General features: G+C 46.0%; 2 protein-coding genes and 5 gene segments (V, D, J or C); all 7 read right to left on the reverse strand.

Moving 5' to 3' along the window:
* Positions 1-263: 263 nt before the first annotated feature.
* Positions 264-78,994, reverse strand: LOC136323199 (sodium/glucose cotransporter 1-like). Its single transcript, XM_066255020.1, has 17 exons — positions 78,716-78,994; positions 72,510-72,607; positions 65,911-66,236; positions 60,606-60,677; positions 56,469-56,573; positions 54,999-55,058; positions 50,739-50,843; positions 48,890-48,995; positions 47,805-47,885; positions 31,709-31,929; positions 29,727-29,862; positions 26,620-26,727; positions 24,708-24,858; positions 9,998-10,166; positions 6,182-6,397; positions 3,555-3,657; positions 264-1,293 (listed from the first exon to the last, which is right to left on the reverse strand). Exons 3-17 carry the CDS (start codon positions 66,031-66,033, stop codon positions 1,022-1,024), a joined length of 2,028 nt encoding a protein of 675 aa, XP_066111117.1. The 5' UTR covers positions 66,034-66,236; positions 72,510-72,607; positions 78,716-78,994; the 3' UTR covers positions 264-1,021.
* A 27,369-nt stretch (positions 78,995-106,363) lies between these two features.
* LOC136322473 (immunoglobulin lambda constant 6-like) lies at positions 106,364-108,289 on the reverse strand. The segment is given in 2 exon segments: positions 106,364-106,814; positions 108,139-108,289. Coding segments are annotated over 2 exon segments (471 nt in total).
* Positions 108,290-109,784: 1,495 nt separating this feature from the next.
* LOC136322474 (immunoglobulin lambda constant 1-like) lies at positions 109,785-112,267 on the reverse strand. The segment is given in 3 exon segments: positions 109,785-110,257; positions 111,552-111,603; positions 112,211-112,267. Coding segments are annotated over 3 exon segments (429 nt in total).
* A 2,207-nt stretch (positions 112,268-114,474) lies between these two features.
* LOC136325527 (immunoglobulin lambda variable 4-3-like) overlaps positions 114,475-134,872 on the reverse strand; it is a 735,727-nt gene continuing 715,329 nt past the window's right edge. The window contains 2 exon segments of the V gene segment in view: positions 114,475-114,959; positions 124,722-124,756. Coding sequence covers positions 114,640-114,959; positions 124,722-124,756 — 355 coding nt within the window.
* Positions 118,866-123,762, reverse strand: LOC136323906 (immunoglobulin lambda-1 light chain-like). Its single transcript, XM_066255893.1, has 4 exons — positions 123,747-123,762; positions 123,018-123,304; positions 120,848-120,887; positions 118,866-119,307 (listed from the first exon to the last, which is right to left on the reverse strand). Exons 1-4 carry the CDS (start codon positions 123,760-123,762, stop codon positions 118,988-118,990), a joined length of 663 nt encoding a protein of 220 aa, XP_066111990.1. The 3' UTR covers positions 118,866-118,987.
* LOC136325528 (Ig lambda-1 chain V regions MOPC 104E/RPC20/J558/S104-like) overlaps positions 127,034-134,872 on the reverse strand; it is an 896,106-nt gene continuing 888,267 nt past the window's right edge. Inside the window, 2 exon segments of the V gene segment in view lie at positions 127,034-127,488; positions 128,790-128,825. Coding sequence covers positions 127,169-127,488; positions 128,790-128,825 — 356 coding nt within the window.
* On the reverse strand, positions 130,758-133,799 carry LOC136323923 (immunoglobulin lambda constant 6-like). The segment is given in 3 exon segments: positions 130,758-131,230; positions 132,648-132,734; positions 133,688-133,799. Coding segments are annotated over 3 exon segments (519 nt in total).

Below are 134,872 nucleotides of genomic sequence, written 5' to 3' on the forward strand. Positions count from 1 at the left end.
GCAGGGGCCTGACCTGCAGGGGGATCCTAAGTCCCGTTAGTGTGTCATTGTGCCCTCCACCCCCCGTAGGCCACATGCTCTGTTCCTGCAGCTCCTGGCACATGGTAGGTTCTTTAAAATGGCAGCTAAGGAATTAAGCAGGGACAAGAAGCTGGTCACGTCAGTGCGTCTTCAGAGTGTAATTTTTATGATGCAAGTGGGTCTTCCGAAGTCACTTGAAACTTTTTCTAAGGATACAAATCATTTAATTTGGTCTGAGAAGAATTAGGAGGGAGCTTCTGCAGGAACAAAGCCCAGGAGTAGCTGGCAGCTTGGACCCAACTCTCCATAACATCCCAATCACTTGCAGACTGGGAGGGACGGGGATGGGCTCGGTAAGGGTGGCACGGCAGCGGCTAGACAGTGCTGAGCGGCAGGCCGGCCTGCATGCCAGCGCAGACTGCCTTAGCCCCTGCACTGGTTCCACGGGAGCCCGTTTCCATCCACAAGCAGAGTTGGCTCCAGCTGGCATGTGCAGTCACCAGTGGTCACACCAGCTGTAGGTAAGAACCCCAGCAAAGGGGGTGCTTACATTATATGGCATCTTTGCCAGTGGGGGCGCGCATTTAAAAAGGGGAAAATGGAGGTTGGGTATAGGAAGGAAATAGTGACAGTGAAGTAAACACAAGTGAAAATCCCAATACATCTAGAGATAAAAAACCAAAATTAAATTTAAAGTGAAAGTCAGTGTTTATGCAGTAGAGCCATTTGGAGAAAATGACTCATTTCGTAAAGGAACAGATGTTCTCATTTGCATAGTCTCTGCAATCGCGAATGGACTTCACTCTGTCCCCCTGCACACTGCCCTGCAGCTGGTGGCACTGGATGAGTGACACCAAGGGAGCGTTTTCATTAGTGTAATCCTTGGCCCCATATCTGTGGGTATCCCAACAGGAAACACTTCCTTCCTTCAATGACGAGGAAGTCTGAAAGAGGCAGCAGTTTGCCTGCTCTTCCCAGAAGCCCCTGCGCCCCAGCTGCTTTAGTGGTAGATGATGAAGCACAGGGCTGTGATCAGTATCAAGAGGAGCCCGCTGGTATTGAGAACGTTTCTCCAGAATGGTGACTCCAATGTGGCATCATCCTTTGTCCCATAGGATGTGTCACTGCTTTCTGTCTTTTCAGACGTGGCATCATGCTTCTTTATCTCCACGGCTATCTGTTCTGGGGCCAGTTTGGAGTTTGGCTTTGGATCCAGGCCACAGATCACACCCAAGGCCTTCTGGAGGCAGCTCTGGGTACCCAAGAATACACCTGGAGCAGAGGGAAAAGGCAACACTCAGGAGGCACAGGCCAGGACACAGGAGAGACTTCCTAGGAGGTCACACCTCAGCAGTGAGCCTAGCAGGAAGACCAACAGCCTTGCTCTAATATGAAGAACAGTCCTCAGCCCCTGCAATGGAACACCTACCACCACCCTCAGAGAGCTGGGAAAGTGGGATGTGGGATGTACAATGAGGGATGAGAGAGCATGTGGGGGCAGCGTGGGACAGCATGGGGCCCTGCTTTCCTTCTATTGGAAGAGCCGTCACCTGGGGCCTCACTCAGGGGCTTAATTAAGCTTCACTCCTGTCAGTATAGCTCATGCTGGCCATCCTCAGGGCTTGCTCAGGCGCGGTCAGCACCATGGCCAGCGCCGGCACATCCCTGTGGACCCAGCTGCCGCCTGGGGACGGTTTCCTCCTTGATGACAAGACCAGTGCATTTCAGTCAACAGATGCCCAGCAGTGTGTGCTATAATGTGCTCTGTGTCTTGTCCCGTTGGGCAGCATCTAAGCCAGCTGTGTCCGAGGCTGAGGTGACACCAGGAATGATAGACCTATCAGCGAGGGACAGAGGAGCCTCTGTTACAAAGGGAGGGTGGCTGCAGCCAAGTACCCCGAGACCAGGGACACTGCTATCTACTATTGGTGCTGAGAAGTCCTGAGTGGCACGCTCTGGCCATGTTCTCTCAGATGCCCATGGTATAACAGCACCACGCAGCTGCCAGGTCCAGCGAGGCAGCTTATGTGAAAGGCAACCGATCATTTTACAACATCAGTGTGATGGGAGTAGGGATCAGCCAGTGGCCAAGCACACACACACTTTAGAGTCAGACTGCCCATGTTCAAATCCCAGCTCCCCCCCTGCCTAGTTATCTATGGACCCTAGGGCAAGTTGTTTAGCCATTCAATGCCTCAGTTTCACCATCTCTAGAGTGGGGACAACAATTATACCTCTCATGCATGAGGGTAATTTTGATAGTGCCTGGAACACCCCAAATGGGTGATAAATGTGAGTCACTGTCACCATCATCACTCACCCATGCCAGTGGAATGGGGGAGAAAAGGAACTGAGAGGTGTATAAGAACAAGCACTGGCACACTGTGGGCACCAATAGCCAGTTTCCCCCCATTAGAGAGAAGTTCCCAGGGAGCCCTGCATCCTCCAGATGTGCCAGCGGCCTTGCTCAGAGAGGCCACACCCCCGGCCCACACTGGCTGGGCAGAAGTCCAAGGAGCCCACCCAACCCAGTCTCCTCTGCAAGTGTCAGGAGGGAGCCCGGGTCTCTTTGGGCTCTGATCTCCCCTGGCAGGAGTGCAGAGGGCCCTAGAACACTGTCTTTTCAGGCAGACTATTCCCTCCCTTTGCCTTTTCTTCCTCCCCCAAACTCACAGCCTCCCTGGAACCTTCTGCCCCAGACTCAGGACTAATCTTATTAGGCCGTTATCCCTGTTTGCGTCAGGGCCTCGAGAAGCTCAGATCATCCTCCCCCATGGCCCCGAAGACTACCCCATCTGCTGACATCGTCCTCTGGGCCCTCAGGCCCGCAGGCCAAGCCTCTCCTTGGAATATTCTCTCCCTTCTTGCTTGGCCTGAAATCTAGCTGTCCTTGGCCCTGTTTCCCCCAGACCCTCTTAGGTGGGGTTGCTCCCCCCACCTTACAGACCATCTCCTGCCCCCCTTCCGAGAAACCCTCTCATATGGAATCCCTGTGTAAGCCTCCCTCTGCCCCCCCCCCCCCCCCGCACTGCGCTTGGCAAGGCCCACGATCTCTGTGCGGCTGAACCCAGCAGCTAGTTCTCAGGCATCTTTCCTCACCCATCAGCATTTGCCTCTGTGACTGATCACCTGCCACCCTGAAATGCTTCCAGGTCACCATACACTTCTGTCCTTCTGTCCCTTGACTGGCTCCTCTATGGCCTGGAGTTCTCCTGCGCTTCATGCTGGCCTCTTCTTTCCTCCCCCTCCCTGTACCCGCCCTCCAGGGGTGGCCCAGTGCTCCTGCTGGGGCCATCCACATGGGTCTCTTCAGCCCAGACTGTGCCCCAAGAATGTCTGAGAGGCATCTCAGCCTCAGCAGCCTCACATACCCCTGAGGGCATCTTAAGAAAAACAAAAGCCAGGGCCTTTGCCTGCAATAGCATTTCAGGAAGTGGATATGGTGGGCAGGGGACTCTGGGGCAGTAGCACAGGCCACACCCACCCCACAGAACTCTACACAGAATCCCTCCAGGGCTTTGTCTCCTCCTCACCTGGTTGTACCTTGCAGCGATAGTGTCTCCTCCATTGGATTTCTGCATCCAGATCTATCCTTTCCTCTTGGCTGTTTCGTAAACTCCAGCAGAGTCTGTGGAGCTGGGGGGAGAAGACAGGCATATCATCACTCAAGGCCCTGTCACACAGGCCTATGCTGCCATGGCTGGTGGGTGGGCCCTGGGGTCTTGATGGACTGCAAAGGAATCTAGTTCTTAGGCTCCAACAAGAGACAGAAGGAACGTGGGGTGGGGAAAGCGTGGTGCTTGGGAAGCCTGGATTTCAGTCTGGGTTCTGCTATTGTGGGGTTGGGCTGTGTGGCCTTGGCAAAGGGTGACACAACCTGCCTGGGCCTCAGTGTCCTTCAGCTGTATGGTAATGGGTGGGAGGCAACTCACTCAGGGTTCCTTCTGGTTCTGAGGGCCCAGGAACCTCTGAGGGTCTCAGCCATTCAGGGTGAGAGCAGCCACTCATCACCCCTGATCTACTTCTTCTGGTGGGGGAGGCCCTGTCCTTGATGAAGGGGACAGACCTGGGAGCTGCTTTCTCTGAGTCCTTCCTGACTGTCAAGAATGAACAAGAACTCATCCCTGAAGAAGCCTTACCTGGTTTACCTGGATAACCTGGTCCCTGGCCAAGCTCAGCTGCTCAAGCTCAACAGGGCATTGTAGATGAATAAGGGAAGCAGATTCCCTTCAGGGCTCGAATTTTGTCCTTTTATGGGATCCATATGTGGAAACTTTGGGAAGTAACAAAATCTAGCCAGTTGTTGCTTTTGTTCTTTCCCCGCCAAAGGTTGGGGTCCGCAGAGGCACATCTAAGTGAACCTTTCTACCATACTTTTCCTGGAATAGATGTTAATCTACATATTATTCTACCAACCTGGTATATATGACTCTGTAGTCCCCCCCATGGCAGGGATATCAATGAGCTGGGCTGGGCCCCCTCCCCAGCCAGCCCACTCCAAGATCTGTCTGAGCCCCACCTCTAAGATTAACGTACTGGAACTAAACTTCTGTTGTGTTAATGACAGAGACTGGCTTTAGCCTTTAATTCCTTCCTGATGGTGCCATATGTACATATTTACCTTCCCAGCTACACTATCAGCCCCCTGTGGATGAGGTCCTGGGTGCATGGAAGAGTCTGGGTTCGCCTGCTGTCCTGCCTCCCGGTAGTGGTGAACCGAGGGCCTGGCCCGGTGCCTGGACACTGACGCTGATCTGTAAACACTAATTTTCTTTTCTACCTCCCTGCTCTGCCAGCAGCGACTCTGTGTTCTACAGTTGTCTGATCTGCTGCTAGGCAGCTGGGAAACACTCCACAGGTACGTGGTTGCCTGAGAAGCAGGCAAAAAAAGTTGAGAGTGAGAGAAGGGTGGAAAAGAACATAATCGAAATGACCAAGACCCTGAGCAACAGGAAATTACCATATTTTTTTGCTCCAGAAGACACACCTGACCATAAGACACATTTAGGGCTTTAAGGAGGAAAATAAGAAAAAAATATTCTGAACCAAATGGTGTGTTAAAATATTTAATAAAATACTGTATTTTTTACTCCATAAGACGCATAGGTATTTTCCCCTCCACTTTTTTTGGGGAAAAAAAGTGCATCTTATGGAGTGAAAAATACAATAAATCCATCACCCCCAGATTCTAAGGGGCCAGCGCAGGGAAGTCTTCCACTGGCACCGATGCAGGGGTGTGTGGCGGACCCGCACGCCTGGCAATCCTGGCTGTCCTCCCCACTGACTCCACCCCTCTTCCCTCTGGGCTCTGTGTTCAAGTGGGGAAGGGATCAAGTGGGAATGACTTAGCAATTGTAGCCAGAGGGAAAATCCAAGGGTAAGCTGGGGACCCTGAAGCAGGCTTCCAAGTTCATGACTTTTACCTATACCCTAGGCAAAGGTGCAAGAAAGGCATGTGAGTATTCCAGATGCTTCTCCCTTCTGAGCTCCTCTGGAGACTCTGGACATCCAGGGCCTTCCTGCTGCTTTCTGGCTCAGCCAGGTCCCTGTCCCATGGAGCCTATTGGCTGTGGCACAGGTGATGTAGAAGAGCCAGGTTGGAACACAGCTGTGCTATTTACTAGTTTTGGTACCTTGGACAAGGCTCTGAGTGTAGGCTTGCTAATTTCCAACTGGGCTGACTGACATACCTACCTCCTGGAAATAGCCTTGCCAGGAGAGGCTGAGAGGCCACCGACCCCTCCTGAGCTGGCCAAGGCAGCTACCTGACTTACTGTCCCCGCCCACATCCTGCTGGCTTAATTCCCTCTGGGCGATGGCAGCTGGGACTGACCTGATTACATTAATTCATACTGAGGTTAGGGAAGTTGACACTTCCGAGGAAAATTTTACTTTAAAGGCCAGACTTCTCATTCTAAGTAACTACTTAATTGGCAAAGGATTGTTGATAAGGTTTTTAGTTTAGATCTGTTTTTAGTTTAGATGTGTTATTTGCCCATATATGATCCATCCCTTCCTTATGCCTGGCCCCAGTCTTCTCACTTTCAAAACGAATGCAAGAATTTAGTCATTTTTGTACAAAGTTAGCAGAGCCAAGTTACCGCTCACTGGACACTGGGACTGCTGGTTGACCCCCGAACATCCTAATGGCAGCCCTTACGTGTTTATCCGGAATCGGCTCTGTGAGTAAGGAGATCCCCAGGATGCTGAAGAAACTGATTACAAAGAGGAGTGTGGCAAAGTAGAGGTAGTGAACACCACAGATGATCAGAGGACACTTGTTCCTCTCTGAGCAGGAGTCGGGTCCATAGGCAAACTCAGACACCATTCGAATGAAGCCAATCACGAGTCCGACAATCAGCCCCCAGAAGGCACCCTGTTGAAAGAGGATCCCCAAAACAATCACCTGAGAGGGAGGTGGGCAATGAATCTAACCACCTTCAGCTTCACCTCCCTGACTAGTTGAGTTCTAAAGTTAACCTTGCCATAATAAAGGCTTCAAATACCTTGCAGAACACTGTGTGAGCAACAGTGTAAAGAAACCTTGGGCTGAACAAAGACCTGAGACACTTGTATGCTCACTTACTTTAGAGAACTTCAGAAACACTGGAAACTTTTAAGTTAGATCATAAATATCTCAAATGTAATGTGTCCCAAAGAGACCCTAGTCCTCCCCATCGCTGTAAGAGATACCTCCATCTTCTTGGTTGCTCAGGTCGAAACCCCAGGCACCATCCCTGTTTCTTTTCATTCTATCTGGCCCTACCGTCAACACCTCACAAATCCTGCTGGCTCTCCCTTTAAAATGTATCTGGATCCAGCCACTTCCTATCTCCTCCATGGCCAGCACCTACTTCCCAAACTGCCATCTTTTCTCATACAAGTTGCTTCCCTCCTTGGTCTCCTGCTTACCCACTGTCCCCACAGAAGCCAGAGTGATCTCTTGAAAGCATATATTGGAGAAAACCATGCTTCTGCTTAAAATCTCCAATAGCTTCTCACAGTTCATCATCACAATCAAATTATAATTCTGTTCTTTGGGTGACCCTGCCTGGCTCTGCTCTTCTTCCCATGGTCATTCTACTTTGGCCACTGTTTGTGACCATCTCCTCCATGTCAAAACTGCCCACTTTGCTCTTGGCTCAGGTCTTTGCACTTGCTCTTCTCCGCTTGAGTCTCTCCCTTGATATTAATGTTTCTAGCTCATCCTTCAGAGTTCAAATTCAAGGTCATTTCCTTAGAATAAATCTGCCACCATCTTCACTGATGTCTTCAAATGCAGCTCTCCCCCATGAGTGCCTGCCCTTCCACACTCCATGATCATCTTTCTTTGGTGGGGGAAGATGAGAAGCATCACCTTGTAGTTGTGTCATTTCAGTTGTTCATTGATAGCTTCTCATATGTGCCTTGACCAGGGGCTCAAGCCAAGCCAGTGACACCTGTTCAAGCCAGCCTGGGCTTCAAGCCAGCAATCATGGGGTCATATAGACAATTCCATGCTTAAGCCAGATGAGCCTGCACTCAAGCCAGTGATCTCAGGGTTTTGAACCTGGGACCTCAGTGTTCTGGGTTGATGCTCTATCCACTATACCACCACCAGCCAGGTTCCACAATCTTTTTTTTTTTTTTTGTATTTTTCTGAAGTGAGAAGCTTGGGGGTGGCAGACAGACAGACTCCTGCATGCACCTGACTGGGATCCACCCGGCATGCCCACCAGGGAGTGATGCTCGGCCCATCTGGGGTGTTGCACTGCTGCAACCGGAGCCCTTCTAGCACCCGAGGTGGAGGCCGTGGAGCCATCCTCAGCACCCGAGCCAACTTTGTTCCCATGGAGCTTTGGCTGCGGGAGGGGAAGAGAGAGATAGAGAGAAAGGAGAGGGGAAAGGATGGAGAAGCAGATGGGTGCTTCTCCTGTGTGCCCTGGCCAGGAATCAAACCTGGGGCTTCCACATGCCGGGCCGATGCTCTATCACTGAGCCAACCAGCCAGGACCCACAATAATTTTTAATCTTTTAATCATCACTACACATCAGTACCAGATATCTCTATCTGTTCACTGGGTATCATCTGCCTCCTGCAACTATACTGGTCACTCTTTAAGAGTGAGGACTTCATCTTGACTCAGTGGGGGATATATGTTGGAGGACAGAGAGGTTATAGTATACAAAGATCTTAGAGAAAGCTCAAACCAAAAACCAGGTGGATGTCCACAGGAACCATTTACTGAAGGAGAGGTGTAGAAACAAAAGATCTAGAGAAGGGCGGGCAGCAGAAGCCAGAGGAGCATGCCATCTGGAACAGGGAGGGAGAGAGGGACTGGAGAAGCTTCCTATGTTGAAGATGGTACCCACAATATGCTTGTCACCTTGAATCAGGGGTAGCAGGAGAGTCACTGCCCAGATCCCCAGTTCTCCTTGGTGATACAACCTGATACCTTACGGTAGGTGTCTAAGGTAGGAGGCAGAGTCTCCTGGCTGTCTTCCCCTCTTGCCCATGCTTTTCCCAGGAGAGCAAAGAGAAAGGCTCTCACATCCCTGGAGCCCCGCTACTCTTCACACACATTATTGGCGCTAAAGTGAGCCCTGGAGGGGTGTGGAAGGAGCACTGGCAGGGTGATCAAGAGGACTGAATGTATGAGATAAGCCTGGGAGGAAGCATCAGCCAGGTGGAGAAGGAAATGGGTGTTCCCGGCAAAGCAAACAGTCCACACAAATAAAGGGTGGCCAGGGAAGGCATGAAGAGTTAGGCTATGAGCACTGCAAATCAGTAGGCGTGGCAAGGGTCTAGAGCAGCGGTTCTCAACCTGTGGGTCGTGACCCCGGCAGGGTCAATACAATACATTTTTAAATAAAATATGTATTTCCAATGGCTTTAGGCGACCCCTGTGTTTTGGTCGTTAGACCCCCGCCAGGGTCGTGACCCACAGGTTGAGAACCGCTGGTCTAGAGGCTGTGCACCGGCAGGGCCAGGGTCTAGAGCAGGGGTCAGGAATATTTTTGGCTGAGAGAGCCATGAATGCCACATATTTTAAAATATAATTCTGTGAGGGCCATACAACCACCCGTGTACGTTATGCATTATCCAATAAAAATTTGGTGTTGTCCCAGAGGACAGCTGTGATTGGCTCCAGCCATCCGCAACCATGAGCATGGGCAGTAGAAAATGAATGGATTGTAATACGTGAGAATGTTTTATATTTTTCACGTTATTATTATTATTTTTTATTAAAGATTTGTCTGTGAGCCAGATGCAGCCATCAAAAGAGCCACATCTGGCTTGCGAGCCATAGGTTCTCGACCCCTGGTCTAGAGGCTGTGCGCGGGGAGGGCAAGGGTCTGTGCACAGGGATGGCGAGGGCTGAGAGGTAGAAGGGGCAGATCAAGAACTTCAGGCCCTGTGCTTAAGAACTTGTGCAAGGCCCAGCCACTCAGTGCTGTTAGGGGAAAGAAGGTAAAATATGACTAAAATAAATAAATAAAAATATTCTGGCAAATTGTGCTTTCAAAGTCTTATGAAAGCATGACTGAACCACTCATTGGGATCTTTATTTAAAACAGTGCTGGAAGGGATGGGCCTCACTGCAGGGAAGGTGGAAGAAGCCCACAACTGTACATCCCCCGGTGAGGATAAAATCTCTGAGCATGACACATCCAAGTACAGAGGCAACAGATTATTCCCCCAAAGCCAGATATGTGTGAGAGAGGAGCATGCACACTTTGCATTGTCCATGGCATGGATGAAAGTGGATGCAAAGGGAGAAAACAAATCAGAGCTTGCCTTTACCCCACATGCATAAGAGGGAGGGTGGACCAAATCTTCCCAGGAGGAAATAATCTCTTAGAAAGCAAATGATGCAATGTTGTGAACCTTTGAAGCACTAGAGACCCTCCTAGGGCAACTCTGGCAAAGACAACTGTGAGGTGAAACCAAGCCCTTACACTGTGCCATGTGGTGGCCATGCCAGCACCCACTTACCTGCTCAGTGACTCTCTTGGAAAACACGGCAAGCATGAAGATGGCAACAATGGGCGGCACCAGGAAGCACATAACTGCGTGCGTGTAGTCAAACAATTGTTCACTGTGTCCCGTTTGAATGACAGGGACCCAGAACATAGTGACAATAAGTAAGATTATAACAAAAAACCTGTGAATTAAACCAAGAGTTAATGACAATTTGATAAATTTCCCCCGCCAATAAAATATCTACAAACTATTAACTGAAATATTCCTTAGGTTAAAATCAGGTGCCCATTCATAAGTGTGGGGTAGAGGAGACAGCTGGACCCCTAAGCACTACCAGGGCCATATGGCTGAAGACAAAAACCTTTCAACTTCTGAAAAAAAAAAAAAAAAAGCAGTATCCGTCTGTTACTGAATTATGGATAGATTTTTTTTAACCAATTTGGAGGGTAGGTTTGGGGCAGTTATGCTTAAAATACTGTATTTTTCACTCCATAACATGTAAGGGCATCCCCCCCCCACTTTTGGGGGAAAAAAGTGTATCTTATGGAGTGAAAAATATGGTATATAATATACAGAAAATATTAATTTTTTTTTTCAGGTGTGTTCTTTTTTTTTTTTTTTTTTAATAAATTTTTATTAATGGTAATGGGATGACATTAATAAATCAGGGTACATATATTCAAAGAAAACATGTCTAGGTTATTTTGTCATCAAATTATGTTGCAAACCCCTCGCCCAAAGTCAGATTGTCCTCCGTCACCCTCTATCTAGTTCTCTGTGCCCCTCCCCCTCCCCCTAACTCTCCCCCTCCCTCCCTCCCTCCCATGTCCTCCCTCCCCCCCCACCCTTGGTAACCACCACACTCTTGTCCATGTCTCTTAGTCTCATTTTTATGTTCCACCAATGTATGGAATCATGTAGTTCTTGTTTTTTTCTGATTTGCTTATTTCACTCCTTATAATGTTATCAAGATCCCACCATTTTGCTGTAAATGATCTGATGTCATCATTTCTTATGGCTGAGTAGTATTCCATAGTGTATATGTGCCACATCTTCTTTATCCAGTCTTCTATTGAAGGGCTTTTTGGTTGTTTCCATGTCTTGGCCACTGTGAACAGTGCTGCAATGAACATGGGGCTACATGTGTCTTCACGTATCAATGTTTCTGAGGTTTTGGGGTATATACCCAGTACAGGGATTGCTGGGTCATAAGGTAGTTCTATTTGCAGTTTTTTGAGGAACCACCATACTTTCCTCCATAATGGTTGTACTACTTTACAGTCCCACCAACAGTGAATGAGGGTTCCTTTTTCTCCACAGCCTCTCCAACATTTGCTATTACCCGTCTTGTTGATAATAGCTAATCTAACAGGAGTGAGGTGGTATCTCATTGTAGTTTTGATTTGCATTTCTCTAATAACTAATGAAGCTGAGCATCTTTTCATATATCTGTTGGCCATTTGTATCTCTTCCTGGGAGAAGTGTCTGTTCATGTCCTCTTCCCATTTTTTTATTGGATTGTTTGTTTGTTTGTTGTTGAGTTTTATGAGTTCTTTGTAAATTTTGGATATTAGGCCCTTATCTGAGCTGTCGTTTGAAAATATCAGTTCCCATATAGTTGGCTGTCTGTTTATTTTGATATCAGTTTTTCTTGCTGAGCAAAAACTTTTAATTCTGATGTAGTCCCATTCATTTATCTTTGCCTTCACTTCTCTTGCCATTGGAGTCAAGTTCATAAAATGTTCTTTAAAACCCAGGTCCATGATTTTAGTACCTATGTCTTCTTCTATGTACTTTATTGTTTCAGGTCTTATATTTAGGTCTTTGATCCATTTTGAATTAATTTTAGTACACGGGGACAGGCTGTAGTCGAGTTTCATTCTTTTGCATGTGGCTTTCCAGTTTTCCCAACACCATTTGTTGAAGAGGCTTTCTTTTCTCCATTGTGTGTTGTTGGCCCCTTTATCAAAGATTATTTGACCATATATATGTGGTTTTATTTCTGGGCTTTCTATTCTGTTCCATTGGTCTGAGTGTCTATTTTTTTGCCAATACCATGCTGTTTTGATTATCGTGGCCCTATAATATAGTTTAAAGTCAGGTATTGTAATGCCCCCAGCTTCATTCTTTTTCCTTAGGATTGTTTTGGCTATTCGGGGTTTTTTATAGTTCCATATAAATCTGATGATTTTTTGTTCCATTTCTTTAAAAAATCTCATAGGGATTTTGATGGGAATTGCATTAAATTTGTATATTGCTTTGGGTAATATGGCCATTTTGATTATATTTATTCTTCCTATCCAAGAACAAGGAATATTTTTCCATCTCATTGTATCTTTTTTGATTTCCCTTAACAATGCTTTGTAATTTTCATTATATAGGTCCTTTACGTTCTTTGTTATGTTTATTCCTAGGTATTTTATTTTTTTTGTTGCAATCGTGAAGGGGATTATTTTTTTGAGTTCGTTTTCTAATATTTCATTGTTGGCATATAGAAAGGCTATGGACTTTTGTATGTTAATTTTGTATCCTGCGACCTTACTGTATTGGTTTATTGTTTCTAATAATCTTTTTGTGGAGTCCTTCGGGTTTTCGATGTATAGGATCATATCATCAGCAAAAAGTGATAGCTTTACTTCTTCTTTTCCGATATGGATGCCTTTTATTTCTTTGTCTTGTCTGATTGCTCTGGCCAGAACTTCTAGCACCACGTTGAATAAGAGTGGAGAGAGTGGACAACCCTGTCTTGTTCCTGATTTAAGGTAGAAAGTCCTCAGTTTTATGCCGTTTAATAGGATGTTGGCTGATGGCTTATCATATATGGCCTTTATCATGTTGAGATATTTTCCTTCTATACCCATTTTGTTGAGAGTCTTAAACATAAAATTGTGTTGTATTTTATCAAAAGCCTTTTCTGCATCTATTGATAAGATCATGTGGTTTTTGTTCTTTGTTTTGTTGATATGGTGTATTACGTTAACCGTTTTGCGTATGTTGAACCATCCTTGAGATTCTGGGATGAATCCCACTTGATCATGATGTATTATTTTTTTAATATGTTGTTGTATTCGGTTTGCCAGTATTTTGTTTAGTATTTTAGCGTCTGTATTCATTAGAGATATTGGTCTGTAGTTTTCTTTCTTTGTGCCATCCTTGCCAGGTTTTGGTATGAGGGTTATGTTGGCCTCATAAAATGTGTTTGGAAGTATTGCTTCTTCTTCAATTTTTTGGAAGACTTTGAGTAGAATAGGAACCAAGTCTTCTTTGAATGTTTGATAGAATTCACTAGTATAACCGTCTGGGCCTGGACTTTTATTTTTGGGGAGATTTTTAATAGTTTTTTCTATTTCCTCCCTGCTGATTGGTCTGTTTAGGCTTTCTGCTTCTTCATGACTCAGTCTAGGAAGGTTGTATTGTTCTAGGAATTTATCCATTTCTTCTAGATTGTTGTATTTGGTGGCATATAATTTTTCATAGTATTCTACAATAATTCTTTGTATATCTATGATGTCTGTGGTGATCTCTCCTCTTTCATTTTGGATTTTATTTATTTGAGTCCTGTGTCTTTTTTCCTTGGTGAGTCTTGCCAAGGGTTTGTCAATTTTGTTGATCTTTTCAAAGAACCAGCTCCTTGTTTTATTGATTTTTTCTATAGTTTTTCTGTTCTCTATTTCATTTATTTCTGCTCTGATTTTTATTATCTCCTTTCTTCGGCTGGTTTTGGGTTGTCTTTGTTCTTCTTTTTCTAGTTCCTTAAGGTGTGAAGTTAAGTGGTTTACTTCGGCTCTCTCTTGTTTGTAGAGGCCTGAAGTGATATGAACTTTCCTCTTATTACTGCTTTTGCTGCATCCCAGAGATTCTGATATGTCGTATTTTCATTTTCATTTGTCTGTATATATTTTTTGATCTCTGCGCTTATTTCTTCTTTGACCCATTCATTTTTTAGAAGTATGTTGTTTAGTTTCCACATTTTTGTGGGTTTTTCCCCCTCTTTTTTGCAGTTGAATTCTAGTTTCAAGGCTTTATGATCAGAAAATATGCTTGGTACAATTTCAATTTTTCTAAATTTGCTGATATTGTCTTTGTGGCCCAACATATGGTCAATTCTTGAGAATGTTCCATGTACACTAGAGAAAAATGTATACTCTGTCGCTTTGGGATGAAGTGTCCTGTAGATGTCTATCATATCCAGGTGTTCTAGTATTTCATTTAAGGCCACTATATCTTTATTGATTCTCTGTTTGGATGACCGATCTAGAGCCGTCAGCGGTGTATTGAGGTCTCCAAGTATGATTGTATTTTTGTTAGTTTTTGTTTTAAGGTCAATAAGTAGCTGTCTTATATATTTTGGTGCTCCTTGGTTTGGTGCATATATATTAAGGATTGTTATGTCTTCTTGATTCAACTTCCCCTTAATCATTATGAAATGACCATTTTTGTCTCTGAGTACTTTTTCTGTCTTGTAGTCAGCATTATTAGATATGAGTATTGCTACGCCTGCTTTTTTTGGGGGTGTTGTTTGCTTGGAGTATTGTTTTCCAGCCTTTCACTTTGAATTTGTTTTTATCCTTGTTGCTTAGATGTGTTTCTTGTAGGCAGCATATAGTTGGATTTTCTTTTTTAATCCATTCTGCTACTCTGTGTCTTTTTATTGGTAAGTTTAATCCATTTACATTTAGTGTAATTATTGACACTTGTGGGTTCCCTACTGCCATTTTATAAATTGCTTTCTGTTAGTTTTGTATCTAGTTTGATTCTTCTCTTTTGTTTTTCTATCATTTGTTTTTGTTTGTTTGTGTTCCATACTTCTTTCCTCTGTTGCTACCTTTTTTAAGTCAAGTGTTTTTGTGGTGGTTTTTTTAAGGGTGGTTACCATTAAGTAATGAAAAGGGTACCTACCATATTCATTGTAATACCCTATCTTATAAGTATTTCTGCACTTCATCATCCTTTGCTACTGTTAATCTCCATCCTCTCCCCCCTTTTTTTCCTTTGTTATCACAGTTTAAGTTTGGTTTTATTGTGTTCTTGGTGGAGCTGTTACTTGTGGTGTTGTTTTCTTTTGTTCTTTGAATCTGGTTGGAAAACCCCCTTTAGTATTTCCTGGAGTGGGGGCTTTCTGTTGATAAATTCTCTCATCTTTTCTGTATTTGAGAATGTTTTTATATCTCCTTCATACTTGAAGGATAGCTTTGATGGGTATAGTATTCTTGGCTGAAAGTTCCTCTCTTTCAGGGCTTTAAATATTGGGGTCCACTCTCTTCTAGCTTGTAGAGTTTCTGCTGAGAAATCTGATGATAATCTAATAGGCCTTCCTTTATATGTTGTACTCTTCTTTTCCCTGGCTGCCTTGAGAATTTTTTCTTTGTCATTGGTTTGTGTCATCTTTATTATGATGTGCCTTGGAGTGGGTTTGTTGGGGTTAAGAAAACTTGGTGTTCTGTTTGCTTCTTGAATTTGAGGCTTTAGTTCCTTCCACAGGCTTGGGAAGTTCTCGTCTATTATTTGTTTGAGTATATTCTCCATTCCATTTTCTTTCTCTTCTCCCTCTGATATACCTATTATTCTTATGTTATTCTTTCTGATGGAGTCAGACAATTCCTGTAGGGCTTTCTCGTTTTTTATTATTTTTGAGTCTCTTTCTTCTTCTCTCTGTTGTGCCACAAGTTGTTTGTCTTCTATTTCACTAATCCTATCTTCAATCTGGGCTGTTCTGTTAGCTAAGCTTGTTACCTTGTTTTTCAGCTCGTGAATTGAGTTTTTCATTTCTGTTTGATTTGTTTTTATAGTTTCAATTTCCTTGGTAATATATTCTTTGTGTTCATTGAGTTGTTTTCTGATCTCCCTATATTGCCTTTCTGTGTTTTCTTGTATATCTCTGAGTATTTTTAAGATTTCTATTTTAAATTCTCTGTCATTTAGCTCCAAGGCTTCCAATATGTTAAGTCTTTTCTCCATAGATTTTTCCACATCTATTTGTGTTACCTCTCTTTCTTTTGTATCCATAATATTCGATTTCCTCTTTCTTATCGGCATCTGAGGGTGGTCTTATTGATAGCACACAGGCGCACTTCCTTGCGGTTTGAAAGAACGTCCCTGTGGTAGATTCCTCCACACCCTCGTCTCTCAGATTCAAGTGATAACAGTCCTTTCGCTATCAGTTTGTGTGGAACTCCGGAATGCTCCGAGGATAAATTTTTCTGTTTCTAGTTGATAAATTTGTTGTGATTTAGGGGAGAGCTGTCGGACGCGCTGCTCACGGCGCCATTTCCGTGACGTCACCACCAAAAATATTAATTTTTTGAGCGGTAATACACTTTTAAACATTTCAGACAAATGAGTATGGCACATGACTGACCAGGAGGTGGTGCAGTGGATAGAGCGTCAGACTGGGATGTGGAGGACCCAGGTTCGAGACCCTGACTTTGCCAGCTTGAGCGTGGGCTCATCTGGTTTGAGCAAAGCTCACCAGCTTGGACCCAAGGTCGCTGGCTTGAGCAAGGGTTTACTCGGTCTGCTGAAGGCCCACAGTCAAGGCACATATGAGAAAGCAATCAATGAACAACTAAGACAGTGGTAGTCAACCTGGTCTCTACTGCCCACTAGTGGGCGTTCCAGCTTTCATGGTGGGTGGTAGCAGAGCAACCAAAGTATAAATAAAAGGATAGATTTAACTATAGTAAGTTGTTTTATAAAGATTTATTCTGCCAAACTTAGCGAAAATCAGACATAAAGTACTTGGTAAGTAATTATTATTATATGCTTTAACTTGCTGTAAATTTGCTTTATAAATTTTATAAAGTAAAGTTATTTCCCTACTTTATAAATCACCATTACTGTGGAACCAGTAGATGGCTAGAAAATTTTACTACGAACAGAGACACAAAAGTGGGCGGTATGTATAAAAAGGTCGACTACCCCTGAACTAAGCTGTTGCAATGAAAAACTGATGATTGATGTTTCTCATCTCTCTCCCTTCCTGTCTGTCTGTCCCTATCTATCCCTCTCTCTGTCTCTGTAAAAAAAAAAGTGTTAAAAAAATGAATATGGCACATGATTTTAAAGAATTCTACAAGTTCAAATTTTTATTTTATTATTTAAGTTTTGTTGAAAATGTTAAGGAACTGAGTAAAGGTTCCAATGTTCATTACAATTTCTAAGTAAAAGATTTAAAAATATGTATCTATATGTAAAATGACACTAAATTAAATGTCATCCCAAAGATGAATAAATCTTACTAGTTTTTTGTGTCAACAAAAGTTTAAAAGTTATAGCCTGACTAGGCAGTGGTGCAGTGGATAGAGTGTTGGACTGGGATGTGGAGGACCCAGGCTTGAGACCCCGAGGTCGCCAGCTTGAGCATGGGCTCATCTGGTTTGAGCAAGGCTCACCAGCTTGAGCCCAAAGTCACTGGCTTGAGCAAGGGGTCACTCGGTCTGCTGTAGCCCCCCGATCAAGGCACATATGAGAAATCAATCAACGAACAACTAAGGAGCTGCAACAAAGAATTGATGTTTCTCATCTCTCTCCCTTCCTGTCTGTCTGTCCCTATCTGTCCCTCTCTCTGTCTCTGCCATAAAAAAAGTTTAAAAGTTATAATATTGAGAGAGTGAGTTAGAAAGCAAATGATGTTCAAAAGGAATAATATCTTGATAGTCAAAGAAGCAACAAAGAAGTTCCAGTTCCAGTAATGGTGGATGAGCTGGCCTGGGACTAATCCTCCCACAGATAACAATGATAAATTCTGGGTCAAATATAAAAATATAAAAGCAAAAACACTGAAGAGTAGTTAAAAGCAGCCAGACTGGCGGGAGGGGGAAAGATTTAATCCTTAAACGGAACCATCCTGGGTACTATCTCCATTTATCCAGCATTTCCTGAGCTCCTCTCTGGTCTGCGTGGTGTGGGGTGGCTAGAAGTTAAACAGAAAGCCTCATTCTTCCTGGGTTCAGGAGTCACAAAGTCAGAGGTTAGGGATGCAGAGTGGTTGAAAATGTTTGGGGAAAATTCCAGAAAGTTGGGAGCCAAGAGCAAAGGGTCCAGATCTGTGCATAACCCCCCCTTCGCCAACCTCCAAATTGTCATGTAGGGGGAAATCTCCAAACAGTCCACAATAAGCAACTGTTGGAAGGTAGAAAAAGATTCAGATTTCACCTTGTGCCTACAACAGGGAGGCAGAAATTGGAGTTTGAATCTCATCAACTTAGAGTGGCTATCAAACCACTTCAGACTTTTCACTGGCACCCTAAAGGACCATGTACTAGACCAGGGGTCAGGAACCTCACGAGCCAGATGTGGCTCTTTTGATGGCTGCATCTGGCTCGCAGACAAATTTTAATAAAAAAAAATAACGTTAAAAATATAAAACATTCTCATGTATTACAATCCATTCATTTCCTACCGCTCATGTTCATGGTTGCGGGTGGCTGGAGCCAGTCACAGCTGTCCTCTGGGACAACACCAAATTTTTATTGGATAATGCGTAACGTACACGGGTCGTTGTATGGCTCTCATGGAATTACATATTTTTTTTTTTTGTATTTTTCTGAAGCTGGAAACGGGGAGAGACAGTCAGACAGACTCCCGCATGCGCCCAACCGGGATCCACCCGGCACGCCCACAAGGGGTGACGCTCTGCCCACCAGGGGGTAATGCTCTGCCCCTCCGGGGCATCGCTCTGCTGTGACCAGAGCCACTCTAGCGCCTGGGACAGAGGCCAAGGAGCCATCCCCAGCGCCCGGGCCATCCTTGCTCCAATGGAGCCTCGCTGCGGGACGGGAAGAGAGAGACAGAGAGGAAGGAGGGGAGGTGGAGAAGCAAATGGGCGCTTCTCCTATGTGCCCTGGCCGGGAATCGAACCCGGGTCCCCCGCACGCCAGGCCGACGCTCTACCGCTGAGCCAACCAGCCAGGGCCTCATGGAATTACATTTTAAAATATGTGGCATTCATGGCTTTCTCAGCCAAAAAATTTCCTGACTCCTGCTCTAGACATTATATCCCAGATTGCAGTGAAATCTAAGAACCTGCTATAAGACTAGAGCAAAACTGAAACAGATGTACCCTAACTAAGTGTAAAACCAGGCCTCCACAAGTTTGTTATCAGCTACTCATTTACTTATCCCAGAGAAATGATGTTTAGGTCCACAAAAATTCTTGTACATAGGGGCTTTCTTCAGAAAGCCGAAACTGGAAACAACCCCAATGCCCATTAACAGCAGAATGGCTAAACCAACTGTGGGACAGCCACACAATGGAATCCTAAGCCCAACAAGGAAAAGGAACAAACACTAGGAACGTGCAACAACATGGATGAATCTCAAAAAATGGTGTTATGTGAAGCTAGACACAAGAGAGTATAAACTGTATGACTGCATTTACATTAACAGACATTCTTAACCCTAATGTAGCATTTCCCTTTCATGGTTTAGCTTTGTTTATATCATGTTTAAAGTGTCTTTGCATATTCCAAAGTCAAGAGGATGTTGTCCTATGTTTTCTCATATAAGCTTTATGGTTTTCCCTTTCGCATTCAGATATATGGTCCATCTGAAGTAGATTTTTGTGGGTAGTGGGAGATAAGGGTGAATATTTTTTCTAAGAATAGCCAAATCACCATTTGTTGAAAATCCTTCCTCACCACCACTTTCCTCACCACATAGTACTGTAATTCTTTGCCATAAATCAGGTGACTGTATACCTGTGGGCCTTTTTCTGTATTCTGTGACTTGTTCAATTGATTTGTCTATAGGCATTTTCTCACAGAAGATACTCAGATGACCTGCCAATACATGAAAAAGTGCTCAACATCACTAATCATCAGGGAATGCAAATCAAAGCCACACGTGAGATATGATTGTACACCTGTTAGATGGCTCTCATCAAAATGACAAGAGATAACAAGCGCCGGTGAAGATGTGGAAGAAAGGGAGCCCTTCCTTGTACATGGTTGGAGGGAATGTGAATTGGTCAGCCACTATGGAAAACAGTATGGAGATTCTTTCAAAAGTGAAACTAGATCTACCGTATGATCTAGCAATCCCACTTCTGGGTATACATCTGAAGGAAGCAACCTCTATCTTGCAGTGAAATCTGCATCTCCATGTTCACTGCAACATTATTCACAATAGTCAAGACGTGGAAATAATCTACGTGTCCACTGACAGATAAAGGATCAAGAAAATGTATTATACACAATGGTACATTATTCAATAATAGAAAGAAGGAAATCTTGCCACTGTGACAACATGGATGAAACTTGAGGGCATTATGTTAAGTGAAATAAGCCACAGAGAGAAAGACAAATACTATATAGTTTCACTTAAAAGTGGAACCTAAAAATCTGAACTCATGGCAACAGAAAGCAGACTTGTAGTTGCCAGAGGCAGGAGGCAGGAGTGGGGGAAATGTATGAAGGTGGTAAAAAGTACAAACTTTCAGTTATGAGATAAATAAGTTCTGGGAATATAAAATACAGCACATTGACTACCGTTAACACTATATTGTATATTTGAAAGTTGCTAAAAGAGATCTTAAAAGTTCTAAAAAAATTTGTAATTATATGAGGTGATGAGTGTTAACTAAGCCAGTTGGTTTAAAAAAATAAGTCTGATAATTTTAACCTTTTAACTCAGGTATTTAGCCCACTTACATCTCATGAAATTGCTATATTGCTCATTGATATATTTGGTTTTATATGTGCCATTCTATTATTTGTTTTCTTTTATTTATTTTTAAAATTTTTCTTAAGAAAAATTAAGTGAGAAGCGGGTAGGCAGAGAGAAAGACTCCTGCATGTACCCCATCTGGGATCTACCCAGCAAGCTCCCTATAGGCCCATCTGGGGCTGTTGCTCTGTTGCTGGGCAACCTGGCTATTTTAGTGCCTGAGATGGAGGCCATGGAGCCATCCTCAGTGCCTGGGGCTAACTTGCTCCAACTGAGCCATGGCTGTGGGAGAGGAAGGGGAGAGAGAAAGAAAGAGAGAAAAAGAGAGAGAGAGAGAGAGAGAGAGAGAGAGAGAGAGAGAGAGAAGGGAGAGGGGGAAGGGTAGAGAAGTAGATGGTCACTTCTCCTATGTGTCCTGACTGAGAATCGAACCTGGGATATCCAAATGCCAGGCCGACACTCTACCACTGAGCCAATCAGGCAGGGCTGGTTGTTTTCTATTTAACCCATCTTTTATGTTCTTTTTATCCCTTTTTAAAGTTCTTTTGGGTTAACCAGGTATTTTATTAGTTATTCCATATTTTTCTTCTATTAACTTGTTAAACATTCTTGAACTTTTATTACTTAGTCAAGCGACCACACACATCCTGGACATATCAAAGTACAAGTTTTATTTCTAATACACCTCAAATAATTCTAGAAGCCGCTAATAAGTTCCATTTAACATCTTCTCATTTTCTCTGCTGTTATTGTTATATATTTTGCTTCCATGTTATAAATCCTGTAGGCATTTTTTTCTTATTGATGTTTCAACAGATAATATTCATCTACTGTATATTTTCCACATATTTACACTTTCTTGTGCCCTTCATTTTTTTCTCTAAAGTTCAAGTCTTCTATCTGGATTTTTTTCCTTCAGCCTAAGGGGCTTCCTTACTTCCTTTGGCATTTCTTTTATTATTATTATATTAAATTTTTTAATGTATTGATTTGAGAGACAGATTGATTTGTTGTTTCACTTATTTATGGATTCATTGGTTGATTCTTGTATGTGCCCTGACTGGGGGTGGAACCTGCATCCTTGGCGTATTGGGACAATGTTCTAATCAACTGAGCTAGCAGGTACTTTGGTATTTCTTACCATGAAAGTCTAATGTAGTCAATTCTCTCAACTTGTATTTATATGGAAATATATTTATATTACCTTACTTTTGGAGAATATTTTTGGTAATGAAGTCTAGGTTGGCATTTTTTGTTTGTTTGTTTTTTTTACTAGCATTTGAAGATGTCATTTTGTTATTTTCTGGCTTTTATAAGTTTTCTGTTGAAAATTCTGCTGTCAGTCACTTTGTTGCTCCTTTGAAGATAATGTAATTTATTTTCCCCTGGCTACTTAAAGGTTTTCTCCTTATTTTCAATTTCCAGCAGTTTCACTATGTAATGTAGTCTAAGTATGGTTTTTTGTTTTTTTGGATTTACCTTGCTTGCAATTTGCTGAACTTCTTTAATCTCTGAAGTGTCAACCAGTTTTAGAAAATTCTTGGATATTACCTTTTCAAAATTTCTTCTATCCAATTTGCTCCTCCCTTTCTGTGATTCCAATTGTGTTCCATGTGTATCTTTTCTTTTTCTGTGTAATTCAGTTGGTATATTGTCAGTTGTTCCATCTCCAATCCACGAATTGTGTCTTCTGCTAGATCCAATCAGTTGTTAACCCATCCACTGAATTAACTTCAGATATTGATTTTTTATTCTAAACATCTTTTCAATCCTTTTATGAATTCTAATTCTCTGGTGAAATTCTTATCTAGTTTTGTACATCTTTCCCTGGTTGTTTTGGAGTCTTTACCTGCTAACCTCACTTGTGGGTCTATTTTTAGTAGATATATTTTTAAACATATATATTAGTATAAATATAGCTGTAAGTAGGGACATTCTTGTTTTGTTCCTTTCTAGTTTCTTCATTAAGTATAATGTAGGCTTTAGGTGAGATAGTATGTTTTATTACATTGAAAGACACCCATTTTATCGAATACCTTTTTATCATCTGAGAACAGAGACACAATTTTTCTCTTTTGATCTATTAATACAATGTGGAGTTATATTACTACATTTCCTAATTTTAAACCATCCTTATATTTATGAAAAAAATCATAATCGGTAATGATATTAACATTCTTTTAATATATTGCTGAGTTTGTATTTAATATATTACTTATAACTTTTGCATTGGTATTTAAAAGTGAGATTAGTCTTTAAATTTTTTTCTGTGCTATGTTTGTTGGACTTTGGCATCAATAGCTTGAGTTTCATGAAAGTAATTTAAGTCTTGCCCTTGCCAGGTGGGCATTGCATTTTGATTAGCAGTTCATAGTTTAGAAGTACTTTTCTGGGAAATTTTAAGGAACAGGTACCACTTATATATAACATGTTATAGCCTGACCAGGCAGTAGCACAGTGGATAGAGCATCGGTATGGGATGCAGAGGACCCAGGTGCGCCGAGGTTGCAGGTTTGATACAAGGTCAGGGCACATATGAGAAGCAACCAATGAATGCACAACTAAATGGAACAATGAGTTGATGCTTCTCTCTCTTTTTCTCTCTCCGCCCTTCCTCCCTCAAATCAATGGAAAAATAAAAAAAAAGAAATTTAAGTTTTTCTTTTTTCTATGTTCTATACCATTTTATTTATTTATTGTGACAGAGACAGAGAGAGGGACAGAGAGGGACAGACAGGCAGGAAGGGAGAGAGATGAGAAGCATGAATTCTTTGTTGCAGCTCCTTGGTTGATCACCAATTGTTTTCTCATATGTGCCTTGACTGGGGGGGGGGCTACAGCAGAGTGAGTGACCCCTTGCTCAAGCTAGTGACCTTGGGCTTCAAGCCAGTGACCATGGGTTCACATCTATGATCTCATGCTCAAGCCATCAACCCTGCGCTCAAGCCAGATGAGCCCATGCTCAAGCCAGCAACCTAAGGCTTAACCTGAGTCCTCTGCATCCCATACCGATGCTCTATCCACTGTGCTACTGCCTGGTCAGGCTATAACATTTTATATATAAGATTTCCTGTTCCTCAAAATTTCCCGAAAAGTACTTCTAAACTATGAACTGTTAATCAAAATGCAAAGGCAACCTCAAAAGCAGGGTTTAGAGAGATAAAATAGATGAGCAACATGCTCCTTGATGCAAGACAAAGGAGCTGATAGACACAGAGTAGGCGACATTAAATGTGTATAGGCCAGCCCTGGCCGGTTGGCTCAGCGGTAGAGCGTCGGCCTAGCGTGCGGAGGACCCGGGTTCGATTCCTGGCCAGGGCACACAGGAGAAGCGCCCATTTGCTTCTCCACCCCTCCGCCGCGCCTTCCTCTCTGTCTCTCTCTTCCCCTCCCGCAGCCAAGGCTCCATTGGAGCAAAGATGGCCCGGGCGCTGGGGATGGCTCTGTGGCCTCTGCCTCAGGCGCTAGAGTGGCTCTGGTCGCAACATGGCGATGCCCAGGATGGGCAGAGCATCGCCCCCTGGTGGGCAGAGCGTCGCCCCATGGTGGGCGTGCCGGGTGGATCCCGGTCGGGTGCATGCGGGAGTCTGTCTGACTGTCTCTCCTTGTTTCCAGCTTCAGAAATATGCAGAAAAAAAAAAAAAATTGTATAGGCCAGATGGGGTCCAAGGACAGCCAACATGAAACCCTTTGGAATAAAGACAGGGCTCACGTTTTACATATGTTTGCATCCCTCACGCCATGTTAAAGATTGTCATGAAGACTGAGCTAATAAGATGCTGTATGTAAATTTCCTCACAAGGGCTGTTTTTGGGGTATAGCAAACTATGCTCATATTTAGCACTGTGATTATTTTTTTTCCCCAATGAAAATAATTTTCTATCTGATGATAATAGCAATACATCTTCACTGCAAAGTGGCAGCAAAAAAACAACCACACTGTATATAAACAGGATGGGTCCAATCACAGTATCATAGCCTAAATTTTTCATGTAATAACATTTGTGGTCATCGTTTCATTGATATCAGTAACTAATGGTTTAGAGGAATCCTTCACCTTCCTGTTACCATGAGCTCCTTTTCAGTGGCCATTGGCCGTATATGGGTATAGATGTCCATTGTGAACAGGGTGCTGGCACTGTTGAAAATAGAAGTCAGGGAGGACATGAGAGCAGCCCACAGTGCAGACAGCATCAAGCCTCGTGCACCTGGAAGAGAAGGGACATTTCTTGACCTTCAGCTGTCTGTCCACACCAGGAGATGTCTTAGGCCTCCTAAAGAACTTTTCTATATGCTAAATTTTCTCCTAAAACTATGCAAATAGTTTTACTTATTTCCTACTGTCTTTATATAGTAAGGGGAGCTAATATCTCCTGAGTGTTACTTTGTGACAGAACACTTCTTTAGGCATTAGCCTTCACGATCCTTCTTCCCACCCTGTGAGATGGACACCACTGCCACCTCTTCCCCTTATAGATGAGGAACCAGAGGCTCAGAGAAGGGTCAGACTGTAGACAAGAAATGCTGTTTCTGGCTCTGGCTGGTTGGCTCAGTGGTAGAGTGTCAGCCCAGCATGTGGATGTCCTTTGTTCAAATTTCTGATTAGAACACACAGGAGAAGCACCCATCTGCTTCTCTACTCCTCCCTCCATCCCTCTCTCTCTTCTCCTCCCCTCTTGCAGCCACGGCTCAATTAGAGCGAGTTGGTCCCAGGTGCTGAGGATGGCTCCACCGCTTCAGGTGCTAAAAAAGGGCTCCAGTTGAGATACAATAACAGCCCAGACAGGCAGAGCATTGCCCCCTAGTGGGCATGCCGGGTGTATCATGGTTGGGGCACATGTGGGAGTCTGTCTCTTTGCCTCCCCTCCTCTCGCTAAAAAAAAAAAAAAAAAAAATGCTGTTCCTTGTGCCTCAGTGTTTACATCTATAAATGGGGCATAAAAGTACTTACCACAGGCTGTTGTTAAGATTAATACAAATTAAGTAAATGAATTAACACAATTTCCAGCAGAGCAAGTGCTCAACAAATGTTAGCTATAAACATAACAATCTACTATTATTACCTGAAAGGGCACCATGTGACAGGGACTTTGGTCTGTAGGGAGACCCTGAGGGTAACTGGGACCTGAACTGAAGGTCCATCACAGCAAGGTCCCATGGTGTTTACTGGGCTCCTCGGGTCAGATGCTAATGGCCTGGGATATTTCCTTACTGCCTGCAGCCCACTCTCGCTCCCAGCCCTGGGTACTCTAAGACGGACTCGGCTGACAATCTGGACAACCTCCTTCCTGAGCTGTGGGATAGTTAGGACCTCCCTCAGTCAGATTCCATCTGTATTGTATTTTATGGGAAAGTCTCAACTTTTCCAGCCTATTGATCTCCACAGCTAATATGGATTTATTTATATACTTAAATTTTTTAAATTGTGGATTTTTAAAAATTGTAGTGTCCACTGAGCAATATCCATGGGGTTTCGGGAAGCAGGTGAGATGAATGCACAGGCTGCCATCTCACAGTGAAAGCCACCTCCCTGTTGGTGACCTGTCTGTCCCCTTGCCCATCCCATTAGATATGAGCTCTTTGAGAGAAGCATTAGGTTTCTCTCTTCTCTGCATTCCATGGCTTAGCACTCTGCTAGCACAGTGGCAGCGTGGAGCCCACTGGGGAACGAAGGAGCAGAGGTGGAGCCAGGCTGGGGAAGAAACAGTGCAAATCTCCGCACAGGCTGGCCTCTGTGAACACACAGCCGGAGTGTGCGAGGAACCAATGGGGAGGGGCAACAGCTCCTTCCCTCGGGGCACCGAACATTTCTTCTCTGCAGCTAACTCTCCCATCTCCAGCCTTCTTCCCACTCTGAAGGGTGGGCTGACCGGCAGAGAAGCTCTCCCAGCCAGAGGGCGCAGGCTGCACTGGGGGCACGCATCCTGGCGTTTCCCTGTGGCCTTCCACGGCAGGATCTGTCTTCTTACCTTTGGGCAGCAGCTCTATTATCAGCAGCGGGTAGGCGATGGGGCTGCAGGTTGTTCTGGTGCCACAGTGCTTCTCACACTCGGAGGGTACGACACATGCCACTTTGTCTGCAGAGATACAGTCACACCGACATGTTGACCTTAGAAGCGCTCAAATCTGGGCTCGGGGAAAGAGATGCACATAGGACTTGCAGATTCCTAATTTGATAGATTCTTGATCTACTGGTGATTGCTCCAATTCTCCCACCCTTCAGAGTGGGAAGAAGGCTGGAGATGGGAGAGTTAGCTGCAGAGAAGAAATGTTCGGTGCCCCGAGGGAAGGAGCTGTTGCCCCTCCCCATTGGTTCCTCGCACACTCCGGCTGTGTGTTCACAGAGGCCAGCCTGTGCGGAGATTTGCACTGTTTCTTCCCCAGACTATAAACTCTGGAGGAGCTTGGGTGAAAGCTAGGAATCAGGTGCTGAGAGCCAAGTGGATTGATGCTTCTATCGAGTCTTTTAATGATCCCAGCTACTTGTTAGGAAAGCAAATGGAATATTCGTCCACATACTAATGATATATACCCTTCAAGAGCATAAATAAAAAACAAAGTTACAATATAAGAAAAAAACATAATAAATCAACGTATACTAGAAGTGTTACCAGACAGGTTAAATTGCTGGGCCAGTTTGTTCAACTATTTCCCCATTCTAGTAGCCAAGGGATTCTCCTAGCTTCTTACTGTCCTGTCTCAGAAGGAGGCAGGACATTGCCTAGGTTTATGGGTAAAGCAAGCTACTTTATTGGGGATAGCCACCCAGCTTAAGAAGTGGTTACTAAACATCTACAGAAAGAATGTAAACACTCAAGGGGGTGGCTGCATCAGTGTCAGTTTTCCTCTTCCCACTCTCCTTCTCCTTGGTCCCAGTGACTCATCCCCGTCACTCAAGTGAGTTCGCTGGGACTCATCTGAGATTTCTGCAGGAACCTCTAGGAAAGGTAACACTTTTTCTATAAGGGTTGTTGAGCTGGTGGGATAGAGGTCTGGCGTTCCTGGTGACAATCTTGCCACCAGACAATCTGAGGATGACACCAGCTCAGAAAAAAGAGGAGCCAAAAGTGTGCACCATTTTCAAACAAAAGCCCAAATAATACAGAGACTTACACAGAAAATCAGATTTAGAGACTCCCATGTTGGCAGTGTTTGGCTCCCAGCTCTGGCCAGGGGAGAGGCTCAGAATCTAGGGCCAGAAGCATTCAGGTTACTGGAAAAGCATATTCTTCCAGGAACATGGGCAGGTGCCAAACTCTCATGATAAATGGCTTCCTGGCTTATACATTTGGCATGTGTAAATGGGTCTGCAAATGTGGCCATTTCTGAGGACTAGGGACAAGTGGTTCTGGGCCCTTTTCCACCCCAAGGGCTCTCCCCAGTGCATTCCATTAACTCTATTCACCTCTTGGTCAGAAGGCTGGAGGGACTTTGGCTTCCTGTGGCCCATTCCAGCTAGAGTGAAGAGCGATGGCCTTCTCTCCCCGCCCCTCCCTTAGCAGTTTTTAGAGTCCAGAATACATGCAATTCTGTCCAATCTTGTTCTTCAGTGAGCAGGGTGATCCGTAGTATGGAGTGGGGGTGGCAAGGCAGGGCCATGAAGTCCAGGGGACTCTTGGGTCTTGGAGAACACAGGGATCTATTTTCTAAGTAATGAAGAGGTACTGCCTGTGAGACCCAAAAGAACACTGTCTGACAGCCCGGCATGCGGGGGACCCGGGTTTGATTCCCGGCCAGGGCACATAGGAGAAGTGCCCATTTGCTTCTCCACCACCCTCCCCTCCTTCCTCTCTGTCTCTCTCTTCTCCTCCCTCAGCCAAGGCTCCATTGGAGCAAAGATGGCCCGGGCGCTGGGGATGGCTCCTTGGCCTCTGCCCCAGGTGCTAGAGTGGCTCTGGTCCCGGCAGAGCGAGGCCCCAGAGGGGCAGAGCATCGCCCCCTGGTGGACGGAGTATTGCCACTGGTGGGCGTGCCGGGTGGATCCCGGTCGGGCGCGTGCGGGAGTCTGTCTGACTGTCTCCCCGTTTCCAGCTTCAGAAAAATACACACACACACACACACACACACACACACACACACACACACAACAAAAAACTGGAAAGAATTAGGATGAAAAATAAACAGGCATGTCTCAGGGCCAGACTGAAAGATGAATTAGGGTTAGAGATGGCTACTGCACATGTGACTGAGCAATAAGAAGTGTTTTCAGGCCCTGGCTGTGTAGCTCAGCTGACTAGAGCATCATGCTGATACATCAAGTTTGCAGGTTTGATCTCTGGTCAGGGCACATACAAGAATCAAGCAATGGATGCATGAATGAGTAGAATAAGAAATTGACATTTTTTTTCTCTCTTCCTTTCTCTCTCTCTTTAAAATCAATCAATAAATACAATTTTTAAAAAAGGTAGTATTGTTTCCCTCTGGCATGGTCATAATACTGCAACAGAAGACTCTCATGGATGCTGCCGGCTTTGTCCCAGTGGCTACACGGACCAGAGTACACGTTCCATAAAGGCTGAATGAATAAACAAGCCTGGGACCTGGAAGGACAGGACAGCTAGTAAAACTAGGGGATGAGAGGGATCCATAGAATTATGATAGCTCATGAAGGGAAAGAGGGGTGTTTTCATAGCATTTGATGGAAAGAACGTGAGCCTGAGTCAGACCTACTTTGGGGTTACATGGAGCTCCCCTCCTGCAATGCCTCGTCTGTGCAATGAGGCTACATAGCCCAGCTCTGGGGCTGTGAGAGTAGGGACGGTATCTGTCAGATCCCCAAGCACCTGACACACAGGCCTGCCAAGAGGTGGCCTGAAATGCAAGGGGAGAATCTCAGCCTTCCTGCCACGGCACCGACTGGGCTCCAGCTGCAGGGAGCACTGTTGGTCCTTCCCTGCCCGAACTTCTCTGTCCGGAATTTATCTCTTGCTACCTACCTCCTTGGTCTCTGCCAGACTTCTGCTCAGCTGCACCCCTAATCCAAACCCCTTAGCTCCCAGGTAGCAATCTGGGGCACCCTGATACCAGCACCCTGTAGGGGTTGATTGGGCTGAACACATCAGAATCAATAATTTACCTGGGTACAGGATGCGGCTGATCATTCCAGGCATCACAATACAGAACATGGGCAGCAGCTTCAGGTACCCACAGAAGACACAGCCACCCTTCACATGAGATAAGCTCTTCCCTGCCAGGCACCGTTGGACAAAAATCTGCCAAGGAAACACAGAAGGGTGAGGGAGGTGATTACTTTATCAGAGCAAATAAAGCCCAGGTCTCCCCGGCACAGATGTGCCCTCTGGCGGGTTTCTGCTAAGTTGCTCACCCCAATCAGCCAGGGATCTCCAGGGCATCCTGGGCCAGAGGAGGTGCATGTGACCAGTAAGCACGTTTTGCTCAGTGCACAGCTCCCTGAAGGGACAGGAATGGTGTGCACGACCTTGGCCTCATTGCTAGCACTGCACACCAATCATAATAGCACAGTGCTTACAATCTGTCCCCTGGCAAGGATGAGACTCCCTTCTAGAGGCCACAAACCATCTCTGCTAAGTAGAAGGAAGAGAGCCCTGTGACATCAACCAAAGTAGAAGTGGGTCCCTGGCAACAAACGAGTGTTCAGAACTGAGACCAACTTCATTCATTTAAATTTAAATGAACAAATATACACTTCTAAAATGCAAATCTCTATAGAGACAGACTCATACATAGAGAGCAGGCTGACAGCTATGGTGGGCAGGGAGCTTGGCAAAGGAGGTAGAGGGATAGAGCAAAAAAGGATTAAAAAAACTCTCATAGCCTGATCAGGTGGTGGTGCAGTGGATAGAGCATTGAACTGGGACACGAAGGACCCAGGTTAGAAACTCTGAGGTTGCCAGCTTGAGCGCGGGCTTATCTGGTTTGAGCCAGGCTCACCAGCTTGAGCCTAAGGTCACTGGCTTGAGCAAGGGGTCACTCAGTCTGCTGTAGCCCCCCGGGTCAAGGCACATATGAGAAATCAATCAATGAACAACTAAGGAGCCGCAACAAAGAATTGATGCTTCTCATCTCTCTCCCTTCCTGTCCGTCTGTCCCTATCTGTCCCTCTCTTTCTCTGTGTCTCTGCCACAAACAAACAAACAAACAAAAAACCCTCATGGACACGGACAACAGTGTGGTAATTGCTGGGAGCGGGGGAGGTGGAGGAGGGTTTGGAGGCATAAATGGTGATGGTGAAGACTTGACTTGGGGGTGAACACATAATACAGTGTACAGAGATGTGTTGTAGAATTGGGTACCCGAAACAGATATAATTATGATAACTAGTATCACCCCAATAAATTCAATTGAAAAATTAAAAATAGATAAAATGCAAAGATCTCCTTCAGCAGACATTTCACGACCCACTTCACAGTGCCCTTGCTGTGAGAGGCCGTGTGCGCTCAGGCCGACAGGAGAGTGCAGCTGCTAGGTAGATGGGCACTTAAAACACCAAGACACAGTCCGGTGCGTCCAAACAATTCAGTATTATGCATGCACTAAAATTACGGTCTTGGAGACCATTTAAATAATGTGAAAAAATGCTCACAGCATGATGGTAACTAAAAGGCCCAGGGTGCAACAATTGCATACACACCACGACTTTACATCTAGGGAAAAACCCACAGGAATCACCCAGCATGATAATAGTGGTTAATCCTGGGGTGGTAGGATTAACAGGCAGGATTTTCATTTTCCCTTCCTCTCACTTAAAAAAACAAAACAACCTAACTGAAATAATGACTGATTACATTTAATTTATTGACTCAATTGAGAACTTATTTTTTCACATCCAAAATACTGTGCTTTAGATAATGATAAGGAAGAAGAAAAAAAATAAAAATAGTGAATGTGTTATATATGGGACTGTGAGGGAAATTCCTTTTAAAGAGAATTTCATATAAAGTAATTTAGGCAATAAATAAAGATTGGAAGGGAAACTTGACCATTGAGTGCAGACAGGCCCACTGTGGTGGAGCCTGGAATCCACCGAGGACCACCAGCTCCAAATGCAGTCACTTCAGTTGGACCGTGTCTAATTACCTGGTCGGTACACCAGTAGTAAAAGGAAAGAATGGGAGTGCCAAAGATGACTCCGGGCCAGGGGAAGTCTCCTGCGATGGGATCTCGGAAGATATGGAAAGAATCCAGGCGAGGGAGGTAGCATTCTGGCTTGGCAGTCCAGTTTCCTTCATGGATTATGGTTGGCTTGGCATTTAAATACTTATGCCATAGCTCCTGGTATCCTCCCACTTCTGCAAAGGCTTACAAGTAACATAAAATTTATCAGTTCCTTAAACTGTATTACAACACACGTTTAAAGGACTAAGATTGCAAAGTAAGACCCAGTTTGATTAACTGCAGCTAATATGTAAAAGGTGAAAGACTGACAAATAGTCAAGACAACACAAAAGACACCATCTTTCTCAAGGAGAAAGAGAAGAGTGGACATTGGTTGCTGTGTGCCCAGAAACCCTGCTCCTGCTTCTGGCAGCAAAACCCCTCTTTCCAGGCACATGTCATCCTGAGTGGCTTATGTGAGCCTTGTTGTACAGCTTACTATTCTAATCTGGTGCGTGACCCAGGCCTGTTTCCTGTCTGGATTTGAGACCCAAGTTTTGCTAATCAGAATTTGTCCCAGGATTCATTCTTCTGTTCAAGGAACCAAAAGGGCCTGCTTTCTGCCTTTGGAATTCTCAGCTAACAAGGCAGTTTGAAGCTCTCCCGTCTACCCGGGTCATGCAGAGCCCTGGACCTAGCCATGCCTGAAGGTAATGTGTCCCTGGAATTTTTAGTTGTGTGAGTCAAGAAATTACTATTTGCTTATATATACTAGTTTATTTATTTATTAAATTTAATGCAGTGACATTGATAAATCAGGGTACATATGTTGAGAGAAAATATCTCCACATTATTTTGACATTTGATTGTGCTGTATGCCCCTCTCCCAAAGTCAAATTGTCTTCTGTCACCTTCTATCTGGTTTTCTTTGTGCCCCTCCCCTCCCCCAACCCCTCCCTCCTTCCTCACCCCCTCCCCCCTTCCCCCACCCCCCACCCCCATTGCCATCACATTCTTGTTCATGTCTCTGAGTCTCATTTTTATGTCCCATTTATGTATGGATTCATATAGTTCTTAGTTTTTTCTGATTTACTTATTTCACTCCGTATAATGTTATCAAGGTCCATCCATGTTATTGTAAATGATCCAATGTCATCATTTCTTATGGCTGAGTAGTATTCCATAGTATATATGTACCAAAGCTTTTTAATCCACTCGTCCTCTGATGAACACTTGGGCTGTTTCCAGATCTTCGCTATTGTGAACGATGCTGCCACAAATGTGGGGGTGCATTTCTTCTTTTCAAACAGTGCTATGGTGTTCTTGGGGTATATTCCTAAAAGTGGTATAGCTAGGTCAAAAGGCAGTTCGATTTTCAGTTTTTTGAGGAATCTCCATACTGTTTTCCACAGTGGCTGCACCAGTCTGCATTCCCACCAGGAGTGCAGGAGGGTTCCCTTTTCTCCACATCCTCACCAGCACTTATTCTGTGTTGTTTTGTTGATGAGCGCCATTCTGGCTGGTGTGAAGTGATATCTCATTGTGGTTTTAATTTGCATTTCTCTAATGATTAGTGATGTTGAGTATTTTTTCATATGCCTATTGGCCATCTGTGTGTCCTCTTTGGAGAAGTGTCTATTCATTTCTTTTGCCCATTTTTTGATTGGATTGTTTGTCTTCCTGGTATTAAGTCTTACAAGTTCTTTATAAATTTTGGTTATTAACCCCTTATCAGATGTATTGTCAAATATGTTCTCCCATTGTGTAGTTTGTCTTTTTATTCTGTTCTTATTGTCTTTAGCTGTGCAAAAGCTTTTTAGTTTGATATAGTCCCATTTATTTATCTTGTCTTTTATTTCACTTCCCCGTGGAGATAAATCAGCAAATATATTGCTGCGAGAGATGTCAGAGAGCTTACTGCCTATGTTTTCTTCTAAGATGCTTATGGTTTCAAAGCCTACATTTAAGGCTTTTATCCATTTTGAGTTTATTTTTGTGAGTGGTGTAAGCTGGTGATCTAGTTTCATTTTTGTGCAGGTAGCTGTCCAATTTTCCCAAAACCATTTGTTAAAGAGGCTGCCTTTACTCCATTGTATTTCCTTACCTCCTTTGTCAAATATCAGTTGTCCATAGAACTGTGGGTTTATTTCTGGGTTCTCTGTTCTGTTCCATTGATCTATATGCTTGTTCTTATGCCAGTACCAGGCTGTTTTGAATACAATGGCCTTGTAGTATAACTTGATATCAGGAAGTGTGATACCTCCCATTTTATTCTTCTTTTTTAAGATTGCTGAGGCTATTCGTGTTCTTTTTTGGTTCCATATAAATTTTTGGAATATGTGATCTATATCTTTGAAGTATGTCATTGATTTTAATTGGTATTGCATTGAATTTTATAGATTGCTTTGGGTAATATAGACATTTTAATGATGTTTATTCTTCTTAACCATGAGCACGGTATATGCTTCCACTTGTTTGTATCTTCCTTGATTTCTTTTATCAATGCTTTGTAATTTTCCAAGTACAAGTCTTTAGTCTCCTTGGTTAAATGTTCTTTTTCTAGTTTTTTTAGATGCAGGGTTAAGTTGTTTATTTGATCTTTTTCTAGCTTCTTAAAATGTGCCTGTAGTGCTATGAACTTCCCTCTCAGTACTGCTTTTGCTGTGTCCCATAAATTTTGAGTTGTTGTATGCTCATTGTCATTCGTTTCTAGGAATTTTTTTATTTCTTCTTTGATCTCATTTTTAATCCATTTGTTATTTAACAACCTGCTATTTAGTTTCCATGTGTTTGAGAATTTTTGAGCTTTTCTGTTGTGGTTCATTTCTAGTTTCATGCTGTTGTGATTGGAGAAAGTGCTTGATATGATTTCAATCTTCTTAAATTTGTTGAAAGCACTTTTGTGCCCTAACATGTGGTCTATCCTAGAGAATGTACCATGAGCACTTGAAAAAAATGTATATTCTGCTGCTTTAGGGTGAAAGGTTCTGAAGATATCTATTAAATCGAGTTGATCTACTATGTCCAATAAGTCTGCTGTTTCTTTGTTAATTTTCTTTCTTGAGGATCTATCTAGTGATGTTAGTGGGGTATTGAAATCCCCTACTATTATAGTATTGCTGTTAATCTCACCCTTTAAATCCATCAAAGTCTGCTTTATATATTTAGGTGCTCCTATATTAGGTGCATAGATATTTATAATAGTTATATCTTCCTGTTGGATTACTCCCTTTATCATTATGTAGTGGCCTTCTTTATCTCTTACTATATCCTTTGTTTTAAAGTCCAATTTGTCTGATATAAGTATTGCTACCCCAGCTTTTTTTTCATTTCCATTTGCATGAAATGTTTTTGTCCACCATTTACCTTCAATCTATGTGTATCTTTTGTTCTAAGGTGTGTCTCTTGTAGACAGCATATGTACAGGTCCTGTTTTCTTATCCACGCAGCTACCCTATGTCTTTTGATTGGATCATTTAATCCATTTACATTTATGGTTATTATTGATATGTAATTGTTTATTGCCATTTTATTCTTTAAAGCTGTATTCCTTTTTTGCTATATTCTTTTCCCACTTTGATCTGTTTACAACAGGCCCCTTAACATTTCCTGCAGCATTGGTTTGGTTGTAATGAATTCCTTGAGTTGTTTTTTGTCTGGGAAGCTTTTTATTTCTCCTTCTATTTTAAACAATAGCCTTGCTGGAAAAAATAGTCTTGGTTGTAGGTTCTTGTTCTGCATTACTTTGAATATTTCTTGCCATATCCTTCTGGCCTCAAGTGTTTCTGTTGAGAAGTTGGATGTCATCCTTATGGGGGCTCCTTTGTAAGTGATAGCTTTTTTTTCTCTTGCAGCTTTTAATATTTTCTCTTTATCACTTAACTTTGGTATTTTAATTATGATGTGACTTTGTGTAGGTTTCTTTGGGTTTCTCTTTAATGGAGTCCTCTGTGCTTCTTGAACTTGTGAGAGTTTCTCCTGCATTAATTTAGGGAAGTTTTCACCTATGATATGATTGAACAAAGTCTCTATCCCTTGTTCTTTTTCTTCTTCTTCAGGAACCCCTATGATGTGGATGTGATTTCTTTTCATGTTGTCACAGAGCTCTCTAAGAGTTTCCTCAGACTTTTTGAGTCTCTTTTCTTTTTTCTTCTCTGCTTTCATGCCTTCATTCCAGTTGTCCTCCAACTCACTGATTTGATCCTCAGCTCTGTCTATCCTGTTTTTAATTCCTTCCATTGTGGTCTTTATTTCTGATATTGTATTTGTCATCTCCGACTGATTCCTTTTTATACTTGCTATTTATTTAGGTGTTCATAATGACCATCCATTGTTGTTCTAAGATCCCTAAGCATCCTTACAATCATTATTTCGAACTCCGCATCTGGAAGTTTGATTATTTCCATATCACTCAGTTCATCTCCTGAAGGTTTCTCTTGTGTTTTCATTTGGATTGCACTTTTTTGTCTTCTCATTATGTCTGTGTTTGGGTGTTTTATTTGTAGAGTTGGTTGAGTCTAGGCTTGGTGTTGTCTGCTTCCAGTTTTCAGTTGTGTTATTTCTAGGTCTTCTTGGGTTGGTATCAGCTATTATTTGTAATCCACTTTCAGATTTGGGCAGCTTTGAAGTCTTGATTTGTTTGTTTTCTTAACAGGTGATAGTCTTGTTTACTGATCTCAGCAGGGGGCTTCCTTGAAACTGTATCCAGGAATAGGATGGATGTAACCTGAGACTCTGAAGGCCTCTTCCACCAACTAATCTCTCTGGGGGCAGGGTGTTTTCTCAGCTTCAGTAGGGGGAGGTGTATCTCAGATCTCCATGGAGAACTGAGTTACTGCCCCTCCTCCCCACTTCTTGTTTTCAGCTGTGTCTTGTTGCGCTGATTGGAGCTGGAGAGATGTCTGGAGATCTCTGATCCGGAAGCAATTCAGTACTGTTTTGTGGAAGGATCAGTCCCTCCCCCAGCTATGGCCACCTCCAGCACAGATGAGTCAGCTTTTTTAGGTCGTCTTCTGCATTCCTTAGCCCCTCATAGTCTGTCCCTCTCTCTCTCCTTTCCACTTGGGAGATAAGCTGGTCTTTTCAACATACCTCACTCCCTGGTCGCCAGGCAAGTGGCTGTGAGCAGTATTTTCTGCTCTTTTCCCTGGAGTGAGATCCCCTCTGGGCACTCAGCCTCACCCCCTCCCCCTGTTCCTGTAAGCAGGGGAGATTCAGGTGCTCCCTACCAGGTTTGTTGTGGCTTCTTCTTTGCTCCTTGGTGTTTTTTTTTTTGTATTTTTCCAAAGCTGGAAATGGGGAGAGACAGTCAGACAGACTCCCGCATGTACCCGACCGGGATCCACCCAGCACGCCCACCAGGGGCAATATTCTGCCCACCAGGGGGCGATGCTCTGCCCCTCTGGGGCCTCGCTCTGCCGGGACCAGAGCCACTCTAGCGCCTGGGGCAGAGGCCAAGGAGCCATTCCCAGCGCCCGGGTCATCTTTGCTCCAATGGAGCCTCTGCTGCGGGAGGGGAAGAAAGAGACAGAGACGAAGGAGAGGGGGAGGGGTGGAGAAGCAGATGGGTGCTTCTCCTGTGTGCCCTGGCCGGGAATCGAACCCGGGACTTCTGCACGCCAGGTCGACGCTCTACCACTGAGCCAACCGGCCAGGGCCTGCTCCTTGGTTTTTGAGAGCTGTTCTTGTAGTCCAGGATTGGTTTTTCATGCTGATTTTTCCTAAATTGATTTGTATTCCAGTTTGGTGGTGAGAGCTGGGCGTCTGTGCGTCCGCCTACTCTGCTGCCATCTTCTAATCCATATATATACTAGTTTTGAACTAAGGTACTATCACACGTCATTGAAAGAATTTTGACTAAAACAGAAATTAATATTTGTTTTACTGCAATGCCAGCAAGACATCTATAAAGCTTCACATTTGATATTTTCTTCAGAGTCTGTGACATTTCTCCCTCAATATCCTAAATGGTTTAAAATCTTAACATTGAAGAAAAATGTTCTCTAAAAGGCACTAAAATCCCATAATTTCACCTACTTAACTAAAAAATACTTTTATTTTGGCCCATTAAACCATATTACTTTAATCCAGACTTGAGTTTTTGAAATGGGTTCAGAATCATTTGGAGTCACAACTTGTTAAGGAAAGGACATTGAGTAACTATAAAATGACTAATACTTCCTTGTATTAAAAAACGTGAAATACGAAACTACAAACTTATTGGAAGCAAACAGGACAATATCTTTATGAACCTGAGTTAGGGAATACATTCTTAAATAAGACACACACAAAAAGGAAGATTGATGAATTTGACCTCAAAAATTTAAATTTATATGACTGAAATAAAGTTAAAATTTCGTACAGGGGGATAAATGGTGATGAAAGGAGACTTGACTGAGGGTGGCAAACACACAATACTATACACAGATGATGAATTTAGAATTGTACACCTGAAACTTATATAATTTTATTAACAGATGTTACTCCAATAAATTCAATGAAAAAAATTTTAAATAGTTAAAATTTTGTTCAACTGAAAGATTTACATCATATATACAGAACTCCTGTACATCACCAGCCAAAAAAAACTACTAGAAACCAATATGGTAAGACTATGAACAGATAATTTACAAAAGAGCAACCACATATGGCCACTAGGTATATGAAAAGATGCTCAGCCTTACCAATGTCTGGAAACTTTGAATTAAAATAAAAGCAAAAAAAAGTCTTAAAATATTAAGTGGAAAGGGAAGCAGGAGAGCAGCCAAACAAGCTCCCCTGCGGTACTCAGAGCAGAGTCGCATAGAAGGAGGGAGCTTTTGGGTCTACAGTAGTGAGTCTTAGGGTCCGAGCTGCAACAACCCCACCCACTCGGCTGAGGGCTCGCCAGAGGGCGGGGCGGCAGCAGTGGGAGACAAAAGCGCGGTTCTGCTGGCAGGGGCGGAAGCCAGCTGGCCACCACTGGGCTCAAGTGTGAGCTCAATCTTGCCTGGCTGGGGAGAAGGGGGCATGTAAAAGTGGTCAAGCTCAGCTGCCCGCAGCCTGTAATCTAGCCTGTGGGAGAAGGGCAGGAACCCCGGAAAGGGTGAAGATCAGCCCCTGAGCAAGGGCACAGGAGCACAGCCCTGCCCCGCCCATGCAACCCAGGCTTGCGATCTGACTTGGTAGCTGGCTCCTCCTGTGGGGGTGGAGCCAAAAGCCCAGAAGAGGCGGAGTTCTGCTACTGAGCTGAGCTTGGGCACGCAGTCCTGCCCGGCAGTAGAGCCAAGGCTAGCGGCCGTTCCTTGAGCGGGCTACTCCTGCAAGGGCAGGGCAAAGCCCAGAAACAGGCAGAGACCCGCAGCTGAGCAGAGGTGCTGGTCAGTGCCCTCAGGACCGAGTATAACATCACACATGGGGGCGGGGCAAAGGCCAAGGCCACCAATGCTTGTGCACCCGAGCGTGTGATCACAGTCACTCCCGTGAAGAGAAAATGCGAAGGCAGAGAAATATAACACAAATAAACCAAGAGAAAATCCCCAGAAAAGGACCTAAGTAAATCAGATATAACCAAATTACCAGATGCAGAGTTTAAAATAATGATTGTTAGGATGCTCAAAGATATTAGAACAACCATAGATGGCCATTATGAAAACCTAAATAAAGAGATAACAAATATAAAAAAGGACATTGAAATAATAAAAAAGAATCAGTCAGAAATGACAAATACAATATCTGAAATAAAGAATACAATGGAAGGAATTAAAAGCAGGGTGGATGAAGCAGAGAATCGAATCAGCGAGTTAGAGGACATGATAAATAAAGGCACGGAAGCAGAGCAGAAAAGACAAAAGAGACTCAAAAAGTCTGAGGAAACTCTAAGAGAGCTCTGTGACAACATGAAGAGAAATCACATCTGCATCATAGGGGTTCCTGAAGAAGAAGAAAAAGAACAAGCGATAGAGACTTTGTTCAAACATATCATAGCGGGAAACTTCCCCCAATTAAGGCAGGAAAACATTTCACATGTTCAGGAAGCACAGAGAACTCCATTAAGGATAAACCCAAAGAAACCAACACCAAGACACATCATAATTAAAATACCAAAGCTAAATGATAAAGAGAAAATATTAAAAGCTGCTAGAGAAAAAAAGACTATCACCTACAAAGGAGCCCCCATAAGGATGACTTTTGATTTCTCAACAGAAACACTTGAGGCCAGAAGGGAATGGCAAGAAATATTCAAAGTAATGCAGAACAAGAACCTACAACCAAGACTACTTTATCCAGCAAGGCTATCATTTAAAATTGAAGGAGAAATAAAAAGCTTTACAGACAAAATAAAACCCTCAAGGAATTTAATGCAACCAAACCAAGGCTGCAAGAAATGCTAAGGGACCTGCTGTAAACAGATAAAAGTGGGAAAAGAATATAGCAAAAGAGGAATACAGTTTTAAAGAAAAAAATGGCAATAAACAATTACATATCAGTAATAACCTTAAATGTAAATGGATTAAATGATCCAATCAAGAGACATAGGGTAGCTGCGTGGATAAGAAAACAGGACCCATACATATGCTGTCTACAAGAGACACACCTTAAATCAAAAGATGCACACAGACTAAAGATAAAAGGATGGAAAAAAAATATTGCACGCAAATGGAAATGAAAAAAAAGCTGGGGTAGCAATACTTATATCAGACAAAATAGACTTTAAAACAAAGACCATACTTAGAGATAAAGAAGGTCACTACATAATGATAAAGGGAGTAATCCAACAGGAAGATATATCTATTATAAATATCTACGTACCTAATACAGGAGCACCTAAATATATAAAGCAGACTTTGATGGACTTAAAGGGTGAGATCAACAGCAATACTATCATAGTAGGGGATTTCAATACCCCATTAACATCATTAGATAGATCCTCAAGAAAGAAAATTAACAAAGAAACAGCAGACTTAAAGGACATATTAGATCAACTCGATTTAATAGATATCTTCAGATCCTTTCACCCTAAAACAGCAGAATATACATTCTTTTCAAGTGCTCATGGTACATTCTCTAGAATAGACCACATTTTAGGGCACAAAAGCAGTCTCAACAAATTTAAGGAGATTGAAATCATATTGAGCACTTTCTCTGATCACAATGGCATTAAACTAGAAATCAACCACAATAGAAAAATTGAAAAACATTCAAACACTTGGAAACTAAATAGCATGTTATTAAATAACGAATGGGTTAACATTGAGATCAAAGAAGAAATTAAGGCCCTGGCCGGTTGGCTCAGCGGTAGAGCGTCGGCCTAGCGTATGGAGGACCCGGGTTCGATTCCCGGCCAGGGCACACAGGAGAAGCGCCCATTTGCTTCTCCACCCCTCCGCAGCGCTTTCCTCTCTGTCTCTCTCTTCCCCTCCCGCAGCCAAGGCTCCATTGGAGCAAAGATGGCCCGGGCGCTGGGGATGGCTCTGTGGCCTCTGCCTCAGGCGCTAGAGTGGCTCTGGTCGCAACATGGCGACGCCCAGGATGGGCAGAGCATCGCCCCCTGGTGGGCAGAGCGTCGCCCCTGGTGGGCGTGCCGGGTGGATCCCGGTCGGGCGCATGCGGGAGTCTGTCTGACTGTCTCTCCCCGTTTCCAGCTTTAGAAAAATGAAAAATGAAAAAAAAAAAAAAGAAGAAATTAAAAAATTCCTAGAAACAAACGATAATGAGCATATATCAACTCAAAATTTATGGGACACAGCAAAAGCAGTCATGAGAGGGAAGTTTATAGCATTACAGGCATACCTCGAGAAGCTAGAAAAAGCTCAAATAAACAACTTAACCCTGCATCTAAAAGAACTAGAAAAAGAACAGCAAGTAAAGCCCAGAGCTAGCAGAAGGAGGGAATAATAAAGATCAGAGCAGAAATAAATGACATAGAGGCTAAAGAAACAATAAAGAGGATCAATCAAACCAGGAGCTGGTTCTTTGAAAAGGTAAACAAGATCGATGAATCTTTAACCAGACTCACCAAGAAAAAAAGAGAGAGGACTCAAATAAATAAAATTAGAAATGAAAGTGGAGAAATAACAACTGACACAACAGAAATACAAAATATTGTAAGAAAATACTACAAAGAACTGTACACCAAAAAACTAGACAACCTAGATGAAATGGACAAATTCCTTGAATCATATAATCTTCCAAAAATCAATCTAGAAGAATCGGAAAACCTAAACAGACCAATTATAACAAATGAGCTTGAAACAGCTATCAAAAAACTCCCAAAAAAGAAAAGTCCTGGGCCTGATGGCTTCACAACTGAATTCTACCAAATATTCAAAGAAGAACTAACTCCCATCCTTCTCAAGCTATTTCAAAAAATTCAAGAGGAAAGAAGACTTCCAAACTCCTTTTATGAGGTGAGCATAATTCTGATTCCAAAACCAGACAAAGACAACACAAAAAAAGAAAATTATAGGCCAATATCCCTGATGAACTTAGATGCAAAAATCCTCAACAAAATTTTAGCAAACCGGAGCCAGCAATATATGAAAAAAATCATACACCATGATCAAGTGGGATTTATTCTGGGGAGGCAGGACTGGTACAATATTTGCAAATCAATTAATGTGATTCATCACATAAACAAAAGAAAGGAGAAAAACCACATGATAATTTCAATAGATGCAGAAAAAGCATTTGATAAAATCCAGCACCCATTCATGATCACAACTCTCAGCAGAGTGGGAATACAGGGAACATACCTCAACATGATAAAGGCCATCTATGACAAACCCACAGCCAACATCATACTCAATGGGCAAAAATTAAAAGCAATCCCCTTAAGATCAGGAACAAGGCAGGGGTGCCCCCTTTCACCACTCTTATTCAACATAGTTCTGGAAGTCCTAGCCACAGCAATCAGAGAAGAAAAAGAAATAAAAGGCATCCGAATTGGAAAAGAAGAAGTAAAACTATCATTATTTGTAGATGATATGATATTGTATATAGAAAACCCTAAAGTCTCAGTCAAAAAACTACTGAACCTGATAAATGAATTCAGCAAAGTGGCAGGATATAAAATCAATACTCAGAAATCAGAGGCATTTTTATACATTAATAATGAACTGTCAGAAAGAGAAATCAAGGAATCAATCCCCTTTATCATTGCAACCCAAAAAATAAAGTACCTAGGAATAAATCTAACCGAGGAGATTAAAGACTTGTACTCAGAAAATTATAAAACATTGATAAAAGAGATCAGGGAAGATACGAATAAGTGGAGGCATATACCGTGCTCATGGTTAGGAAGAATAAACATCGTTAAAATGTCTATATTACCCAAAGCAATTTATAAATTCAATGCAATACCAATTAAAATACCAATGACTTACTTCAAAGATATAGAACACATTCCAAAAATTTATATGGAACCAAAAGAGAACATGAATAGCCTCAGCAATCTTTAAAAGGAAGAATAAAGTGGGAGGTATCACACTTCCGGATATCAAGTTATACTATAAGGCCATTGTACTCAAAACAACATGGTACTGGCATAAGAACAGGCACATAGATAAATGGAACAGAACAGAGAACCCAGAAATAAACCCACAGTTCTATGGACAACTGATATTTGACAAAGGAAGTAAGGAAATACAATGGAGTAAAGACAGCGTCTTCAACAAATGGTTTTGGGAAAATTGGACAGCTACCTGCACAAAAATGAAACTAGATCACCAGCTTACACCACTTACAAAAATAAACTCAAAATGGATAAAAGACTTAAATGTAAGCCGTGAAACCATAAGCATCTTAGAAGAAAACATTGGCAGTAAGCTCTCTGACATCTCTCGCAGCAATATATTTGCTGATTTGTCTCCACAGGCAAGTGAAATAATAGACAGGATAAACAAATGGGACTTTATCAAACTAAAAAGCTTCTGCACAGCTAAAGACAATAAGAACAGAATAAAAAGACAAACTACACAATGGGAGAATATATTTGACATTGCGTCTGATAAGGGGTTAATAACCAAAATTTATAAAGAACTTGTAAAACTTAATACCAGGGAGACAAACAATCCAATCCAAAAATGGGCAAAAGAAATGAATAGACACTTCTCCAAAGAGGACACACAGATGGCCAATAGGCATATGAAAAAATGTTCAACATCACTAATGACTAGAGAAATGCAAATTAAAACCACAATGAGATATCACCTCACACCAGTCAGAATGGCGCTCATCAATAAAACAACACAGAATAAGTGCTGGCGAGGATGTGGAGAAAAGGGAACCCTCCTGCACTGCTGGTGGGAATGCAGACTGGTGCAGCCACTGTGGAAAACAGTATGGAGATTTCTCAAGAAATTAAAAATCGAACTGCCTTTTGACCCAGCTATACCACTGTTAGGAATATACCCCAAGAACACCATAGCACTGTTTGAAAAGAAGAAATGCACCCCCATGTTTATGGCAGCATTGTTCACAATAGCAAAGATCTGGAAACAGCCCAAGTGTTCATCAGAGGACAAGTGGATTAAAAAGCTTTGGTATATATATACTATGGAATACTACTCAGCCATAAGAAATGATGACATAGGATCTTTTACAACAACATGGATGAGCCTTGATAACATTATACGGAGCGAAAGAAGAAATTCAGAAAAAACTAAGAACTATATGATTCCATACATAGGTGGGATATAAAGATGAGACTCAGCGACATGTACAAGAGTGTTGGGGTTACAGGGTGGGGGGAGGAGAGGGAGGGGGTTGGGGGAGGGGAGGGTCACAAACATCATGGCTTTTCAGCATTTGCCATATTCCCCCTTTAATCTATAGACAGACAGCAAATATTTACTTATGGTGTTTCCACTATAAAGACTGCTGTCTTAGGGACAAATGCTGATGAACTATTTCAGCAGTTCCTACTTCTTCAAAGACTTATATGTCAACATAGAGCTCCATGTTTCATAGGACATACTGAATCTCACTCTATGCTCCCTGGAGCTTTAGCACAAGGGAATGACCCCCCCTTTTTTTTGGTTGTATTTTTTCTTTTATTTACTTATTTTTGTATTTTTCTGAAGATGGAAATGGAGAGGCAGTAACCCTCAAGGACCCCTACCAGGACAACTTTGGCAGATGGATGTTACTCATATACCTTCATTTGGCAAACAGTCATATGTCCACATTACAGTGGATACATATTCTGGATCTAACGTAACCTCTGTCAGAACAGGAGAGGCTGCTAAGCATGTTATAGCTCATTGTCTGTATGCATTGTTCTATTATTGGATTTCCTAAACTGGCTAAACTGAAAATGCTCCTGCATATGGAGCAAAAGCATTTACTGTATTTTGTCATGCTTACAATCTTTAAAGTTAAGGTATTATTAAAGTGTACTCAGCAAACATTTTAAGGTCAATTTAAAAAAAAATTTAAAAGGGGGTAGTCATATCCTGGAACTCCTATGGGCCTACCATATCATGCTTTTAACTTAAAAAAAATTACATTTCTTTTGAATGCTGATGAACAAGAGACATCAAATCTTTTTTAGCCTGCAAACTACTACCTTCTTTATTTGACCCAGCTAATAACACTGTTTTGTCTTCCTCCAAATAGCTCCAGATACATGGAAAAGATTTATATAGGTGGATGGGGATCCTCAAACTCCTAAGTGAGATCTTCTGAGTATGACTTTTAAGATACCAAGAGGCAGAAAAAGCCCAATAGAGATCAGGGGAACTACCAGCTTTTAGGATACGCCCTTAAAGGCTCTAATGCCCCAAAGGGGTCTCATAGGATGTCATCTGGGTCCTGCTTCAATAGTGGAAAGGAAGGTCATTGAGCTAAAGCCTGCCAGGCTTACATGCCTCTGCTGTGAGGAAACAGGGACACTGGAAGGTAGGCTTCCCCCTCGCTCCTCTAAGGGAGGGTTCAGTCTCTTCCAGCCCTGCTCCAGCCACCTATGACCTAACCTTGCCCAGAATGCTGGAGTTTGCCACTGAAGGCTGAAGGTGCCCAGGGCCGTTGGCCCCACTACGACACTGTGGACGAGCCTAGGGTATTTCTTCCAAGAAGCAGGTAAACTGATCTCATTTGCACAAGGGCCACTTAACTATGTTTTGCCTGAATAGTCAGGTTTTTTATTCTTCCCTCAAAGATCTCTGTTGTGGGTGTTGATAGTCCTATTTTCTGCTGCTTTGCTTAATATATAGTGTTTCCTTTATCCCTCCTACCTCAATGACCCACTCATATTTCAGGCTGGGACCTACTCCTAATTTAGAGCTCTCTTTCCCCCTTTTGCCAACTTCTATTATGAATCTACCTTTGCCACCCAGCTTAGTGTATCCTAAGGTTCTCTTTATCATGCCACAGTCGCAGAGCTCCAGGGAAAAGCAACCTGGTCTCATCTCTCCAGGCAGAGGAGAACAGAAGCTCCATATCCACGCATGCTGCAAATGGCTTTTCCAGTCTACCTGAACCATTACCAGCTAGAAGCAGCGGTCATTGGGACTTGGACATGAGCTGCAAAGTATAGAATGGTGACAACAATTCCAGTGCCATGCGAACTTTTCCTGGATGTGGACTTTTCCTGGACTCCTGCTCCCTGTGACAGCTCTTAACAGACTGAACTGTGGTTGGGTTACATTTTTCAGGGATTTGGCATGGTGATGGGGCCAACTTGGACTTGGTGAACATGTTAAGGACACTACTCTTTTATGGATTCTTGCTGTATTGGCCAAGAGTTTGCCTAAAGGCTTTTAATCACTGTAAAAAAAAACAGAAGACTGGAAAAAGAAGATGGGGCACATATACACCAAGGTATACTATTCAGCTAGAAGAAATGATGACATTGGATCACTTACAGCAGAATGGTGGAATCTTGATAACATTATGCGGAGTGAAATAAGTGAATCAGAAAAAAACAAGAACTGCAGGATTCCATACATTGGTGGGACATAAAAGCAAGACTAAGAGACATGGACAGGAGTGTGGTGGTTATGGTGGGTGGGGGAGGGAAGGAGGGAGAGGGGGAGGGGGAGGGGTATAAAGAAAACTGGATAGAGGGTGACGGAGGACGATCTCTCTTTGGGTGATGGGTATGCAACAGAACTAAATGACAAGATAACCTGGAAAAAAAATGCTGGGAAATTTCAAAAACAAAAACAAAAACAAACCACAAAAAACATTAAGTGTTAGCTGGAAGATTAGGAGACATATATTCTTACACATTTGCTCAGAATATAAACTAATACAGTAATCTCTCCTCATCGACAGGGGATATGTTCCAGGACCCTCAGTGGATGCCTGAAACTGCTGACAGGACCCTACATATACTATGCTTTTTCCTATACACACATACCTATGATAAAGTTTAATTTATAAATTAGGCACAGTAAGAGATTAACAACAGAACTGTAACAATATATAGTACTATAATAAAAGTTATGTTAATGTGGCCTCTTTCTCAAAATAACATTTTTTACTGTCCTCACCTTTTCACTTAAAGGAAGCACTGTATGGCTTCTCTTGGGCACATCCAAATTGCCAGCATCACTACTTTTGAGCTCTGGGGCCATTATTGAGTAAAATAAGGGTAACTTGAATATAAGCACTGTAGTACTATGACAGTTGATCTGATAACTGAGATGGCTACTAAATGACTAACTGGTAGACAGGGTATACAGTGTGGATTCACTGGACAAAGGGATGATTTATGTCCTAGGAGGAATGAAATGAGATATCACCATACTACTAAGTATGGTGTACAATTTAAAACTTGATTTTTAAAAAAATTTCTGGAATTTTCCATTTAATATTTCTGGACTGTTAACTATAGGTAACTGAAACTACAGAAAGTGAAGTCATGCAGAAGGGGAAACTACTCTCTCTACAGCCAGCTTAGAGAGGAATTTGGGGTATCTCTTGATAAAGCTGTATTTATCCTAGTATTGCAAGGCTGAATTAACATTCAACACCAAGTTGACCTTAAAGCTCTTGGGTTCTGAGGGCCTTGGTATCCTCCTGTGGGAGCTGAAGGAGGCAGCAGTCAGATTCAAAGGCTCCACCCAAGGCGCCCACTCTTTTCAAGCTTACTTACCGAAGCCCATTAGCAAGACCGATCCCAGAAGAGTCACGCCAGCATGTAAAGTATTAGTATAAACCACAGCTGCCAGACCACCTGAAGAGGAAGAGAAGGAGGAACGGAAGCCACTTGACTCCTGCTGAAAGCTGCTTTGGCACCCAGTCTAATACTGTTTCCTCCCCCTTTCATTCAGTGGGTCCTACAGCTGCTTCTGCTTGGTCTTGGGACACCCTGTGTTCTCTCTTTAATACCCTTCATGGTCTTTTGCTGGATTCTTATCTTGCTCTTCTGTGTCTCAGTTTCCCTGTACTCCCCCTCCCCTTTATTTTAATAAATAAAAATCTGGTAGTTTTCCTAAGGAAGAAAAAATATTTTTTAAAATTCTCAGTTTGGAAGCAACAGTTAGTACATCCCTGGCCTTGACCTGCAAGATGCCAGCCAATAACATTTTCCGGTTGTGACGACCAAAAACATCTCCAGACGTTACCAGATGTCCCCTGGGAAGAAAGGCACAATCTCCAGTCCCCTACATTGAGAACCACTGGCTGAGTGCAATCCATTCCCAACCCTGATTCTCTCCACTTGACAGTGGTGAACTGTCAGGGATACTGACCAGCCTCCAAGATTTGTACTGTGGTTTGAAAAAAATGTAATGTGTGCCCTTACTCTCAAAGCCTAGGCAGAGACTGTTTAGGACAGAACTGCCTACATAAGAGACACTGTCTGATGGCCTAACCAGGTTACCAGGTGAGCAGGATAGCCTGAAGTTGCTGCCTCCCCTTTCTCCCCTTTCTGTGGTTCCATTCTTTCACCTGGCAGCCTGCTGTATCGCCCATCCCACCTAAAACACGATCACGATTGACCCTGCCAGCCAGAAAGCCTCAAGCAGCCCAATCCGATTTCTGGGGACAGGACTGCACTTTGGCACTCCCACCTCAATTATTTGCACTCTCTCCCAGCCCCCAGGCCTCAGTAGTGTGCTCCACAGATGTCAGGAAAAAGCAAAAGCTGAAGAACCCACCTCAATGTCTACCAGGGCTTCACTAAGAGGTCGAGCTTTTGTGTTAATGTAAATACCTGCGTGGTTAGAGTGACCTCACCTGTGACAGTATAAATGCCAGTAATTGTCAGCAAGATTATGGCGGACAGGTAAACATCCAACCCCAAAATCAGCCTCATGAACATGGAACCAGTGCAGATCTCCACCTGAAATGAGCACAAGGCAACAGGCTGCGCTTTCATTTCCAGCTCAATGGACAGCCGTCCCGTACAGACACTGACCTTAGGAACCACCTGCAGTAAGCACATCCACTACATCCCTAATGGACATTGGGTGAGGGCCACCCGAGTTCTGCTGGGCTACAAGCTTGTGCCCCACAAGTTCAGCCAAGGTCAGCATCTTTAGGGTTTGGGTGAGCCCAATTAATCCATTTACTACAACTTAGCCTCTTCCTCCCTGGAGGAAGAGAGGAGAGTGGGGAGTATGCTCAGGGAGTGAACTATTTCTGCAGTTCTGTATTGGGAAAAGCAAAGGGGACAGCTTATTAGGAGTTGGCAAGGTTTGTCTGTACAGGACCAGGTGGTAAATACTGTAGGCTTTGCAGGCCACATACTGTCTCTGTTTTTGACAACCTTTAGCACTGTAAAAACCATTCTTAGCTTAAGGATCATATAAAGCAGACCACTACTAGAATTGGCCCGTGGGTTGGATTTGTTGATCCCTGGCTTAAGATGACAGTGATAGATTCTCTCAACACTCATCTTTATTCACCAAATGTTTCTGAGCACCAACCATGTAGTAAATATTTAGCAGCATTCTGAAGACACAGGGCTACTAAGTCACTCACTTTCTTCAAGTAGCTTACACTTAATGACAGAGACAGACTACTAAATAGGCAATTTTCTTTTATTTAGTGAGAGACAGAGAGATAGAAAGAGACAGACAGAGAGGGACAGACCGGAAGGGAGAGAAAGGAGAAGCATCAATTCTTCTTGTGGCACCTTAGCTGTTCATTGATTGCTTTCTCCTATGTGCCTTGACTGGGTGTGTGTGTGTGCTACAGCAGAGTGAGTGTTCCCTTGCTCAGGTCAGCGATCTTGGGCTTCAAGCCAGCAACTCCAAGCTCAAGCTGGTGACCCCAGAGTTTAGAACCTGGGTCCTCGGCGATCCAGGTTGATGCTCTATCCACTGTGCCACCAGTTGGTCGGGCAGCAATTTTCATGGAATGTGATAAGTAGCGCTCATGTGGTCTTTCAAAAAACATTTATTGAGTGCCTTATGTGCTAAACATGTTCTTAGCACAGGGGCAATGCAGTGAACAAGCCAGGCGAGGCCCTGGGCTTCAGAAAGTTTGCGCTCAAGTGGAGAAGACTCATAGCTAGCAAGGAAACAAATTCCTCTCATGTGGTGACAAGTATTACAAAGAAAATAAAAACAGAGTAATGAAATAGAACGGGAACATTCTAGACACAGTACAGAGCAGGTGTCAAAAGCTTCAAGTGGAAATAAACTTACTGGAGTTGAGAAACAATTCAGAAGGCAGTGTAGCTACAGCACGGTGACCACAGGGAAGGGGACAAGCCCAGAGAGGCAGGGGCTAGAACAAGACAGTCCTTACCAGCCATAACAAGAGGTTTAGGTTTTCACATAAGGGTGGTGGAAACTCCTGGGTCTTAAGCAGGGGGGTGACATTACCTAATGATATGACAGAAGTAAGCCCAAATTCTCAGAGAATACAGAGGAGGGACCAGTAACATAGGCGTGGGAGGCAAAGAAGATGCATTTGCCCTTTATTTTTTTGTAAACTATTAGGCTATTTTTTCTCTGCTCTAGCTTTAATGGCAGAGGCCAATAAGCAACTTAAGGGGACAAACTGTTGGGACAAATACAGCACAGTTCAGTCTACTGACTTTTGTATTCTTTCTCGGGATGGCTTTTATACAACTTACTGAGAGCTTATGGACAATACAGAGGATTATGAACAGAACAGCAACAAGGAGCTGGATCCGATAGCCACCAAACCTCTTCCTCAGGTATTCTGGCATTGTCACCACCTGAGGAGCAACAAGAAGTCACTGTCAGACAGTGCTAGAAGAGGCAGGCCCACAAGGATGAGCCTTGCTCACACAAGGCACTGGTTGTCGCAGATGCAGCCGATGGTGGGAGCGGCCCAGGAAGACAGGGTGCAGGGTCACTGACGCTGGCTTTGTGCTCCGCATACCTGTGAAGATGAGAGAGATAAGAAAGGACAGGCTGCACTGCTCTTTTCAAGAAACTTGGAGTCTAGCTCTGGTGCAATCTTCAGGAAGCAGAAAGAAATGCAGTTAACTGAAAATGTTTAATGAAGACAAGCCACTTCTATGAAATAACCATAGAGCAAAATTAAATGCTTCAACATATACTACACATGTAACAAGTGCTCAAGAGACACAGAACTTGAGTCTGTGTCAGCGATGCTCATGTGTGCGCTGGTGCCCAAAACAACCCGCTCAGTCTGTGTGCATTCCGGCTGCAGGGAGTGTGCCCTCTGTGTTCATTAGATCCCGGACCTGAGCACAGTGCCTGGCTCAGGGTAGGTGAATAAATGTTAAATGAAAACTATCCCACCTTCTGTCCTGAATATCCTCATACACTCTTGTCCGCCTACCTCACGCATGTCTAACTCAAATTCTATCTGTTTTATGAAGACTTACCTGGCTTCCCAGAGACTGTATCTCCTAAACACCTGTACTTTTCACTTGCTTTTGATTCATATCTTGCCATACATGGCTCACTTTCTCAGTCAGGTTCTAAGATGTTTTACACTTACTGTTTGTATTACTTTGCTTGGGCTGCCACAACAGAGTACACAGATTGGCTGAGTGTATTGTCTTAGTTCTAGAGGGGAAGTGTAAGTGTCAGCAGGGTTGGCTCCTTCTTGATTTGTTGGTGGCTGTCTTCTCCCTGTGTCTTCATATCCTCTTCCCTCTGTACATGTCTGTGTTCAAATTTCCAATTCTTATAAGTTTATACTGGAGTAGGATCCACCCCAATGACTGACCTCATTTTAACTTGATTACTTCTTTAAAGGCCTAATCTCAAAATACAGTCACAATCTGACGTAATTATCCTGGGGTCATGACTTCAAATTGCAAGTGTTAGCAAACCCTCTTCACAACTATTTTTCAGTTTAACAGTTTTATGAGGCATAATTTACACACAGTAAACTCTCAGTTTTAATATAAAGTTTTTATGAGTTTAGGAAAATGTATACAGTTGTGTCATCACCACCACACTCCTGATGTTAAGCATTTCCAATACCCCCTAAAGCTCCCCAGAGCTCGTGGCAAAGCCATCCCACCCCTGGTCCCAGATCACCAGCATCAGTTGTCACCACAGATTTGCCTTTTTTAGAGTTTCAAATAACTGGAATCACACAGTAGGTCCTTTTTTTTTATATCCCACTTCTTTCACTTGCATGATAATTATGAGTTTCATCCATGTTGCTGCATAATTCTTTAACCCTTTGAGTACTGATTTTTCATGCTTGTTGACCCCCAGAGTGAGTTTTCTTCAAAAAATGAAATTAGTTCCAGTTATAGTTTTATTAACTTAAAATCATGTTTGTTTGATAACCAATTTATGGAAACAAGAACATACATTTGCCTTTTTTAAATATTGCCTTATACATTTTTAAAATAAAAATTTTTGTATGATCATACTCTGGATGGTCAGGAGGTACGAGGACGTACATGAACGTTCGTACTACTCAGAGAGTTAATGTTTGTATGGCCAGTGGTCATGGCCCTCATGGCCATGCACATGCAGGTTCTCATTGAATTCAGGCAGATGGTAAAGAAACAGTGGAGGCAAAAAATAGTGGGCCATTTATTCCTTTATTAAAGTCTCACACTGGCCGACAAACAACACACAGGGAAAACACTTCCCTTTCATTCCTTCAGAGCTCCCAAAGCCCTGACACATTCTCTGGTTCTACAACCAGAATCTTCTCCGGTTTCTCCTAGAATCAAAGCCTTCACCAGTCTCAGTGGAATTTGCAAAGCCCCTCAGCTCTGGTTCCGCATCTGCACACCTTCTCTCCCTGCCAACACGGCTTCTTCTTCAGCACTCTGCATTCCCTTGCATACATGACTTCTTACTCTCTTTTCTCCTTCTTCCCTTATTTTCAAAACTTTCTGGCTTGAAAACCTCTCCTTCAGCAAACATTAGCGAAACAATGGCCCTCCCCAAGCAGGAAGGTAATTTGCAATTTCACAGAGGCATCTACCTGGTGCTACCCAGCCCCCAATGCAAACTATAAGCGAGCAAACATAAAAATCATATTTTACAAACTTATTTGACCAACAATGTTAAATTGTTTATCCATTCTTCTATTCCAATTCAGATTATTTCTAGGTTTGGCTGTTATAAATAAAAGTGCTATGAAACTTTGTGTATAAATTTGTGTGTGGATATGTGTTTTCCTTTCTTTGGGGAAGGACAGATATCCCTCAAATTTCTGTCCTTTTTTGGCTAGGCTTCCTGGGATCTCACACATTCATGTGTCCTTTGGCGGTCAGCCACGAATTTTGGATTTTTGTATCTTATTTTACAATTCTCTATCTCAAGGCCATAAAGATATTCTATACTTTCTTGTAAAAATTTAAAAAATTCCTTTCCCAGTTAAGTCTTTAATCATTACCTAAATTAATTCTTGTGTAGAATGGGATCAAATTTTCTTTTTTTTTCTAAAATCTTATTTAGAAAATTAAATTTAACAGGGTGACATTGCTCAATAAGAGTGCACAGGTTTCAGGTAAACCGCTCTATGGCATGGGAACTGTTGACGTGTGCCCATCCCCCACTGCCATCATTCTCCGCCACCGCCAGCCGCCACCCTATATATGAGAAGGAAAGCTGTGGCCTTGTTGACAGCAGTGCACAGCTGGAGTGGCCAGGCTCCCACTCACAGGCTCTCACTTTTTCCCATGGGAGAAATCTCAGGCTGAGAAGTTCTCTCATGGCACTAAGCTGTACCACCTCAGGGGAGGGGTGACACAGGTCAAGTGAAACTGTTTCTTTTACTCTCTTTAATGTGTTTTTTATTCTTTTTTGTGCTCCAGCAGTGTGCTAACAATTCTCCATTAGACTCATGGATTTCCATGAAGGCCCATTTGTCTGTGGGTTATAGTTTAAATTGGTTTTCTTTGGGCAAAGATAGGAGGAACCTCTTATTTTGCCATGTTGATGACATCACTCCACGTATCCCTGAAGATGTGAAGCCTAGAGGGTCTCTCTGTACTCCTCTCTCAGTTGGGCATGTCTTTGTCCCCCTTAGAATTAGCTTGTCAGTTCCTAAAAAATCCTGTTTGGATTTTGTTTGGAATTGATTTCCATGCACAGACCAGTTTTGGGAGAATTAACATTTTTAGGATATTGTCTTCCAATTATGAACACAACTGTTCTCTTCATTTACTTAAGTCCTATTTAAAAAAATTTTTTTTTATTTATTCATTTTAGGGGAGAGAGAGAGAGAGAGAGAGAGAGAGAGAGAGAGAAGGGGGAGAAGCAGGAAGCATCAACTCCCATATGTGCCTTGACCAGGCAAGGCAGGGTTTTGAACCAGTGACCTCAGTGTTTCCAGGTTGACGCTTTATCCACTGCGCCACCACAGGTCAGGCTTAAGTCTTATTTTTTAATAAAGTTTTAAAATGTTTTCTAGAAAAACCTTACAGGAAGGGAGAGAGATGAGAAGCATCAACTCATAGATGTGGCACTTTAGTTGTTCATGGATTGCTTTCTCACACGTGCCTTGACCGAGGGGCTCAAGCTGAGCCAGTGACCCTTTGCTTCAAGATAGCGGCCTTTAGGCTCAAGACAGTGACCATGGGGTCATGTCTATAATCCCATGCTCAAGCAGGCTACCTCAGGGTTTCAAACGTGGGTCCTCAGCATCCCAGGTCGATTCTCTATCCATATGCCATCATTTGATCACGCAGAGGTTAACTCTTGAGTAAGGTCCAGAGTGAAACAGCAGGGCAGTTACTGGGTCTGTTTACCCAAGGCAGAATGATGTTACTGTAGGCATTTCTCAGGATTAAGGGAAATCCATACAGGGATAAAAAAGACTGAGAAGTTGAACTTATCTTCCAGGATGTTTTTATGTATAAATGCAATATTTGTAAGAAAAAGTATTGTAAAAAATAGGGTAACTAACAATGGAGACTCACCTCAGCCTTAATGTAAAGAGGAGAAAATATCCAACCAAGAGCGCAGAGCAGAAATGCAGCCTGAAACCAAAAAGAAAAACCAAGCTCTTAGATGAGATGCAAGCTCACTTATTATTTGTTTTGGGTCTAACGTATCACCAATGGGGACCTTACAAATAACAGCCCAAGGGTAAACCTTTCAGTCCAATGAACTGAACCTATAGACACTTGAACTTTGCCTATAAAAGGGTGCATTTTTAATTGTAGGGGATTACTAAGCCAATTTTCAAGGTATATATTATTAATTTATTGTTTGCCAACTTCCAGGTAGGAATTAAGGTGACATAATTAAATACAAAAGGCAGTTAAAAAAGAAAGACAAATAAAAATCCATTCAGAGAAATGGGAGAAAACGATACCAAAATTTCACGAGTTGTTGAAATTAAGGAAATAAATTGGGTCTAGCTTTCCTTTTTTTTAATACATAAATTTTTATTAAGTTTAATGGGGTGACATTAATAAATCAGGGTACATATATTCAAAGAAAACATGTCCAGGTTATCTTGTCATTCAGTTCTGTTGCATGCCCATCACCCAAAGTCAGATTGTCCTCCGTCACCTTCTATCTAGTTTTCTTTGTGCCCCTCTCCCTCCCCCTCCCCGAGTCTGGCTTATTTTACAAAGATGGGGTTAAGGTAAACTGAATATAGGAAGGAGACACTAGTAAACTCTGAGATGAAATGGTTGTAAAGTCCAGGCCTTCTTACTGGGCTTGGAATTGATTCTAATTGATTTTTGTGTTCTATAAGAAGAAAGATATGACTCAGAAAGTAGGCAGCTTTCTGATTTAGAAAAAAAAAAAAAAAAAAAAAAAAAGTCCAATGATTTACATAAAGATAGGTTAATTAACACAAGATTTATAAATTTATTTTTAATTTAGGTGAACAATTTTGTGTCTACTACAACAAATATATACCACAGATCAAATAAATAATCCATTTTATAAGTTTTGTAGTTAAAACTTGGCATTCCTAGGAGATCAATTAGGAGTTTTGTAGTAACTAGTTGAACACTTCAACAAGCTCAGTTGAGCCCATTCTCAATATATACTGCAGATACATACATACAGATATATGTAATATGCATATACACATACACACAGTGTGTGTATATATATATAAATGTATCTATATATATTTAAATGTTCACGTGATCTTTTCGCTAACTATTCTCCTAAAACAGTTCTTTTATTTACTGTATTCCTATGGTCCTTGGAATAGAAATATTCTCGGTCTCTTCATTAATTTACCAAGAAGAAAAGAAACTAGTACAAGTTTTTGGAGAAACTAAAGACTTGGCTCCTTTCTTCCATGACTTCTCAAGCCGTCTTTATAAATATTTACTCAAGGTTGGAAGCAAGCTATTATGTTTATGAGATTTATCTGGACAACGACAAAGGTGGCAGTTAGCTGCTACAAACATCTTGCTTACGTTCCACTCGAAGGCCCCAACAGCAATCCCTGAGGTTGCTCCGCTTGCAGCCAGGGTCATCAAGTGGCTAGTGCCAATATTTGAGGCGAGGAGAGAAGCACCTATCTGATAATCAAAAGACAATTCCGTATCAGAACTTTCAGTCCAAGTCCAAGAATTAATTTCACAAACTGAATTTTACATTTTTTCAAAAGGGATTATTTCCTGGATATAATTTCCATTCGTGTTTCTTCTCTACGCAAACCCTCACCATAAATTGCCAGCCAAGTGAAGAGGGAGAAAGTGGAAAAGGTAGACCAGCCATTCTTATGTTGCCACCCAACGTGCTCCACAGACATACTAGCAATTCCCTAATGCAGAAATACTAGCAGGAAGGTAATTCCATTATCATTTGGAAATAATTAAAAAATATTAACAATCTAACTCATTAGCTATAAGGAACTGGTTAAAATACATAAAAACAATGAAATACAATGTGGCATAAAGAATAAAGGAGCTCTGTTAGGTAATAGAAATAAGTTAAATAATATTTGTATCTCTATACTTTGGGTTGATGTTCTAATCAACTTAGCTACCTGGCCAGGACCAATATTTATATCTCATTAAAATTTTATGTGTGTACATTACACTTGTGCACTTAGATGTTTATATACACGTGAGAGATTCTCGTAGTATACATACATATGTAACAAAATGGTTCTGGGTACTAAAATTATGGGTATAGAGATGGAATGGGGAGAAAATTTCGAGGTCTACTCATGGACTGTAACTTTTTACAACTAACATCTGTTACTTTCAAAATAAAAAATCCCAGAGGCATTTAAAATGAACATAATCCCTTCTAAGCCAATAACAGCATTTTAACTGAGTGGAGATAGCTACTATATTCAAACAGAAATCCAACTGTTACACTGCTGACATGAGATATATTTAACAGGGAATTACCAAGAGAGGCTTAATATAACAAAGCCTTTTAGGTGAAAATAAACACAAACAAACAAACAAAAACAGCACTGAAAACATTAACACAAGATAAAATAGCATTTAATACCAAAAGCATTAAACAAGATAAAGAGGTTTTGTTGTTATACCCAGGAAAGGTAAAATGCACTAATAAGACAGTTGGAACATATAGGCACCAAATATCTCAGCAGCAACAAACAGAAGGCAAGAAAATCTAAGAAGAGGCACATAATAAGCAGACAATAATGGTCGTTATTTTTACTATCAGGAATGTTCGCTTTATTTTTCATAATAGTGTAAAATTGCCCAATAATATGATCAATAAAAGCTGAAATGCTTATATAATACTATGCAACTGCATATATAGGTACCCTATAAAATATCTATATCTACCTACTTATGTTTATATACACCTAGGAAGATATTAATACGTTACTAAAAGGTAGGTCAAAGAAAAGTCACCATTCATTAATTCATTAGCTATTATAAATGTCCATTGCCACCTATGTTCCAGGCACTGTTCTGGGGATACAAGGGAGTTAAAGAGACACAAATCCTTGCCCTCATGAAGATAACATTCTTTCGGGAGGAAGAGAATAAACAAAATAAATTAGGGGGTCCTTTTCTAGTATAATAAAAAGAAAGGAAAGTTAACAGGGTGTGCTGAGCAATTGGCCGCCTGGGTAGACCGTCCGAGAGGAGATCTGAGGAATGCCAACCAGAATGGGTGAGGAAGCAGGCCAGGAGGTACGTGGGGAGAAGGCTCTAGGAGGAAGCAGCAGCGAGGGCAAAGGCCTGGAGGCAGGCGCACAGCTGACTGTTCAAGGACAACGGCTAGAACTGGGAGGCGGGCTTGAGAGACACGGGAAGAGAGGTAAGGAGGTGCAGATCATCTGTGGCCTAACACAGGCCATTACGAGCAACTAGCTTTCGTTCTGGGTGACAGAGGAGCCCCCCTCAGAGGGTTTTAGGTATAAAAGTGACAAGGTCTGACTCAAATTTTAACTGGCTCCTTGCTTTGTTGAGACTAGATATAGAAGAGCTAAGGTGGAAGGAGGGGGTCCAGAAAAGAGGCTGTTATAATTAATCCAGGGAAGATGAAGGGAGCATGGACCCGGAGGCAGAGCTGATGAGATGTGGTCAGATTTCAAATCCATTTTTTTCCTGATGGATTGGATGTTAGGTGTGAGAGAGAATAAAGAGATAATGTGATTCCATGTTTGTCAACCTGCACCCTAGAAGGATGGAGTTGCTATTTAGGAGACAGAAAAGATGGCAGGAGAAGCAGATTTGTAGGGGAAAGTTCAGAGTTCCTTTTGAACTTGGTTCAGTTTGGGATACCTGATAGACCTTTCAAGGGCAGGTGTCACACAGGCCGCTGGACACACAAATCTGGACACAAGGGAGAGATCTGGGATGTGTTAGCATGTAATTGGTATTTAGTGCTGTAAGACTAGAGGAGGTTGCCACGAGGATGAGTGTAGCCGGAGAGGTGAGGTCAGGCGCTGGCCCTGGGGAACTCCAGCGTTAAGAAGCCTAGATGGGAGAGAGCCACCAGGGAGACTGAGAATGAGTGGCTGGCGAAGCAGCGGGGAAGAAGGAGCCAGGCAGCAAACGGTGAAGGAGGGAGGACTGACAGTTGAGTTTCACCACTGCCAGGCCAGGTAAAATGAGGACTGAGAACTCACTACGAGAATAAGCCACGTAGCTGGACCAGGTGGTGGCACAGTGGATAGAGCGTTGGACTGGGATGTGGAAGATCCAGGTTCAAAGCCCCAAGGTCGTCAGCTGCGGGCTCACCAGCTTGAGTGCGGGGTTGCTGGCTTGAGCGTGGGATCATAGACATGACCCCATGGTCACTGGCTTCAGCCCAAAGGTCGCTGGCTTGAGCAAGGGGTCATTTGCTCTGTAGCCCCTTGGTCAAGGCACATATGAGAAAGCAATCAATGAACAACTAAGGAGCCACAATAAAGAATTGATGCTTCTCATCTCTCGTTCCTGTCTGTCCCTACCTGTCCCTCTGTCTCTCTCTCTTTCTCTGACACAAGAAAAAAAAATAAAAAAAAGAATAAACCATGTACAGTTAAAAAAGAAAGGAAGAAAGGAAAAGAAAAGACTAAGCCACGTGAGGGCCCTGACAAGAGCAACTGACAGCCATCAAATAGCTGCTGGTTAAATAAAAATATAAAGGAAAAAAATTGGAGTAGCAAAATTATTTTTATTTCAATTTCCTTTAATAATACCATAGTATATTTTGTTCATTAAACAATAATCCTAATAATGAAAACAAAAAGTCACAGTAAAGAAAGAAATAAATCCTAACATACAGTATAAACATTGGGAAGCCAAAGCACGTTAATGTTGTCTGAACCATTACAAGCGTTACAGGCATACAAGGTATCGTGGGCAGCAGACGGCTGTTTCTCTGGATACAGACTATAGGATTTCGAGGCCTAGGACTGGCTCAGGCAAAAGCCTGGGGGCCCCATAGCCCAGGAAGAGGTCATGTCACTAGAGTCCTCTGTTGAAAAATAAACTAAGGTAGGAGGCTCATAGCAAACATTTCTTTGCCACATTTAATTTCTTTCTAAATCAGGTTTACACATACACACACCCAAAAAAAAAAAAAAAGGATTAAAAAATAATTCAGAGTTGTACCTCTGAATTTCCCATTCCACCTCCAAATCCTGCTCAAACAAGCCCAGCTTTGTAAGACCTTTCCAGTCCTGCACCATGCACTCACTACCTCTACCCAGGAAGCCTGAGTTTACCTTTCATTCGTAGCTTGTCCATGCTCCTATTAGAACATGTGCTACAATGTACCGTAATTCATTAGATGCAAGTCTAGATTGTGTGCTTCCAGAAGGCAGGACTATTTCCTTGTACATACTAGTTTTATTGGGACATAAAAGCTTCCCTAATCTGGGAAAAAAAATAGACATACAATTCCAGTAAGTGCAGAGTTCCAAACCTATTTCAGTAACCTAATAAATGGTTACTGAACTAAACTGGGTCTATGGAAATTTAACATAACAAACTACTTCAGAATTAAAGGAACTACCAATAAAATGGCTTCCTGATTTCAAAACTTCAAGTTATTTTGAGCATAAGACATCTAAATTAAAGTAACAGATAAGTTAATATACAGTCCCCAAAGTGGACTGCCACACTCACCAGCCACCACGCTAGACTTCGGCCAGCCAGGAAGAAGTCTTGCACAGTTGCACGATTGCTTGATAGCATGGCCTTAGAAAAACAAAACAATCTTGAGAAAGAACAAAGTTGGAGGTGTAATACTGATATTAAAATATACTACAAGGCTATCGTATTCAAAATGGCATGGTTCTGGAATAAAAACAGACACGTAGGTTCAATGGAGCAGAATAGAGAACCCAGAAATAAACTCACATCTACATGGTCAGTTAATGTATGACAAAGGAGGCAAGAATCCACAGTGGGGTAGAAACAGCCTATTCAAAAAACGGTTTTAGGAAATGTGGACAGGTACATGCAAAAAATAAAAAAACCCCAAAACAATGAAACTAGACCACCATCTTACAACACATACAAGAATGAACTCAAAATGGATTAAAGACCTAAATGTAAGGCCTGAAACCATAAAACTCCTAGAGGAAAACATAGGCAGTAAACTCTCTGACATTGCTCATTTTTTTCTGATATATCACCTCAGACAAGGGAGACAAATAAATGAATAAACAAGTGGGACTACATCAAACTAAAAAGTTCTTGTACAGCAAAGAAAACCATTAACAAAATGAAAAGACAACCTAATGATTAGAAGAAAATATTTGCCAATGATATAGCCAATAAGGGGTTAATATACAAAATTTATAAAGAACTCATATAACTTAACATAAAATAAACCAAACAATCCAATTAAAGAAAGGGCAAACAGACATTTCTCCAAGGAGGACATAAAGATGGCCAATCAACATATGAAAAGATGCTCAATGTCACTAATCATCAGAAAAATGCAAATTAAAACCACAGTGAAATATCACTCACACCTGTCAGAATGGTTATCATCAAAAAATCAACAAACAAGTGCTGTGTAGGATGTTGAAAAAAAGGAACCTTTATGCCTTGTTGGTAGGACTTTCACAGCCACTACAAAAGACATTAAAAAATTTAAAAATAGAACTACCTTATGACCCAGCAATTCTACTTCTTGGTACTGTATTTATGTAAAGAAATCAAAACATCAATTCAAAAAGATACATGCATCCCCATGTTCCCTGGAGCATTATTCTCAATAGCCAAGATATAGAAGCAATCTGTGTGTCGCTCAATAGACCATTAAGAGAAAGATGTGGTACATATACACAATGGAATGTTACTCAGCCATAATGAAGAATGAAGTCTTACCCCAGGGCAACAAGGATGGACCTAGGGCAGGGGTCGGGAACCTATGGCTTGCGAGCCAGATGTGGCTCTTTTGATGGCTGCATCTGACTCGCAGACAAATCTTTAATAAAAAAAATAATGTTAAAAATATAAAACATTCTCATGTATTACAATCCATTCATTTCCTACTGCTCATGTTCATGGTTGCGGGTGGTTGGAGCCAATCACAGCTGTCCTCTGGGACAACACCAAATTTTTATTGGATAATGCGTAATGTACACGAGTTAATGTAAGGTATGTGGCTCTCACGGAATTACATTTTAAAATATGTGGCGTTCATGGCTCTCTCAGCCAAAAATGTTCCCGACCCCTGACCTAGAGGGTGTTATGCTAAGTGATTTAAGTCAGATTGAGAAAGACAAATACCATATGATTTCATTTACATGCAGAATTGAAAGAACAAAATAAAACAGAAACAGACTCAGATATAGAGAAAAACCTGATGGTTGTCAGGTGGAAGTGGGGTTGGAGGGCCAGGGTGAACAAGGTGAAGGGATTAAGAAGTACAGATTGGTAGTACAAATTGTAATAACTATGTGTGGTGCCAGGTGGGTAAGGTACTAGGCTTAGCGAAGAGATCACTTTGTAAATTATATAAATGTTTAACCACTATTGGTGTACACCTGAAACTAATATAATATTGAATGTCAACTATAACTGAAAAATAAAAAAATAAAAAAAAATTTCCCCCCTTTTTAACATCATGGAAGAGCCAAGGCGCCAGTGGCCAAGACATCAGCAACAAAGCCTGATTTCCCAGTTCCTTGGGGGTGCTTAGCCAACAGAAGCTGATGAATGCTTTCAGAAAGAGTCTCATATGTGCCAGTGTGGGCCATTCTGGTCACTGAGAAAAGGGTGGTTGGTTTAATAGCTGGAAGTAAAGCTAGACTCCCCCATCACTTCATATATAAAAGTAAATCTCAGATGTTTTAGAGATTTAAATATCTAAAAACTATAAAATATTAGGAGAAAACTGAGAATAATATTTGTACAAACTTGGAGTGGGGAAAAACCTTCCTAAGCCAACCAGAAATCCAGAAGATGAAAAGGAAAAGAGAGATAGTTGATTCTTCGGAGAGAAAAAAGCAAATGACAAAAAGAAGACACCATTAACAGAGTCTGGACCAGTGGTTCTCAGTCAGGGTGATTTTTGTCCCATCCCTCCAGGAGACATGTGGCAATGTTTAGACACCTTTTTGGTTGTGAATGGGTAGGGGTCAGGTATACTTCTAAGCACTGTGTAATATACAGGACAGACCCCCACAACAAGTAATTATTTGGTCTCAAATGTCAGTAGTGCCGAGGCCGAGAAACTGATCTAGACAAATAATAGTTTGGAAAAAATATATTAGCAATTCAAATGACAGACTGGTTTATAAAAACCGGTCAAACAACCCAATTCAAAATCGGGCAAATAAACTAGCTATTCATAGACGAGGAATATTGATGGGACAGATGCTCAACCTCACTAGGAGTCTGGGAAGTGCAGTCAAAGCTACAATGACATACCACTCTTCACCCATCAGACTGGTGGGAAAATAAATGAAACAAGCAGGAATGAGCAAGGCCGGTGAGGGCGTGGGGAAAAGGACATGCTCATATGCCGCTTGTAGATGTAAATCTTAACAAGTTTAGTGGATTACCACTTAATAATATCTACTAAAATGTCAAGTAAATGTAGCCTTCTGACCCAGCAATTTCAATTTCAGAATCCATGCTTTGCATATTAGGAAAAAGAGGAAAACCTACCTAGTAATAAACTAAGTGTCAATTAGTAGAGAAAAGCTGCACAGTAAACACATTTATATGACTATTATGCAGCTAGTAAAATCATGAGCTGGAGCTCTACTGTTGATCTGTAGGATTCTCTCTTCCATATAGCAAATGAAAAAAAAGCAAGCCACAGAATAATGTATATAATATGATCACATTTTTCTAAAGACAAAACACAAAAACTCTACATGTGTGTTCATATGCCTGCATAAGCACTGGGAAAGGGGAGGAAGGATACATGGCTCAGGGTTACCTCAGAGAGATGGGAATGAATGGGGAAGAACAGTAACTTATTCTTTAGATGTTTATTCTAGTCTTTTCACGTATTACAATAAGCATATTGTACTTCTTTTTTTTTTTTTTTAGGGAGGAGGGGGGAGGGAGAGAGAGAGAGAGAGAGAGAAGGGGGAGGAGCAGGGAGAGAGAGAGAGAGAGAGAGAGAGAGAGAAGGGGGAGGAGCAGGAAGCATCAACTCCCATATGTGCCTTGACCAGGCAAGCCAGGGTTTTGAACCGGCAACCTCAGTGTTTCCAGGTTGATGCTTTATCCACTGCGCCACCACAGGTCAGGCATATTGTACTTCTTTAGTTAAAAAGAATATACATTTATGAAAAGAACAAACAAAAAAGATAACAATATAATGAAGGGGGGAGATGAAAGCATTCTGGGTAACTGTGCCTATTGTATGGTTCCAATAAGAACAGAAGGAATAGCTGTTTTCCTTTGGAAGTGACCAGATGGCTTACTAGTACCCTGACCTTGGCCAGACATAGGCTCCAACTGGGCCAGGAAGAAAGCTGGGTAGGGGCTTCTTAATTCAGTAATGGAAACTGGGGAGAAGATGCCAAAACAAGTACTACCTAGAGCCCCTGCCTAGGCCACCTAGAAAGATGTTTCTCATAACTGAAGCCAATTTTAAAAAAATTGTTTGTTTCAATGATCTGAAGAAACACCTCAGAGCTCTTTTTTTACATTTGGAATAAAGGGCCTATATTTTCTTTTCCTGTACAAATTTCTCTTCATAGGATGGAGACCAGGTCTCCATAACTCTATCTGCCCAGTAGCAGTATAGCGACTCATTGTAAACCATCAAGAGGGTTCAATGATAGTACTTCGAAGGGCCTGATTCTGCACAGCAAGGTCCTGCTTGTGATCTGTTGAGGTGATCCAATTTAAAGGTCACACATGCATGAAAGCTTCAGCTTGACGGGTACTATCCAGAGTGAAGAGGTGCCCACTAGTTAGTGTATGGTAGTATTATTACCAGATATTTCTGCTTGGTGAAGCAGGCTGGGCAGAGGCCTGATGGTTAACAATTTAGCTGAGGAACAAGAGCAGGACAGCAGCTGAAGCTTTCACAACAACCTGATCTTTCACTAGAGCGAGGGCCAGCTCCTCCTGGGTAGGTCTGGCCCTGGGTACTACGGTTAAGAACATCATTTTGAGTGCTTACACGATGAGCTTTAGTGAAGAAATGGCATTAAAAAGAGACACAGTCTCTACTTTTTTTAAAGAGAACCTTGTACGAGAAAAGATAAGCTTTGCCCTGCCTGGAAAGCTCGGTTGGTTAGAGTATCATCCCAAAATGCAGAGGTTGCCGTTTGATCCCCAGTCAGGGCACATACTGGAACAGATCTGTGTTTCTATCACTCTCTCTCAAAGTCAATAAAATAAACGTTAAAAAAAAAAAAGGAAAATATAAGCTCTCTATTCAAATTCAAAGAGAACACTGTAAGAGCCTTACATTATATGGATGTGACCTTTGAGGTCTCACTACCCAGACAAAAACAGTTAAGGTCGTTTTGTCAGATGAGGCAGCACTAGGTTCGCATCTGAACTCCATCATTTCCTGGTTGTTAATTTCTTTGAACCTCCCTTTCCTCATTTGTGAAATTAGAGGAATGAATTGTTCACATTTACTACTCTGAGGACGTGACTCTTAAGACCTAATCAGCAGCAGCTGTCATTATTAATTACCACCGTCAACATGATGATCACAATGACTTTTTGTTAAATACTGCTTAGGTTCCGAGCAGCAAGCACAGGGGATTTGACCCCTGTGTTTATTTGGGGGTGGGGTGGGTGGGTGTGGTCAGATATCTCAGCTGCTGAGGACCTGAACTCACTCTCGGCTGGAAGGGTGGAGAGTAACTCGGCAAAGGGAGCATTGTGCACAGGCAGAGGCAGGGATGAGAGGGCGCTCCAGGTGGAGGTGGGGAGCAGGTGATTGGCAGGGAGGGGTCAAACCCAGCCTTGCCCTCCCTTCTGGGCCCCTACTTACCCACAGCCCGATGCCCAGGACCAAGAGGAAGAAAAAAATCATCACCATGATGTCTAGTGCATTGACGGTATCGTAGTTCAGAGCAGTCCAGGCAGCGCTGATGCCAGGCCAAGGAAAGTTCATGGCTGTACTTCTGGGCCAGACGGGCAGGGTTGACTCTGCTGGAGCCCCAACGACTTTGATTTTGGCGTTAGCTTTAGCTCCGTTGGTGCGGGGCACCCTGGGAACGGCCGCGGGGCATCCTGGGAGTTTCCCGGCCGGCTCGGGGCCTGGATTGGCCCATTTCTAGGCAAGCTGTAGAAATACCTCGTTCATTAGGGGTTGCTCTGTTTAGTGAGAAAACGAAAAGAACTTCACTGCTCATCCAGGCACAACACCCTCCCTTTGTTGACCACAATCTCTGTGTCCTAAGTACTGGCTCAGGCTGGGGCTAGCGTGAGGCTACCCAGGCAGGATCAGCAACCGTCTTTCCCAGCCATTATGGGACCGTGGGGTGAAAAGAGAAACCAGTAACAATGTCCCTGTCTTTATTTATAATTTTGGTTCATTGTGGATTTTTGGATTTCATTTGTATTTATTAAAATTTTACATTAGAATATTAGCTATCTTGAGTTTTTTATGCATCCTTAAATTTTGCCATAAAGAAAATGCCCCATTCGCCCCACCCCAGTCATGGCTTGATCACAGAGGGTGCTCAGCTCTTTGCAGTTTGATGTGTGCATTTTCAATCTAGGCCAAGCAGTTACCCTCCTTGGTGTGTTTGCTAAATTGTATTTATAGAAATCTTGGTCAATAATACTAATAACTATATAATAGCTACTACTTAACTTAGCTCTTGCTAGGTGCCAGACCTTCTTCTATGCACTTTGCATATATTAAAACCCATTTGATTCTCACAATAACCAATTAGTTGGAGTCTACACCACAAGGACAGAGAGGTTTGCCCTTGTAGTCAGTTAGAAATATATGGTTTCAGCCTCTTGAGTAGAAGAATTCCATAGTCTTAGTTTAGTTAAGTGCTGTACAGAAGAAATATTATGTGAATCACATACTATTTTTCCCCCCAGCTTTGTTGTCATTCATTCATCTGTACATGAACACTGAAGTTGTTTTCCATATCTTGGCTACTGTAAATAATGCTGCAGTGAATATGAGAGTGTAGATATCACTTTGCAATAGAGATTTTATTTCTTTTAGATGCATACGCAGGAGTGGGATTGCTGGATCACATAGTAGGTCTATTTAAAAAATTTTGAGGACCCTCCATGCTTTTTCTTATAATGGCTGTATCAATTTACATTCCAACAGTGTATCAACATCCTCACCAACAGTTGGTATCTCTTTGCTTATTAATAATAGTCATCCTGACAGGTATAAAGTGCTATCTTATTGTGGTTTTGATTTACATTTCCCTAATGATTAGTGATGTTGAGCATCTTTTCATATACTTTTGGGCCATTTGTATGTCTTCTTTAAAAAATGTCTATTTAGAGTCTTTCCCCATTTTTAAATTGGATTATTTGTGGTTATTTTGCTATTCAGTTTTATGAGTTACTTTTACATTTTGGATGTTAACCTCTTATCAGATATGTGGTTTGCAAATATTTTGTTGATTTCCTTTGATGTGTATCACAGACATAATTTAAAAATTTTCAGTAGCAACATTAAACAATGAAAAGGAACAGGTGAAATTACATAATGTTTTATTTAATTAATACCTCAAAAATATTACCACTTCAATATGTAATCACTATAAAAATTGTTGAGCTATTTGTATTCTTTTTCCATATAAGTCTGAAATTGTGTGTATTTTACACATTTCAATCCCTATATTAATTTTTTATCAGAAATACTTGATCTGTCTTTATATTTAATAAAAGGTACAGTTCAAAAAATAAATTCACAAACCAAGTTGTTTTAGACATACTTAAAAGTTTTTCAGTAATTGAATATAGTATCAAAATTTTATTTTTCTTTAAGTCAGTGACAAAACTGGTTCATCTTTTTAGAATTGATTTGACTTCAAAGTAAATCAATTTCAAATTTATGTCTGTTCAAGTTAAGAATCCACTAACTCTTGTTGTCAACTCACTATTATTAACATTGAATTCAAAGACTTAAAAAGCATTTCTAAATTGATCAATTTCACAAAGCATACTTCAGATTTTTCATGTAGTTTTTGCTGCCAATTACGTAACAGCCAATTACAATGAAAACCCTTGACATATTGACTCATGTCAGGAGAACGTGTAAAGTTATTATTATTGATTTCTATGATGAAGTTTCTAATTTGAAGATCAATTCCTATACTTGACTAACTAGGATACAAATAAGCCTTTCCTTTTTTTACTATTTAAATTGAGCTCATTTATCAATATATCTAATACATATTAGTGAGAAATATAAGTAAGATCGCCATTTGTTGTGTTTGATTCTTTTTTTTTTCTTCTTTTTTTTCTAAAGCTGGAAACGGGGAGAGACAGTCAGACTCCTGCATGCGCCTGACCGGGATCCACCCGGCACACCCACCAGGGGCGAGGCTCTGCCCACCAGGGGGCGATGCTCTGCCCCTCTGGGGCGTCGCTCTGCCGAGACCAGAGCCACTCTAGCGCCTGGGGCAGAGGCCAAGGAGCCATCCCCAGCGCCCGGGCCATCTTTGCTCCAATGGAGCCTTGGCTGCGGCAAGGGAAGAGAGAGACAGAGAGGAAGGAGGGGAGGGGGGTGGAGAAGCAAATGGGTGCTTCTCCTATGTGCCCTGGCCAGGAATCGAACCCGGGTCCCCCGCACGCCAGGCCGACGCTCTACCGCTGAGCCAACTGGCCAGGGCCTGTTGTGTTTGATTCTTGAATATTCAACAAGCACTTTTTTGGTTCAAGAAAATCTTAAAATTTGTAAATTGTAACTGACATTACAGTAATTCTTTGTGAAACATCTGGGATTCAAACTATAAACATTGGCAAAAGCACAACATCATTAAATTCATTGCCTTCTATTTCTTCAACAGTTTCATAAAATGGTGATGATTCATATTATTCCCAAATATATACTGAATGATTTTAACCACTATATCCATCCATGATGCTTTTTGTAAAGTCTGCTACAAAAACTAAGCACAAATACTTTAAAAAATATGTATCACAGGGTGGAATAAAGCAAAATGGAAACATCAGTTTCTTGTTTTGAAATTCAATTACATCTGGAGTTTTGACCTAACATAGCTGGAGCACTGTCCATCATGATAAAAACTATTTTTTTCCCCTCAAATTTAGCTGAAAATCTGTGAAAAATTTAAAAGGTTAAAAATATATATGCCACAAGTTTGATGTTTTAGGTCATGATTTGGCAATGTTTATTCATAGGTTTGGGTGTTCTCTGAGACAAAATGTATTAAAAATATTAATTGGGCAGCGTCTCATCTTACATGACTCAACTAAAACTAAAAAAGTTACTTGCAAATTTTCAAATTCTGAGTCTAGTCATTTTTGATATTGTTGGAAAGGCCTTGCATTCTGTGGGCAATTGTTTTGAGACTAAATTGAAAAATCTTCCTTTTTTTACAAAATATCTTTTGGTAGCATTTTCTTATAATTGTGTAACAAATTTCTATAACTGAAATAATTCCTTTTGTCATCATTCCATCTAAATTGTTTTTCTTCTTGGTGCAAGAATCCAAAGTGTTTTAGAGCTGGCCAAAGCACAAGCTCAAATTCTGTTAAAAGTCATTACAGCCTGACCTGTGGTGGCGCAGTGGATAAAGCATCGACCTGGAGCACTGAAGTCATTGGTTTGAAGCCCTGGGTTTGCCTGATCAAGGTACATATGGGAGCTGATGCTTCCTGCTCCTCCCCCTTCTCTCTCTCTCTCTTTCTATCTCTCTCCCTCTTCCCCCACCCCTCTCCTCTCTGAAAAAACAAATAAAGTTTTTTTTTTAAAAAAATAAAACGTTTCAAAAATCATTACATTTTTTTGTCATTTATTTCTGATTTCAGGCTACTAATTTTATAATTTTTTTCTTTTACCACTGAAAGCAACTTTTTAAAAATCAAATTCACTCTGCAGTTGTTGAAAATTCCTCTTAATCTTGTTCACTTTATTGTCTTTAATAGTTTTACTATCCAATAGATAGCTCTACCATAGCATGATGCATGAACATATCCTTTAAAGGAAGTGATCCCTTTATTGTTATGAAATAACTCCTTTTGTACCTAGCAATGTTCTTTGTTCTGAAATCTATTTTTATTCCTCCTTTCCTCCTTCCCTCCTTCCTTTTCTTCCTTTTCTCTTTCTTTAATTTCACCTACCTAGCCACAACCCTCCCCTTTGACAACCTTCAGCTTGTTCTCTATATTTATGGGTCTGTTTTGTTAACTAATTAATTAATTAATTAATTTTTATTTAAGTAAGAGAAGGGGAGATAGAGAGACCAACTTCTGCATGTGCTCTAAGTGGGATCTACCTGGCAACCCAATACCGTCTAGGACCAATGCTCTCTCTGCCCATCTGGGGCCATGCTCGCAACTGAGCTATTTTTAGTACCTGAGCTGGAGGCTCCATGGGGCCATCCTCAGTTCCTAGGGCTGATGCATTTGAACCAATTGAGCCACGGCTATAGGAGAGGATGAGAGACAGAGAGAGAAAAGGGGGAGAGAGAGTAGAGAAGCAGGTGGTCGCTTCACCTGTGTGCCCTGACCAGGAATCAAACCTGGGACTTCCACATACCAGGTTGACCCTCTACCACTGAGATAACCGGCCAGAGCCTAATTTATTTTTTAACAGATTCCACATATAAGTGAAATCATATGGTATTTGTCTTTCTCTGTCTGACTTATTTCATTTAGCATAATACCTTCAAGGTCCATCCATGTCACAAATGGCAAGATCTTATTCTTTTTCATGGCTGAGTAACATTCCATTGTGTATAGGTACCACATTTTCTTTATCTAATGGTCTATGGATGGACATTTAGGTTGCTTCCATATCTTGGTATTGTGAGTGATGCTGCAATGAATGTAGGGGTGCAGATTATTTTTGAATTAGTATTTTTGTTTTCTTTGGATAAATACCCAGAAGTGGAATTTCTGGGTTGTGTGGCAACTCTGTTATTAATTTCTTGAGAAATCTCCATATTGTTTTCCATAGTGGTTGTGAAATTTTTATAGTTAAAGTATATTTATTATAGCCAGCATATGGTCAGGTCTTAAGTTTTTATTTAATCAGATAATCTCTACTTTTAATTAGCATTGATGTGGTTGTGTTTAAATAAGCCATCATGCTATTTATTTTCTATTTCTCCCATGTGCTCTTTTCCTCTTTTTATTTTTTTGGATTAATTGGTGTGTTTGTGTGCACACACACACACTTTTATTTTATCTCCTCTGCGGCCTTACAAGCTACAACTCTCCTGTGTTATTTCAGTGGTTGCTTTAGGGCTTATAACGTCCATCTTTAACTTAACCCAGTTTAACTTCAAGTGATATTAATTCATTTGACATATAGCATAAGAATTTCACAGTAGTACGCTTTCCTTTCTCCCCTCTCCACTTGTGATATTGTCATATATTGTATTTTACATTTGTTATCAATTTTATGACTTAACTTATAAACGTTATTATTTCTCTTTTAAACAGTTTATTATACTTCAAAGAGATTTAAACAATTTTTAAAAAGTTTGTACATTTACACACATAGTTACTAAGCATATAAGACTATATATAAAGACTATCTGTTATTTCTTAAAATTCATACACTATATACATTTTGAAAATGAATACATAAATATATATTTACAGATGATAAAATATATTTCTACATTATCGTAAAAGTTTTAAAGTATATAAATACATATATTAAACTCGCATGCACCAGTTTTGCTGGGGAGTGGGTGGAGCTCTTCACATTGCCATCCCGGAAGTGGAGCTCTCCCTCTCACCAGTTGGTTTTTGCAATTTGGGATGTAGTGCCCAGCTGGATGCTTACCTTAACTCCCACTGCAGGAGATAAACGCCTCAGTGATTCAAACTTCCTACCTTCTTTTAAATTAAAATTATTTTTCTTCTGGCTACACATTAATTTGTAGAATAAAACTCCTGTTACCTTGAGTTTGAATAATTTGAACCCTTTGGGGATGTGATGCACTAATAACCTAGCTAGTCTAGAAAGGTTGGATTCATCCTCTCCACCCCATCACAGGGCAGGGAGAGAGGGGAAGCCTGCTATTTGTACTTGCCAGCACTCTCCTATCACTTGCACCACCTGGTGGACACTTTTAGGTAGACCACCTTGAGCCTGGATTAGCTTTAGTGGTCTCTGGCGCCCTCTAGCGATGAAATAGCTCAGCCTAGTGTTTTGTGATGGAGCATATTTCATTCGTGATGAAGTGATGTCTGACCCAGCGAATATGTTCTCCTTTTACAAGAAGGCAGATTTGGGGCTTGATAGCTGAGGGGCTGTAGTAATAAACCTGTATCTATGTCCGCAGGCCGTTGGCTGGGATTTCACCTGGGGAAGGTCAGGTTTGGGCTCAGTGAGAGGCCATTCAAGGCATGTGCTTCCCCAGGTCTCTAGTTTAGTATGCCTCCGAGGTCAGTGTCCAGACTTACCTTCACAGTTTTGGACTCGTGCATCTATCGCAGCAGATCTTGTGGTAGTTGTGAAGGATATAACGGAAGCATCCTAATATAATCTTTCTCCAGATTTGCTGGCCAGCAGTGGAAAGATAGAGAAGAGAGTCTGGTTCAGAGCTCCTCCTCCTCCTTTTTTAAAATACTAGACCTTCAAAGAATGCAAAGCATCCTCTCTCTTCTTTGTCAGTGTTCTTCCTATCTCAGACCCTTTCCTCCATCTCTCCTTAATGATTTAATGGCAATTATTCCCACCAGACAAGTTACTGCCAGCAGAGAGGGTGTTCACTGGAATTGATCTAATTGCAAACATCTCACCACCTCAGCCTTCTTTTGGGTGGCAGGGAAAACTGCCTGAATTTGTGATCCAAAGGTTAAGAGGCTTCTTGTCCCCGTGACCAGTCAGAAGTTATGATGTAAGGAGAGGCTGTGTAACACCAGGTGGTGTCCAGACACCATGAGTCTGAATCTGGCTGACAGATCATCTGGCCCCTGGCCAGAGAGTGTGGCCCAAGGCTGGTGCGTGAAAGTGGCCAATTACCACCAGGTGTGGGAGGCTGGGGTCCTTGGACATGAGGCTGGACTTGTTGCAGAAATGGCTGCCTGGTGGACAGAATGGGCTTGAGTGCAGTGCTAGAAAGGTCAGTCAAGGTTGCTGAAGCGAGCTGGGGCCAGCTCCATACCAATCACTGGCTTTTGTATTCAGTAAAAAGGAAAGAAAGCTGGAGAATGAGTGAGGTGCTTCTTGCTGCAATGGACTTGCAGTGTCCCTATAGCACCCTCTATTGGCAAAGCCTGGCACTGCACCAGCTGGCAAAACAACTGTTTTCATCTCAGAAGCAGCTCTCCTTTCTATAATACAAAAGTCTCTTTCTGTCCCTCCAATGAGGAGACACATGCTCTCAAGAGTCATTGTATAAACAGCTAACTATATTAATTTCTCCTCAAATTCAGTCACAGCTCCACTGAATATTCTGTTAACCTGAACAATGTGTATATAAATATAGTAATATTGAGAAGAAAAGAGGGCAAGGTTAATAAATACAAATATGTATATACATATAACAAGCAAGGAAAAAAGGTACAAAGTTACTGCAGTTCTCCTTTGCGCATTGATCATGAATGAGGCTGTGAGATCACATACAGGACACTCAAATAATGAAACATTTTTTAGTACAAGTATGTCCAAGTATTTCATGTGTATCTGAAATTCACCTTTAACTGGGTATCTGTATTTCTATTTGCTAAATCTGGCAACCCTAGTCATGAGATCATAGTTAATATTTATGCTATCTTTCTTCCTCTACTGATTCAATATTTTTCTTGTCCTCAGCTAGAACTCAGCTAGTCATGGATCTTTACCTGGTGGTGGGGGTGGCAGAGCTAAACCTTTGTTCTTTAAGGCTCCGAGTACTAAGAAGTCTTAAGATCCTTAGTGCCCTGGGTTCTGGACAAAGTCCCCCTGCCTCCCTGTGTAGCAGCAGCCTGATTTCTCCTTAGTAATCAGGATCAATTAGTCCAACCAGAGAGTTGTCCCTTTTTCTGCCTGTTGGTTTCAACTCAATGGAACCATTGTAGTGTCCCCTGGTGGAAACATTTTCTTGGGAACTAAAGATCTCCAAAGCAGTAGATCTCAAAGCTGCCAAGACAGCCTGACCTGTGGTGGCACAGTGGATAAAGCGTCGACCTGGAAATACTGAGGTCGCTGGTTCGAAACCCTGGGCTTGCCTGGTCAAGGCACATATGGGAGTTGATGCTTCCAGCTCCTCCCCCCTTCTCTCTCTCTGTCTCTCTCTCCTCTTTCTCCCTCTCTGTCTCTTTCTCTCCCTCTCTCTCTCCTCTCTAAAAATGAATAAATAAAAAAAAATTAAAAAAAAGCTGCCAAGACAGAAAGTAAACATTCTTTGAGTGAATTCTTAGGACTAATTATGAAAGAAACCATTCCTATTTCTATTTCTTAACACCCAGACTAAAGTATTTGGGCTCTGAGAGGGACTGCACCATATAATAGTCTTTGATTCAAAGCATAAATTGTATCAAGACAAAAGTATATATTTCAGGGTGTTATCTCTCAATTGTGCCCAAACAGAGTCTTCAGTAAGCCACTCCACTTTTAATTAGGTCAGTTGCTTCTGGGCAATGGGGTATATGCTAAGACCCTGTTAATTGCATGTTACATTTCCTTTGCTGTGGAAATAAGTTCCTTGATTAGATGCAATGCTGTAGAAAATGCCATAATGGTGGTTAAGACATTCCAAGAGTCCAGGGATGTTGGTGCTGGAAGAGGCATTTCAGGCAGGGAAAACAATTTCACATCCAGAATTTGTACCCCTTCCATGATGGAAGAGATGCAATGGAATCAACCTGCTACCAGGTGGCTAGCTAGTCCCCCAGAGAAGAGTGCCATATATGGGGTTCTTGTTGTTCTCCACTATTGGCAGATTAGCCACTAGGTGGCAGCAGCATCCAGGTCAGCCTTGGTGTAAGGTGAGGATCATGTCCACCAATAAGCTCATGTCCAATGCCCATGCCTGCCACCATGGTCTCTTTGCTCATGAGCCCACTGGGAAAACACTGGCATGGCTGGAACTGAGGTTGACTGACATTGTGCACTGTGTCCTTTTGTCCACCTGCTTATTGAAGCCTTTTGCAGAGTATTCATGTGCCATTTGGTAATATGGGATATCCATTCCAAGAAGCTCATCTCATAGCTCTTTCCATTCTTCTGTGTCATATAATTTCAAATACTGATTATTGATCCTTCTGAGTCCCTGACTGTCTTAGCTCAGGCTGCCATAGACTAGATGAATTAAACAGCAGGCATTATTGCAGCACTGGGGGCTGGGATGCTTTAGTTCAAGGTGTGGGCAGATTTGGTTGCTGATGAGGGCCAGATTTCTGGCTTGCAGATGGCCGCCTTCTCACTATGTGCTGGCCTGGTTTTTCTTCTGTGCATGGAGATATAGAGATATTAATTAATTTCTCTCTTCCCCTTCCTATAAGGGCATTAACTCCATCACAAGGGGCTTCTCCTGACCTCATCTGAACCTAATTACTTCCCGAAGACCCTCATCTCCAAATACTATCATATTGATGGTAAGGGCTTCAACATATGAATTTTTTTTTGGGGGGGGGACACAAAGATTTAGCCCACAACGCTGACCATCTATTGAAACCATTAGTAACTCTTATGAATTACTGTAGCTCCATATCTCTTGCCATTGCTCAGCCCAGGCCAAGCAGATCTGAAATGCACCCCGCAGTCTTCTGTCCCTGGGAGAGCTGTCTTCCTTGCTGTCCTGAGTGGGGCTGAGTGATGCAGCTGGTCACTTTCAGGTGGTACCAGCATGCCGTGCAGACCCATTGGACACCAGGCTCAAGACCTCCTTCCCTGTGCCATGGGCAGGGATGAGGTGCTCTTCTGCCAGAACAATTTTGCCTCCATAAGGGAAGCCAACCAATGTGGGGATCGGTGCATCACGGCAGGAAGAATCCTGGAGAGACAGGGCTAGGGTCTCTGCGTTTCAGGTGGCCCTGAGTGCCCTATGTCCAGATGCCCAATTACGTGAGCCAATACTCCCTTCCTTGTTCGAGGCCATGTTTTTGGCGTGTCCCCCAGGACTGCTGACTGACACTGAGCAGAGGTCTGCACGCACGCTCTGGAAGGATGGAGAGGGGCCTGCTAATTCGGCCCCAGCCTCAAACACTGAAGAAAAAAGGCCATGCATTTCCATCATACGAGGCAAACAAACTATTGAAAATATAAGGGGCACAGACACAACTATGCACAGTGTAAATGCTTGGTATGCACTCCACAAAGATGATGCACGAGGAAAGTCTTTGGAGAAGAGCTCCGTTTCCAGGAATGGTGGGCTAGGTTATTCAGTTGAGTTAAAAGTAAATGGATGGATAAAGATACCACAAAATTCCTACTCCAGAGAAAGCTGATGTGGTTATATTGATACCAGATTTAAAAACATCTCCTGAAATAACTTGAAGAAGATAGTAGCAGATTGGAAGTCTTAATTGCCTTGACCTAATGAACTTATATCTAGAACATACACCAAGTCAATGTATGTATATCCCCTCCAAGCAGGAAAAGATCATTGACAAAAATTGATCATATCATTGGTCATAAAGCATTTCCAAATGCCTGAAATCATTCAGCATATATTTTATAAGCAAAATACTAGAAATCAATGACAAACTAGAAATCAATAACAGGGATATTAGATATCCTCACATGCTTGGAAATAAAAAAAATATGCTCCCAACAAGAAAAGGAAGTAAATAACATTTTGGAAATTGGATAACATTTTGAACTGAACAATAATAAAATCACTATCTAAAAAACTTGTGGGATGCAGCTAATGTAGTACATATAGGGACATTGATAACCTTAAAATGTATTTAAACATTTTATAGAAAATAAAAGGCTGAAATTTAATGAGCTAAGTAAATATCTCAGAGGGCTAGAAAACAATAAAAATAATCTCAAAGAAAGAGGATAAAGGAAATAAGAAAAGGAAGCATGGATACTAAAGAAGTAGCACATAATAGAGATGACAAAACAAAAAAACAGAGTTGGTTCCTTTATGATACAAGTGAAACTAAAATAATTTAGTGAATCTATCAAGAAGGCAAAAATTACTCATTTCAGGAATGAAATGGGGACATTTTGCAGACATGGAATGCTTAAAATGGATAATCAGAGTCTATTATAATAACATTTTACCATATATTGGAGATAAAATGAGAACAGTCCTAGAAAAACCTAATCAAACACACACACACACACACACACACACACACACTTACACTTTTTTTTTTGCTTTTTAGTGAGAGAAGGGGAGTCAGAGACAGACTCTTGCATGTACCCCTACCAGTATCCACCTAGCAAGACCACTAGAGGGCGATGCCTTGCCCATCTGGGGTGTTGATCTGTTGCTCAGCAACCAAGATCTTCTTAACTCCTGAGATGGAGGCCAGGGAGCTATCCTCAGCACCCCAGGGCCAACTCGCTCCAATTGAGCCATGGCTGCAGGAGGGTAAAAAAGAGAGAGAGAAAGAGAGAGAGAGAGAGAGAGAGAGAGAAGCAAGAGGGGAAGAGGTGGAGAAGCAGATGGGCACTTCTGTGTGCCCTGACAGGGAATTGAACCTGTGACATCCACATGCCAGGCCGATGCTCTACCAATGAGCCAACCAGCCAGGGCTCAAACACATATATTTGACTCAAGAAGAAATAAAAAAAATCTCTATTCATCTAAAAGCATTTAATCAGTAGTCAAAAATCTTCCCACAAAGAAAACTGGTGCAGAGAGCTTCACTGGTAAGCAAACTTTATAAAAATTTCTCCAGAGAATAAAACAATCCTTTTAGACAATAAACAGTGTCTCATTTTAATAAAGTGAACACAACCTGGATTGCAAAAATCTGACAAGGGCCATGAAAGAAGGATTACAGCTCTATCTCACTCAGAAATAGAGATGCAAGCATTCTGAACAAAATATTTACATGCTATATTGCAGGATATCACCTACTGGGCAAGCCTGGCTCATGCATTCCAAGAATGAAAGATTGGTTTGATATTTGGAAACTCTACGCAATTTGCAACATTAAAAGAGAAAAGGCATATCAAAAGATGCAGAAAAAGCATGAATTGAATCCAACAAATGATTTTTAAAAACCGCTTATAGGAGAATACCAGAACAGGGAGTAGTTAGTCCAGGGAAAAAAGTGAAATGTGTAAGAATTAAGAAGATTGCAACAAAATTGTCATTATTCACAGGTGATACACTTAACTATGTAGCAAGTCCAACAGGATGTACAGATAAATTCATAGAATCTATTTAGAAATCTAGCAAGCTTAGCAGATCCAATTTCAGCATAGACAGGTACTATATCTCTATATATCAGCAAATGAATAGAAAATAACATTTAAGAAGGTTATAATTTACAGTTGCTCTAAAAATGTCAGCTAACTAGAAATTAATTTAAAGCACTGTCTAAGCTATTTGTTTATGGGGAAAACTCTACATCCAATTACATTGAGAATTATTAAAACCTATTAATGGGAGAGAGGATAGTCATGGATGGAAATATTCAATGCGGTAAAGCCGTCAATTTTTCCCAGATTGATCGGTAAATTCCCCTGAGAACTGGTTCAAGGTGCAAAATTCCTGTACCTTTTTTTTTTTTTAGTGGGTAGAAGCCGAGGAGCTGAGTCTAATTAAGAGAAGCTCGGGTCCTCTTGACTGAGAAGAGCACTCTCCTTCTTCCTGGTCATCTGGGCAGCTTTAAGGTCACAACCGGAGGATCCTAGATCCCTTCGCCATCCACTCAGAATTCCTCATCTTGACCTTGAGGATCCAGAAGCCAGGTCGCCCTGTCCCTAACTGATAAGCGACCTGGGATTGTCCTTGCTATTGGTACACCACTGGACCAGCTTCTTCCCAGAACGTGGGCCCCGGGGAGGGACTCCGGACATCCCCATGCTTTCCGGGGGTCGCCCCGCCCCGTCCCCTCCTAACCCCGGGCAATCACGCCCCGGGCTCCGGACCGCCTCACCCACTTCGGCCGCCAGGGGTCTCTGTCACCTCGCAAGAAGCGCAGGTGCTCCAGAGCGCGCAGATCTGAGGAGCGGGGACCAGGAAGGCAGGACCAGCGCAGCGTCCTCTGAGTGATGCCATGGGACACTGAGGCTCAGATCCCGGGGTCACATGCGACAGGGACGGACTGGGAACTAGGACAGCGGGGCTTAGTGACTGCCGAATTATACCCGTGGGCTTTAACGGGGTTTTCACTTAATGGGGGATGCACACTGTAGGGGACCACAAGTTCTGAGCGTCAACAGCCCAAGAAAGGGCTGACTTGTGGAACCAGACGGTGGCCTGTTGCTGGGCTGGGCCGTAAATTAGTCCTGCTCGTCCAGAGAGCAGCCTGTAGCTCACAGGAAACCCTAACATAGTATTCCTGTGTCCCACAGTTCCAGGTCAGCTGTGTGTGCTCCAGAAGCGCTGACGTGTGCTGTGTGTGAGCAGGGGTTCCCTGAGCCGTGTGTGCCTGTGTGAAAGGAGAGCCGGCACTGCCCAAGCGTCCACCCGCTGGGGACCGGCCAGTACCGAGCAGTCTATTCCAACATAGCCATCTAGCTCTCTTTATTTGAGTAGTTAGACTCTGGTGATATATATATATGTATATGCTGCTCAGAAAAATTAGGGCAGTATATTTGTAGGAAGCTAGAAGGAGCACTTTTGTTAGCATGAGGTCCTTCAGGTACATCTTAAAACTTGGAACAGAATGCAAGGTGCTCAGCATGATCTGCAAGGCCCCCTGACTCCCTCTCCTGCTGTCCCCCCTCTCTTGGATCTGGCCACTCTGGCCTCCTGGCTGCTCCTGCAACTTGCCAGGCTCATTCTTCCCCAGGGCCTTTGCATTTGCTGTTCCTGCTGCCAGGAGCACTCCTTCCAGGCACCTTCTTGGCTATTCCCCAGCTTCATCCAGGGGTGGCATCTCCTGATCATCCACCCTAAACCAATAGTTGTCACTCTCTCCCCCCTATTATAGCATAATGTGTTGTCTGGTCTGGCCTGTGTCACTCTCTGGAACTTTGCTTCGGGACTTGGTCTTAGAGGTTACTACTGTGTTCCCAGGGCCTGAAGCAGAGCTGGGCTTTGGAGCTGCTCAGTAAGCTACTTGTGAAATGAAAGGCACTGGTTTTTTCTTAAGAAGGAGGCAGCTCATGGAACTGGAGGGGCAGGGGACAGGGGAGTCCAGTATGGTCAGCTGTTTATCTTCTCTCTGTAAAGCATCTGAGTAGTTGCCGCCCAGCCCCCAGTTGTTGCCTCTGTGTGGTGGTGTGGTGCCTCTCTGTCAGTGGTTGTGGCATTTTTGTGTTTCCGTAAAGCCTAGCCCCCTCTCCTGTTGGTAATCTCCCTTCTAGCATGGAGGAGCCGTGTCTCAGGAACTCTCTGGCCTGAAAATTCCTCTCCCCCAAGGTGCCTTTTTCCCTCCTGGGGGGCCGTGCACCCTGTGCATGTGGAAGGTGAGGGAACAAGACCCCCAGCTCCTCTGCCATAGCCCCTGGGAGAGGGCTCCGCCTCTGCGCCTTGGTGGGGCTGTGGGACCTGGAACTTGAGCTTCAGGCCACATGGGAGAGGGCGAGAGCACTGGCTCAGGAGTCAGGGGCCACCTACCTCCTGTCACATCCTGTCACACCTACCCTGGCCAGGTCACATCCCTCCCTGTGAAAGGTGAGAATGTGCAGTGGAGATTTCTTTTTTTTTTTTTTTTGCATTTTTCTGAAGCTGGAAACGGGGAGAGACAGTCAGACAGACTCCCACATGCGCCCGACCGGGATCCACCCAGCACGCCCACCAGGGGCGATGCTCTGCCCACCAGGGGGGCGACACTCTGCTGCGACCAGAGCCACTCTAGCGCCTGGGGCAGAGGCCAAGGAGCCATCCCCAGCGCCCGGGCCATGTTTGCTCCAATGGAGCCTCAGCTGCGGGAAGGGAAGAGAGAGACAGAGAGGAAGGAGAGGGGGAGGGGTGGAGAAGCAGATGGGCGCTTCTCCTGTGTGCCCTGGCCGGGAATCGAACCCGTGACTTCAGCACGCCAGGCCGATGCTCTACCACTGAGCCAACCGGCCAGGGCCTTGCAGTGGAGATTTCTGATAATCACTCCTGGGCTTACTACTGAGAGGATTGTGACCTTTTAGAAATATGACAACAGTAGCCACTAGAGGGCACTGCCAGTTCAAGTGTGCACTTTGTGAATGTGAATGTGTGAGTGTGGAAGTTGTGTGTGAATGTATGACTGTGAACGTGTGACTGAATGCTAATGTGTGAGGGGGTGCTATGTGGGGATATTTGGCATGTGTTGACCAGGAATGCAACTGGGATACTTCTGTGTGATCCATGGAGGACTGTCAGGTGAGAGCAGTGACATCCTTGTGTGGGTGTCATCCCTGTGTGGGTGTTACCCCTGCGAGGTATGTGGTGACAGCCTTGCTGGGGTCCTGACCACTTGGCTGTCCTGCTCTGGGTCAGGTCCTGACGGGCCCGAGCTCCTCTCCCCAGCTGTAGACTTGAGCTCCTCGAGCTTGGGGAGAGCTCGGGCTGGGCTGATTGGTCAGAGGGACCTGACAGGTCTGGGGGTGATTTGGAGAAGGGGCAGTGGGATCACGATTCTCCCCTAGGTCTGGAAGGAGTGAGGGCAGGAGGAGAAAGCTTCTCATCTCAGACACTGTGTATCGTGTTCATGACAAATAGGACACGGTTCTTATTTGTGATGGTGTCCCCTCATGTTCTGTCTGCTCAGGGTGGGGCTGAGACCCACTTACAGGGAGGTCACACAGGGGCTCCCCATCTCAGTCAGGTGCTGCTCCTAAAGCTGGATCTCCTTGATTGATTGGGGTGCGAGGTGGGAAGCTGAGAGACTGGGAAGCTCCTGTTCAGCCTTGGATGTGCTTCAGGGCTGAAGGCGCAGAGGAAGGAAGGTGCTGGGCCTGCATGAGCCAAGCCGGGCCGGGGCCTGGAGGCCTGAAAGGGCAGCCAGCTCTTTGGCCTTGACTGTGGACCCTGAGGGCTCCTCAGCTCAAAGTGGCCAATTGTGAGTCTTGGGTGCAGGTCACAGGGCTGGAGCGCAGCTGAGAGCTGGCCCTTTCCCGGCCAAGAGCATGTGGAGGAGACCAATGGGCCTGAGTCCTAAGTCCTTGTCCCCGTGGGCCCCGGTTTCTCCTATGTAAGCTAAGTGGGTAGCCCCACACTTTATTGCCCCTTTTAGGTTCCCCAGTGACCCCCCAGCTTCCCTCTGTCTTCTGCGGCAGCTGGTTTGGGCAGCCAGGAGCCTGACGGGCCTGACACCCAGGCTTGGAGACTGGGCCAGGGTTGCTGGGCCTGGTCTCAGAAACCAAGGGGACATGTGTTATCTGGGGCAGAGGGAAGAGACCCCCTCCCCCCGCCCCGGCCCTAACTGTGAGAACCACCATCAGGCTCTCTTGTGCCCTCCTGCAGCCCACTCGGGCAGACCTCACAGACCAGCCCACAGCCTGCTGACCTTTCCTCTAGAACTCACACCTTCACAGCATCCCCTGAGCAGCCAGAGGCCAAGCTCACAGCCCCGAGCCTTCTCCTCCCACTGGAGGCTCGGTGTCGCCAGGGAGACACAACAGCAGGGTGTGCGCAGGGGTCTGAGGCCTCCTTGAGGAAGGGGGCTCTGGCCTGGTTCAGGTCACTGGTGGGGGAAACTCCAAGGAGCTGGGAAGAGGCCTCAGGGCCCCTCTCTGACCCTGCCTCAGAGCAGAGCTGGGGTTGGGCGGAACAGGTGGGAGGGCAGTGTCCCCAGGTTCCTCGCTGTCCACACCTGTGTAATCCCTTCCTTAGGAGCCGGAGAGTCCTCCAATGCTCTGAGGGGTGTGTGTATGTGGGGGGTGGGGGTGGCACATGCTTATCTTTCTGGAGGGTCTGGAAGTTAGTTTGTGTAATGCATTCAAAGTCTTAGACAGGCATGACCTCTGATCTGTGTGAGGAAAGTCAGCCCGAAGCCAGTGGTGGGACCATGCACAGGGATGAAGGCTGGGGCGTTGTCTGTGCCCCGTGGGGACCAGTGTTGTCCAGTAGGACCTGGGACAGGTAGTCTGAGTGTTGCTAGAACCGCACATTCATGGTGTGATGTCCATCCAGGTTTCCCAGACCTACGTGGGTGTTTTGCTCAGTGCAAAAGAAAAACTCTATCATCTATCTATCTATCTATCTATCTATCTATCTATCTATCTATCATCTACCTATCATCACCTATTGTCTATGTGAAATTCAAGGTCATGTCTGGAAGGACACATACCAAATACATCCAGAACAAATCTGCAGGCTGGAAACTTCTTTATACTTTTTTCTGTTTTCTTTTTAAAGAATCTTTGATTTCTTTGTATAATCAGTAAAAAAATTAAGCTGTCCTATTTCTGAAAACAAAACAAAGGGAAACAATCTGTTGTGCAAATACAGGGCCATGGAGAGACCCCCCCCCCTCACACCAAGATCCAGGTGGGGGACGGCGGACCCCTCTCTGGGGAGGACCTGCCCAGTGTGGCCTCCTGCAGGCGCACAGTGGGGTGTGGATCCCCGTCATGAATGGATATCAGAGATGAGTGTGGAGGCAGAGAAAACATACACCATCTAACTCAGCCTTTGTGACATTCACGTACGGGTGAGGCTACGAAAGAGTTGGTTTGAGGGCACACATACAGGAGGTAAAACAAAGAAAAGCGAGGACCTTGACTGTTGGGGGCTCCTGAGGTTTTGACCACGTCCTGAATCTGGAAGGCTCATTGATGGGAAGTTCACATCACATAGAATCCACCATTTTAAAATGAGCAATTTGGCTCGGGCCGGACAGCTCAGTTAGTTGGAGCATTGTCCCGATATACTAAGGTTGTGGTTCGATCCCCGGCCAGGGTACATACCAGAAGCAATCAATGGATATATGAATGAGTGGAATAAGAAATTGATGTTTCTCTCTCTCTCTTCCTCTCTCCCTAAAATCAATAAGAAAAAAATGTTTTTTTAAATGAACAATTCTGGCACCTAGTACATTCACAACGTTGGGCAACTATCACTATATTATTATTACTTTTCAAACTTGACAGATGCATTTTATTTATTTATTTTGTTCTAGTTATGGTTTACAATGAAAATAGGCAATTCACAAAAATACTAGCAGTGGGTCTGGGGGTGAATTTTTCTCCTGTTTGTTTTTCTGTACTTTTCACATTGTTTACAGTGAGTAGTGATTGTTTTTAAAGACCAAGACAAATACTCTATTTTAAGAGGAACTCAGAAAACAAACAAGGTGATTTCCCTCACTCGGAGCTGACACCTGTGTCCTAGGGCCTCATTTACACCCTGTTGTTTCCACCTGGGCCTGGAGTTTGGGGCCCTGGAGGAACCCCGACCTCTCTGCCAGGACAGGCCCAGAAGCAGGAGAAAAATCTCTTCCAGGCTCAGCAATTCCCCTCCTGGATTACCTGCTCCAGATTCTTCGGCACATTCCATGTTTGATAAACTCGATTTCCCCTGGTTTAGGCCTCTTGTTTGGTTGGTTTTTGTTAGCATGAGATCATGAACCAGAGAACTCAAGGTCCCTTTGAGGCGAGGGTTGAAACGTTTTGCCACCAGCCAGTACCTCTTTCTCCTTCATCGTTAACTTATTGTTAAAGCCTTCTTGTGCCAAACTTGAAAGACAAATTTGAAAAGAAGGTTGAAATTCCCCCACAATCCTAATGCTTGATCCAAATGGTGGCCCCTGCAGTCTCCTGCCTCCCTCCCCAACTCTTACGGCCTCCGCCTGGTGCACGTTGCTCTCAGGTGGTGGTAATCCCATCTCAGGCCTGGTGTTCCAAGGCAGTCCCTGCTCCTGGGCAGGGAGGGTCTCTGACTGGGATGAATGCTCATAATCAGCTGTCCCCTGACCCACCGCATGCTCTCGGACGGGCCTCAGGTCTCAGTTTCCTACATGAGAGTCTTGGATTATGTGAGTATGGTCAGCCCTCTCTGGGTTATAGCCTTTTTCTGCACAAATCCTGGAGCTCTCCCAACGGTGCTCATTTGCACAGACACATTTCGGAGTTTTGCAACCTCCAGGGTTAGATATCCTAGAACTCCTCATGGCCTCCAGGGTAATCTACTGCAGGTAGAGATGTTGGGTCTCTTCTTTGTGACCCCAGAAGGCAGACCTCGGAACCATCACTGCACCCCTGCCTGGTGCTATCTTCCTGAATTACCCTCCTGAATCCTCACACAGCCCTGAAGGGTGGTTGCCACTGTGGTTACCTCCACATTACAGAGGAGGACACAGAGAGGACAGTCACCAGCCCAAGGTCGTACACTTGGAAAGTGGTGGAACCAGGACTAGAACTCAGGTCTGTCTGGGCTCCAAGCTCAGACTCCAAGATCACACAAGCTGTGATCCAAACCTGAGGGGAGCAAGCATGATAACCTGCAAGGTCCTTCCAACACCCAGAGCGCACCTGAGAAGCCCTCTAGAGTTCCTAAGGCATCTTCATGGATTTATGTCCTTCAGTATCCTTTCCAGCAGTTTGTGAGGTGGGCAGGGCAGGGACCAGCATCCTCTTTGTCTGAGAGGACAAGGTTTGAAGACATTAAGGAAATGGTCCAAGGTTAACTCAAGTCAGCGTCAGATCTGGGATTGGAACTCAAGTATTAGGTCAGTTCTTCTCCACAGAGCAGCCAGGCACCAAGGTTCCATGTTTCTCATGATTATAGGATCTACCCACCCACCCAACCATCCATGCATTCATTCACCACCCAACTACCCATCTACTCTTGCACCCACCAATCCAAGTACTCAATTGTCTATTTATCTATCATCCATCCGTCCATCCATCCATTCATACATCCATCTACCCACCCACACATCTATCAATCATCTGTCTATCTCCTCATTCACTCATCCACCCACCCAAGTATTCATTCACCCATACAACTGCTCACCCACACACCCATCCAGTCACCCACCAATCCACTGTTATCCATCCACCCAACCACTCAGCAAGCAGTCATTTATCCCTGCATGCATCCATTGACCCATCTATCTCTTCCTTCCTTCCTTCCTTCCTTCCTTCCTTCCTTCCTTCCTTCCTTCCTTCCTTCCTTCCTTCCTTCCCTCCTTCCTTCCCTCATTCAAATTTTTTATTGACAGCCTTGAAGTTACCAGGCACTGGGCTGGGGATGAGATGAAGAGTCTGCCAACCTGGGAAGGAGCAGCCTCCCTGGGAGCCAGTAGCTTTTTCTTTGTGAATGAGGGTTCAGGAAGGGGGAGCTGAGGCAGGAAGCAGACAGGCTGGAGAGACAGCTGAGTTCCTGCCACTTCGAGCTCTAGGTCACAGCACTAGACCCATCAAATTATGTTAAAAACTGTATTTTTCTGGGGAGAAAGTGAGGAGTGAACCACTGAGGTATGGTGTCTGTCCACATGGCACTTATAGAACAGACTGCTGGCAATAACCTTAAGTGGAGAGTTTCTTTAAACAGAGATTTTATGAATATAAGAAAAATGACATATATACAAGTGACTAGATAGCTAACATAAATATAATTAGAATTAATAAACTAGGTAATGTAGAGTGAGATTCTAGTAATGGTTTCTAACCTGTTTCCACCATTCATTGGACCAGGTATGTTAAGGGATTTATTGCATTCTCTCATGTTCCCCATAATGGACATGCAAGGTAGCAACTAATATCAACATTGACTAGGTCAGAATATGAGGAGAGAGACTGCCAAGGTCAATTGTCACCTATGTGGTAAAGAAGTTTGTCAACCTAGGTCTTCCTACCTCCACACATGCTCTGAGCTGCACAAAATTCTCCCTGTCCAAGGAACTGGTAAAAACTTTTGAAGTCTATCCTGGTCCACATGGGATGGCGCTCCTTCCCATCACCACTCCTGCCAGCCTTGGACTAAGCTTGTCCCGTACCAATCTGCTTTATTTGTAGGAAGGAGGGTTTATACTACTGTTTGCAGGAGTGGTTTAAACTTTGATTTGCAATTACTCACTCTTCTGTTTTTAATTGTATTTAAATGGGGTTGCTTTTCTCCAATCCTGTTTGCTAAATGCCTGCTGCTGGGTACTCACTGCCTGTAGAACACCTCTGCTTCTGGCCTCTGGGTGCAGCTGGAGCTGTGAGGATGTTTCATGGATTTTGACAGGGTATCACTAAGGAGCAAGTACTATACCGGTACTTTAGTGAGCTCTTTCCATATGCATTTCTCCATTGCCCCACTGCCCAAGGGACATACAGTGTGTCTGTAAAGTCATGGCGCACTTTTGACCAGTCACAGGAAAGCAACAAAAGATGATAGAAATGTGAAATCTGCACCAAATAAAAGGAAATCCCTCCCAGTTTCTGTAGGATGTTGTGGCAGCATGTGCGCATGCGCAGAGGATGACATAACACCGAGTATACAGCGGAGCAGCCCACGGCCATGCCAGAGGAAAGTTCAATGTGTTCTGTGGCTCACTAAATTCGAATCCGTGACCAAAGTGCAACGTGAATATCGGGGCATTTATAACAAAGCACCACCACATAGGAATAACATTACTCGGTGGGATAAGCAGTTGAAGGAAACTGGCAGTTTGGTGAGAAACCCCATCTTGGTAGGCCATCAGTCAGTGACGAGTCTGTAGAGGCTATGGGATAGCTACCTAAGGAGCCCTAAAAAATCTGTGCGTGAGCCCACATTGAACTGCACTGAATAGGTATGAAACTGGGAGAGTTTTCCTTTTATTTGGTGCAGATTTCACATTTCTTCGTCTTTTGTTGCTTTCCTGTGACCGGTCAAAAGTGCACCATGACTTTACGGACACACTGTAGTTCTCTGTCTTTGTATCAGCATAACCCCAGGCTCTGCACCCAGCCTGTCACAAATGTAGCAGAAATGCAATAATATTTGTTTGGTGTTAAGATTGAAATAAATATGCTTAAATGAGAAAAAAAAACCCTCTGTTTTTCAAAATTACACATTGAATGTATAATCATTGTACAAAAATTGTAAAAGTCAAATGTATGAAATAAAAAAACAACATGACCCATATAGTTTCAACCCCACAGGCAGCCCTGGGTATAATAGACATGGATATGAGTAAAGATATGGATGTTGATATAGAGACACACATCGTGTGACTTCTTGGGGATAACATGTTCAAGCCCTTTCAGGTGTCATTCATATCTGATACAACATTTTTAGTGGAGCATTGATTTTAAATCAGTTCACTGTTTTGTTTTCATGTACAAGTCATACATGTTCTTTGAGAAGTCAGAAAGCAGGAAGAAGTGTAAAGAATAAAATAAAGCAAACATCTGCTCTCACTACTGGAGAGGGTCCCTGTCAGCATGTTGACCTGGACCCTTCCAGACTTTTTTCTATATGCAGTTGTGTCTTTTTCACAAAGATGGGCTCAGGTGGGCCCTTCTCTTGTCACCTGCCTGAATCTCACTGTCCCCTACTCTGGAATCTGTCCACGGCACATCTCCAAAGCCATTTAGAGCTGTGGACATTAGGCCATCTGTAACGTGTCACTGTTAGACATGCAATGCAGGGCACACCTTGGCATCTCCATGTGCTGGCCCTGTGATGTCTTCACAGTGCATTCCTACCAGCAGGACTGCTAGGGTCAAAGGGGTGTTCCTTCCCAGGCCACGGACCCCGGGACAAATTCCCTCCTGAAAGGCTGGACTGTGTCTGTCTCCCCAAGGTCCCTCATAATCACGGCTCTTGGGAAGTCAGGATGCCTGTGCTCACCTGCTCGCCTGCCATCCTCTCCTTTGGCTGCAGAAAGGGCCTGGGGCTGGGACTCCAGAGCCTGGGCCCTCCCTCTTGTGTCCACCTGCTTTGTGACCCTGGTCATCTTCTTCCTGGGGCCCTCTTGACAAGGAGGGGCACCTCTGGTGGTTTTGAGATCCTTTGAGGTCAAGCCTTCCAGGATTCCAGGACCCAGGAGGGAACTCGGGAGGATGCAGGAGGCAGCCAGAGGGCAGTATCAGGCCCAGGCCAGGCTGGAGGGGGCCCGCGTGGGGGGACGGCTCTGCTGCCCCCACCTGTGTGCTGCACAAACATCCGGCTCAGCTCTGAAACTGCCCTATCCGATTCCTGGGCCACAGCTGGCCTTGTTTGTCACTGGTCCCACGCCCTGTTGACCATGGGCTCAGTTTCTCTTCCCCTTACTTCTCCCCTTTTGTCACTCTGAGTTCTGGTTTCAACCAACACGGGGTTAACTTTAGCTTGGGGATTCCCAGGGGCAGCCAGCTGCAGGCAGGGCCAGCACCCCCCCCCCCCTCCCATCCCCCCCCCCCCACCCTACCTCAGGCCTCACTGCCTCTCCAGGCTCAGGGCCTTCCTGCTCACCCCTTCATCCAGGAAGCCTACCCTTTTCCTATAGTTTCTGGCCCTCAGGGCCCCTTACCCAGCTTGTTTCTGAGCAGAGGGGAAGGCTGGGGCCCAGAGAAACTGCCCAAGGTCAAGGGCTGAGAAAGACTATGTGTGGGTGGGGACCATTCCCTGTCTGCTCTGAGGTCTGGCTTCCCACTGCCATGTCTCCCCCAGGCCCTTGGCCAGTCAGTCGTCCCTCCTCCAGCTGTTGGGTGAAGGGGTGGCCACTGGGTCCACTCTTAGGCCTTCTTTCTGCACCTCCAAGATGGGGCCAGGGCTGGGACTGACGGAGGGAGGCTGCCCTACGTGGACACACCTGGTGCCTGGCAGAGGGCAGTGCTCCACATAGGCCACCCCCAGGGAGGCTAGGCAAGTCCCAAACCCTGTTGGCCTCAGTTTCCCCATCAATCAAAGTGGAGGCCCCAGGCTGATTCTGTCCCACTCTTTGGGATGTTAACCATTTTGAGCCTCGTTTTTCCTGCTTGTGAAATGGGACAACGATACTGGCTATCAGCTCACAGGATATGTGACTGGCTCAGCCGGACAACTCAGTTCCTGTGTTTTGTAAATGATACAGGGACAGTAGGCCGCTCGATAGTGTCTCAAGCTGTAGTAAATTTTGGAAACACAGATTTGATCACTGCTGAGGCCTCCAAGGCCTTCCCCCAGGCCTTGCCTCCTCTGAGTCCTGTCCCTGCACCTCACCCCTGCCTGTGGCACAGACCACCCATCTACCCCAGAGAACTGTTCTTTACTATTACCCCAAAGCCCGGGGCCCCAGGGCAGTGGTTGTGAGGGTCCGTGTTTCTTTCTCCCTCCTCTCACTTGGCCCAACCCCATGATGAGTCTCAGGCCTGGGGGCAGCAGGGGAGGTGTGAACTGTGTACCCCCTGGGGCATCACCCTGGGTCTGCATCCCAGCATCCTCTGCACGTCTCCTCTCTGCCTGGTGTCACTGTCTCTGTCCAATTTTCCTTTCTGCCCAGGGCAGGGCCTGGTCCCAGAATTCAAGGGCTTTCTGGGTGGTGAACAGGATAGTGGGCCGGCAGCATGGGAGACAGGACTCTGGGCTCACTGAGGTGGAGGAGTCAGGGGCTTCACTGGGGCCTTGTGCGCCAGCTGAGGGGTGCCACAGTCCCCCTCTGTGCCTTTGCCCATGCTGACCCCCGGGATGCTCTTTCTCCCTTTGTCCCTCAGTCCCAGGGCTTCAGCTTCCAGGCCTTGTTTTGAGGTGGCTCAAGTTGTGCTGCCACCAGACTACCTTTGCTGACTAGACAAGACCCTCAGTGTCCCCCAACCCTTGTCTTTTCCACTAATGTTTGTAGCAAAGAGGGTTGTTTGCACCCTGAGCTCTGGGCTAAGCAAAGACGAGTCTCTGTGAGCTGGCTTCCCCCCAGTACCTGACCAGGGCAGGGCATGTGCGTGCCTGTTCCCTGACTTCTGCCAGTTTACCTGGGGACAAAGGTTGCCCAGGAGGCCAGTGTCTGGTGGGAGTGAACAGCAATTGATGAGTCAATTGATCACAGCTGCGAGAGGCACGTTTCCTATCAGACACTGTTTCTCATGTGTCAGGTAACATGGTGTTACAGCCGTGGCCAGCAGGCCTGGCTTCTGGCTTCCTTGGGCTGGGGGAGCTATTGGCAGTGTCCCCCAAGAATGAGTTGATAAAGTTTCACTGGTGGAAGGGCTTTGCCACCTTAGGGGTGACAGGAAACTGTGTCTGGGTACTTGGTCCCCATGTCCATTCCCATGGGGACTCTGGAGCTCCGGAATGTCCTGAGGGTCTCTGTGATTGGAGGAGGACAGGGAGAAGGGGAGAGAAGGGGGGTCAGCCTAAAGGCTGGATCAGGGAAGCCTATAGCCAGGGTTCTTGGGCAGTCTGGTCACCCTCTGAGCAGGGACATCAGGTCTTATCACACTGCCTCATTTGTCACACCTCTCTCCACCCTGTCTTTGCCCTGAGCATCTAGACACAGCCAGGGGCAGACTGGGCAGAATGGGACACCCAGTGCTTTGACGCCCCGTCTCCCTGGCGAAGCAGGCAGATTCAGGACCTCACTTCAGCCTTGACTGAGCCAGTCCCACTTAGCCTGAGACATGTCAGCTGAGAACCCCACAAAAGCCAGGTCCCAGCCTCAGGGAGGCTTGGTGGATAGGTGGATGAAAGTGTGGATGATGGGTGGATACAAGATGGATGGACAGAGGGACAGACATATGTACGAACAGACAGGCAAGTAACTGACCATAATCTGAAGTCCATCCATTGAGGGGACCCTCTGGGGCCTTGTGGGTGATGGCTGAGCTTCTGGGTTCTTTACTATTACCCCAAAACCCGGGACCCCAGGGCAGTGGTTGTGAGGGCCCATGTTTCTCTCTCCCTCCTCTCACTTGGCCCAACCCCATGATGAGTCCCAGGCCTGGGGGCAGCAGGGGAGGTGTGACCCACAGTGTCTGACACCCAGCCATGCCTACGTAGGACTTCTCTGAGCTCCAGTGTCTGATTTGCCCCACAGTCAGCTGCTGCTCTGTGGCTGGAATTTAGAAAAGTTTCAGAGGAGTGAGTATGACTTGCACAGACACAGGATTCTGGAGCAGGAGATGCCTCTCTTGATTGTTGATTAACCATGATCTTGAGACCCTGCCCTGCTTGAGCCTGGGCACAGGTGCCTGGTAGCCGTGGTGCTGGGATGTGGGCCTCTCCTCCAGCTGGGCTGGTGGAAACTTCCAGAGCTGGAGCCCTCCACCCCCACCCTGGGGAGCTGGGGCACCTGCTGCAAGGGCTGGGACCGCTCGGGGTTTCTCAGCTATTTCGGGTGTTAAGGACTCTTGGTTTCGCCAGGCCAGCTGCACCGGGGTGAGGGTACGAGGTGCAGGAGTGACCTGAGCCTGTGGGGCTGAAACAACCCAATGATAATGGCAACAACAGTCAACCACAGAGATAAGCAAAACGTCCGTTTTTCATCTGATTCCTTCCCTCCAGGGAGTGAGGTTCCATTACTATCAACCTAGCTGCACCAAGGGGAAACTGAGGCCCTAGGTCACCAACACCAGCTGCAGGGACCTGGCCCTGAGTCAGGGCTCCTAATAGCCCTGGGCTGCTTCCAGCAGCTCCAAGGTTGCCCCTCGTGAGACCCCTGCTGGATGCCCCCTGTCTCCCTCCCTCCCCACCATCATGACTTTATTTTCTCCATTGCATGATCCCGTTTCCTGCAGGACACTGTTCACTTCTCTGTTGGGCTGATTCCCATGTCCCCCAAACCTGAGTGCTCTGAGCCTGTGCTGTCTAACCATAGCAGGTGCTCAGAAGGAGATGCTAAATGGGCAGCTTTGCTCTGGGCAGGGTCTACGCTGGGGCCTTGTCCATGCTGGGCTTTGGTCCACACCAGAACTGAACTGAAGCCCCTTTCTGACTGGGGGCACCTAAGAATGGGGCTCACCTGGCTGATCTAAGGTCTCATTTTTTCCAGCCTGGTCTGTCAGCACAACCTTCTCTCAGAGAACCATTCTCAGCTACCTGGCTCTCAAAGCTTTTCTGTCCTTTGTTGGGGCCAGTCCAGGCCTAGCTGCAGTTCCTCCACCTTCTCAGGTCGATCAGGAGACCTCAGGATCTCCCCATGCAGGCTGGGTGCCAGGAGGACAGGGACTGCCCATCTTAGTGAGGACCTGTGGGTGGTCCAGGCTCTGGTGCCCAGCACAGCCTTGGGCAGAGTGGACACTCAGTGGACATCAACCCTGACCTGAGATGTCCCCAGGCCAGATGCTGAGGAGCAGGAGGGATCTAGGCTGTTGATGTGGCCATAGGAAGAGGGTGTCACCATGAAGAGGTGACTTGTGTAGAAACAGATCCATGGCAAGTGCCCTGGTGGGTCAGGGTGACCATCAGCTGCTCTGTCCCCAGAGTTAACATGGAGACATCTGATGACCCCAGCTCTGTGGTGCTGGCCACAGAAGCTACCCAGCCCTCCATGGCCCCTCTGCTGGTGCCCTGAGACATTCTCCATGGTTTCTGCCAGTTCCCCCAGGGACAAGGGTTGCCCGGGAGACTAATCTCTTGCTGGTCCCACCAAGGTAGGGGAATAGATGGGAAATAGTGTCAGGGTCACACTTGGGTCTCTCATGGGCTAGGATGGTGAGAGCTCATACCCAGGAGACCCCGGCAGGGTCTGCAGAGACCTGGAACCACAGTGTGATTGCCTGAGCATGGCCCCTGGTGAGGCCGCTGACCCTCATCATGGTACCTTGGTCAAGGCAGGACACGCAGGGCACTCGATGGAGCTACAGTGTCCAGTGCAGAGGGCTCGGTGGCTGTTCTTGGCTCCCCCTCCATTTTAACCCATTACAAAGAGCATCATTTAGCCATTCAGCGATCAGTTCCTCCAAGCTTGGACCACCAGAATGTATTCTCCAAACTGGGACACCTCCGGGAGTGAAAACGGGCATTATTGATAATTACTGCAGGACACAGGCATGGGTTGGGAATGTTTGGGAAAGTCCGGGACCAGTTCACCCCCAGAGCTCGCCCTGGGCCCTGTGTTCTGGGCATGCTGTCACTGGAAATTTCTGGCCAAACAGGGTTAAGTTTGCTGTGATCCCAAGCAGCCAACTGGCTTTTTAGAAAAGCTGATTTTAAGGCTGGCCTACCCGACCCCACTACTGAGGGCCCGTCTGCACCTCGCACAGCAGTGTTGGGGGAGAACCAGCCACTGGCCCAGCTCCGTGGACGCTGGTGGGGTTGCCCCTGAGTTGGCAGCCGGGGCCCTTCCTCCCACACTTCCCGCTGGGAGGAGGTGGGTGTGTAATCTTGGCCTTGGATGGGCTGGGGGGCTCAAACCTGGCCAGGGGTGACGAAGACCCCCCAAAAGAGGCTGTTAAGTTGGGAGGAAGGGGTGAAGGAGAGCCCACGCTGAGAGATGTGACTGTCACCATGCTGTCTCACTAAACCAGCGGCTGCCATAACACACAGTGGGTTGTCTTGTGGTTACTCCTGAAGCTGTATTTACAGGGGGGCTGGAAATGTGGTTTTGGACCGGTGTGTTGGGAAGTCGGCATTGCCTTATTTTGGGGCATTTGGGTCTGTGTGTCCTTTTCCTGGGTCTCCAGGAGACACAGGCTGGAGGCAGGCCCCCCTTCCCAGCACTGCTGGGCTCAATGAATGCTCTGGATAGGGGACACTCTCTCCTTGCCTTTGCAGGTCTCACAGAGAGCGACAGAAGAGTCACCCAGGTCCGCTCCCAGGCCTCCCCCAGGGCCCTGAGCAGTCACTTCTCCTCTCTTCCCCTCCCCCAGGGCTCTGAGCAGTCACCTCTCCTCTCCTGCCCTCCCCTAGGGCCCTGAGCAGTCATCTCTCCTCTCCTCCCCTCCCCTAGGGCCCTGAGCAGTCACTTCTCCTCTCTTCTCCTCCCCCAGGGCCCTGAGCAGTCACTTCTCCTCTCTTCCCCTCCCCCAGGGCCCTGAGCAGTCATCTCTCCTCTCCTCCCCTCCCCCAGGGCCCTGAGCAGTCATCTCTCCTCTCCTGCCCTCCCCTAGGGCCCTGAGCAGTCATCTCTCCTCTCCTGCCCTCCCCTAGGGCCCTGAGCAGTCATCTCTCCTCTCCTCCCCTCCCCTAGGGCCCTGAGCAGTCATCTCTCCTCTCCTCCCCTCCCCCAGGGCCCTGAGCAGTCACTTCTCCTCTCTTCCCCTCCCCCAGGGCCCTGAGCAGTCACTTTTCCTCTCTTCCCCACCCCCAGGGCCCTGAGCAGTCACCTCTCCTCTCCTCCCCTCCCCCAGGGCCCCTGAGCAGTCACCTCTCCTCTCCTGCCCTCCCCTAGGGCCCTGAGCAGTCACTTCTCCTCTCTTCCCCACCCCCAGGGCCCTGAGCAGTCACCTCTCCTCTCCTACCCTCCCCCAGGCCCTGAGTAGTCATTTCTCCTGCCATTCCCTCCTTCAGGGCCCTGAGCAGTCTCCTCCCTTCCCCTCCCCCACTGCGAGACACTGTTCTGAGCTCTAGTTTCTTGACTGGCTGTGGAGGAAGCCGCAATTCCCTTCCCCCATCTGACTCAATGCCTCCCTAGCCCTGGCCACCAACAAGGTCCAGGAGGAGAAAGCTGCCCATGTCCCCATCGTGAGCATGGATCCCCTTCCCCACCAGAACCCTGGAGCCATCAACCCCATAAGCTGCTCTTGCTCTGAGCTGGACAGAACAGCACCAATGTGACTTTCATGGTCAATGTGCCCTCTGTGAAATGGGCAGTGTCACCCCAACAGAGACTTCAAGGGTCCATGAGGGATGGTGACATGCTTGGAGAGGTGCCCAGTGAGGCAGCCGAGCGCATCTGCCACATGGGGCTGGGCCAGTGTAAAGCCAGTAGCCAGGGCCACCATCACAGCAACCCGGCCCATGCAGGTTCGCATTGGATTTGGACAGTCAGTAAAGAAACAACGGAGCCAAAAACTGGTGGGCCATCATCTTTCATCCTAGCTTGCACCCGGCGGGCAAGTAAAAACACACACTGGGCTCCAAAACCCACTCACATTCAGTGCTCACAAAGCTACTGACTTATCCGAGTTTCCTAGAATCAAAGGTTCCTAGCTCACCAGCCTTATTCACCTCTGTTCTCCATCTCCTTCCTTCTCTCTGCACAAACTGGCTTCTCACTCAACATTCTGACATCTTGGCTGCTTCTCTTGGCCTCCTCCACGTGGCCTTTATCTGCTTCCTGCTCTCTAATGCTAATCTCAGGAACTAAGAGCAAGCTCCCGGTCTGCCCCCATTTTATAGTGTAAAAATCCAAACCTTTAATCCAATATACAAAATAAGGTAGTCTCTAATACAAAGTCACTTATCTGAGGCATGATGGGATTGCACCACCCCACATCAAAAAGGGTGGGAAAGGCTTAGTCCTAAAACCAAGCCCCAGGCTACAAGGATCCTGCCTGCCCACACCCCGCCCCCAACACACATTAATATCACCTGGGCGACGGCTTCTATGTGGGCGCCATCTTTAACAAAGTGAGCATAATATATTTTATCTGCCCAACAGCCAGCATCCCACAGATGTTCCTGTGGATGAACCTTGTCTTACGTGTGAAGGGTGAAACTTGTGCTGCATTAGACACTCCTCGGGCTGGGAGCTGACTCCAGGGGCCAGAGGACGGGTGGGAGTCCGCCATGGTCTCTAGGTCTGTCTCCCCAGTGCATGAGCTCTTCCAGGGCAGGTCGTCCTCATCTCTGTGTATCCAGCTCTGGTCCACAGCAGTGCTCACTGAGGGCTTCTGGAATGAACGAGTGAGTGAATGAATGAATGACACGTCACGAAAGGCCGAGGAGTTGTGGAAAGAGCCTAGCAACTAACTTTGTGACCAGGGAAACTACCTCCCCCTTTTCTCCCATCAGAACCTCACTACTCTCATCTGTGAAATGGGGACACAACACATGCTCCTGCTTCACTTTGTGGACTCAGAGTCCATGACTTCCCTCCTGCCTGCTCTGTCCCCACTGAGTCAACACAAATGGAGGAACCTAGGTCCCTTCCCCCACAGAACCTTAAAGACTTCCATGTGCTTGACACCTTCTCCTGGCCCAGCACAGGCACGGTGTAAAGCCAGAAGGCACGGCCACGGCCACCATCAGAGCATCCTGGCCCTTGCAGGTTCGCATTGGATTCGGACAGTCGGTAAAGAAACCATGGAGCCAAAAACTGGTGGGCCATAGCCTTTAATTTAGCTTGCACCTGGTGGGCAAGTAAAAATACACAATGGGCTCCAAAACCCAGTCATACTCAGTGCTCACAAAGCCACTGACTTATCCGAGTTTCCTAGAATCAAAGGTTTCTAGCTCACCAGACTTATTCTCCTCAGTTCCCCATCTCTCCTTCCTTATCCCAAATACAAACTCTGTACAAACTGGCATCTCACTCAGCACTCCGCCATCTTGGCTGCTTCTCCTGGGCTCCTCCACGTGGCCTCCTTCCGCTGCTGGCTCTACTCTCTCATGCTAATCATCCCAGGAACCAAGAGCGCAAACTCCCGTTTTGCCCCCACTTTATACTGTAGCTTCACAACCTCTAATCCAATATACAAAGTAGAAAAGTCTCTAATACAAAGTCACTTCTCTGAGGCATGATTGGATTGTACCACCCCACATCAAAAAGGGTGGGAAAGGCTTAATCCCTAAACCAAGCCCCAGGCTACAACGATCCTACCTGCCCAGAGACACACATTAATATCACCTGGGCAACGGCCTCCACGTGGGCAGTGGCACCATCTTTAACAAAGTGAGCATAATACATTTTATCTGCCCAACATACGGCCTCCCGAGGAGTGGGGGTGACCACGGGTTGGGAAGCCCCTCTGCTTATGTGGTCCTGAGCACTTGCAAGACCCAGTTGGCACAGCCTCCTTAGTCTGGCATTGGGGAAGATAGGGTGGCCTTGGATTGACCTTGGGGTAGGAAGCCTGGTACCCACCATTTGTGTGGCCCTGTACAACTGTGGGGCACTGGCAGGCTGCCTCATGGCCTGGAAATTTGTCCTCATATGTAAGGGTATTAGCACTCAGCTCTTGGGGGGATCACAGGTAGTGAAGCATGTCAAACACCAGTGCAGAACTTCCCTCAAGAAACATTTGGCCAGGGTCACTGTCCTCAAGGTGGGTGAGATAACACCTGAGCAGAGCTGGGAGCAATCCCACAACTGGGCAGAACAGGGAACAATCTAACAACCAGGAAGAGCATGGGACAATTCCGCAGTTGAGTAGAATGGGGGCCAATCCCACTAACAGAAACAACTGGGGACATTCCTACAAATGGGTAGAACTGAGGATAACCCCACAATTAGGAACAGGGGACAGTCCCACAACTGGGCAGAACTGGGGACAATGCCATTGTTGAGCAGAGCTGTGGACAATCCTACAACTGGGCAGAGGTGGGAACAATTCTACCATTGGAAAGAACTAGGGACAATCTCACAATTTCGAAGAGCTGGGGACAACCCCACAACTGGTTAGAAGTGGAGACAACCTCACAACTGGGCAGAACTAGGAACAATGCCACAGTTGAGCAGAGCTGGGGATAATCCTACAGCTAGGCAGAGTTGGGGACAATTCCACAATTAGGAGGAGCTGTGTAGCATACCACAAGTAGGCAGGGCTGGGACAATGTCACAAGCAGGCAGAACTGGAAACAATGTCACAACTGGGCAGAGCTGGGAACAATCCCACCATTGGGCAGCAGTCACCAGGGGTTCAACAATGCCCTGCCCAGCATTCATCTGTTTCTGTTGAGGGACTGAGGGAAAGGCAGCCCTCATCCTCAAGTGGCCACCATTCTGAACCCTGTCTTCAGCCCTGCTGGGCAAGCGCACAGCCAGCTTAAGGGATTGGTGGCTAAAGGAATAAGAAGCCCTTTTAAGATTCAGCCAGTTTATGACTCATATAGACAGAGAAGGAAAGTGCAGCTGAGGGGCTGGCTCCCTGTGTCCTGATGACAATAGCAGAACAAAGGGACAGGGGGAATAGAAGAGAAAAGCAGACCTAGGAGAGGAGTTTGGGGGACTGAGGAACTTCAAGACGAAGACAATGGTGTGCAGAGCTCAAGTTTACCCAGAGGCTGAGGGCGGGGAGGGCCACGTGTGCCTCAGGGCGGTGTGGCTGCAACCCTGTAGGGCATGTCCGTCCATCTTGGGGTCGGAGGGTCCCAGAAGTCAGGTCCCCCTCTGCTGGATGCTCCTATGCACCTTCCACTGGAGCTGGCAATGACTCATAGGGCAGCAGGTATGGTCCTGGAGGAAATGGGAACCCAGAAGTTTCTCATCAGGAAAGGGCAGGGGTGGAGGTGGCCTCCGTGGGGGGTCAGGGGTGGGAGAAAGGGAAGGCAGCCTGGTGCTCTCGTTGGTTGAGGTTTGTGTCCTGGCCGCTCCCTAGGAGTTTCATGCCAGTCCTATTGCGGCTTGACAGCCTGCCCCAGAGCACCTGCTGTGCTCGGATGGGTTCAGGGGTGAGATTCAGCCGGTTTGTACCGGTTCGGCAGAACCAATACCTAATTTTTTGTTGAGTTCGGTGAACCGGTTGTGAAAATGGCACTTGTAATCAGGGTTCTCTCTAAGGTGGGCACCTGGGCAGCTGCCCAATGTGGAAATCACAAATTTACATTCCTTACTCTTTTTTTAACATTCATCTGCACAACAGCGTATTCTAAGTGCCCATAGTAATGCTCATTCCGTCCATGGGTGAAAGAAATTGCAAGTGAGGGCGCCAATCAAGAAGCAACATGGAAATATCTTAAGTAACAGTTTTATTGTTTTTTGTCAGGTATTATTTAATATATTTTCATTAATATTTTAAAACTCTTTCTTATAACACAATCTAACTTTTGAGTACTTTTCTTATTGTTCTTATTTAAATATTAAATACATGAAGTAATAAACTACCTTTTGGTATATCATTTTTTTTATATTTAAAAAGGTCAGTAGGGCAGAGAACCGGTTGTTAAATTATTTGAATCCCACCACTGGATGGGTCCCCTTTCTTGGGACCCCAAAAGCTCTGAGAGTTTTTTCTTTAGAGAGCATTCCTGGACTGAAGGTATTGATGAGAATTCTTGGACCCCGAGGGGGAGCAGCTGGGACCAGGGAGTGGGGGGGGGACCAGCCTGGGACGCCACCTGCCAGGTGACCTCCTGGTGGTGGGGCAACCAAGGGTGAGCCCTGTGGTGGCTGGCCCCCGCCTCCCAGAACCCCAGGAAGAGGAGACATGCGCACGACCTCTCTCTCAAGTGCCTTGACCCAGATTGTGAAAATTGAATTTGTACAGGTTTCAGGTGCCCAATTCTACAACACATCTCTGTGCACTCTACTGTGTGTTCATCCCCGTCCCCCCAAGTCCAGTCTTCATCCATCACCATTTATCCCCACTATACCCTTCTCTGCCTCCCCCACTGCTGGCAATTACCACACTGTTGTCTGCATCCATGAGTTTTTTCTTTCTCTGCTCAATCTCTCCACCCCCTCACCCAGCCCCCAACCTCAACAGCTGTCAGCCTGCTCTCTATGTATGAGTCTGTCTCTATTTTTGACTCTGAGGCTCCTGTCCCCCTTGGGAGGCAGGAAGGTCTGAGTGAGGGAAGGTGACGTGGCGACAGATGCGGATGGAGGGAGGGGCCACGGGCCAAGGAATACAGGGTGGGAGTGGGGGTGGGGCAGGGGGACTCCAGAGGCAAGGGGCCGATTCTCCCCTGCAGCTTCCAGAAGGAGCGTGTCCCTGCAGACACCTTGATTTTAGCCTGTAGGACTCATTTCAGAATTCTGACCCCACACCTGTGACAGAATAAGAATAAGTGTGTGTTGTCACTTAGTTTTTGCCACATCAGCCACAGGAAACTAACCCGAGAGTTGAGGGAGAGACTCACCCAGCACTCCAGCATGGTCCTTCCATGGTCCCCCATCCGCAGTGACACGTGCCTGACAAGGCGTCACTGCCCCCAACCCCCTCCGATCCCCTAAAGTGTGGTGGAGAAGCCAGAGCCCAGGGACCCAGCATGGAGGGTTGGGGTGACACCCCTCATTTTCAGAGAGACCCCAAGAACCTCACAGCATTACAAAGTCCCCATAGGGGACCTGGTTTCCTCTCTGACATCCACGATCAGATGGACATGGTTCCCAATAATTACTGTCCTCCAGAAAGATGGCAGGTGCCTTTCTGTGCCACACCCCTGAGCGTATCCCACCTCCCTCTGCTCCCATGTGGCAGATCTGGGCAGTGAGTAGGAGAGTAGCTCAGGGGTCCCAGGACACCCAAGGGGGTGTAGGGCAGGGGTGGAGTGGCCTTGGGTGGGCGGTGCATGTGTGTTGTGATTTTGTGCCAAGGGGCAGGAACTCGCCTGGCTGGCTGGACCACTCTGGGGTAAATCAGGGGATTTTACTATGTAACACCCCTCCCCTATGCTGGAGACCTGGTGGTAATAAAGACAGTTACATGGAGGGCTCCCTGAGAAGTGGCAACTGTAGTCAGTCTGTGATTATTGCCATGTCCCTATGCTGCTGGGCAGTCACCTGTGTGTGTGTCAGAACCCAGTTCCTGTCAATGCTGAAGCCTTGGGGAAAATACATCCCACTTTTAAATGCGGTGCAAGATGCCTGAGACACCAGTTTTTCCCCAACAAAAGCTTTATTTAATCTCACAGTAATTAGGAGGCACCTAGTTCCCTCTTTCCATTGGTTTTTGGGAAGCTCAGAGCTGCACTGTGTCAAGTGCCAGAGCTTCCTGGCATTCCTTTCTTGAGACAGTTTCTTTCCTGGCTTCCTCCTAGTCTTCTTACACCTCTGAACCTGCCATTAGGTGAGAAATCGACATGGGCCCTGGGTTTAAGAGCTTGTGAAGTTGACACTGCTGGAGTGTTCTGGATCCCATGGGTGGTCCAGCTTCAGAAAGGAACAGGAAAAGGGTGAGGGTGGGCAAGAGCTGAGTTGAGTAGAGGGAGAAGAGGACATTCTAGGGGGTAAGGGCCAGGAAAAGAGGGGGTATAGGCCACAGCAGGTTTTCCAGGTTGAGGAAAGAGAGGACACAGGGGTGGAGGCATGGGAGGTAAGGGTCCCTACCACAGTTGAAAATGAGGGCTTATCTGGAGGTCATTGGTCTTGGCCAGCTTCAACCAAAAAGGAGGGGCATAGCGGGCTGGAGGAGGAAAGAGGGAAAGGACTATTTAACATCGTCTGGAAGTCCTAGCCATAACAATCAGACAAGAAGAAGAAATAAAAGACATCAAAATTGGAAGGGAAGAAGTAAAACTGTCATTATTTGCAGATGACATGATACTATATATATATAGAACTCTAAAGATGTCACCAAAAAAATCTATTAGAACTGGCAATAAATTCAGTAAAGTAGCAGAAATTACAGTAAAGTAGCAGTAATACAAAATTAATATACAGAATTTGGTGGCATTTTTATATACCAACAATGAGCTATCAGAAAAGGAAACTAAGAAAACAAACCCACTTGAAATTGCATAAAAGAGAACCTAGGAATAAATTTAACCAAGGATGTAAAAGACCTATATTTGGAAAATTATAAGGTACTGAAAAAAGAAATAAAAGAAAATGTAAATAAATGGAATCATTAACCATGTTTATGGACTGAAAGAACTAACATCATTAAAATGTCCATGTTACCCAAAGTAATGTATAGAGTCAATGCAATTCCTAGTGAAAATACCAATGGTGTATTTTACAGAACTAGAACAAATAATCCAAAAATTTATATGGAACCACAAAAGACCCCAAATAGCCACAGCAATCTTGAGAAAGAAGAACAAAGTTTGAGGAATCACTCTATCTGATATCAAACTATACTACAAGGCCATAGTAATCAAAACAGCATGGTCCTAGTATAAAAACAGACATATAAGCCAGTGGAACAGAATAGAGCGCAGAAATCAACCCACACCTATATGGTCAATTAATATTTAACAAAAGAGGCAAGAAAACCACAATGGGGTCAAAACAGTTTATTCAATCAATGTGTTGGGGAAAATTGGATAGATACTTAAAAAAAAATGAAACTAGACCACCTTCTTACACCATATACAATAAACTCAAAATGGATGGAAGACTTAAATGTAGGACCTGAAACAACAAAACTCCTAGAAGAAAACATAGGCAGTAAAATCTCTGACATTTCTCTTAACAATATTTTTTTCTAATATATCTTCTAGGGCAAGGGAAACGAAATAAAAAAATAAACAAATGGGACTAAAAAGTTTTTGCACAGTAAAGGAAACTATCAACAAAATGAAGTGACAATCTACCAAACAGGAGAACATAGACACCAATGATACATCTGATATGGGGTTAATATCCAAAATTTATAAAGAACTCATACTACTCAACACCCAAAAAACTAATAATCCAATTAAAAGATGGACAGCTGTCATAGGGAAGGGGAAAGAAGGGATGGGATCAAAGAAGGTAAAGGGAATAGCCAAAATCATATGTACATGACACATATATACAGACAACAGGGAAAGGGATGGGCAGGGGCAGAGGGAAGGGGGCCTAACGGGGAAAATAGGGGTGGAAAGAGACCTTGCATGGGGCATGGAGGGCACGATGTGGTGTGTAAAGGGTGTTATATTGAATGGTACACTCAAAACTGTATCAACACAATGAATTAAAAAAAAAAGGCAGAGGGACTTGAATAGACACATCTCCAAAGAGGACATACAGATAGATGGTCAATAGACATATGAGAAGATGCTCAACAGCACTAATTATCAGAGAGGTGCATATTTAAACCATAGTGAGATATCACCTCACACCTGTCAGAAGGACTATCATCAATAAATCCACAAACAAGTATTGGCGAAGATGTGGAGAAAAGGGAATCCTCCTGCACTGTTTGTGGGAATGCAGACTGGTGCAGCCATTGTGCAAAGCAGTATGGAGTTTCCTGGAAAAATTAAATATGGAACTGCCTTATGACTCAGTGACTCCACTGCTGGGGTTTATCTGAAGAATCCCAAAGTACTAATTCAAAAGAGTATATGCACCCTGTTGTTCATTGCAGCATTATTTACAATAGCCAAGATATGGAAGCAGCCCAAGTGCCCATCAGAGATGAATGAATAGAAAAGCTGTGGTACATGCACATAATGAATTATTACTTGGCTATAAAAAAAAAGAATAAAATCTAACCACTTGTGACAGCATGGATGGACCTAAAGGGTATCAGGCTCAGTGAAATAAGTCAGAGAAAGACAAACACCATACTAATTCACTTTTATGTGGAATCAAAGGGAAAGACAAGCAAAACTGAAACAGACTGATAGAGAGTGAACTGGTGGTTCCCAGAGGGGAGGAAGGTTGGGAATGGGTAAAAGAGGTGAAGTGATTAAGAAGTATAAATCAATAGTTAAAGGATTAGTCATGGGAATGTTAAGTACAACATAGGGAATAATAGCACAGCATGGGAATACCATCAATGATATTGCAATAACTATGTATGATGCCTGGTAAGCTACTGGAAATATTGGGGGTACACTATGGAAAGTATAGGATTCTCTAACCACTAAGCTGTACACTGGAAACCAATACAAAATAAAATTAAAATAAAAAAAGAACTCAAAATAAAACAAAAGAATAGTAATCAGAGAGCAGATCACAGGACAACCGTCGTGGGTCCTCTGTTCTGCATATTCTCTGGGTATTTCTGAGTGGGAGTAAACTCCCCCTCAGGGGAAAATGATGAGTCCTTCAAACCCAGAGTCTGGAAGAAAGTGGCCCCTGGAGAAGAAGCTCGGAGTCACAGTGAGGACTGGCAGGAAGGGGTCCCTGGAATCCTTTCACCTTGTCCCCACCAGGTGCCTCAGAAGCCAAACAGGATACGGGAGGCTGAGATGAGCAGAAAAATGTGGAGAACACGAATGCCAATGTGATTCAGATCCCAGGCCCAGACTGGATAGAAAGGAGAGAACAACTGACCTAAATTTCACTTGAGTAAAGGAGGGGAAAAGGGAGAAACTCACCGAGGACGAGGACGAGGACGGTCAGCTGGGTCCCTCCTCTGAACACAGCACACAGTGACACAGCCTCGAACACAAACCTCCTGTCACCCCTCCACCCCTGCCCAAGCCCACCTGCAGCTGCATGGGAGACCCCAAGTCCACCAGCCTCCCTGTCATGGGGGCTGGTCTGGCCGATGGGAGGGTGAGGGGGAGTGGCCCCCTCTCCACCGGCAACTTCACTTTTTTTGGGGGCGACCGTCCATCCATCATCCCCAGTCCTGGAGGGAATGTCTGAGAGTTCCATCATATTTCAAGGAACTTACAGTCCTGGAAGGAGCTGTGTGTCTGGCTCCTTGGGGAATGTCAGGCAGAAGAATTGAGAAGTCCCGTTTACAGCCCAGAGAAGATGGAGCCTGTGCCATTTGCAGAGATGAGGACCAGAAGAAGGTTCTGGATGCCACCCATGTCCTGAACACATGATCTATGGGGCCATGTTTGCAGTAGCAACTGTGTGTGCATGAGTGTGTGTGTGAGTATGTATTACGTGTGCGTGCGAGGTCAGTTAGTGAGAACATGTGTGTCTGCAGTCCTGTCTGTATGACCGCTCAGATCCCCACCTTTGTCAGCTTGTAGGACAGTGATCTTCCAGGTTCTTGGGTTCCATTCTAGGTTCCTAAGAAGGTGAGTCAGTTTGGAGACATGTTCATGGCTCATTCCCAGGGTCACATCTTGTCTTTAAATTCGTGGCCCCATTGGCCACCCATGGCTGCTCTGACATTAGAGTTTGGATGGGGTCAGTGGTGGGCTGGCCTCTAAGGCACCGAAAGAGAGCAGAGCTGGTCACAAACTCCCATGAGGCTTGATTAAAGCTGGGGCCCCCGTGACATGGGTGGGAGGGGTGGCTCTGGGCACATTGTGAAAACAAGTGGCCAGGGTCCAGGGATCGAGAGTTCTGTACTGAGAGTGACAGTGAGGGTGGAGGGAACAGGGCACGTGGTAGTGTCTGTGACAGGCAGGAGCAGGTGGGGGTGCTAAGGAAGGAAGAATGCTGTAGACTGGGAGGATGAGAAATCCCGGATGCAGTGGAGCCATGGAAGACGTGCGAGTGGGAAGACTGAGGATTCTGGGGAGGGAGCTCAGGCACCACTCTGGTTTCCATGGGGACCAAGGGTGTGGGCATGGTCCACAAGACAAAAGCAAGATTAGGGAAAATGTGGGGAGTGCACTTTCCTGGGTTGTGCTGCCCCAGCTCCTCTCTGGAACATTCTCTGGGTATTCTGGGGGAGAGCAAAACTTTGTGAGGGAAACATAAAGACTCCTTCACTGGATTCTTTTCCACAAGGTCAAAGGACTGTGTTCTTCCTTGGGGACAATTGAATTCTAGATCAAGGTACATAAACAAAACCAAGCAGAGAGTATGATGTCTCATTGACAATAAGAACATTTTATTGACAGTTGATTAGGTGCTGGGGAAGAAAAGATGGGTGTCTGGGCAGTGAGATCCTCCTGGGGATCCTGAGTCCCTCAAAGGTTGGGGACTCAGGGTCCTAGGAACACTCTGAGGGGACAAGTTTCTTCTCCACGGTGCTCCCCTCGTGCGTGACCTGGCAGCTGTAGCTGCTGCTGGATTTCCACTTGTCGGGCGTCAGGCTCAGGTAGCTGCTGGCCGCGTACTTGTTGTTGCTCTGTTTGGAGGGCTTGGTGGTCTCCACGCCCTGGGAGACGGGGCTGCCATTGGCCTTCCAGGCCACCTGCACGCTGCCTGGGTAGAAGTCACTGACGAGACACACCAGTGTGGCCTTGTTGCTGCTGAGCTCCTCAGAGGAGGGCGGGAACAGAGTGACCGAGGGTACGGACGGGGGCTGACCTGTGGGGTGAAGGAGGAGCAGGAGGTCAGAGTCTCAGAACCATTCTGGGAGCTCCTTACTTCAGTTTTGATGTGGGGACACGATCCTTAGGACCCAACCTGGGTCCCTAGTCCAGGGACCACTCTGGGTTTGAGGCTCACGCCAGAGAGACCGGTTTGGGTTTCCCCTCACACAACTCTTTTTCTTCCTGTGATAACTGGAGTCTGGACACCCAAATTACTGTCCTGAGAGCCATCAAGATACTGGCCTTTTCTGAGACATCTGATGTTCATTCTCCCGCTCTGCTTCCTTTTGACATTATAACAGCTTTGTGTGGGGATTTCTGTCTTTTATCAGAGAAGAAGATGGTGCTCTGACCTCCCATGGGGTCAGTCTGGGGGCATTTGTGAACCTCCATATCTGCTCTGAGCCTTTGTCCTATGGGGTCTGTTTCTACTGAAACCTGCCTCTCCTGATCCTCTCTAATGGGGGAAATATTTGATGGTCAGGGAGAGTCTGTCTGGCTTCCTTAGGTCTCTCCCACCTGCAGACTTGATCTGAAGTTCCCCTCTGGTAGTTGATTATTCTAAGAATTTCCTGCTGAGGCATCTGCCCCTGTTCCCTCCCTCAGAGATTCAAGCTTCTGGGGAGTGTGTCCCCTGAGAGCCTATAGTCACCCCGTTCCCTCTCTGCTGTCCTCCATTCTCCTCCCAAGTCTTAGCCTCCAGGGCATTCCCTGCCCCAGTCTGTCCTCCCTCCTGTGAGGTCCTGTGGGTCTCAGGCTGGCTGAAGCCTCCGCATGGCAGCTCCATGGAGGCTGCTGGAGCCCCTCCACCCTGCAAGGTCGCCAGCCCTGGACTTGAGTCCCACGGCCCCAGGAGCTTTTCTGAAAAGCTAACCCTTGTGACCCCAGACTCGGCTCAGAGCACTCGGGGTCCCACTAGAGTCTCCATGTTTTTATCCCTCAGTACTGCTAGTCCCCTCTTACCCAATGAAACGAGGGTCCAAGGGACCCCAAGATACAAACCTGTTTGAACAGGAGTCCATAAAGGGAGACAGAGCAGAACAAGTCTAGGACCCAGCCTGATTCTAGCAGACAGACAGAAGGGTCTACAGGTCATCTTGTCTATTTCTTTGTCTCTGGGGTCAGAGGTGAAGGGCTGATGGTGACCAATGGAGACAAGCAGGGCAGTAGGAACAAGGAGAGGAAGAAATCATGACCCCAGAGACTGCGATCCTGGGTGAAAGCTTGGTTACAGGCTGAGACAAGAAAAAGGACAAAAACAACAGAAAATTGCCCAAAGCTGTAGGAGAGCAGGGAAGGAGGGGGAAGGAGAGACTCACCTAGGACGGTCAGCTGGGTCCCTCCGCCGAACACCCAACACTGTGACACAGGCTCGTACAAAAACCTCTCTCTGGGAGGCCCCTGCCCCCTACCCCCCAGAGCCACTCCCCCACCCGGCAGCTGTGATGGAGGAAGCCTGGACCACTGCATGGGGCGTTTAATGTCCCCACCCTAGCTCCCACCCCCTGTGTAACAGGACAGGTGACCCTTTGTGCTCAGGAGTAGGAACCCTGAAAACCCAGGCCCTGAATGTAGTTGTTGTCTTGGATACCATTTTCCCATGACCTTCCCCCTATGTTGACTTTGGGAGATTTCCCTTCCACTCCCAGAATCTGGTGTCAAATGATGGGGTGGTAGTCCATTGATACTCTGTTTTATTCAAAGAAACACATGAGAAGCACCCTGACCATGGTCCTAAATACTATATCCAACTTAAGGTAACTCAGATCAATGGTTGATTCCAGGACTAGGGCAGAAAGGCACAAGGTAAGCACTGAACTTGTTGTCACTTATAATAGGAGCCATTGATGCTTCTGGCATCATGTTGGGGAACCCAGGAGCCACCTGAAGAGTCTCCCAGTGGATAAATTCCATCATTTGCAACCAGATTACCACCATCACTACAGGATAACTGCAATGTATTCACACAGTAGATATATTCACATCTAGACTTTACGATGGTATTAAATATTAATTTTCCCCTTGGTTGTTTGGAAGAGAATCACGTCATTGTATTGTAATTTGGTAAATAAAAAGGAGGAATCTTAATTTCACCTTTTTTATTTGAGTACAAACACACTCTTGGGTGAGGTAAGAGCAGCTATAGGCACCTGGGGTCTGAGCCACAGTGGGTGTGGGGCATGAGCTCCAGGATAGGGGATCTGGGCGCCGTGTCACCAGGGGAGCCTGACCAGGCTGTAGCCCTGAGGCCACACTCACATTGCCCTGAGGGGTTCTGTTCTGCCTCGGTTCACTCCTGGATTCCCGTTGACATGTCTTCCCTTGGATATCATGGGTGATCTTTCAGTGCCCAGGAAGGTATCCTTTGTCATTCCGTGTCTTCCCTCATGATGGCTGACATCACCTGCTCCATCCATAAACCAGTGTCTCTCTGTGCAGGACTTGTCAGTGTTTTTACTTAGCTAGATTTATTGTGAAAGTTTCAAAAATGTACTATGGGATACATTGTTCTAAGATTTCTATGGCTCATTGGTGAAAGGCCAGCAACAAAACCCTCACCCTGTAATGTTTCTCCATACTGGATTTCTTGAGGGAACAAGAACTGAAATCTTTGTTCCTCTAAGAACATGGCTCGTCCCAAGGGTCTTCTTTCCCCCTATTTCTACCTCAGACCCACTGCTGCCCTCTGGACCCTCCTCCTATCTCCCCGACTCTGAAGCAGTGCCCAGAAGCCTTCCCTCAGCCCTTCCCCATCCCAGTGACAAGGACTGCGTCCAGACCTGACCCCACAGGAGGATTCATCCTCTGGGTCATGGCTCCCCAGTAAAAGAGGCCACTGGACCCAGGGGAGTTAGGTGGGTGGCTGGCCTGGGGAACAGGATTCCATGCTGGAGCTTCCCCTTCCATGGGGGCTGCCACCCCTCAGCCCAGAGACATGGTCGACACAGAGCACACGTCAGAAATGTCAGATGATAGATGATCAGGTCTTTATTCGGGAGAAGGAGAAGTGGGGAGGGAGTGAGACCTGCCCAGTCTGAGCAGACCAGGGCAGGAGTCTCAGGGCTACAGTGGGGAGTGCGGAATGTGGTGTCTGGCCGAGAGTTATTGGCTCAGAGTCCTAGGAACACTCTGACGGGACAAGTTTCTTCACTTCGGTGCTCCCCTCGTGCGTGACCTGGCAGCTGTAGCTGCTGCTAGATTTCCACTTGTCGGGCGTCAGGCTCAGGTAGCTGCTGGCCGCGTACTTGTTGTTGCTCTGTTTGGAGGGCTTGGTGGTCTCCACGCCCTGGGTGACGGGGCTGCCATTGGCCTTCCAGGCTACCTGCACGCTGCCTGGGTAGAAGTCACTGACGAGACACACCAGTGTGGCCTTGTTGCTACTGAGTTCCTCAGAGGAGGGCGGGAACAGAGTGACCACGGGGGAGGACTTGGGCTGACCTGTGGGTGGGGGAAGAGTAGGAGTTCAGAGGTTTGTTGCCTATTGTGGGAGCTTGTCACCTGAACCTTGAAGTAAGTACAGATAAGTTTATGATGTCCTATCAGGCCTTCTAGTTTTGGAACCACTCTCAGTCAAGGGTCCTTGCCATGGAGGACGTTTTGTGGTGGTCTTAAAACAACCTTCCATTTTCCTGAGAGACCCTGAGCCTGAACACCTGTCCTGAGCCTGTTTGGACCCCTGCCTCTCACACAGAGGTTGGACTCTCACCCTCCTTGCTCTTCCTCTTTGTTATTCCTGATAGGGTCTGTCTTTGCCAGTCTGTCTGTTTGTCCTCAGAAAAGATAATGTGATCCCTCTTACCTCCTATCAAGTCAATCTATGGACATGCCTGACCTGATACTCTGTGCTGGGGGCCTTAGAGTCTTTGTGTTAAGGTGTCATTTTTCCCTTTTCCCAAATATATCTTTACCAAACCTTCTCTAGCAGGGTAATATCTTTGCTAATCAAACAGAAGTCTCTCTGTCTGTCCTGGGTCTCTTTGTACGTTTAGTATCCCCCGCCCTGTTCACACAGATTGGGCATATCGCCAGAGCTTTCACACCATAGACTCTGCCTTTCTCTGTGCAAGAAAGTCTGTCCTGCAGAGACCAGGCAACACCATGTCCTCATACCCTGTCCTTCCCTGACCCTTCCCCAAGCACCTTCTCCTCCCCGCTGGGTCGCATCTCTTGCATGTTCCCTGGGTCCAGGCCAGCTCAGGGTTCTGCACGGCAGCTCTTTGAGGGCCCAGGGGAGCCCTTCCACCCCTGTGACATTCCCAGCCCTTGATAATGAGTTCTACAGTCCCCTGAACCTCTGATCTGTGTCTCTAACCTCGGCCCTGAGTGTTCCAGGTCACTTTCTAACTAGTCCTTATCCTCTCTTCCCCTTGAAATGGGCCTCTAGTGACCCCCAGAAATAAATCAGTCCAATAGGAACCCAGAAAGGGAAACAGAAGAGAGCCTGTCTAAAGTGCAGCCTGACCCTGACACAGACCCTGACAGACACATAGGAGAGTTGACAGGTCATCGTGTCTGTTCCTCTGGGGTCAGAAGTGAAGGACTGATGGTGACCAGTGGAGGCAGACAAGACAGTAAGAAGAGCAGGCGTGGGAAAAGGTCAGAGTTCAAGGGCCGGGATCCTGCATTAAATCTTGTACACAAGCTGAGACAAGACCCAGAAAAAGAACAAAAGTAGTAGAAAATTGCCCAAACCTCTGGAATAGTAAGGAAGAAGGGGGAAGGAGAGACTCACCTAGGACGGTCAGCTGGGTCCCTCCGCCGAACACCCAACACTGTGACACAGGCTCGTACAAAAACCTCTCTCTGGGAGGTCCTGCCCCCTACCTCCCTGAGCCCCCCACCTGCAGCTGTGATGGAGGAAGCCTGGGCCACTGCCCCAGGCTGGTGTCTGCTCTGCTTGGGGGCACTTAATGCCCCCACCCCAACTTCCATCTTTACCATGTAACAGGGCAGGTGACCCTATATGCTCAGTAGTAGAGTCCCTGGATAGAACATAGTTGTTGTCTTGGATCTCAGTTTTCCATAACTTTCCCCAGGATTGGGTATGGATTTATTGGAATGCATCTTTTCCCCCACTAAGGAGTGGTGTTCCATAGAAGTGAGCAGAAAGTCTGCTCTCTTTGGGTTGACAGAACATGATTAGTGAAATCATAGGGTTGCAATCCATTCTCCAATGGGGAGGGTCTAAAGGTCCATTGATGCTCTGCCTTATGCACAGGGAGACATGAGCAGCATTCCAATCCTGGTCCTAAATTCTCCCTCTCACTAACTGAAACTCGGATCAATGGACAATTTCAGGCCTCGGGCAGGAAAGGCACAAAGATAAACACTAAACATGTTGGTACCCAGAAAGTAAAAGCCATTGAAATTCTCGGGGTCCTGTCAGGGCACCCAGGAGTCACCAGAAGAGGCTCCCAGTGGACAAATGTCCATCATCTGCAGCCACATTGCCGTCATCACTAGAGAAGAACTGCTGCCTATTCACACAGCAGATGCATGGACATGCTAGGGTTTGTACACTATCAAATATTAATTCTTTTTGTTGAAGAATGGCGGGGAACTGCAATATCATTCTGTAAAGTGGTGGACAAAAGGCAAGAGTCTCCATTTCTCCTTTTTCACTAGAGTATGAAACACCCTATAGCATGAAGAATGGGCAGCCAAGGCCCTCTCTTCATGACATGTGGCAGCCTCCCAGGAGGAGGACAGAACTGAGTGTCCCAATGACGCAGTCCTTCCTACTGAATTTTGAGCATGAGATGCAGTTGATGTCACAAAAAGGGTGACAGTTCAACATGTCGGGCCTTTGAGGGGTGTATCCCACCCTCTTGGGAAGCAGTCTTGCCAAAAGGTCACACCTGAATTTTTTGTGTTCTTTTGATCCACAAGTCACTTCCAATTGTTTCTAGGGACACACTGTTATTTTTTTAGGTTCTTAACTTTCCAAGACATAGGAGAAATAGTTACAGATGAAAAGATATGATGTCTAGAATTTGTTTCAAATATTTTGCTGCAGGTCAGCATCAATAATGAATTGTTGATTTTGAGACCAAGAACGTGAGGGTTCTTTGATAAGAACGTGAGGGTTATTATTCCTCTGTCTCATTCTGTGTTTTCATATGTTCATGATAAATACCTATAATAGAAACAGGAGTTAGTCTTTGGGTGGTTTCTGTTCACAGTGGCTGGATTTTAGCACTCTGCTCAGCAGGGCCAGTGAGACAAGGAGCATCTGGGTGGTCCCCTCCTGTGGTGTGGGGGTTTCAACTTCCATATCTTGGACATCTTGTTTCCTTCCACTTCCTAGGCTTCCTTAGGGACAGATGTGGCTGTAATCAGGCTCAAAGTGGGGGCTCTTTGTGGTTCCAGAGCTCCTGTCTTTGAAGGATTTGTTCCTGGGTTGTCCTGTCTGCCCAGCTGATCTAGTAAAGGCAGCTTCATGCCCTACCCCCAAATCCCAGGACACTGAAGACTGACATAACAGCTAGGCCTACACCTCTGCAAGGTTGACCTGGCCTTCCTCAAACCCTGGGAAGGAGTGCATCTCTGAGACCAGCTACGGTGTATTTTGGGGGATGAGCCACAATGAGTGAGGGGCCAATGAGCCTGAATGCAGGGGGTCTGGGGGTGCTGAATTCCCAGAAAGCCTCACTTTGCTATAGTCCAGGGGCCACACACTGCCCTGAGCTTGGCATTCCTGACCTAACTCTACTCCTCAATCCATTTGACATGGCCTCTGTTAGACATCACTGGATGCCTCTTCTGTGCCCAGGATGGCGCCCTTTGTCATTCATCTGGCTGTCTCTTGTCTCCCATTCTTGAGGGCTGACATTACCTGCTCCATCTTTTAATAAAGCCTAAAAAACTCTCTCCCTGACCTGACTTCTGATGTTGGCTGTTCATGACAGAGATCCCCACCTTGAGTCTAACCCTGATTCAGACCCATCAGAATGTAAATAGCTTTTTTGAGTGTCGGACCCACCCCTGTTCTCAACAACCATGAACACTGCTGTCTTGACAAGTATTCCAGGGCTCCCCGACTTGGTAGGGGGCATGAAGATGACTTGGAACTTGTGAGCCTTTCTGATTTGAAACTGTTTCTCTGCTGCAGGACTTGTCAGTGTATTTAGCTAATATTTCCCGTGGAAGTTTGAGAAATATACTTATGAAATGCATTGATAAAAGCTTTCTATGTTCTCCCTGGAGAAGGGCCAACCACGAAACTCTCACCACCTTGTAATAGTTCTCCCTACAGGATCCTTGAGGGAATAAGAAAGTTAAATATCTGTTCTTCTAAGAACATGGTCTTGACCCAAGGATCTTCTTCTTCCATGTTCCTCCCTTGACTTACTGCTGCCTTCCTGGAAAGTATTCTTTTCTCTGAGATCCCTGCACGGGGGACTCAATCCCCTGAGCTCAGCTCTTCCCCCTTCTCAGGTGATAAAGACTGTATCCAAGGAGACAGCCTTGTCGGACAAAGTCATGCTATGAATAGGACTTCTTCCGAGTACTCAGATCACACTGGTCCCTGGGAAATAATAGGTAAGTGGAAAATATAGGCGAATGGGATCTAATGATGGAGTTCCCTTGCCACTGGGCAGAGACCTCTCAGCTGAAAGATGTGATCAGACACAGCACACAACACAATTGTAAAATGATGAATGATTAGAATTTTATTAAGGGGATGTAGAATGGGGGAGGGAGTGAGAACTGCCCAGTCTGAGCTGACTGGGACAGGTGTCTCAGGGCTACAGTGAGAGGTTGTGGAATGCGGTGTCTGGCTGAGTAGGGCCCCTGGAGATGGGGGGGGGCTTATGTTCCTAAGAACACTCTGAGGGGACAAGTTTCTTCTCCACGGTGCTCCCCTCGTGCGTGACCTGGCAGCTGTAGCTGCTGCTGGATTTCCACTTGTCGGGCGTCAGGCTCAGGTAGCTGCTGGCTGCGTACTTGTTGTTGCTCTGTTTGGAGGGCTTGGTGGTCTCCACGCCCTGGGTGACGGGGCTGCCATTGGCCTTCCAGGCCACGGTCACACTGCCTGGGTAGAAGTCACTGACGAGACACACCAGTGTGGCCTTGTTGCTGCTGAGCTCCTCAGAGGAGGGCGGGAACAGAGTGACCGAAGGTGCGGATGGGGGCTGACCTATGGGGTGGAGGACGGGCAGGAGGTTAGAGGCTCAGTATCCATCCTGATGGATGGGTACTTACCTCAGTCTTGATGTAGGGATAGCTCCTTTAGGATGATGGAATGGACCTCAGTCTGGTTTTTTGTCCCTTATGTCAGGTCATGGATGGGAGGTGACACTCATCTCCTGTTGGGAGAACCTCAGTGCCTAACTTGGGGGTCCTGGTCGCTTGTCCCTTACTGTTTCTTCCTCAGGCTCACAGTCCTCATGAGCTCCCAGCCCTTCCTCTGTTCCCTTGTGCTGACTCCTTCACCTTGACAGCTCATCTGTCCTCAGAGACCTGGGCCATCTGTCTGTCTGAGGTCTCCCAGCTGATTGCCCTCCCCAGGGTCTTCACACAGGACGTGTGTCTGTTCTGGGTTTCGACTGTCCTCCATTCAAGAAGGGTGTTTCATGCTCACATTCCCCTAATCTCATGGTTGCAGCCCTCTGCTCCCCTCCCCACAGAGAACACTCATGGGCTCCAAAGGTGGGGATGGGATGTCAGCCACAGGGCTGGGTTCAGGGGGTGAACGTGGGTTTCCTTGGGTCATAACTGCTCTGTTCTTGGTTTGGGTCTGGGTCTGTTCTGAGGGATCTCCCAGTCCTGTGAGGACAGATATTGGCAGAATTTGTCTGTCCTAGGGCATCTGTCTGCCTGGTAGGGCCTGTTTTTTTTTTTTTTTTATAATATCTGTCTCTGGAAGAGTCCACATTCTGGGCATCTGTTCTGAAGTTTCCCTTCCAGGGGTAAAAAGGTTGGGGCAACCTTTGGGGCCTGAGTGTCCTGACACCTGCCCTGTCTGGGGGTCCTGCCTGTCCTGGAGTTGGAGGAAGGACCGGCATTCTGAGGCCGTCTGACCAGAGACACACCCTTTATTCCTGTACATCAGGGGTCCCCAAACTTTTTACACAGGGGGCCAGTTCACTGTCCCTCAGACCGTTGGAGGGCCAGACTCTAAAAAAAACTATGAACAAATCCCTGTGCACACTGCACATATCTTATTTTAAAGTAAAAAAACCAAAACAGGAACAAATACAATATTTAAAATAAAGAACAAGTAAATTTAAATCAATCAACTGATCAGTATTTCAATGGGAACTATGCTCCTCTCACTGACCACCAAGGAAAGAGGTGCCCCTTCCGGAAGTGCGGCGGGGGCCGGAAACATGGCCTCAGGGGGCCGCAGGTGGCCTGCGCCCCGTAGTTTGAGGACCCCTGCTGTACATCGTGCTTGGCTTCCTCGTCCTTCTCTCCTCGTCCCCAGGACACAGCCCCTCACTAGCCTCTCACTAGCTATCCCACGAGTGATACCCACATATATTTTAGCAGATTCCAGCCTTTTTTTCACATCCCTTGGCCGTTTGCTGAGCCCCCATCTTCCATGGTCCTTGAACCCTGCTATTCTCCCAAGACTTTATCTAGGCTCAGAGGGCTGAGGGAGCCCCACTTCCCAGAGTCTTGGGGAACAGGTCCCCTGGAAAGTGACCTCAAGGTCACTATGTGGAGGGGCAGGATGGGTTCCCTGGGATCTTTCCATCCTGTCCTATCAGGTGCCTCAGAATCAAAACAGACTACTTACTGAGGGCACTGATAGGCAGGCAAAACAGGTGAATATTACAGAATGCCACACTAAATCAGACTCCAGACGCAGACTAGCAGGAAAAGAGAGAAAAGTCAACCCTAATTTTACAGAGAACCCCAGGAGGAAGGAAAAGGGGGGACTCACCAAGGACGGTCAGCTGGGTCCCTCCCCCGAACACAGCACACTGTGACACAGCCTCGAACACAAACCTCCTGTCACCCCTCCACTCCTGCCCAGACCCACCTGCAGCTGCACGGGAGACCCAGAGTCCAGCCCCTTTGTCATGGGTGCTGATCAGTCAGATGGGGGGGGGTGAGATAGGGTGAACCCTGAGAATATAATTTTGATTTTATGGAGTTTTATGATTCTATGTATTTTAGGTCATGGATAACGTTGCAGAGTGGTGATGGTGTCTAGTACTGAATCAGAATTTTCACCTAATTTCATCTTAGGGAAGAAGTGTGCCCTGGCCCAGCTCGTGTCATATGGTCATGGAGAAGTTGGTGAGCAGAACTGTTAATGCACCGGGATCATGCAGCTGGGACCCCTTTGCAGTGCTGGGAATTCTGGGGAGTCCTGATGCCCTCACATTCTCAGGAGATGAGATCCTGCAGAGTTCGGGGGTGGGAATGGAAAGTATGGGTGGGAGGACAGTCACGGTCACTCCCAGCACCAAGGCCCGTCTGCAGGGCCCAGAGCTCTAGTGTCCCTGCACTCGGCTGGGCCAGTCTCAGGGTTTGGTGGGACAGTCACTGAGAGCCTTCTGAGCACAGTTTGAACAGGATTTTCCTGCGGAGGTGCATGGACTGAATTAAAGCTCTCATGGCTGGTTCAGAGCCTGTTGCAGTGGGAGAGGTGGTCATTGCTCCCAGCACAGTAATTTCTGTGAGCTTTGTGTGAGACTGTCAGTTGTCATCTTACACTCCTTTGGAGTGACACATGTCCTGGTTCTGCAAAGACACTAGCACAGGCTGCACCACAACCTGTGAAACACACTGTATAAATGATCTAAACCTTCATGTGTGAGTGGAGTGCCGACACCCTGGCCACAGCCTACATTCTAGGTCCTGTCAGTCATCTGCAGCGTTCACTCAAGGGACACACAGGCCGCATCTTTCTCTCTCTGACATGGCATCATGCCTAGTGGACACTCTTTCATTATCCCCAGATCAGCCCTTGGTGGAGGCCAGGCCCCCTCCCACGCACTTCCTCAGGTGTCTAGGTCTCACTCTCAACCCCGGCCTGGAATGTTCTTTTGTCTTGTCACTGGTTGTCTCTGGATATTACAACCCAGGACTGCAGCGACAGGCCTGTCTGTGTTCGTATCCACTATGGTCTCCGCTGTAGCACCCTCTGCCTGAGTTTTCTGGATCTATTCAGAACAATAGCCTCTGAGGGCATTTTGTAAATGGGCATGTGTCTGTATGAACAATATGTGTGTGAGTGTATGTTTATGTGCATTTGTATGAGTGTGTATATCTATGTATGTGCACAAGTCTGTGTGTGCAAGTGTGTGTGTGAGTGTGTGTTAAAGTCCAGATTTGACTTCTAAGGAGATGAGCAGTTTACAGAGTAGTCAATGGCCCATTCTGTGAGTCTGACTCTTGACAGAGGCGCAGGCAGGTCACCTGAGAAGAGGGAACATTAGATCTTGTGATAGGATCAGTGGTGGTCTTGTCTGTAGGAGATGGAGAGAGCAGACTTCTCTTCTGGGGGCCTTTCATACAGCTAGGACCCCAGTGATACATGTGACAAGTGTTACCAGAGGGTCATGCAGGGGAGTGCAAAAGTGAGTGGCCAGGGCCCGGAGACTGAAGGTCTTATGATGAGCATGTCAGCGAGGGACTGATAAGTGAAGCACAGTGCATGTCCAGGGAAGCAGGAGTTGGGGGAGCCACTATAATATAAGCAAAAGGGTAGTCTAGCCACTGAGAATGAGAAGTTTCCAGATGGGGTAGAAAGCTATAAAAGGCAAGTGAATGGGAAGACTGAGGATTTGGGGGAGGAATCCATGGGGATTCCATGGAGACCAAGGAAAGTGGGCCCTGTGGGTGAACATCAGCCACAGGAGGAAGTGAGATTAGGGAAAGTATAAAAGGTGGGCTCTTCTGGGTCACGATTCCCTTATCTTTTGTTCTTGAACATTCTACGGGCACGTCTAGATAGGAAGGAAATTCCCCCTTAAGAAAACATGGAGGCTTTTTTTTGGCTCCTTTCCCACACTTCCAAAGAATTGTATTCCAATTTGGGGGTGGTGGAGTTCTGGGGGCCATGCACAAATGAACAGAAAGCCTGATATCTGAGAATGATGATACTTTATTGAGAGTTATTGGGTTCAGGGAGAAGGGTGACTGGGGGTGGGTAAGGAGATTTTGCAGGGGTCATGTGGTTCCATCACCCAGAAGTCGGAGCTCAGGGTCCTAGGAACACTCTGAGGGGACGACTGTCTTCTCCACGGTGCTCCCCTCGTGCGTGACCTGGCAGCTGTAGCTGCTGCTGGATTTCCACTTGTCGGGCGTCAGGCTCAGGTAGCTGCTGGCCGCGTACTTGTTGTTGCTCTGTTTGGAGGGCTTGGTGGTCTCCACGCCCTGGGTGACGGGGCTGCCATTGGCCTTCCAGGCCACCTGCACGCTGCCTGGGTAGAAGTCACTGACGAGACACACCAGTGTGGCCTTGTTGCCGCTGAGTTCCTCAGAGGAGGGCGGGAACAGAGTGACCGAGGGCGCTGACTTGGGCTGACCTGTGGGTGGGGGAGGAAGAGGACATCAGACACACAGAACCACCCTGAGAGCTCCTTACCTCAGTCTTGATGTGCGGTCATGTCCTCAGAACCCGATTTGGGTCCAAGTCCAAGGACAGTTTGAGGTTCATGCCACAGAGACTGGTTTGAGATTTACCCCAGACAGTTCCTTTCCATCAGGAGGCTGGAGATCTGCCACCACTGTCCTCAGACCCTCCAAGGCACTGTCCATTCACACAGACTTCTGACCTTTATCCTCCTGTCTACCTCTTCCTGATATTCTAATGGGGTCTGTGTGGGGACATCTGTTCTTCATCAGAAAAGATGATGGGTGCTCCAACCTTTTGTGGGGTTAATCTTGGGGCATTTTGTGAACCTCCATACCTGCTCTGAGCGTTTGTCCTATAGGATCTGCTTCTACTGAAACCTGCCTCACCTGGTCCTCTCTAATGGGAGAAATATTTGCTGGTCAGGGAGAATCTTTTTGCCTGTCCTTAGATCTCTCCCACCTGCCTACTTGACCTGAGGCTCCCCTCTCGTAGAGGATTATCTTGAAGATTTCCAGCTGAGGTATCTGCCTCCTGTTCCCTTAGACCAGCGGATCTCAACCTTTCTAATGCCGTGACCCCGCAATACACTTCCTCATGTTGCGGTGACCCCAAACCAAAAAATAATTTTGGTGGCTACTTCATAACTATAATTTTGCTACAGTTATGATTCGGAATGTAAATACCTGATATGCATTATGTATTTTCCGATGGCTTTAGGCGACCCCGCCAGGGTCACGACCCACAGGTTGAGAACCGCTGCCTTAGACATTCGAGCTTCTGGGGACTGTGTCCCTTGAGACTCTGTAGTCATCCTGTCCTCTCCCCCTTGTTCTCCATTCTCCTCCCAACTCTTAGCCTCCAGAGTACTCTTCTTCCCACTTTGTCCTCCCTCCTGCAGGGTGCTGTGGGTCCCAGGCTGGCTGAGGACTCTGCATGGCAGGTCCATGGAGGCTGACAGAGCCTCTCCAACCCTGCCAGGTTGCTGGCCCTGGACCTTAGTCCCACCTGAGGTCCTGAGAGTCTCCCTGAAAGTCTGACCCTCGTGACCCCAGATTCATCTCTGAGACTTATGGGATTTTCTAAAGTTTCCACATGTTCACCTTCAGTATTCTTTGTCTCCTCCTTTCTGTGACATGGGAGCTGATGCGACCCTCCCAGAGACTGAGCTGTTTTAACAACGAAGGAGCCCGTGTAGGGTGAGAGAGCAGAGGAATTCTAAGACTCTGCCTAATTTGTCAGATTGATAGAAGTGTCTACAGATCATCTTGTACATTTCTCTGCCTGTGAAGTCAGAGGTGAAGGGCTAATGATTAGTAGTGAAAACAGAGGGCAGTAAGAACAAGGATACAAAGAGGTCATGACCCCAGAGACTATGATCCTGGGTGAAAACTTGGGTACAAGTGAGACAAGTCCCAGAAAAAGAACAAAATTAGCAGAAAATTACCTGAATCTCTGGAATGGCAAGGAAGGAGGGGGAAGGGAAGACTCACCTAGGATGGTCAGCTGGGTCCCTCCGCCGAACACCCAACACTGTGACACAGGCTCGTACAAAAACCTCTCTCTGGGAGGTCCTGCCCCCTATCCCCCTGAGCCCCCCACCTGCAGCTGTGATGGAGGAAGCCTGTGTCATGCCCCAGGCTGGTGTCTGCTCTGCATGGGGAATTACCCCCCACCCTGCCCAGATTTCATTCACTATATGTAACAGGACAGGTAACTCCATGTGCTCAGCAGTGGGAACCTTGGAAAACCAGGAACCTGAATGTAGTTGTCTTGGATTCTATTTTTCCATGAGTTCTCCAGCATTGGGAATGGATTTACTGGAGAACATCTTTGTCACTAAAGAGGAGGTTCCATAGAAAAGAAGAGGAGGTCTCTTGTCTCAAGGTTGGCAGGACATGATCCTTGATTAGACCATGTGTTTGGGGTGTCCTCCACCCCCTTTAGGAAGAGGCAGTGCGCTGGAGAGCAGTAGTAATTGGAACATTCTCAGTGACCCCAGCTGGACCCAGAGGTTTCAGCCTTATCTTCCTTGAGGATATTCAAGTGTGAGTTTGCCTATTGTGGTACCTCAGCTTGTACTGCAATTAATGCCAGTCTGTCACCATGAATTGGCATTCTGGGGAGACTCCTCTATCACACACAGATTCTGGTGTTATATGTATATCGAGGGGCTGGTGGTCCATTTCTTCCTTATTCAAGAAAAACATGAACAGCACCCCATCCTAAATCCTGTATCCTACATCTAAATCCTAAATCCTGCATCTGACTTAAGGGAACCTGGATCAGTGGTAAATTTTAGGCCAGGGACAACAGGGGCACAAAGTCAACGTTGAACATATTGTCATCCATGATAGGAGCCACTGCTACTCCTGGCGTCATGTCATGTCAGGGAACCCAGGAGCCACCTGTGAGGCTCCCAGTGGATAAATACCATTACTTGCTAAGAGCCTGCCATCGTCACAGAAGGATAACCACAGCGTATTCACACATGAGATATGTTCATAATGTTGAGCTTGCGATGGTATTAAATACTAATTATCTTCTTTATCGGTTAACAGAAAATCAAATCATTGTATTGAAATTTGGTAAAAAAGAAAAAAACACAGAAAGCTTTAATTCACCTTTTTAACTTGAATACAAAAACACTCCAGGGTGAGGTAAGAGCATCTGTAGGCACATTGGGTCTGAGCTACATGGGTGTGGGGCATTGAGCTGAGGGTAGGACATCTGTGCGCCGTGTCACCGCAGAGACTGAATGTATTGGATTCCTGAGGGCACACTCACGCTGCCCTGAGGGGTTCTGTCCTGCCTCAGTCCACTACTGAATTCCCATCCACATTCTGGGATACCCTTTTAGTGCCCAAAAAGGTACCTTTGTAATTTCTTGTCCTCCCTCATGATGGCTGACACCACCTGTTCCATATGTTAACCATGTTTTTTTCTTTCTAGGACTAGTCAGTGTCTTTACTTAGTTAGATTCATTGTGGAAGGTTGAGAACTGTACTTTTAGCCTGTGTTGTTCTAAGATTTCTGCAGCTCTATAATGTCAGGATAAGGAAAAGCCCTCACTCTGTACTGTTTCTCCATACTGGGTGTCCTCAGGGAGCAGAGAAGTGAAATCTTTGTTCCTCTAAGAGCATGGCTCGTCCCAAGGGTCTTCTTTCCCCCTATTTCTACCTTAGACCCACTGCTGCCCTCTGGACCCTCCTCCTATCTCCCCGAATCTGAAGCAGTGCCCAGAAGCCTTCCCTCAGCCCTTCCCCATCCCAGTGACAAGGACTGCGTCCAGACCTGACCCCACAGGAGGATTCATCCTCTGGGTCATGGCTCCCCAGTAAAAGAGCCACTGGACCCAGGGGAGTTAGGTGGGTGGGTGGCCTGGGGAACAGGATTCCATGCTGGAGCTTCCCCTTCCATGGGGGCTGCCACCCCTCTGCCCAGAGACATGGTCGACACAGATACACGTCAGAAATATCAGATGATAGATGATCAGGTCTTTATTCGGGAGAAGGAGAAGTGGGGAGGGAGTGAGACCTGCCCAGTCTGAGCAGACCAGGGCAGGAGTCTCAGCGCTACAGTGGGGAGAGCGGAATGTGGTGTCTGGCCGAGAGTTATTGGCTCAGAGTCCTAGGAACACTCTGAGGGGACAAGTGTCTTCACTTCGGTGCTCCCCTCGTGCGTGACCTGGCAGCTGTAGCTGCTGCTGGATTTCCACTTGTCGGGCGTCAGGCTCAGGTAGCTGCTGGCCACGTACTTGTTGTTGCTCTGTTTGGAGGGCTTGGTGGTCTCCACGCCCTGGGTGACGGGGCTGCCATTGGCCTTCCAGGCCACCTGCACGCTGCCTGGGTAGAAGTCACTGACGAGACACACCAGTGTGGCCTTGTTGCTGCTGAGCTCCTCAGAGGAGGGCGGGAACAGAGTGACGGAGGGTGCGGACGGGGGCTGACCTGTGGGGTGGGTGAGGGACCGGAAGTTAGAGGCTCAGTATCCATTTCGGCAGGTCCTTACCTCAGCTTTAACGTGGGACCAATTTCTCAGGTCCAGGGAATGGACCTCAGTCTGGCTTTTGCTATCCTTTGTCATGTCATTGATGGGAGGTGACACGTAACTCCCACAGGAAGAATCGTCGTCATGCCTGACTTGGGGGTCCTGGTCCCATGTAGCCTATCCTTTCTTCCTCAGGCTCACAGTCCTCATGAGCTCCCAGCCCTCCCCCTGCTACCGCTTTCTGGCTTTTTCACCTTGACAGCTTATCTGCCGTCAGAGACCTGGGCCATCTGTCTGTCTGAGGTGTCCCAGCTGATTGCCCTCCCCAGGGTCTTCACACAGGACGTGCGTCTGTCCTGGGTTTCGACTGTCCTGCATTCGAAAAGGACGTTTCATGCTCACATTCCCCTGCCCTCATGGTTGCAGCCCTCTGCTCCCCTCTCCGCAGAGAACCGTCCCAAACTCCAGAGGTGGGGGTGGGGTGTCAGCCACGGGGCTGGGTTCAGGGGGTGAACGTGGCTTTCCTTGAGCCGCAACTGCACTGTTCTTAGTCTGGGTCTAGGACTGTTCTGAGAGTTCTAGCTGCTCAGTATCGTGATTCTGGGGGAATCTAGCTGTCTTAGGAAGTTTGTATATTTGAATAGTTCGGTCCTTGTCACCTATCTGGGGAGACATCCATGGCCCCTACTCTTGGCATCTGTTTTGACATTTCTTCTCCTGTGGTCAAAGGAGTCAGGCAATCACTGGCAGCTCCATATTGCCCCGACACCTGTTCTGTCTGAGGGACCTTCTGCTCTGGAGGTGAAATGGGGCATCCAGCACCCGAGGCCCTCTCTCGGGAGGCCCCTTCCTGTCTGTGTCCTTGCCTTGACAGTCCTTCTTCTCTCCAGGTCCCCAGTGAAAACTCACTAGTCCCTCAATAAATTTCACCAGACACTTTGAATAGATGCAACACAGTTGTTACACACATACGTCCAGTGGTGTGGGTCCCAGCCTGGCACCCCCAACTCCATGGCCCCGGACCCAGGTGGAATCCTTCTCTCATGATTAGTCAGCCCCTACCTCTCTTAAGACCCAGGGCTCAGAGACTGGCTGGAGCCCAGCATCCCTGAGGCTTGGGGAGAATGTCCCCTGAGAGAGATCTCTGGGTCACAATGAGAAGGGACAGAAAACGGTGCCTGGGAGACCTGTATCCGGTCCCCAGCTGGTGCCTCAGAAACCAGAGAGGAAACAGGGAGTTGGGACAGGCAGAAAAGAGGTGAAGGTTACAGAATGCCAAGATGAAATGAACCCCCGTTTAGACTAAATGGAGAAAGGCATAAAATCAACCCCCAATTCACTCTAAACCCCAAGCAGGAAGGAAAGGGGGAGACTTACCGAGGACGGTCAGCTGAGTCCCGGAGCCGAACACATAACACAGTGACACAGCCTCGAACACAAACCTCCTGTCACCCCCTCCACCGCCTGCCCAGACCCACCTGCAGCTGCACGGGAGCCAAGTCCAGCCTCCTTGTCACGGGGGCTGATCGGGAGAGGGGAGGGTGTGAGGGGGTGGTCCTGGGCATGGATTTCAATTCAGTGGACTTGTAGGATTCCATGCATCCTAGGTGATATTGAAATGGCGTTGCAGACAATGAGCTAGTAGGGAATCAGAGTTTTAAAGGAATTCCATTTTAATAAAAGGAGTTGTGTCCTGGCCCAGGTCTTGTCTTATGGTCATGATGTACTGGGTGAGCAGGTCTGTTTACTCAGGGAGATGATGGTGCCGTCTCCCCACAGCATAGCTGGGAATGGTGGATGCCACCGGCGCTCCCGCAGATGAGGTCGAGCAGGGTTACTCTTGGGAAGGGGAAGTGTAGGTGGGGGAGGTCACTTTCCTCCCCCTCCAGCGTGAAATCTTCTGCAGGGACGAGCACTCTACTGTCCCTGACCTCAGCTTGACTGGTCTCTAGGCGCAGTGGGACGGTCGCTAAAGCCCCCTGAAAACCGTTTGGGAATTTTTTTCTTTGCGGGTCCTGGGGAGAAGTAGAGTTGGTCAAGACAAATGACAGCCCCTTGCCGTGCAGGAGGCTGTGGGTGCCTCCAGCACTGTACGTTCTGTGAGGTTTCAGTGTGTGAGCTTATTGTTGTTTTCTTCTTTTTAATATTATTTATCAATTAATTTTAGAGAGTAAACATGAAAGAAGGAGAGAGAGGGAAAGAAAAACTTAGATTTGTCTTTTTACTGATTTATGCATTTATTGTTTGACACTTGCTTGTGCTCTGCCCCTCCCCCTCCCCCGGAGATGGAACCTGCAACCTTGTTGCTTCAGGCCGGTTCTCTAACCCACTGAACAACCCAGCCAGGGCGTCTGCTGTCTCCTACACGCCTTCTGAATGCACATGTCCACCAAAGTCACAGCACAGGGTGTACGCACTGTCCGCGAAACACATTTGGCTCTTGGACTGAGTCTGCGTCTTGTGAGTGGGAGGGACCCCAACACCCAGGGCCTTCTCTGCATACGAGGTCCTGTAGGTCATCTCCAGCATTCCTGCAAGGGACACACAGGCCTGGCATCTTGCTCTCTAGGACACAGCATGCCGCCCAGCTCACAGTCTTTCATCCTTCTTACATCAGTCCCTGGTTATGGTCAGACTCCCTCGCATGTACTTCCTCAGGTGTCCACGCCACACCCTCTACCGGGACGAGAATGTTCCTCTGTCTTGCCACCGGTTTTCTTTAGATCCCACAAAGTTGGCCTTCTGTGACCATGTGCTCGTGTTCCCCAGCTGTCCCCTCTGTAGCACATTCAGCCTGAGCATTTCTGGATCCATTCAGAACAATAGCCTCTAAGGGCATTTGGTAAATAGGCGTGTGTCTGTATGAACACTATGTGTGTGAGTGTATGTTTATGTGCATTTGTAAGACAGTGTGTGTCACTGTGTATGTGTAAAATCTCATATTGAACTCCTGTAGAGATGAGTAGTTTACAGAGTACTCAGTGGCCCATTCCGAGAGTCTGACTCTTGATTTGACAGAGGTGCAGGCAGGTCAACTGAGAAGACGGGACACTAGACCTTGTGTTGGGATCAGTGGTGGTCTGGTCTGAGAGGGGATGAAGAGAGAAGATCAGGGCTGTCTTCCCAGCAACTTCCATACACCGAGGACCCTGGTGACAATGTGACTAGTGTTAGCAGAGGGTCATGGAAAGTGTGTGAAAGTGAGTGACCAGGGCACTGAGAGTGACGGTCCTGTGGCGTGTCAGCGGGAGACTGGTAAAGGAAGCACAGTGCGTGTCCCTGGGAAGCAGGAGGGGGCAGCTGCTGTAAGCCCCAATAGCGTCTCTAGGCTGTGAGGATGAGAAATTTTCTGATGGGGTAGAGGCCATGGAAGGCATGTGAATGGGAAGACTGCAGATATTTGGGAGGGAATTCAGTGGGATTCCATGGGCACCTAAGATAGCGGGCGTTGTGGGTGAACAGCGTCCACAGGAGGAAGCAAGGGTAGGGAAGATGCAGAAGTGGGCTCTCCTGGGTCACGCTTCCACTGCCTGTTGTCTGGAATAATCTGGGCAAGAGTCAAATTCACCCTTAAGGCTACATGAAGACTTTTCCAGTCTCCATTCCCACAGGTAAAAAGACTGTGTTGCGCGTTGGCGGTTTTGGAGATCAGGAGACGCATAAACCAAAAATGAGCACAGAGCCCAATATCTGATTGAGAATGATGATACTTTATTGAGAGCTGATTGGGTTCAGGGAGAGGATGATTAGGGATGGGTAAGGAGATTTTCCTGGGTTATGTGGTTCAACTCCTGTGGGTCTAGTGTCTCAGAGACCTGGGAACACTAGGAACACTCTGAGGGGACAAGTGTCTTCACTTCGGTGCTCCCCTCGTGCGTGACCTGGCAGCTGTAGCTGCTGCTGGATTTCCACTTGTCGGGCGTCAGGCTCAGGTAGCTGCTGGCCGCGTACTTGTTGTTGCTCTGTTTGGAGGGCTTGGTGGTCTCCACGCCCTGGGTGACGGGGCTGCCATTGGCCTTCCAGGCCACCTGCACGCTGCCTGGGTAGAAGTCACTGACGAGACACACCAGTGTGGCCTTGTTGCTGCTGAGTTCCTCAGAGGAGGGTGGGAACAGAGTGACCGAGGGTGCTGACTTGGGCTGACCTGTGGGTGGGGGAGGAAGAGGACATCAGACACACAGAACCACCCTGAGAGCTCCTTACCTCAGTGTTGATGTGGGGTCATGTCCTCAGAACCCGATTGTTCCCAGGACAGGTGACCATTCTGGGGTTGAGGCTATGCCAGAGAGACAGTATGAAGGGGAATTCCTCACACAAATCCCCTTCACCCTGGAATATCAGGAGGCTGCAGACCCGCCACCCTGGTCCTGAGACCCACTCGGGCACTGACCATGCACACAGACTTGTAACCTTTTCCTGTTGTGCTGCCTCTTCCAGACATTCTAACCGAGTCTGGGCTGGGGTTTCTGTCCTACCTCAGAGAACGTGATGGTGCACTGACATTCCATGGGGCCAACTTGGGGCTCTTGTGTGCCTTCGTATCAGCTCCTCAGGGGTCTACTCATCCTGAAACCTGCCTCTCCTGGTCTTCTCTCATGGTGAAAATATTTCCCAATCAGAGAGAGTCTGTCTGCCTGTCCTTAGGTCTCTCCCATCTGCAGACTGGACCTGAGGCTTCACTCTGGTGGTGAATTATCGTGATGATCTCACACTGAAGAGTCTGTCCTCTGTTCCCTCAGAGATTTGTGCTACTGGGAAGTGTCTCCTGGAGTCCACGCAGTCCGCCTTCCTTCTGTTCTTTGTTGTCCTTCTCCCAGCCCTTAGCCTCCAGAGCAGTCCTGTCAAACTGTCCTCTCTCTTTCAGGGTCCCGTGGGTCCCAGGCTGGCTAAGCTCTCTGCATAGAAGCCCCACCAGGGAGCCTCCCTACCACCCTAATTTTTTTGATCTTGAATCCTGAGGCCCAAAGCCCTGGAAACTTTCCTATAAGTGTGACCCTGGTGGCCCCGGACTTGGCTCAGAAATATCTTGGCTCCTTAAAAACCTTTCTGTGGTCACCCCTTCAGTCCTCCTAGCGCCCATTTCCCCATGAGATGGGGACACAGGTTCCCTCGAGCAACAAAGCTGCTCAAAATGATACCCACATGAGGAGACAGAGAAGAGCAGTGTAGGTCCCAGCCTGGCCCTGGCAGTCTGATAGAAGAGTCTACAGGTCAGCCTGTCCATTTCTCTGCCAGAGGGGTCAGAGTTGAAGGGCTGTGGAAGACCCATGGAGGCAGACAGGACAGTAAGAACAACCATGCAACCAAATCATGACCCCAGACACTGGGATCCTGGGTGGAAGTTTGGCTACAGACTGAGACAAGGCCCAGAAAAAGAGCAAAGTCAGCAGAAAAAAAGCTCAAAGCTCTGGGAGAGCAGGGAAGGAGGGGGAAGGAGAGACTCACCTAGGACGGTCAGCTGGGTCCCTCCGCCGAACACCCAACACTGTGACACAGGCTCGTACAAAAACCTCTCTCTGGGAGGTCCTGCCCCCTATCCCCCTGAGCCCCCCACCTGCAGCTGTGATGGAAGAAGCCTGTGTCATGCCCCAGGCTGGTGCCTGCTCTGCATGGGGAATTACAGCCCCCACCACACCCAGAGTTCATCCACTACATGTAACAGGACAGGTGACTCCACGTGCTGTCCTGGCAACCCTGAAAAATCAGGAACCCGAATGTATTTGTTGTCTAGAGCATATTTCCACGAACGTCAGCACGCTTGGCAATGATTTCTTGGAATGCATTTTTGTCAGTGAAGAGTGAGGTTCATGGAAGTGAACAGGAGGTCTCTTGGTTCAGGGTTGAAAGGACACGATCGTTGGTAAAGTCAGAATTTGGTGTGTCTCTAATCTTTCTAGGACTAGGCAAGGGCCCTGGAGAGCAGTAGCCATCGGAAGCGTCCCAGGGACTCCAGCTGGATCGTGAGGTTTCAGCCTCACCTTTCCTGGGGAATGTTAGTATGGCATTGCCCTGAGAAGTTCTCAAGTTGTACTGCAAGTCATGCCAGTCTGCGCACACAAAGTGGCATTTTTGGTAGACTCCCCTGCCACACCCAGAATCTGGGGTCATAGATTGAGGGTCTGGTGGTCCAATGATGCCCTGAATGATTCAAGGAAACCATGAGCAGCACTCCAACCATGGCCCTAAATCCTACGTCCTACTTGAGGGAACCCAGAGCAATGGTCTATTTTAGGCCTCTGACTGAAGAGGCACAGAGTGCGCACTGAACATGTTGTCATCCATGATAGGAGCCACTGCTGCTCCTGGCGTCATGTCATGTCGGGGAACCCAGGAGGCACCTGAAGAGGCTCCCAGTGGATAAATAGCATGACTTGCTAAGAGCCTGCCATCGTCACTAGAGAATCACGGCAGTGCATTCTCAGGGCAGATACGTTCATAGTTTAGAGCTCGTGTTGGGATTAAACATTAGTCCTCATTGTCGATTAGTGAAAATCATGTCATTGTATTGTAATTTGGTAAATAAAAAGAAGGAATCTGCATTTCATCTGTTTTATTTTAATACAAACACACCCTGGTTGAGATAAGGGCAACTGTATGCACCGGGGTCTGAGCCACGTGGGTGTGGAGCACTGAGCTGAGGGTAGGGGATCTGGGTGCGTTGCTGGGGAAGCCTGAGGGTGCTGTATCCCTGAGGGCACACTCACGCTGCCCTGGGGGGTTTTGTCCTGTCTCAGTTCACTCCTGAATTCCCATTGACACCCCCTCCTTTGGACATCATGGGGTGCCCTTTTGGTGCCCAGGAGGGTGCTTTTTGTAATTTCTTGTTCTCCCTCTTGATGACTGAGGCCACCTCCTCCGTATGTAAACCTCCTGTTTCTCTTCACAGGACTAGTCAGTGTCTTTACTTAGTTAGATTCATTGTGGAAGGTTGAGAACTGTACTTTTAGCCTGTGTTGTTCTAAGATTTCTGCAGCTCTATAATGTCAGGATAAGGAAAAGCCCTCACTCTGTACTGTTTCTCCATACTGGGTGTCCTCAGGGAGCAGAGAAGTGAAATCTTTGTTCCTCTAAGAGCATGGCTCGTCCCAAGGGTCTTCTTTCCCCCTATTTCTACCTTAGACCCACTGCTGCCCTCTGGACCCTCCTCCTATCTCCCCGAATCTGAAGCAGTGCCCAGAAGCCTTCCCTCAGCCCTTCCCCATCCCAGTGACAAGGACTGCGTCCAGACCTGACCCCACAGGAGAATTCATCCTCTGGGTCATGGTTCCCCAGTAAAAGAGGCCACTGGACCCAGGGGAGTTAGGTGGGTGGGTGGCCTGGGGAACAGGATTCCATGCTGGAGCTTCCCCTTCCATGGGGGCTGCCACCCCTCAGCCCAGAGACATGGTCGACACAGAGCACACGTCAGAAATGTCAGATGATAGATGATCAGGTCTTTATTCGGGAGAAGGAGAAGTGGGGAGGGAGTGAGACCTGCCCAGTCTGAGCAGACCAGGGCAGGAGTCTCAGCGCTACAGTGGGGAGAGCGGAATGTGGTGTCTGGCCGAGAGTTATTGGCTCAGAGTCCTAGGAACACTCTGAGGGGACAAGTGTCTTCACTTCGGTGCTCCCCTCGTGCGTGACCTGGCAGCTGTAGCTGCTGCTGGATTTCCACTTGTCGGGCGTCAGGCTCAGGTAGCTGCTGGCCACGTACTTGTTGTTGCTCTGTTTGGAGGGCTTGGTGGTCTCCACGCCCTGGGTGACGGGGCTGCCATTGGCCTTCCAGGCCACCTGCACGCTGCCTGGGTAGAAGTCACTGACGAGACACACCAGTGTGGCCTTGTTGCTGCTGAGCTCCTCAGAGGAGGGCGGGAACAGAGTGACGGAGGGTGCGGACGGGGGCTGACCTGTGGGGTGGGTGAGGGACCGGAAGTTAGAGGCTCAGTATCCATTTCGGCAGGTCCTTACCTCAGCTTTAACGTGGGACCAATTTCTCAGGTCCAGGGAATGGACCTCAGTCTGGCTTTTGCTATCCTTTGTCATGTCATTGATGGGAGGTGACACGTAACTCCCACAGGAAGAATCGTCGTCATGCCTGACTTGGGGGTCCTGGTCCCATGTAGCCTATCCTTTCTTCCTCAGGCTCACAGTCCTCATGAGCTCCCAGCCCTCCCCCTGCTACCGCTTTCTGGCTTTTTCACCTTGACAGCTTATCTGCCGTCAGAGACCTGGGCCATCTGTCTGTCTGAGGTGTCCCAGCTGATTGCCCTCCCCAGGGTCTTCACACAGGACGTGCGTCTGTCCTGGGTTTCGACTGTCCTGCATTCGAAAAGGACGTTTCATGCTCACATTCCCCTGCCCTCATGGTTGCAGCCCTCTGCTCCCCTCTCCGCAGAGAACCGTCCCAAACTCCAGAGGTGGGGGTGGGGTGTCAGCCACGGGGCTGGGTTCAGGGGGTGAACGTGGCTTTCCTTGAGCCGCAACTGCACTCTTCTTAGTCTGGGTCTAGGACTGTTCTGAGAGTTCTAGCTGCTCAGTATCGTGATTCTGGGGGAATCTAGCTGTCTTAGGAAGTTTGTATATTTGAATAGTTCGGTCCTTGTCACCTATCTGGGGAGACATCCATGGCCCCTACTCTTGGCATCTGTTTTGACATTTCTTCTCCTGTGGTCAAAGGAGTCAGGCAATCACTGGCAGCTCCATATTGCCCCGACACCTGTTCTGTCTGAGGGACCTTCTGCTCTGGAGGTGAAATGGGGCATCCAGCACCCGAGGCCCTCTCTCGGGAGGCCCCTTCCTGTCTGTGTCCTTGCCTTGACAGTCCTTCTTCTCTCCAGGTCCCCAGTGAAAACTCACTAGTCCCTCAATAAATTTCACCAGACACTTTGAATAGATGCAACACAGTTGTTACACACATACGTCCAGTGGTGTGGGTCCCAGCCTGGCACCCCCAACTCCATGGCCCCGGACCCAGGTGGAATCCTTCTCTCATGATTAGTCAGCCCCTACCTCTCTTAAGACCCAGGGCTCAGAGACTGGCTGGAGCCCAGCATCCCTGAGGCTTGGGGAGAATGTCCCCTGAGAGAGATCTCTGGGTCACAATGAGAAGGGACAGAAAACGGTGCCTGGGAGACCTGTATCCGGTCCCCAGCTGGTGCCTCAGAAACCAGAGAGGAAACAGGGAGTTGGGACAGGCAGAAAAGAGGTGAAGGTTACAGAATGCCAAGATGAAATGAACCCCAGTTTAGACTAAATGGAGAAAGGCATAAAATCAACCCCCAATTCACTCTAAACCCCAAGCAGGAAGGAAAGGGGGAGACTTACCGAGGACGGTCAGCTGAGTCCCGGAGCTGAACACATAACACAGTGACACAGCCTCGAACACAAACCTCCTGTCACCCCCTCCACCGCCTGCCCAGACCCACCTGCAGCTGCACGGGAGCCAAGTCCAGCCTCCTTGTCACGGGGGCTGATCGGGAGAGGGCAGGGTGTGAGGGGGTGGTCCTGGGCATGGATTTCAATTCAGTGGACTTGTAGGATTCCATGCATCCTAGGTGATATTGAAATGGCGTTGCAGACAATGAGCTAGTAGGGAATCAGAGTTTTAAAGGAATTCCATTTTAATAAAAGGAGTTGTGTCCTGGCCCAGGTCTTGTCTTATGGTCATGATGTACTGGGTGAGCAGGTCTGTTTACTCAGGGAGATGATGGTGCCGTCTCCCCACAGCATAGCTGGGAATGGTGGATGCCACCGGCGCTCCCGCAGATGAGGTCGAGCAGGGTTACTCTTGGGAAGGGGAAGTGTAGGTGGGGGAGGTCACTTTCCTCCCCCTCCAGCGTGAAATCTTCTGCAGGGACGAGCACTCTACTGTCCCTGACCTCAGCTTGACTGGTCTCTAGGCGCAGTGGGACGGTCGCTAAAGCCCCCTGAAAACCGTTTGGGAATTTTTTTCTTTGCGGGTCCTGGGGAGAAGTAGAGTTGGTCAAGACAAATGACAGCCCCTTGCCGTGCAGGAGGCTGTGGGTGCCTCCAGCACTGTACGTTCTGTGAGGTTTCAGTGTGTGAGCTTATTGTTGTTTTCTTCTTTTTAATATTATTTATCAATTAATTTTAGAGAGTAAACATGAAAGAAGGAGAGAGAGGGAAAGAAATACTTAGATTTGTCTTTTTACTGATTTATGCATTTATTGTTTGACACTTGGTTGTGCTCTGCCCCTCCCCCTCCCCCGGAGATGGAACCTGCAACCTTGTTGCTTCAGGCCGGTTCTCTAACCCACTGAACAACCCAGCCAGGGCGTCTGCTGTCTCCTACACGCCTTCTGAATGCACATGTCCACCAAAGTCACAGCACAGGGTGTACGCACTGTCCGCGAAACACATTTGGCTCTTGGACTGAGTCTGCATCTTGTGAGTGGGAGGGACCCCAACACCCAGGGCCTTCTCTGCATACGAGGTCCTGTAGGTCATCTCCAGCATTCCTGCAAGGGACACACAGGCCTGGCATCTTGCTCTCTAGGACACAGCATGCCGCCCAGCTCACAGTCTTTCATCCTTCTTACATCAGTCCCTGGTTATGGTCAGACTCCCTCGCATGTACTTCCTCAGGTGTCCACGCCACACCCTCTACCGGGACGAGAATGTTCCTCTGTCTTGCCACCGGTTTTCTTTAGATCCCACAAAGTTGGCCTTCTGTGACCATGTGCTCGTGTTCCCCAGCTGTCCCCTCTGTAGCACATTCAGCCTGAGCATTTCTGGATCCATTCAGAACAATAGCCTCTAAGGGCATTTGGTAAATAGGCGTGTGTCTGTATGAACACTATGTGTGTGAGTGTATGTTTATGTGCATTTGTAAGACAGTGTGTGTCACTGTGTATGTGTAAAATCTCATATTGAACTCCTGTAGAGATGAGTAGTTTACAGAGTACTCAGTGGCCCATTCCGAGAGTCTGACTCTTGATTTGACAGAGGTGCAGGCAGGTCAACTGAGAAGACGGGACACTAGACCTTGTGTTGGGATCAGTGGTGGTCTGGTCTGAGAGGGGATGAAGAGAGAAGATCAGGGCTGTCTTCCCAGCAACTTCCATACACCGAGGACCCTGGTGACAACGTGACTAGTGTTAGCAGAGGGTCATGGAAAGTGTGTGAAAGTGAGTGACCAGGGCACTGAGAGTGACGGTCCTGTGGCGTGTCAGCGGGAGACTGGTAAAGGAAGCACAGTGCGTGTCCCTGGGAAGCAGGAGGGGGCAGCTGCTGTAAGCCCCAATAGCGTCTCTAGGCTGTGAGGATGAGAAATTTTCTGATGGGGTAGAGGCCATGGAAGGCATGTGAATGGGAAGACTGCAGATATTTGGGAGGGAATTCAGTGGGATTCCATGGGCACCTAAGATAGCGGGCGTTGTGGGTGAACAGCGTCCACAGGAGGAAGCAAGGGTAGGGAAGATGCAGAAGTGGGCTCTCCTGGGTCACGCTTCCACTGCCTGTTGTCTGGAATAATCTGGGCAAGAGTCAAATTCACCCTTAAGGCTACATGCAGACTTTTCCAGTCTCCA

The sequence above is a fragment of the Saccopteryx bilineata genome, chromosome 2 (assembly GCF_036850765.1).
Source record: "Saccopteryx bilineata isolate mSacBil1 chromosome 2, mSacBil1_pri_phased_curated, whole genome shotgun sequence".
Taxonomy (NCBI): domain Eukaryota; kingdom Metazoa; phylum Chordata; class Mammalia; order Chiroptera; family Emballonuridae; genus Saccopteryx; species Saccopteryx bilineata.

What these genes read in the sequence shown, in the direction of transcription:
- LOC136323199 (XM_066255020.1), bottom strand. Translation starts at nt 66,033, where the DNA reads ATGAACTTTCCTTGGCCTGGCATCAGCGCTGCCTGGACTGCTCTGAAC. An exon ending in TTGGGGCCTTCGAGTGGAAC is followed by an intron (nt 55,059 to 56,468) that starts GTAAGCAAGATG and finishes TTTTGGTTTCAG; the next exon opens with GCTGCATTTCTGCTCTGCGC. An exon ending in GGTCTTGCTAATGGGCTTCG is followed by an intron (nt 31,930 to 47,804) that starts GTAAGTAAGCTT and finishes GTTACTTGTAAG; the next exon opens with CCTTTGCAGAAGTGGGAGGA.
- LOC136323906 (XM_066255893.1), bottom strand. An exon ending in CGCACGAGGGGAGCACCGAA is followed by an intron (nt 120,888 to 123,017) that starts GTGAAGACACTT and finishes CCTGTGTCACAG; the next exon opens with TGTTGGGTGTTCGGCGGAGG. An exon ending in GACCCAGCTGACCATCCTAG is followed by an intron (nt 119,308 to 120,847) that starts GTGAGTCTTCCC and finishes CCCCACCCACAG; the next exon opens with GTCAGCCCAAGTCAGCGCCC.